The 144,179-nt window shown below is 41.7% G+C and overlaps 6 protein-coding genes across 11 annotated transcripts in view; 4 read left to right on the top strand and 2 right to left on the bottom strand.

The window, feature by feature from the left end:
* Positions 1-10,144: 10,144 nt before the first annotated feature.
* On the top strand, positions 10,145-23,705 carry mindy1 (MINDY lysine 48 deubiquitinase 1). 2 transcript variants are annotated; one of them, XM_034160573.1, is made up of 12 exons: positions 10,145-10,254; positions 13,927-14,734; positions 15,673-15,915; positions 16,182-16,351; positions 17,509-17,566; positions 18,332-18,396; positions 18,467-18,625; positions 19,307-19,409; positions 20,939-21,081; positions 21,182-21,376; positions 21,474-21,617; positions 23,170-23,705. In XM_034160573.1, the coding sequence occupies exons 2-12, from the start codon at positions 14,464-14,466 to the stop codon at positions 23,242-23,244; spliced, it is 1,626 nt and encodes a 541-aa protein (XP_034016464.1). In that variant the 5' UTR covers positions 10,145-10,254; positions 13,927-14,463; the 3' UTR covers positions 23,245-23,705. The 2 variants fall into 2 exon arrangements, with proteins under 2 accessions (XP_034016464.1, XP_034016463.1); XM_034160572.1 differs by having other exon boundaries at positions 10,146-10,254; positions 13,927-14,735; positions 15,668-15,915.
* Positions 23,706-29,084: 5,379 nt separating this feature from the next.
* LOC117501999 (protein prune homolog 2-like) lies at positions 29,085-48,955 on the top strand. Of its 3 annotated transcripts, none has more exons than XM_034160978.1 (12): positions 29,085-29,946; positions 34,851-35,444; positions 37,151-37,254; positions 38,295-38,429; positions 39,141-39,224; positions 42,787-42,948; positions 43,032-43,274; positions 43,347-43,449; positions 43,525-43,656; positions 44,096-44,182; positions 47,943-48,041; positions 48,681-48,955. In XM_034160978.1, exons 2-12 carry the CDS (start codon positions 34,858-34,860, stop codon positions 48,703-48,705), a joined length of 1,761 nt encoding a protein of 586 aa, XP_034016869.1. In that variant the 5' UTR covers positions 29,085-29,946; positions 34,851-34,857; the 3' UTR covers positions 48,706-48,955. The 3 variants fall into 3 exon arrangements, with proteins under 3 accessions (XP_034016869.1, XP_034016870.1, XP_034016868.1); XM_034160979.1 differs by having other exon boundaries at positions 29,086-29,946; positions 35,065-35,444; XM_034160977.1 differs by lacking the exon at positions 29,085-29,946 and having other exon boundaries at positions 34,359-35,444.
* Positions 48,956-60,008: 11,053 nt separating this feature from the next.
* LOC117501826 (CDC42 small effector protein 1-like) lies at positions 60,009-76,804 on the bottom strand. The gene is made up of 4 exons (XM_034160787.1): positions 76,420-76,804; positions 67,497-67,601; positions 61,228-61,299; positions 60,009-61,086 (listed from the first exon to the last, which is right to left on the bottom strand). The coding sequence occupies exons 1-3, from the start codon at positions 76,570-76,572 to the stop codon at positions 61,231-61,233; spliced, it is 327 nt and encodes a 108-aa protein (XP_034016678.1). The 5' UTR covers positions 76,573-76,804; the 3' UTR covers positions 60,009-61,086; positions 61,228-61,230.
* Positions 76,805-91,099: 14,295 nt separating this feature from the next.
* On the bottom strand, positions 91,100-115,864 carry LOC117501323 (CDC42 small effector protein 1-like). Of its 3 annotated transcripts, none has more exons than XM_034160176.1 (5): positions 115,773-115,848; positions 107,523-107,907; positions 98,586-98,690; positions 92,319-92,390; positions 91,100-92,195 (listed from the first exon to the last, which is right to left on the bottom strand). In XM_034160176.1, exons 2-4 carry the CDS (start codon positions 107,673-107,675, stop codon positions 92,322-92,324), a joined length of 327 nt encoding a protein of 108 aa, XP_034016067.1. In that variant the 5' UTR covers positions 107,676-107,907; positions 115,773-115,848; the 3' UTR covers positions 91,100-92,195; positions 92,319-92,321. The 3 variants fall into 3 exon arrangements, with proteins under 3 accessions (XP_034016067.1, XP_034016065.1, XP_034016064.1); XM_034160174.1 differs by having other exon boundaries at positions 91,100-92,177; positions 115,773-115,846; XM_034160173.1 differs by lacking the exons at positions 91,100-92,195; positions 92,319-92,390; positions 98,586-98,690; positions 107,523-107,907 and adding exons at positions 107,916-109,409; positions 109,503-109,588 and having other exon boundaries at positions 115,773-115,864.
* Positions 115,865-135,783: 19,919 nt separating this feature from the next.
* mllt11 (MLLT11 transcription factor 7 cofactor) lies at positions 135,784-138,129 on the top strand. The gene is made up of 3 exons (XM_034160177.1): positions 135,784-135,941; positions 137,338-137,518; positions 137,972-138,129. The coding sequence occupies exons 2-3, from the start codon at positions 137,348-137,350 to the stop codon at positions 138,062-138,064; spliced, it is 264 nt and encodes an 87-aa protein (XP_034016068.1). The 5' UTR covers positions 135,784-135,941; positions 137,338-137,347; the 3' UTR covers positions 138,065-138,129.
* Positions 138,130-142,118: 3,989 nt separating this feature from the next.
* The window catches only part of gabpb2a (GA binding protein transcription factor subunit beta 2a), a 26,049-nt gene continuing 23,988 nt past the window's right edge, over positions 142,119-144,179 (top strand). The window contains exon 1 of the mRNA XM_034160735.1: positions 142,119-142,351. The gene's annotated coding sequence lies outside the window, so the exon portion shown is untranslated. The remainder of the gene's footprint in view (positions 142,352-144,179) is intronic.

Here is a 144,179-nt window from a genome sequence, read left to right on the forward strand (position 1 = left end):
GATACGAACACGTGGAAATTATTATTTAGCAATTTATTTTTAGTGCAAAATAAATTTTCACTCAATTTCAAAATGAGCATTCTGTCCTGCTTCAAAGCATAAAATAAAAATCTCTGTAGTGCTTAACAACAAAACAACAGAAAATTAGCATCATCCAAAACAATGTAACAGTGCACATTTACATATTTAGTGTAATAAAAAGTGCAAAAAATAAAGTTTGAAAAGTAAACAATACTTACAATACTTAGCTGTTGTCGCGCACCTTTTCCACCCAGCCATTTTCCTTTTCTCATTCGCCCCTGTATTTTTGCATTCTTTTTTGTTTTGTTTTTTTAGGAGGAGTAACAACGTTACAGACATTGCTGTCCGTAGGCATATCTGCAGTGCCAGTGTCGGTGTCTGTATCGATTCGATATCAGCCATGCTGCGCTTTGTTATTGTCGTCCAGCGACCCTTGCGAGCAGATGTCCCTCGACCAATGAGATAAGAGTGATTCTGTATTGTCAACTCGTGTCTGTCAGCTCATTGGTGAAGAGCAGGAGAGAGGCTGGGTTCAAATTTACCGTAAGTTTCCATATAAAGCGCCAGTCAATTCCACTGACATTTTACAGACTTTTTGATTCTCACAGAAATACGGGACAAACTGCGTCCCGTTTCAGGTCAATACGGAACGCACACTTTTATTTACAAATAAGGGACGATTCCGTTTTTCAAGGGACGGTTGGCAACCCTATCTGTAGCACATTTTCTAAACCCTTATGTTCTACCACCGAAAGTGGTCTACAGTCTAGATATGTTGCAAGCGAATTTGTTAGTTTGTCAGATGTTGACTTACCAATTTTGGCTCTGAATCCAGTCATTTGGTCCAGTATGGGCTGTCGACACCGCTTGCTTGTACTCGGACCAGGACCGCTAGCGCTAATAGCTCTGACATGTCCGTGCTCGCTGCTACGTGCTTTGCATTCAGGTGGTACCGTAAGCTTGATGTGCTTTGGTGGTATGCAAATTCTTTTTTGCACAAATTGCACAAAACCACGCTCTTGTCAAGGCTTCCATCAGGCAAGTTTTTTAATATGAAACTTGTCCTCCATCAGTCCAAGCAATTGCACTCTCATCGGATTCCTCCATGCTTCTTGTTGTTAGCATATCTCTGATGCATCTTGTGCATCAGTCGCCGGACCATGAAATCGGACACTGACAAACGTTCCGTATTGTCTGGATGCAAACTGGGATTAAATATGCTAATTTTTTTTAGCGCGTTATTTTTGTTGTGATTAATTATTCGTAATTAATGCGTTAAAGTCCCACCCCTACTTTAAACAGACACTGACCCTTTATTTATCCCTGGACTTGCACAGTGTTGGGCTAGCCTGCCCCCTGATGGTTAGACTTTGAATGCAAGGGTAGCCAATGATTACGGTATTTTTTTTATTACCAACCTGTTAATTATTTGTACACTTAACCAAGATCACACAAAACAAATGCAAAATTACAGACAAAATCTCAGTCCTGAAATTGTTTTGAGCCTTGATAAATTGTTATATTTGCAAACCTCACCTATTGCCATGTTTAACACAAGCAGTAAGCTTTGACAGAGAAAGAAAGAGCTGCCATTCCTTGACTGGTCACTTGAGGCTGGCTCCAAAAGTGAGCAGGTTCCCAAGAATTTGAAAACGGAGATAATCAATAACTCCAAAGCTCCAGCCAAAACTAGGAAAACTCAGAAGTGATTTAAGGTTGAACAAGTTGATGCATTAATGTGCCATAAATACTTCTATTGTTCCATTTGAATTGATGCTGAGAATTGTTATTTTTTAGTTCTTTGAATTGTCATTTCTTTTGATGTAGTTTTCTGAACCACAATGTATTTTTTTTGTTGTTTTTATTAAACTCCAGTATTTTCACACAATACAAGTTGTGTATATTATAAGATATATATATATATATCAATCAATCAATCAATTTTTTTATATAGCGCCAAATCACAACAAACAGTTGCCCCAAGGCGCTTTATGTTGTAAGGCAGGCCATACAATAATTATGTAAAACCCCAACGGTCAAAACGACCCCCTGTGAGCAAGCACTTGGCTACAGTGGGAAGGAAAAACTCCCTTTTAACAGGAAGAAACCTCCAGCAGAACCAGGCTCAGGGAGGGGCAGTCTTCTGCTGGGACTGGTTGGGGCTGAGGGATCATGCTGTGGAGGGGAGCAGAGATCGATCACTAATGATTAAATGCAGAGTGGTGCATACAGAGCAAAAAGAGAAAGAAACAATGCATCATGGGAACCCCCCAGCAGTCTAAGTCTATAGCAGCATAACTAAGGGATGGTTCAGGGTCACCTGATCCAGCCCTAACTATAAGCTTTAGCAAAAAGGAAAGTTTTAAGCCTAATCTTAAAAGTAGAGAGGGTGTCTGTCTCCCTGATCTGAATTGGGAGCTGGTTCCACAGGAGAGGAGCCTGAAAGCTGAAGGCTCTGCCTCCCATTCTACTCTTACAAACCCTAGGAACTACAAGTAAGCCTGCAGTCTGAGAGCGAAGCGCTCTATTGGGGTGATATGGTACTACGAGGTCCCTAAGATAAGATGGGACCTGATTATTCAAAACCTTATAAGTAAGAAGAAGAATTTTAAATTCTATTCTAGAATTAACAGGAAGCCAATGAAGAGAGGCCAATATGGGTGAGATATGCTCTCTCCTTCTAGTCCCCGTCAGTACTCTAGCTGCAGCATTTTGAATTAACTGAAGGCTTTTTAGGGAACTTTTAGGACAACCTGATAATAATGAATTACAATAGTCCAGCCTAGAGGAAATAAATGCATGAATTAGTTTTTCAGCATCACTCTGAGACAAGACCTTTCTGATTTTAGAGATATTGCGTAAATGCAAAAAAGCAGTCCTACATATTTGTTTAATATGCGCTTTGAATGACATCCTGATCAAAAATGACTCCAAGATTTCTCACAGTATTACTAGAGCTCAGGGTAATGCCATCCAGAGTAAGGATCTGGTTAGACACCATGTTTCTAAGATTTGTGGGGCCAAGTACAATAACTTCAGTTTTATCTGAGTTTAAAAGCAGGAAATTAGAGGTCATCCATGTCTTTATGTCTGTAAGACAATCCTGCAGTTTAGCTAATTGGTGTGTGTCCTCTGGCTTCATGGATAGATAAAGCTGGGTATCATCTGCGTAACAATGAAAATTTAAGCAATACCGTCTAATAATACTGCCTAAGGGAAGCATGTATAAAGTGAATAAAATTGGTCCTAGCACAGAACCTTGTGGAACTCCATAATTAACTTTAGTCTGTGAAGAAGATTCCCCATTTACATGAACAAATTGTAATCTATTAGACAAATATGATTCAAACCACCGCAGCGCAGTGCCTTTAACACCTATGGCATGCTCTAATCTCTGTAATAAATTTTTATGGTCAACAGTATCAAAAGCAGCACTGAGGTCTAACAGAACAAGCACAGAGATGAGTCCACTGTCCGAGGCCATAAGAAGATCATTTGTAACCTTCACTAATGCTGTTTCTGTACTATGATGAATTCTAAAACCTGACTGAAACTCTTCATATAGACCATTCCTCTGCAGATGATCAGTTAGCTGTTTTACAACTACCCTTTCAAGAATTTTTGAGAGAAAAGGAAGGTTGGAGATTGGCCTATAATTAGCTAAGATAGCTGGGTCAAGTGATGGCTTTTTAAGTAATGGGTTAATTACTGCCACCTTAAAAGCCTGTGGTACATAGCCAACTAACAAAGATAGATTGATCATATTTAAGATCGAAGCATTAAATAATGGTAGGGCTTCCTTGAGCAGCCTGGTAGGAATGGGGTCTAATAAACATGTTGATGGTTTGGATGAAGTAACTAATGAAAATAACTCAGACAGAACAATCGGAGAGAAAGAGTCTAACCAAATACCGGCATCACTGAAAGCAGCCAAAGATAACGATACGTCTTTGGGATGGTTATGAGTAATTTTTTCTCTAATAGTTAAAATTTTGTTAGCAAAGAAAGTCATGAAGTCATTACTAGTTAAAGTTAATGGAATACTCAGCTCAATAGAGCTCTGACTCTTTGTCAGCCTAGCTACAGTGCTGAAAAGAAACCTGAGGTTATTCTTATTTTCTTCAATTAGTGATGAGTAGAAAGATGTCCTAGCTTTACGGAGGGCTTTTTTTATAGAGCAACAGAAGGCTAAGTGAAGATCTTCTAAATTAGTGAGACGCCATTTCCTCTCCAACTTACGGGTTATCTGCTTTAAGCTACGAGTTTGTGAGTTATACCACGGAGTCAGGCACTTCTGATTTAAAGCTCTCTTTTTCAGAGGAGCTACAGCATCCAAAGTTGTCTTCAATGAGGATGTAAAACTATTGACGAGATACTCTATCTCACTTACAGAGTTTAGGTAGCTACTCTGCACTGTGTTGGTATATGGCATTAGAGAACATAAAGAAGGAATCATATCCTTAAACCTAGTTACAGCGCTTTCTGAAAGACTTCTAGTGTAATGAAACTTATTCCCCACTGCTGGGTAGTCCATCAGAGTAAATGTAAATGTTATTAAGAAATGATCAGAAGGGAGTTTTCAGGGAATACTGTTAAGTCTTCTATTTCCATACCATAAGTCAGAACAAGATCTAAGATATGATTAAAGTGGTGGGTGGACTCATTTACTTTTTGAGCAAAGCCAATAGAGTCTAATAATAGATTAAATGCAGTGTTGAGGCTGTCATTCTCAGCATCTGTGTGGATGTTAAAATCGCCCACTATAATTATCTTATCTGAGCTAAGCACTAAGTCAGACAAAAGGTCTGAAAATTCACAGAGAAACTCACAGTAACGACCAGGTGGACGATGGATAATAACAAATAAAACTGGTTTTTGGGACTTCCAGTTTGGATGGACAAGACTAAGAGTCAAGCTTTCAAATGAATTAAAGCTCTGTCTGGGTTTTTGATTAATTAATAAGCTGGAATGGAAGATTGCTGCTAATCCTCCGCCTCGGCCCGTGCTACGAGCATTCTGACAGTTAGTGTGACTCAGGGGTGTTGACTCATTTAAACTAACATATTCATCCTGCTGTAACCAAGTTTCTGTAAGGCAGAATAAATCAATATGTTGATCAATTATTATATCATTTACCAACAGGGACTTAGAAGAGAGAGACCTAATGTTTAATAGACCACATTTAACTGTTTTAGTCTGTGGTGCAGTTGAAGGTGCTATATTATTTTTTCTTTTTGAATTTTTATGCTTAAATAGATTTTTGCTGGTTATTGGTAGTCTGGGAGCAGGCACCGTCTCTACGGGGATGGGGTAATGAGGGGATGGCAGGGGGAGAGAAGCTGCAGAGAGGTGTGTAAGACTACAACTCTGCTTCCTGGTCCCAACCCTGGATAGTCACGGTTTGGAGGATTTAAGAAAATTGGCCAGATTTCTAGAAATGAGAGCTGCTCCATCCAAAGTGGGATGGATGCCGTCTCTCCTAACAAGACCAGGTTTTCCCCAGAAGCTTTGCCAATTATCTATGAAGCCCACCTCATTTTTTGGACACCACTCAGACAGCCAGCAATTCAAGGAGAACATGCGGCTAAACATGTCACTCCCGGTCTGATTGGGGAGGGGCCCAGAGAAAACTACAGAGTCCGACATTGTTTTTGCAAAGTTACACACCGATTTAATGTTAATTTTAGTGACCTCCGATTGGCGTAACCGGGTGTCATTACTGCTGACGTGAATTACAATCTTACCAAATTTACGCTTAGCCTTAGCCAGCAGTTTCAAATTTCCTTCAATGTCGCCTGCTCTGGCCCCCGGAAGACAATTGACTATGGTTGCTGGTGTTGCTAACTTCACATTTCTCAAAACAGAGTCGCCAATAACCAGAGTTTGATCCTCGGCGGGTGTGTCGTCGAGTGGGGAAAAACGGTTAGAAATGTGAACGGGTTGGCGGTGTACACGGGGCTTCTGTTTAGAACTACTCTTCCTCCTCACAGTCACCTAGTCGGCCTGCTTTCCCGGCTGCTCGGGATCTGCCAGGGGGTAACTAATGGCGGCTAAGCTACCTTGGTCCGCACCGACTACAGGGGCCTGGCTAGCTGTAGAATTTTCCACGGTGCGGAGCCGAGTCTCCAATTCGCCCAGCCTGGCCTCCAAAGCTACGAATAAGCTACACTTATTACAAGTACCGTTACTGCTAAAGGAGGCCGAGGAATAACTAAACATTTCACACCCAGAGCAGAAAAGTGCGGGAGAGACAGGAGAAGCTGCCATGCTAAATCGGCTAAGAGCTAGTAGCTACACTAAGCTAGCGGATTCCTAAAAACACGCAAAGTGAATAATGTGTAAATAATTTAGAGGTGATTCAGCAGAAGGAGTGCTTTAGTTAAGGCACGTAAAGATTACACTGGGAAACAAATCGTAATCTAGATAACTAGATCAATCTAACTGTGCAGATTAAACAGCTAACAGATACAGAAAAACACCGCTGTGCTCCGGAACAGGAAGTGATACAATACCGCAGTGAGAGCCAACCAGCAGTAGAGGCAAGCAAGAGCAAATAGAGTCACATCATCCAAAAACAACCGTATATATATATATATATATGCTTGCCTCTACTGGTGGTTGGCTCTCACTGCGATATATATATATATATATATATATATATATATATATATATATATATATATATATATAATATATATAAAGATTTCGTGTAGTTCCTCAGTCCAGCCAAAAATCTCGTCAGCTTTTCATCTGAACAGCTCTTCATGCATCTAGATGGCTTACGGGGGAATGGATTTTGTACACTCAACAAAAATATAAACGCAACACTTTTGGTTTTGCTCCCATTTTGTATGAGATGAACTCAAAGATCTAAAACTTTTTCCACATACACAATATCACCATTTCCCTCAAATATTGTTCACAAACCAGTCTAAATCTGTGATAGTGAGCACTTCTCCTTTGCTGAGTGCAAACGTGTGCCTTAGACTGCCCACAATAAAAGGCCACTCTGAAAGGTGCAGTTTTGTTTTATTGGGGGGGATACCAGTCAGTATCTGGTGTGACCACCATTTGCCTCATGCAGTGCAACACATCTCCTTCACATAGAGTTCATCAGGTTGTCAATTGTGGCCTGTGGAATGTTGGTCCACTCCTCTTCAATGGCTGTGCGAAGTTGCTGGATATTGGCAGGAACTGGTACACGCTGTCGTATACACCGGTCCAGAGCATCCCAAACATGCTCAATGGGTGACATGTCCAGTGAGTATGCCGGCCATGCAAGAACTGGGACATTTTCAGCTTCCAAGAATTGTGTACAGATCCTTGCAACATGGGGCCATGCATTATCCTGCTGCAACATGAGGTGATGTTCTTGGATGGCACAACAATGGGCCTCAGGATCTCGTCACGGTATCTCTGTGCATTCAAAATGCCATCAATAAAATGCACCTGTGTTCTTCGTCCATAACAGACTCCTGCCCATACCATAACCCCACCGCCACCATGGGCCACTCGATCCACAACATTGACATCAGAAAACCGCTCACCCACACGAAGCCACACACGCTGTCTGCCATCTGCCCTGAACAGTGTGAACCGGGATTCATCCGTGAAGAGAACACCTCTCCAACATGACAAACACCAGCGAATGAGCATTTGCCCACTCAAGTCATTTACGACGACAAACTGGAGTCAGGTCGAGACCCCGATGAGGACGACGAGCATGCAGATGAGCTTCCCTGAGACGATTTCTGACAATTTGTGCAGAAATTCTTTGGTTATGCAAACTGATTGTTTCAGCAGCTGTCCGAGTGGCTGGTCTCAGACGATCTTGGAGGTGAACATGCTGGATGTGGAGATCCTGGGCTGGTGTGGTTACACGTGGTCTGCGGTTGTGAGGCTGGTTGGATGTACTGCCAAATTCTCTGAAACGCCTTTGGAGACGGCTTATGGTAGAGAAATGAACATTCAATACACGAGCAACAGCTCTGGTTGACATTCCTGCTGTCAGCATGCCAATTGCACGCTCCCTCAAATCTTGCGACATCTGTGGCATTGTGCTGTGTGATAAAACTGCACCTTTCAGAGTGGCCTTTTATTGTGGGCAGTCTAAGGCACACCTGTGCACTAATCATGGTGTCTAATGAGCATCTTGATATGGCACACCTGTGAGGTGGGATGGATTATCTCAGCAACGGAGAAGTGCTCACTATCACAGATTTAGACTGGTTTGTGAACAATATTTGAGGGAAATGGTGATATTGTGTATGTGGAAAAAGTTTTAGATCTTTGAGTTCATCTCATACAAAATGGGAGCAAAACCAAAAGTGTTGAGTGTATGTGTGTGCATGTGTTACAAGAACTAGCACCGTCATTTAGCTCAATCAAATCATCGTCTCGCTTGCGTCATTGTCCCGTGTGTGCGTGCATGCTCACACAACCGGGTCAGCGCTTGTGCGAGTGTAGTATTTATATATATATATATATATATATATATATATATATATATATATATATATATATATATATATATATAAAAGTGTGTACTTGCTCAGTGCAGCGAAAAAAAAATCAAATCAGAAATTAGTCCAGCTTTTCATTCTAACTTCCTGCAAACAGCCTCCAGATGGCTAACAGTGCAGTAGATTTGTTTTGTGTGTGTGCCTGCAGTGCAAAGGTACCAAACATATGGAACCAAATTTGCATTCTAAATGCAATGCAACACAAATGGGAAGAATAATCCATGTCATGTGACATAGAATTTTTTTTTTTTTAAAGTTTATCATCCTTGACATTGAGGAATTTTACTCCCACAATTTTGGTTTATGTATTTTATTTTACATATTTTACATGGCATTTGGGAGGTTTTTTTTTTTTTTTCGCCACCTAGCGCTCGGTAAACTTCGGCCATCTTCGTCCACGTCATACTCGTCACGTCATACTCGCCCTTCCTCTTCTGTGGTATAGAAGAAGAGTCAATAATACATCTATTTTATGAGTGTAAGTTCACAAGAGATATTTGGCTTAATTTGGAGTTATTTATTTATAATAAAACTAATCATAGAATTAAAATAGTCGACCATAATGTAATAACCTCCTTTGAATATAAAAATATACAATATCTAGTAAACCTATATATACTACTTGGCAAATATCACATACATAAAGCTAAATTCAGTCAATCCAAGCCCCTTCTTAAACTATGGATAATTGAAATCCACACCTACCTTAAAACTTTAAATAATATACCAAACAAAAAGCTATAAAGACAATAAATTTGGTAAAGAACTTCAGTTTACAATAAATCCTCCTATACCCCTCGGATCTGTGTTGTATTATTGTAAATAATAATAATAATAATATAAAAAATAAAACATGCTAGCTTTCTGAAGGCGGAACTCAAGTGGTTATGGTGTGACAAGACTAAAGAAGCTATGAAGTTTATAACGTTGATACTTTTTTTTTGTTTGTTTTTTTTTTTTTGTGGCCTTGTGCTTTGTTCGCTTGTTTGTTATTGTGTTTGCTGAAATAAAGTTTTGAAAAAAAATCCCCCTTCCTCCGAATGGTTTGTGCTGACACGTCACACTCAAACTCCCCCATTTTCTGAATGGTTTGTGCCGCCCCTGCACACTCAACCCGTGCGTTGTCTCCTCTCACCCTTTTCAAGGTTATCATGCAGTACAGGAGGTGAGACCAGAGGGAGCCGCGTCCACTTAAAAAAAAATGCTGTAGGTGACTGACGTCAGTTTATAGATCATGAGAAATGCGCTTAAATAAGAATTGCTGTCCCACGTAAAAAAAAAAACAAAACACTTTCTTCAATCATGATTTTGTACGTTTTGGATTCAAGCATCTTCTTGAACTCACTTTACCATGAACCTTTGCGTCGCTGACACACAGACGTTTAGCCTCTTCGCACCCATCAAATCACGTGACTGCGCGCTGACAAAATAGTCCGCGAGAAATAGGGCCCAAATTTCATTTTAACCTCAAATAATGCACGATTTACGTTTTGTCTTAAGTATTAATTTTTAGTGTTAGTATAACTATAATGCAGAAGGCTATGTTATGTGCATGTAGCAAAAAGGCTTGGCGTGGCCGCGCAGAGACCTCTGGGAACCTAGCGTGCGGTGGGCGTGGTCTGTAAGCTTTCTTGGAGTAGAGTGTAAGCAGCTAATGGCTAGCTATCGTGTCTGCCTGTCGTCGTAAGCTACAGCTACGGACTTGGTGGTGGTAAGTGGCGTCTCATATCGAACCGAACCGGTGTGGGGTGTAAATAGGGAGCTCAGTGTTCTGCGCGGCTTTATAAGGAACAACTGCCAACTTTTATGAGTAAGGAGCTAACTAGCCGAGGAACAGTTGTTTTTGCAATGCAGCTGTAAGTAAAATTTGTTAGAGAGGATTAAACACAATAAAACTTCCAAAGACAAGATGTTTATTTCCTCTAGGTCACTGCCGCAACAATAATTAAATGTTGCTTAGTGATTGGCTTATTTAGTGATTGAATCAGATTTGTTATGACAAATCAATAATTCAGTTTAGAGCAGAGAACAGCCTTTTTGTTTGTTTGGTTGGTTTTTGTTTGTTCCCCCCCTCTGGTTTAAAAAAAAAAAAACCTGACAGGGTTAACCACAGATTACAGATTTCAAATGTTTATTGCATCATTTCACATTGTTGCATACAAGCCAAAAATATAGAAAAATACAAGAATGAAACATAAATGCATCATAAAAACCAAACCTTCTGTGTTTGAGGTTAAAAAGAACTCAGCAGCTTTTGGAGCCTTAATTGTCATGTAAGTTTACCAGCAGATATCAGAAGCCCCACCACTGTTACATCTTCTAAAAGTAATTTAAAAACACATTTCCTGTTTTTATAATTACTGCATGATTTATCTAATTTATGTGCAGCGGGTTAGCATGATAAAAGATGCAGATTGTAATGTGCAGACAAGCAAGGAGAGTGTGTTGAGAAGGTGCAGGGAATATTTTGAGGAGCAGATGAATGAAGAAAAATGAAAGAGAAAAGGCTGGATGATGTGGCGAGAGTAAATCAGGAAGCACACAAGACTATTAAGGATGACATGAGGGTAGTTATGAAGAGGAAGAGTGGAAGGGCAGTTGGTACAGATAACATTCCAGTGGAGGCATGGAAATGTCTCGGAGAGATGGCAGTGGAGTTTCTAACTAGATTGTTTAATAAAATCATGGAAAGTGAGAGGATGCCTGAGGAGTGGAGACGAAGTATGCTGGTTCATATTTTTAAGAACAAGAGTGATGTGCAGAGCTGCAGTAACTACAGATGCATTAAGAGCCAGTTTTTATAAGAGTCGGGCAGGTTTCTCTTAGAGGTTGATTTATCACCCCTACAGATTTGTCCCAAAAACATTTTATGGTTAGATATATGTTAGAAAGGAACAGAAATCACATTTTGTAACCTTGATAGGGTCTGCTTTTTTAGGGGGTCCTGGAAATTTGGTGTCAAAATGGCAAAATCACAAAATTTAGGTTTTCGAATGCTCATATTTCCGTGCACCTTGAGTGAGCCAAATTTATTTTTATTAGTGTTAGTCTATCAGGTATGGACTCTCCAAAAATGTGAAAATATTGGCAGCTGGCTCGGGCGCAACCCACAGGTGGTGCTGAAAATCGCTATTTTTGTAATTGTACACATTTTCACAAGGTGCAGTGTGGCCTGCGCCTTTAGTCAGCCAAGGTCTTTTATGCATATAATGATAGATTAGGACCTCTTACTTTGATTTCATTGAAAAGTTTGATGGCTGGCTTTGGGCGCACAAGTATAGGGAATGCCTTTTTTGCCAAAATGTGAAATTACCACTTTTTTGCAAAGTGATTTCTCCATGCACCCTAAGTCAAAAGTAATGAAATATGTCTGACAGGACAGGGTGAGATGGAAATGATTGATCTGCTGTGTCAATCCCTAACGGGAGCAGCCGAAAGAATCTTAAGTAAGGTCTTAAGTAATATAATTTTCTGAGATACTGAATTTGGGGTTTTCATTAGTTGTCAGTTATAATCATCAAAATTAAAAGAAATAAACACTTGAAATATATCAGTCTGTGTGGAATGAATGTATACATTATGCAAGTTTCACTTTTTGAATGGAATTACTGAAATAAATCAACTTTTTCATGATATTCTAATTATATGACCAGGACCCTGTAAGCACTTTCTCTCAGCACTCTGTCAGAAATGTTGTCTGGTCCAGGAGCCTTTGAGTTCCTCATGTCAGATACATATCACTGGAAGGAAGGGCAGGCTTCCCCTCTGCCATTGCAGAATCAGAATCATATTTATTGGCAAGTAAGTTCATATATACAAGGAATTTGATGTGGTGTTATTGGTGTACAAACAACTGGAAAAGAAAAACACTTCTATAAGAAGTAAAAACAGTCAAATATACAAAACTATGTTCACTGTTAAATAAATAAAATGGAATGGAATGGACGGTGCTTAAGTTCTGTGTCCATGTGTGGAAAGTTGTGCAGGTCACACTGTTGCAACCTGCTTGATGGGTGTAACTTGCTTTTAAACTTGCTTTCAGTATGGTTTGAACGTTTCTGAAATTCTTTAGTTTCGGAAAACAATTCAGAAAACCATTCCAGAAATTTACCTCTGCTGAGCCACCTACCATCTGTGTGTGTGTCCTCCAGCTGCACACAGAATACATGTGTCCTCAGACTCCTGGCCCGAACAGAACACGCAATCTTGTTAGCCACATTCATCACTCTTACATATTTATGGACCGTTGTGCTGCTGGCCGACTTTTTAATTCCTGGACTTTTGGGCCTGCATTTAGCCGGAAAGTTAGTATCGTATTTCTTGTGAATCATCTTGAAATGCCGCTCCAAATTCCCGTTCTTCAGTAAAGCCACATTTACATTGCAGATAAGACAGATGGATTTGCCATTCAAATAAATGAAAAAATAATCCTCCTCCCACTAAAAATAAAAATTTTGAATTTTTTATTTTTTTCCTCCTCCACCATAGAAGAAGAAGAAGAGCTCTTCTTCCATGGCATTTAACAGCATCTGGCATTCTTATTGGTGAATTGCTGCCACCTTCTGCACCGGTCACTTATAGCAGCAGTAAATCCTCTCGAGTCGAGTGACTGTTTCTTTTTTTTTTTTTCTTTCTTTTTTTTTTTTCTTTTTCATGTGATTGACTGGAACTCGACTGGTTGGGAATGCCAGGCCTAGATGTCCCACTCTCCAGGAATCGCTCTGGATTCTTTGGATCACTTTTCTACTCACTGGTCCTCGCAATTCTTAGCAAATCCTTGTCAGCTGCTCTGAAGGTATCCGCCTTCACCGTCGTGCATGGTGTGTGGTTGGGACACGTGGTGGTTTTTGAGACAGTGACATAATCAGAGTCTGTCAGTGTTGCCATGGTTTTGATGCTGATGTCACCACCTGTTACTGTGCTCCAAAAAGTCTGAGGTGGCTCCAGCCGGCCAGGGTTTCACCTAGAACAGGTCGGAACATCTGACCAGATCCGTGAACGCTGACATTAGTATTTCAAATATGGTCTGAGTAAATGTCATAAATAACTGTCAACTGATACAAATTATTTTGATTTGTGTATTGCTAATTTTTGCTTGTCAGTTATTGAGATAGTTTTGTTTGGAATTTAAAAAAAGTTTTAGCACCAGTTTAAGGCAGTGAAACAAAAGAGCAAATATCTGATTTGAAATCAGTATTTCAAATAATCACTTTTACAGCACGTGTTCTTTCAGCAAGTCCGTTGTACTACTTCATATTAAAAACAGTCCTTATTTACTTTGTCCAGTTACTTTTGTTTTTTTCTGAACTTGTTTTGAGGAATAAATTCAAACTTGCATGCACCTTTTCATGGCTTTTTTCCCCCCTCCCCCCTTTCACGTCAGGTCTGACAAATAATGGAATGAAGTCCATCTTGAGAATCTGCATCTGTGAAGACAAATTGTCTGTCTTTTTACCTCCTGATGTCAAGATGAACCACAGTGTCCGGAAACATCTTCAAACTCTGATTCTCAGATAGGTTTTTGTCTCCTGCCCCCCTCTCTGTCACTTTGACTTCTATGGAACTTTTTGTTGATGAAGCCATAAGTGATCTACGTCAATAAGAGTCAGTTTGACAACTTCTTGGCAAGCCAGCGGATAACTTTTCATTGACGGACAGAAAAGAACACCTGGGCTCCTCCGGCAGCCATGTTGGCTCCTGAACTGCCTCGTCTTGTGAATGGATTTCTGCTGCGTAGGAATGTCAGCACCATGCCACCACACACCGACTCCTGTAAAATCTGAAAACACACCTGACACTGACAGCAACGGGTCCCATGACTGGTTGAGTTTGCAGATTTGAAGTATATCTGCATAGGCCATTGTGCAACCTTTGACCTGTGAACACGTGTCTGTATTAAGATTTATCATTAAATCTGACTATGGCTGAGTCCAGCTCTGAACTGGCAGGTGCAGACCTGTTGATTGGACCATCTCACCCAGCAGAAAGCATCTCCAAAGAACTTACCACAACTGTGACAACAGATGGTTCCCATGTTGAAGCTGAAGTCAAGAACACCAACAGCACCACAGATGGCCCTCTTCCTGTACAAACAGATGAGGTGACAGAGTCTGAACCTGTTCCAGAAGATTCCCTGTCAACCCTGCTCAGAAGCATACAGACTGATGGACCATCAGACCCAGCGACACCAGGTGAGGCAGACAAAAACTGGTCTACAGAAGACCAAAGCCACCTTAAAAATTATTTTTTTTGTGTGTGTGTGTGTGTTCATTCCAATCAGTTAATTACTTTTATTGATTCAGCTTATTTTGAAAATGTTCATATTTTCTTACAGCTCAAATTTTTTCTAACAGGAAGTTTTCCAAAGACTTTCCAGGCATCAATGTCCTGCTCTTAACTGGAACACCAACCTTAACTCCAACATCACTCTGCCTAATACCAAACCCTCACCTAAAGAAGTGGTGGGTCTGTAGGTTTGACCTTGAGCTTCAAAAATGACCTTAATTTGGGACATTATGAGCTTGAGGAAATGAGGTGGTATCTTGTTAACACGAGTCCTCCGAGACTGCAGGGGGATCCACCCATGATCTTAGTACAAAAGGAAAGCAAGCAGGCTGTTGCTTTGCATCTGACCTTTTGTTTCAACCTTGACCCTAAATGACCTTCATTCAGGCCATCAAAATAGTTGCTTATATCTCTAAAAAGACTTCAGACATCAACATCAAGCAAAACTAAAATCATTACATTGGGGATGCAGCATTTTGGATTTATTGCATCTTGTAAACATTTATTAATAAATGGGGTAATATTTTGTTACTGTGATCATTGGCAGGAACATTGTGGTCCCTCGGGGCCCACATTCTGCAGGGAACGTGGCGGGCCGTTTGGACTGACAGACGTCATGTTTTGATTGTTGCTGTGTCACTACGAAGATGAAACTTTGATGCGTCAGTTTTGTGTCAAACAGTGAATCAGGTTTCACAAGTAGTCGCTGTCAATTGTTGGCTTTGTTTTGGATGGATGTGATTGGCTGCCTGTCAACAGCGGCACGTTTTGAGACAAAGACAGATTATAACATCCTGTCATTGTTGTGTCGAGGATCTGTGCTAACTTGTGCTGATGTTTCCAGATCAGGATCAGGATCTAGAGGACACCTCGTCAGCAGGTGGCTCTGATGACCAACAGGAGTCCTCAGACTCTGCGTCCTTCTCCATTCCCAGCCTGGAGCTGTCTGATGGGATTATAGCAACAGGAACCTCTTTGGATGTGGAGGACGGTTTGTCCTCGTCCTACTCGGCTCTGGGTGCTGAAGGTGGTTCTCCGTCCACTGAGGTCCCGAGTCTGCGGGAGGACGAGACGCCAGAAGCTGCTGGTAAGGATTTCTTCCTGTCACTTATGTCAAGAGGATGCATCTGACATGGCGTCCACTGTCGGAAAGATATTTCAAAACATCTCGAAATCATGATGGACCTATCTCAAAATGAATGCACAGCCTGCTGACGAAATACTTAAGCAGTTTTAAATGAGATTCAAATTAACTTGCGGTTCATGTGACATCACTACATATAATAAAATTTCACAAAGCAGGAGTTTGTTTCCAGTTCTGTGTGTGACCACAGTTGTCCTTTTGTACCATAGGTGGCACTGCAGCTGTTGCTGTGGCTACAGATGCCGGACTGTCTATGCCAGCGTATTATCTGGTGAAGTGGATCACGTGGAAGGAGAAAAAAACAGCCATCATTACGCAGAGTGAGAATGGACCGTGCCCCCTGCTGGCCATTATGAACACTCTGTTTTTGCGCTGGAAGGTAAACGCATGTGCTAATGCACGAAGATTAGCTGAGATGTTGGTTGTTTTGTTTTTTGTTTTCTTAAATATTTTTAAATACATACATCCTTATGGACCAGAGGATCCTGGGTTCGAGTCCCTGTCAGACAAGCAAGTCATTTTTTGAGCCGGTGTATAATTTGCATAGCTGTGTGTGTGCGTGTGCGTGTGCGTGCCCTTGCATGTGCACGTGCATCACACAAATAGACATATATTTGGTGAAATCAGTCTGACTAATACATTTCCTGGATGATCAAAATACTAAATTCTACAGCATTTGTGGTAAACTCTTGTCATTTTGTTTTGAATAGTAGAGTAGCTTGAATCTTTGACTGGATTGGGTTGCTTGACACGAGGACATTTCGCTTCAAATCACAGAAGCTTCCTCAGCTAAAATTCTTGCTCTGGTAGTCTGACTTCTGTTTTGACTCTTGTAGAGAAGAACAACCAGAAGCCACAAAAGCTGGAGTTTTAAACCTAACCAGACCCCTCCTACCGAGAGACAGACTGCTATTGGCTAGTGCCTAAACAATTGCTTTAATTAGCACCTATTGTGCTCTAGTTAGCACCCTCCTAATGACTGGGTAGCTGTCCCTCCTAACGATGGGACTGACGCCTCTCCTGGTGGCTCTTCTGACGCGTCTCCTGATGATGTGAATGACTCATTACCATGAACAAAAGACTGAAACTGCTTTGACCTGAGTACCCCATTGTAGACAGGGGACAAAGTGTGTCTCAGACCCCCTGCCCGTTCACCCCTCTCTCAAACCATTTCTTCTCTCTGGCTAAGATTTTAACTTCCTTCCTTGTCCTCAAATGTGTGGTTAGTGTATTTAAGGTGGAGATGAACTGCAGACAGTGGTCCACTGGTGCCCTTTCTGCAGTGCTGGTATATGTAGTATTCGTTACAGTTTTCCTGACATCTGATAGAATACACTACATTGCTCTGTTTGTAACTAGGGATCCTGTCCTTAGGGTGAACTAATTTCTGTCTCAAGGTGTTAACAGGTTTAAAGTAAACTGGGATTTCGTGCTGTCTGGAGCTCCTTTGTAGTTTTTCCCCTACTCCTGCTAAATAAGGGAGAGAATGTTGTTTGAGAATTTGTTTTGAATGTTAAATGTATGAACTGTTTTTAGGCTGAACTTCCAGCTCAGACTGAAGTGGTCACTGCTGAAGACCTGATGTCTCACCTGGGTAAGATCACCCGTCTCACCTGCTAGTACTTTGGCCCAATTTATGCTTTAAAGCCTCACAAGCACAGATCTGGTTCTTGAATATGTTCACAGCTTCGACAGCTGGCTCCGTAATTTTCTGGTCCCAACAGGAACCAGTATTCAGAGTTTCACATTAACTTATTTGTGTCAGAGAGCACAATACAGGTCCACTTCCAGGTTCTGAATCCAGAAGGAAACTGGCTCTGTGTTGGTGTGTGAAGGTGGAACCGTCGGGGCATGATGGGGCAAAAGTCCGCTATAACATTTATGACTTAGGATTTAAACCAAAAAAAGGATTGATTTGGTTTATATTGTCTGTCTTGTCCTACATTCCCTGGTTTATGAGCTGGAATAGCTCTTAAACCACAGTGATTTTCCACAAAATAATCGTTGATGATAAATGACCTGTTAGAAGTATGGATTCAACACCAAACTCAAAATGTTTAACTTCTGCTTCTGAATATGCAAATAACATGTTAAATTCCAAGTAGTTTCTAACGTTTTCTCAGTAAATTGATGCTGATGTTTATTACAGACACATTTTAATACGTGTGTAACATCTACTTCAGGAAACGCTCATTTCTGATTCCACATTTACTTCCTGTCACGTTCACATTGAAAGCAGAAATACTCAAAATTGGACTTTGACACAACAAATAAATAAATAATAATAACATCAATAACATCCAAAGACTCTTGTTGAGCAGATTTGTTGAAGATGTTCTGATCTTTGTTTTTCCTGCAGGAGATTGTATTCTGTCTGTGACTCCCAGAGAAAAAGCTGTCAGTGTGGAACTGAACTTTCAGCAGGTACTTTCAGAATAAAGCTGAGCCAGGATGTGTGAAGCGGCGTGACTGACATGAGGATGTGTTTGTGTAGAACATGAGCGACGCCATGGCAGTGCTCCCCAAGCTGTCCACAGGTCTGGACGTTAATGTGCGCTTCACCGGCGTGACGGACTTCGAGTACACGCCAGAGTGCATCGTCTTTGACCTTCTGGACATCCCGCTGTATCACGGCTGGCTGGTCGACCCGCAGGTAGCTACAGTCTGACAGTCTGTCTTTAATTTGAATGATCTCCGCCATTAGCTGACCTTTAGTTTTGCAAATGCTAGAGTGTTCATTTTCGTGATGCAGGTACTTTGTGTATCTACAGAATGCTTTGCGTTCTTCTTTTATTTTCCACATTCCTTTGGGAGCCGTGCAACTAACTGGGGTGTAGCATGTAGCTCGTGGAAATGATGACGGCAGTCAGGGATTGAAACCATCAACCCTGCAGTTAAAGGACACTCTGTCCAGTGTGATGTCATTTCTACCAACAATTGGTGTCGTAATATGCTACATGTTGTCTTGTAGCAGCTAAAATGTTAGCACATTTCTGCGTATGACTGTCAAACATACATTTGAGCACATGCTAGCTTCAGCATGTTTCCATTGTAACAACCTGACCAAGTTCTCATCAGCTGTGCTCCATGGTTAATGTTACAAGATGTAACATCGTAAAGTTTTCATGTTATCATTCATGTTAACCTGCTACAGTACCAGCATTAGCATGCTAAATACAAAACTCCTCATACGTTACTGACATACTCGGGAGCTTGCATTCTAAAATCATTTTGTTTTCAATTTTAGCCTTCAAACATGTTAAAAAAAACAAAAAAAAACACCATACTTAGTGTCATGCTAAGTGTTAGCGTGTGAATCTGTGTGTTTGTGCAGAGTCCAGAGACGGTAGCCGCAGTAGGCAAACTGAGCTACAACCAGCTGGTGGAGAAAATCATCAATTACAAACATTCAGCCGACAGCAGCCGAGTCAGCGAAGGTACCATCACCGCTGTTACTATGGTAACACGCCTTAAAAACAGGAACCAGCTGCTTGTTTCCACGTCTATATTTAGCTCCTTTAGTTTATATGTTTGTACTGTTTTATCACCTCAGTGTAAACATGATTTTGCTGATGCTAAATTCAACACAAATCTCTGCAATATAATAGAAATTAAATGAAAACGAATGGTGTGATCCATAAGGACTGTATTGTCTCTACCACAAGGGTGTTAAAATGAAATATTCCAGATGTTTACAAATATCACATTCATCATTTTCAGAGCTCATAACTGACTGGACAAACTGCATCTAAGGATTATTGTTAATACATGATCGTGCCAGAAGGACACCAGTGAGGGAAGCCACTAAGACACACAGAAAATATGATGGAGTTATTGTCTTCTGTGGCTGCGGTTGGAGACACCTTTGTCTTGATCTTCTCCAATACAACAAAGAGAGACTTCTGTTTTGCCAAACATTTTGAAGTAGGAATTTTTTCATCCTTTTGACTGTTATTGATCTGTGGCAGCTTCTTCATCAGAGCTTTCTTGACACCTTTTCCAGCTGTCCAGGAAGCTAATCTTGTCTGCTTGGCTGGGGGTGTAGCCACTGGAACGCTACCTAATGAATTATACATTCCTACCTGAGCCCTGAGCTGCCAGGATTTCAGCAGGAAGCAAAATATTTAGTGAAATCTGAACCTCAACATTAAACTTGTTTTTGTTTTTTGTTCTTCCTGTAAATAGAAGTTCTGGCTCCACCTCTGTTCAACATCTGCATGGTCAGAGGTGTTCGGTGATGCTGATATCTTAACAGGAGAACTAAGATCCAGGTCGAAAGTGTCCTGGTGCTTCCTGTCTTAGTACGAGAGTAATATTGCACCTGCATTAATGGTATATGCCCACCAGGTGGAGATATTACCCCATTTCAAAAACCTTGACTAGAGGCTGCTATAGGACATGATGATAACCAACCTGTTGCCTGTACCAGTAGATGGCGATCAGACCTGGGCACTAACCAGTGACCTAAGGTGAGGACATGATGCCTTAGGTAACAGGTCTCTTTGGAGGATCCTTGGGTCCCTCTAGAATGACTTTGTGTGAATACTTACTTATTGAGACGCAGATGAGGAGGATCATTGACATTGTGAGGGAACATCAATTATGGCATTTTGTCCATGTGGTGTGTTTCTCTAGATATGATCCAGCATGCAAGTGCCTCAGTGTTGAGGACCTCAGCGGCTGGAGAAGGTCAGGGACACGCCCGCATTTCACCTGTCACATACACGCCCACATTTCACCTGGCTGCGGCAGGTAGATGGTTATTTTGGAGAGGTGGGGATGGAACGGTTGTCTGCTTGGGTGGTTTCCATCCAATACCCAGTGCAGTTCCACAGTGTGGCAACATGTGCCACCAGTGCACACTTGATGATTTGACCTTGTTAACTTAGGTTTTGCACTGCTGTAATGTGTTAGTTAAGTAATGGTGTTTTCACTTTGTTTTTGTTTTGGTACGTGTGTGCTGCAGGCCTGGTTGCAGAACAGTTCCTGGAGTCGACTGCTACCCAGCTGTCGTACCATGGACTGTGTGAGCTCAATGCAACAGCCAAAGAGGGCGAGATCTCGGTCTTCTTCAGGAATAACCATTTCAGTACCATGATCAAACACAAGGTGGCATTGCTCAGCCGTCGTACAAACACATGCACACAATTTCACACAAAAAAGTACAAAAATGTTGTTGTTTTTTTTCCCCCCCCTCTTTTGCTATCAGGGTCACCTGTACCTGCTGGTGACAGATCAGGGCTTCCTGCAGGAGGACAGTTTGGTCTGGGAGTCCCTCCACAATGTTGAGGGCGATGGAAACTTCTGTGACTCTGACTTCAGACTGTGTCATCCCCCACAGAGAGTCCCACCCACCTCCAACATTCCACCTACCCCCCAGGAGCAACAGAGACAGATTGATCAGGTGAGCCTCTGAGATGGGGCAACACAAAAGGAAATGACAGTAGAAGGCATCACTGCGCTCTTGATGGACTGACTGTTGAAATGTCTCTGCGTTTCAGGACTATCTAGTAGCCGTGACCCTGCAACAGCAGCAGGGCGGAGCTCCGGGTCCCCTGAGTGACTTGGAGTTGGCCCGACAACTCCAACAGGAAGAATACCAACAGCAGCAGCAGCAACAGGGATCACTGCAGGCAACTCAGCAGGTAACATAGCTGACCTGGTTTAGCGTTTAGAATTTAAGATCTAATAGCCCTCTTAGACACACACACACACACACACACACACACCTTGTGTATGATTTCACCTTTGTTTACAAGCAACAAGTAGGACACTCTGCCACCATGTTTGAATTTAATTCTGGACTTTGCCAGAAAGGTGACTTTAGTTCCAATAGTGCTGTTGTAAACTGAGTTAAAAGTAATGTCAAGTTAGCAAGGGACAGCTAAGATTTTAGCCTGTTGAGGCTTTAAAAAATGCTGACATTTTCTCAAGATGTTCCAGAGAGTAGCCTGAGCAGCTGAATCTAGCACATGGAGAAAATCAACATCGACTGCAAAGAAGTATGATAGATATTTGCACTTAGGTCCAATGAGTACTTGCAGAGCGACAAAGCAGTCTTCCACTACTCTTTCCCATAACTTCATGCTGTGGTTGATCAAATTTATGCCTGTGTAGTTACTACAGTTCTGCCCATCTCTCTTGTGTTTAGAAATCGGCAGCACGCATCTTCTCCACTCCTCAGACATCCTGTCACTTTCCACAATTTTATTAAACAATCTGGTTAAAAACTCCACTGCCATCTCCCCTATACATTCCATGCCTCCACTGGAATGTCATCTGAACCTACTGCATCACCACTCTTCATCCTCTTCATAGCTGCCCTCACTTCATCTTTATTAATCTCTTGCACTTGTTGATTTTAGTCTCTTCACATCATCCAGCCTTTTCTCTCTCATTTTCTTCATTCATTAGCTCCTCAAAATACTCCTCCTCCTTCTCAACACACTCCCTTTGCTTGTTAGCACATTGCCGTCTGCATTCTTTACCGCTCTAACCTGCTGCACATCTTTTCCACCTTAGTGACTTTGTCTGCCCAATCAGTACAAGTCTTTTTGTCCTTTCGTGTTTTAACTTCACGTACATTTCGCTGTGGGCCGTTTCCTTTGCCTTTGCCACTTCTCTTCTCACCTTGCGCTACATCTTCTTGTACTCCTGTCCACTTCAATCATCTCTCTGACTATTTCAATTTGTTTTTTTTAACCAGCCTCTTTCTACTTATACTTTCCTGTACATCTTCATTCTACAAGTCTCCTTGTCTTCCTTCCTCTGTCCAAATATTTACTTATTATTGCATATCTATTTATTTTAATGCAGTTCTTAATATTGCTATCAATCACACCGATTGCCTTATGAGGAATATTAAAGTGTATATTTACATTATGTGATGGAATTTTTCATGCGTTGTCTTTCTGAATAGAAGTAACGCTTAGCGCCTCCATCTGGTTACAGTCTTGAGTAGTATAACAATAGTAGTAGTTGCAAATTTCAACATGTGTGACAAATAAAGGGATATTTTACATGCTAATACACTTTATTTTGTAAACCTTAACATTTTTCCTACAAATATTTCAGATTTTTGATCTGTAGTTTTTGTTTTTGAGTTGTTTTCTCTCAGTAGGTGGGGCACATTGTGGTACCATTATTGGCATATTTGTGGTGCAGCTGTTTCCTGATTGTGTGGTTTTCTTGTTGTAGGTTAGAGCTCAGACAGCAGCTCAGCAGGGCGGAGCTAGAAGAAGAGACAAGGACTCAGACTGTGTCGTCCTATAGCCTCGTCGGCCTCATCACCAACTGCAGTCTCGGTCTCATCAGCGTTGGCCTGCACGAAGCACCTCTCTAGTCTGTATTTTCTTCTTTTCTAATTGATTCAGTTTCACCACACAAGGTCGCATCATCAGAATAACTTCTTCCAGTGGATGTGATTGTAATCTGTCACGTTTGTTTAAAGTCTGTTACTGGAAATGTTTGAAAAAGGTCAACCGCTGCTTCAAAAAATAATTATGCTTTTGAAATGTGTTGTTCTGGTATGATGTCTACGGATCGACTCTCAGTACAAACTGATTCTTAATATTTTACAACTTCAATGTCGGATGAGGTATTTCCAGTGGGGGATTTAAAATTGGTTTCACATAGAATTTATTCGTCTCACACACTTACTGATGGAATTTGATTCTGTAACAATTGTAAATGACAAATGGACCATTTTAATATCAGAATGATGCAGAAGCTCAGAACGGTTTACATGCATGACAAATGCTCACACACATACGTTCACACCTCAGTTTTGTTTGTGGAAACATCAAACAGCGTCACAGATCTGAAAATGACCTGAGGTATCTGTTTTGGTGGCCCAGACTCCGTCTGGTTTTCAGGGAAAGAACCACAAACGACCAAGATTACTTCAGATACCAGAGGACATCCAACATCCTAACATTGGTGCTGGTGTGACCGTCAGTGTGCGCCAGAATCCAGCATGACTGGATCCAGTCCAGAACCACCGCACGAAACCTCTGTGGTCGTGTGACTTCAGTGTTCCACATAAAGTCACAAACAGGAAGTGACCTCAGCATGGGATGTGTTAAAGAGCCAGGCACACTGGGCCTCATGTATCAACGTGAGTACGGCGATATTTGAGCGTATATGGGGTGTACGCCAAAACGGCTGCCTACTTGGCATTTATCAATGTGGTCGTTGACGTACGCTGCACTGAAAATATACACCAGGTTGAGAGGTGGCGTAAATTATACACCAAAATGAACCAGCGCTGGAATCCACATAAAAATGTAAATGGTCAACATGATAAACAGTGCCATTATACAAATCAATGCATAAGTTACATAAATAACACTTTCCTGATTATACTACATAATAATCAATACAAATCCTGCTTTTGCGGGATTGTTGGTCTCGAGCACGATCCGTGGCCACAGCGCTGACTGCAAAGAAAGCGCTGCTCGCTTTTTTCTCCAGAGCCTGGAGCCAGAGCAGCGCTGATCTTAACTTTATGTGGTGTGATCGTTTTAGACAATGAAATTGATAATTACAACTGTAGTGTTGTCATTCCCTTCGCCCGTGCTGCAATCAGGTTTTGTCTTCTCCATTCGTTTGTTACAATAAAATAAATAAATACATTTTAAGAATAAACAAATCCAAAAAATTAGACGTGTCTTATTAATTGAGCGAGCAAATATCCACGTCAAGAATTATTGACATGTGAAAAGAGAATACAGTGGTCCCTCGCTATAACGCGGTTCACCTTTCGCGGCCTCGTCGTTTCGCGGATTTCTTTAGTCCAATTTTGCATGCCTTTTTTTTTACAGTGCATTGTGGTCTGCGTGTCTGTTTATAAGAATCTTCTCGCCCAGAAGGAAAAAGAGCACCAACAACTACTCTTAACTGTGTTTGTCACTCGGAAACAGACACCTGCAGCCAGGTGTGAGTGGAAAAAGGTGCGGCGTCAGGATGCAGAGGCGCGATCTGTGAAATACTGGTCAGTAACTATTAATAATTTATGTGTCCAACCTCGTACGTTGATCATTAAAATTAAATTCCTTAGTTCTAAAAGCCATCATAATTATTTATAGGAAAACGTTCTATTTTTATTTCTCAAACAAATGTTTGGGCCTGAAGACAGTTTGGTCTTATTTTTCTACAAAGGTTTGAACTTTGAGAGTGTTTACACACCAGAGAAAAGTGAGAAAATGTTCATGCCTGATTGAGAAAGTGTATAAAGTAGTTTTACAGGGGTTTACAGCTTTGAACGTCTATAATATTTGTAAAAAATAACGCTATGTCGCAGTTTCGCATATTACGGGCTATTTTTTTTTTACGTAACTCCCGCGATAAACGAGGGACCACTGTAACACTTTTGATTATACTACAAAATAATTAATACGACGGCTGCTTTTGACGCTCTATTGGCACGCGTCGTGATTGGTGGAGTTCTTTTTCTTTGCCGTCTTCCTGGCTTCCATGTCGTAAAATGAGGGTGTGTCTGAAGCAGAGTCTGAATATTTATGGGTGTGTTTATTATAATTACGATTGTTTTCACCCTCTGCATTTATCAAGGTCACGTCAGGCGTACGCCGGAAATGGGCAGGTGCCCACTGCTTGATACATGTCACGGCAACTTGGGTGTACTTCAAATTTACACCGTAAATTTACGCCACAAGTGCGCAACTTTGATACATGAGGCCCAGTGTGTGTAGTTCATAGAACTAGATTAACTAGCGCAGTGAGTCTCTATACCGCGTTTTTGTCCGTGCTTCGTTAACTTCAGTATGAATAAAGGAGCAAATATTAAATATAAAACATTACAGATAACACAAACTGATTATTTATGCATTAAAAACCATCACACTGCTCCTCTTCAGCTTAAATTATATTTTTTTTTCTACCAGCCTTTCTTTGGATAAAACAGCTGTAACACACACAGGTGTTTCCATGGCAACACAGGCTCACAAACACCATAGAACTAGATAAATGAAGTCATCCAATAATAAACAGGTAAACAAACCAGTGTTAAGGTTGCAGAACTCAGCACTTGTTGCACTGACCCGCTGCAGGTTTGTCTGTTTGGTAATGGCGGCACTGGGTGGCACACAATGCCCCGAGGAGTCCGTCCTCTTGTTCTGTCTTTGTCTGTGTCAGGGGTCAGCATGAAGGCGGTGCAGTGTTTCTTTGTGACCTCAGCAGAACTTTAGGGGCGGAGCTTCTCAGTGAAACTACCTGCTGTGGAAAACCTGCAGCGACTCAGCCCTTCACAGCACTCTGTGGGCCATGCGGGACATTCATGATCTGACTCCTCCCATTTAGCTTTCTTAAACCTCAGCAGCCAATCAGCTAACAGAGCAGGGATGAGCCCGCGTGCACAAACAGTCCTTGGTCCCAGACCACTTTGGACTCTGGAAACAGGAAAACTGTGGTCCTGATTTAACTGTGCCTTAAAGTGATCAAAAGTGTTCTCTGATCAGATTTACCAGAACCCTGAAGAACATTTAGCTTTGACATTTCCCATCATGCTTCAGTCCACACCATCAGCGCTTTGTTTGCACTTTTTATTTAGTTTGCCATGATGTCAAATTAATAATAAAAAAATTAATTTACCTGCTGCTCTTCATTTCACTGACTATAAAAATTATTTTGTGTTTGTAAAGGAAATAAAAGGTTTTATGGGAATAAAGAGTAAACAAATGAAATTTTAAATGTTTTTTTTCCTCAAAGTAAAATTTTAAGGTGTAAATTGTTGAATTTCTTCACAGAACTTTTTCTGTTTCATGTGCTTTTTTAAAAAAGGTGTATTAGTTTCTAATTTAACGATGAAAGTGTGCCACTTTCAATTTGTTTGAAAGTGGCACACAAGCAGCTAAACTGCATGTGTAAAGGAGGCGCAGCAGCAGTTCACATGTCCAGATCACAGATATGGAGAGGAAGTATCCAGACTCCCTCTTCATCATTCTGGGGGATTTTAACAGAGCAAATGTCAGCCACAAACTCCGTAAATACAGACAGAACATCATGTGTCCCACCAGGGACAAAAACATTCTTGACCACTGCTACACCACAATAAAGGACGCCTATCACTCTGTTACGCACACATATTGCTATAAAGGCGCCATCACATAATGAATTTATTGTTAATAGGAAACATTTCTATTCCATCAATATTCATATCATATGTGATGCACAAATGCATTTGGTTGGGAGAAGGTTGGAGGCTGGTATGGTGCGTGATGGGTGGCTGCTTGCTGAGTAAATAGTTTATTCGTGTAATTCTTCCAAATGAAAACCAGCGCAGGCACATTTGGGCATGTGCGCATTCAAATATGTTTTTTGTAATTCTTTTTGTTTGTTTGTTTCTTGATGGTGAAACTAGAGCTGAAGAGCTTCTTAACAAGCCCCCAATTGTCTCCCTGTGTTCAGTACTGGTCAATAAACACGTTGCGTGCGTTGTGAAAGTCGGACACTATTAGCTGCGGCAGACCTCATTTTTTTAAACTTCAGTGTGTGTAAGCTGCTCTGAGCCCACACCATTTACAGGCACACATGCTCCCACTGACTTCCATTTCATATTTATCCCATTTGACAGGGTACCAAATAAAATATCCCTGCGTGTCTCCACTTCATTTCTGTAGCTCACACTTGGTATAATTTCTTTTCTTGTTTATGTGGAATGACCTGACAGACAGGGAAATTCCAGGTCCCAGGCAGGGGGCACCTGCAGGGTTTTTGGGCCCTATGAAAAGAAATCGTACTGGGCCGCCACTATATTATTTTGTCAGTATTATAATTGTATTAGGGGCTTCTCTGGGCCCCTGTCAATTATGTACAAATACAGGATGGATCCAGAATTCCAGCTGCAGACCAACATTTCAGAATCATAACTTCCAGCAGTGCAGCGCTTCAGGAGCATTCGCTGGAGCCACATCCAGAGCCACAGAAACAACCTGGTCCACAGGTGCAACCCCACCTCCCCAAAATACCCATCTGCAACCAGGTGAGGCTGCAGATGGGTACAAACAAAAGCTAAAAGCAATGATAAATGGAATGGTTTTGTCTAAGTTGAATGCTTGGTCTCCAAAGTAAAGGTCAAACAAGGTCAATGTGCATTGGATTCTGTGGCATGTGACGTTACTCCGTAATGTGACAATTGTGATAGATGGCACAAACTACTACTTTTTAAAACCCTATGAACTCGACCAGTAATTTGCATCACTTTTAAACAAAATTAGAGCAACTTTAACTTTTGACCCCTGCACAAACTGAAAATGAGCTTTGTCACCATTTTTGCTGTTTTGACCCCAAATCCACAACATTCAGTCACAGATCGTTCAAACTATACCTTTTTAGGAATTTTAATGATCAGACAAATAAAGTGCTATATCTTTCAATATGATTGGAGCATTTTTATAATTTGACCCCTGTGTAATTCTTCATTGACCCCTACCTGGCTACAGCTGCCACCCTGAGATGGTCACTACATTTTTGTGTAGCCCATGGTACACTCAGGCTGGATTGTAAGTTTTGTTTAGTCCCCTTAAGTGGTACAGAAAGCCTGCTTGGGTCATGGATGATCAGTAAGTTTGACACTGATGTTCCATTGTATTTCCGGCTTGTACGTGTGTGTGTGTGTGTGTGTATGTATATATATATATATATATATATATATATATATATATATATATATATATATATGTATATATATATATATATATATATATATATATGTATATATATATATACATATATATATATATATATATATATATATATATATATATATATATATATATATATATATATATATATATATATATATATATATGGGGGGTTCTTGACCATTTGGTCGTTGGACTTAAGGATTTGTGTTTAAACTGAATCTGATGTGTAAATCTATGATCCTGTTTCTCTAATCTGCAATGAGCTCATTGGGCTTTCCTGCTGTTCTCTGCTGTCAATGAAACTGTTTGCCTCACAGCAAGAAGGTCATGGGTTCAATTCCCACCTGTGACCTTTCTGTGTGGAGTTTGCATGTTCTCCCTGTGTTTGTGTGGGTTTCTTTCGGGTGCTCTGGTTTCCTTCCAGATTTAAAGAATTGGAAACGTTATAATTGTCCAGGTCTCCCTTGCAAAAGAGATCTTGATTTCAATGGGACTAACCTGGTTAAATAAAGGTTAAATAAGAGCTGTCAATCATTATCACTAAGATGAAGTTAACAGACATTCACCAACTTTTACAACACCAAATTAATCATCAGAGTGGAGGTTTGTATATTTTTGACCCTGTGTTGATTAAAAAAAAAATATTATAAAATGTTTTGCAAGTCAGCTGACCAACATGACCAGAAGTTTCCCATCATGCCTTTCTACACTGATGCTTTGACTTTATTTTTGCACTGAGAAAATAACTGTACAACCTTCACATTTTCAGTTTCTGTGTCTGTTGCTTTAAATGAAAAGAATCTGCCATTGACCACACCTCCTTTTCCTCTCTCCCTGCCTCCTGGCAGAGTTATGCCTACAGAAACCAGAACGTTTTGCTTTTTGGTTTTGAGTCTGCAAGATAGTTTAAGATTAATGGTAGCTGTATAAGAAAGTCCAACCACCTAAAAGTTTATACAAAAGAACAAAACAAAACACTTTTTAAAAAATATGTCTCCTTTAAAGACGTTTAGTAAAGTGGAATTTAACACTATAATTACTGGTTGTGTTCTGTGTAATCTGTGGACTTTAGTGTTTGTGAACTTGGCAGGTACAGACAGGTATAGTTCATGCTCCGCCCATGCAGCTCACCTTGGGTAATATTGCCATGGTTACGGGGCAGGGCCCTCTGTGCCACGCCTCTGCTTTGAGTCAGATTGTAAAGTCAGAAAGAGTTCCCGTGACATCAGCAGGCGTGAGGCAGCGTGTTTGCTGTTTGTCCTGAAACGATCTGACTGGTTCAGGGATCACAAGCAAAAGGAAGTCACCAACTGTAAGTCTGCAACTGTTTTTCTTGTTTTGTTTGTTTGTTTATGTTTTTTTTTATGTCTTCTTTTTATTCTTTGTGGGTTTGGTGCCATGAAAGTGTCCTGTTTACTCTGGCTTTCAGAGATCTTTAAATAAATATTAGCTTAACTTCAAACACAATTTGTCCAAAGTCTGATTCCAGCGACTCAGAATATTAAAAAAGAACTTAGTTTAAAAAGAGGAAATGAGACAAGATTCTTGTTCTCAAAGGACAAAAATCTTGTCCTCAAAAGACAAGAATCCACGCTCCTTGTTCAGAGAGGATACCTGTGCCATACTGCTTGTTCTAGAGGGGAACGGCTGGTCATACCTGACCAGTCGTTCTCACTGTGTTTTGTACAATAACACTACCTCTAACCTTAGTGACATGAAATTTGGGATTCCACAGGGGTCCCTCTTAGGCCCCCTGCTTTTCTCCCTTTATATAGCACCCCTTGGGCACATATTGTGGCGTTTTGGGATTACCTTTCACAGCTATGCTGATGTTATGCATGCTGATAACTGCTGGTAATCTCATCCACATAAAATGCTTAGAAGATTACCTTGCATCAGTGAGAGGCTGGATGACTTACTACTTTTATAAGACTGAAATGATGATTGTTGGTTCAGTGAGACATCGGCATCAATTTGACCAGTTAACACTTAGCCTAGGTTTGTGTGTCATACTGACAAAGTGAGGAACCTTGGGGTAATTTTTTTCCTATGTTGTCCTTTGACCTCCACATTAGAATTATTACAAGGTTTGCTTTTTTCCACCTGCGAAATATAGTGAAGATTCGTCCCATCCTATCTATGGTTGATGCTGAGACCCTGATTCATGCAATTGTTTCTTCTACATTGGGCTATTGCAATGTTCTATTTTCTGGTTTACAGCAGTCCAGCAATAGGGCTCTCCAATTGGTTCAAAATATTGCTGCCAGACTTGTGAAACTAAGCAGAAAGTTTGACCATATTACACCCATTTTGGCATCTCTTTACTGGCTTCCTGTCCCTGTGAGATCAGATTTTAAGGCTCTGCTACTAGCCTATAAAATTGTTCACAGACTGGCACCTCCCTACTTAGCTGACCTAATTAAACCCTACGTACCGGCCTGGGCTTTGCGTTCTCAGGGTGCAGGACTACTTTGTGTCCCTAAGGTGAATAAAAAGTCTGCGGGTCACAGAGCTTTCTCTTATCGTGCCCCTGTTCTGTGGAATGATCTGCCTGCGTCAATAAAAGTCAGATTCTGTAGAGACCAGTCCAGACTTAAGACGCACTTATTTTCCCTTTCGTATGGCTAGCGTACTGGCATAGTGTTACTATGCTTTTTACTCTTAAATTCCTTTTATTAGAAAATGGAGCGGGCCGCGGCCTCAATGTTATCTAAATTCTGGGTCTTTTAGTGGCTCTTACGGCTAGTGGCCGGCGATCACCTTAGTATTTCTTTTGTTCTTCTTGTTGATTAATGCTGATAAATTATACTGTATTTGTTGTCTTTCTGATGCCTAATCCTGTTTTTGTTTTTTTTCATTTCTCTCTGTTTGAGGTGCGGCTTCATCCAGAGATGGGTGAGGTATCTGTTTCTGAAATCCTCCAGTCCTGTGCACTGGCAACATTTCCTCTATATTGTTTTGTGAATTGTTTTGTAATTTCTGTCGGTAGCATGGCCCAAACAGAGGGTCACCCCTTTGAGTCTGGTCTGCTTGAGGTTTCATACTCAGAGGGAGTTTTTCTTTACCACTGTCACCTGTGTGCTTGCTCTGGGGGTTGTTAAGGTTAGACTTTACTTGTGTGAAGCGTCTTGAGGCAATTTTGTTGTGATTTGGCGCTATATAAATTAAAATACATTGAAAAATTGAAATTGGAATCCTATGCTGTGTTGCTTGTTTGAGAAGGGATACCTGCATTGCACTGCTTGTTCGGGAGGGCATATCTGCACCACGCCGCTTGTTCTAAGGGGGAAACTTGTACCATGCTGCTTGTTCTCAAGGAGAATCTTGTGCCACACTGATTGTTCTAAGGGAGGAACATGTGCCATGCTGCATGTTCTCAAGGAGAAACTTGTGCCACGCTGCTTGTTCTAAAGGGGAAATATGCCGTGCTGCATCTTCTAAAGGAGAAACCTATACCACGCTGCTTGTTGCAAGAGGGAAACCTGTGCCATGCTGCTTGTTCTAAAGGGGAAACGTGCCATGCTGCTTGTTCTCGAGGAGAAATCTGTGTCACGCTGCTTGTTCTAAGGGGGAAACTTGTGCCACGCTGCTTGTTCCAACAGGGAAACTTGTGCCATGCTGCATGTTCTCAAGAAGAAACTTGTGCCACGCTGCTTGTTCTAAAGGGGAAACATGCCGTGCTGCATGTTCTAAAAGAGAAACCTATGCCACGCTGCTTGTTCTAAAGGGGAAACGTGCCATCCTGCACATTCTAAAGGAGAAACCTATACCACGCTGCTTGTTCTAAGGGGGAAACTTGTACCATGCTGCATGTTCTAAAGGGGAAACTTATGCCACGCTGCTCATTCTAGAGGGGAGACCTGTGCCACGCTGTTTGTTCTAAAGGGGAAAGTTGTGCCATGATGCATGTTGTGAAGGAGAAACCTATACCACGCTGCAGGTTGTGAAGGAGAAACCTATACCATGCTGCTTGTTCTTGAGGAGAAACCTGTGCCACTCTGCTTGTTCTAAGGGGGAAACTTGTGCCATGCTGCTTGTTATCAAGGAGAAACCTGTGCCACGATGCTTGTTCTAAGGGGGAAACTTGTGCCATGCTGCTTGTTCTCAAGGAGAAACCTGTGCCACGCTGCTTGTTCTAAGGGGGAAACTTGTGCCATGCTGCTTGTTCTAAGGGGGAAACTTGTGCCATGCTGCTGGTTCTAAAAGAGAAACCTGTACCACGCTGCTTGTTCTAAGAGGGAAACATACCATGCTGCATGTTCTAAAGGAGAAACCTATACCACACTGCTTGTTCTAAAGGAGAAACTTATGCCACATTGCTCATTCCAGAGGGAAGACCTGTGCCATGCCACGCTGCTTGTTCTAAGGGGTAAACTTGTGCCATGCTGCTTGTTCTTGAGGAGAAACCTGTGCCATGCTGCTTGTTCTAAAGGAGAAACCTATATCACGCTGCTTGTTCTAAGAGGGGAACTTGTGCCATGCTGCTTTTTCTCAAGGAGAAACCTGTGCCAAACTGCTTGTTCTATGGGGGAACTTGTGCCATTCTCCTTGTTCTAAAGGAGAAACTTATGCCACGCAGCTCATTCCAGAGGGAAGACCTGTGCCATGCAACGCTGCTCATTCCAGAGGGGAGACCTGCGTTGTGAAGCTTGTTCTAGGGGGGAAACCTGTACTGTGTCTTTCCTTGTTCATTTTCTAAGGGGAAACCTGTGCCACACTGCTTGTTTTAAAGGAGAAACCTGTGCCACGCTCCTTGTTCTAAGGGGGGAACCTGTGCCACACTCCTTGTTTTAGACGGGAAACCTGTGTCACATTGCTTGTTCTAAATGGGAAAATTATGCCACACTGCTTGTTCTAAATGGGAAAATTATGCCACACTGCTTGTTCTAAGGGGAAACATGTACTGCTTGTTCTAACCTGTGCAACTCTATTCATTCTCAGGGAGAAACCTGTGCAACGCTGCTCGTTCTAAGGGCGAAACCTTTGCAGCACTGTTCGTTCTAAGGGGGAAACCTTTGCAACACTGTTCGTTCTAAGGGGAAAACCTGTGCAACACTGCTTGTCCTACAGGGAAACTGTACTGCATTGCTTGTACCATGCTGCTTGTTCAAGAGGGGAAACCTGTCATGCTGGATGTTCTAGAGTCTTTCAGAACTGTTGAATTCTGCAATCTTAGGTTAAAATAATTAAATTAATGTAAAACCTGTTGTAGATGTGCTAAGGTTTTTGATTTGGGCACCAATGGCGTGCAGTGCAAAGTTGCCATCTACTGGCAGGGAAAAATATCAATGGTGACACATACAAATGTTTGCAAAAAAATGTCTAAATTTCATCATGTTTCCTGTCACATTTTCCCATCATACAGATAATGAAAGGTGCCCAGTTGGGCTGATGATGATGATGATGATGATGAAGTCCAGGCTAATGTATCCTTGCGTAGGTTAGGTTATGAAAGAGGGGGTGGCCTATCATCCCAACAGAGCATAGGCCACAAATGGGCCCATTGGTGTTTATTCTAAGCCTACCTTAGAATTAACATAGAAAGCATTGATAACCTGGGTGGCACCGTGGCTTAGTGGTTAGCACTGTTGCCTCACAGCAAAAAGGTAATGGGATCGATTCCCACCTGTAGCCTTCCTGTGCAGAGTTTGTACATTCTCCCCGTGTTTGTGTGGGTTTGCTCTGGGTGCTCCAGCTTCCTTTCACATCCAAAGACATGAAGTTTAGGTGGAATGGAAACTTTAAATTGCCTGTAGGTGTGTGTGCGTGTGAATGTGTTTTGTCTGTCTACCTGTGGCCCTGTGACAAACTGACGTCCTGTCCAGGGTGTACCCCACCTCATGCCCTATGGTGTGGGCTCCAGCCCCCTTCCCCTCCCACTGTAACCCTTATTTGGAATATGCAGTTGAAGATGAGTGAGTGAATGAGTGAGTATTGATAACCTGTTAGCCTACCTTCACCCAGGACAAGATCTATGTGAAAACACTAACCTACCTAGATGAAAAGTGAAGTATCCACATTCCAAAAATCTCTGATTTCATGTTGTATTTTAATGACTAACAATCTCTGAAGTTCTTCTACATTATGGATTTGATGGTTTTTAATTCAGTTAAAGCAAACTTTGGTATTTGACAGCTATTAGCTTGTTAGCTGATAGGATGGAAAGTCTTTTCTGCTGTTATATTTGCCAAACATGTGCCATCACCAACATATTAGGGACAAAATGGAGTCCAGAGAGAAAGGTCGAGAAGAGGGGTCACCCATACCCGGGCCTGGAGTCATCCACAAAGACTCACTTAAACCTGGGTCTGTTGTCATCCAGGAAGATGCACCCAAACCTGAATGTGGTGTCATCCAGGAAGATGCACCCAAACCTGAATGTGGTGTCATCCACAAAGACTCACCCAATCCCATGTCTGGTGTCATCCAGGAAGACTCACCCAATCCCATGTCTGGTGTCATCCAGGAAGACTCACCCAAACCCGACTCTGGTGTCAACTACGAAGACTTAACCAAACTCGGGTCAGGATTCGTCCACGAAAACTCACCCAAACCCAAGTCTGGAATCATCCATGAAGGCTGTTCCAAACCTGGGTCTGTATCCATCCACGAAGATTCACCCAAACCCAGTTCAGAATTCATCCATGAAGGCTCATCCAAGTCCAGGTCTGGAGTCACCTATGAAGGCTTACCCATACCTGGGTCAGGATTCATCCACGAAGACTCATCAAAACCTGTGTCTGGAGTCGTCCATGAAGGCTTGCCCAAACCTGGGTCAGGATTCATCCAAGAAGGCTCACCCAAAACAAGGTCAGGACTGATCCACATCTAGTATTAAAGACTAGGGCTTTTAGATTGTTTTTTTTTTTTTTTGATTGATTACTTAATTAAAGTGCTAAACAATTGCACCTTTCAACTTATTATAAATGTATTTAAATATCGAATCAACTAACAAATAGTCAAGATAAACAAAATGCATTTTAAATAATTATAAATAAAATGAGTAATTATTCGTGGAGTTAAACGTGAAGCGGAATTTAAAAAAGCAGGAAGAGCAAAAGTCAAGTCATTTTTTAATGATCAGCACTTTAACATTTAGGCACTTTAGCAATAGTGTTGATTTTGTTATTTTGTTTGTGTTGTCATGTTAATTTGTTTATTGTAGTGTTTGTCTTGTAATGTGTTGTGTTGTACTGTATTGTATTATATTGTATTCTTTGTATGGGTCATGTATGTTTTGTGTTGGTGGTATTTTTACCCCACGGGACTGCAGATGGAAAATAGCATTGCGCTAAATCTGCCATATTTACAGTACTTGTTTTCTGTTCATTAATATGCACTGTCCCATTCAAATAAATTAATAAATGAAAAATGAAAAATTTTATTTCTATAGCACATTTTAAAACAATAGGAGTTAACTCAAAGTGCTTTACAACACAAGCAATGATTAAAAATACAGTTGACTTATGTGAAAATGAAAATAAGTCATCAGGATCAGAATAAACTTAATAAGGCAGAAAATAAGGATTCAAGAAGCAGATGAAGTGCAAGTCTCTGCAACCTGATCCCGGTGTCACCGACCGAACGGTCCCCCCCTAAAAATCAGTCCGCCCTGCCTTCACTGTGCATTCCTCAATTTGGAACATCAGTAGCAATTCACAGATTATCGCCTCATTTTTGCTTAAAACTGAGTTTAGAATTATTTAAGAGGTTTTACTTTTTACATTTGATGCTTAATAATCACATTATTCCCTTTGATTGCTTTGGGTGTAGAGAGTCAGACTCAGAGAGTCAGACTCAGATGTGCTGCTGTGGCGCTCTGATCACTTCCTCCGTCTTTTATTCTGAAATAATGCTGAATTTATGTGGAAATGATTGTTATACAAAAGCTTCAGATATCTGTCGCTAAGATAGATGATGACTGGAGTGACGCTCTGAAATGATGCATGCGCAGTGAAGGCAGGGTGGACCAATTTGTAGAGGGCAGGGGTTCGGTCGGCGACACCGGATAAGCAGATGAAGATGAGTGAGTGGGTGACAAAGTGCAAGTTAGCTAAGGTACAAGAAATAGAACATCAAAATTATAAATATTTGTATAAAAACAAATAAATAGAATAAAATGAAAATAAAGAATATGAGGAGTGCACTGGACAACACCAATATTTACCAATAATAATTGCCAATAATTAGACTGAACTAAAAGCAAGAGAGAAAAGATGAGTCTCCAGGTTGGATTTAACACAGTCTATGGTGGGAGAGGATCTAATGTGCAGTGGGAGACTGTTCTTCATCTTTGGTTTTGAGGCGTGAGTGTCTTACAGATGGAAGTTGTGATGATGACCTAAGCGAGCTGGGGGCAAGATATGGTGTGAGCAGATCAGAAATATACTGAAGGGCTAGACCATTTAGAGCTTTAAAAAACAAACTATTTTATTACATTTTATATTGTGCAAAAATGCAATTAGACAAAAAAGAAAGTGACATCAGTGTAATAATTCTGTGTGTAAAACCTACAGGTCACTGCATCAGCACGATGACACTCAGAACATCAAAGCCACAAAAACTACTGCAGCTGATCTGATTACTACCTCCAGTACCACAACACCTCAGCAAGAATCAGGTACGAAAAATTTACGGTTAGAATTCTGTTACAAACAGGAGTAGCACAACGTTTACAGAGAATCAAACTGAGACACAGGGAAAACTGAGAAATGACAGAAATGAAAACATTAGCTGTGCAATCCTTCAATATGATGAGTGAGTTTGTGTGTTCAAAATTCGCAGATGCTATTTCCCTCAGCATGTTCTTCAGACAACCAGTAGGGGGCAATAGACCACATCAGATTTTTCAAATTTGAACTTTCTTAGTGATGAACAGTTTAAACATATGAAATATGAACTAATTTCACCAAACAGCCGCTGAGATTTTTGCAGAGGAGCTGAACCACAGATTCTAATCCAATTACATGTGTTCCGCAAATCTGATTAGTTAATTGTGAGATTTCATATCATAAAATATTGAGAAGACGGTGGCAAAATATTTGACTGTTTCACATTTGATGTATAACTCCGCGCCCTGACCGTGTTGTTGTGCAGGTGTCAATAATGGCACTGTCAACTGAGAGCGACAGAAACTAGTGCAGTGATGATGATGCCGAAATGCGTGGATTTAATGGATTTAACTGGATGGATTTACTGTGGATTTAACTCAGTGCACCTGACGAGATGGAGAAATGTGTGGGTCTGCACACAGACTTTCCAGTTTGGCATGAAGACGCTGTTGCTACGGTTAGCTTTGATGAGCCAATCACACCGTTTCATAACGATTCGCCGACTAAATTACTTACAGAGAAATGAACCGTGCAAATGATGGAGTTGGATTAGAATGGCAATAACCCTGTTGTGATTTGCGGACATTAAAGATGGATTACGGTCGCAAATATCCGCTCATTAGCGGAGCCAGTAAAAGTGTACAGCACTGTCTAGCAAACAGCATCAGTTTGACACAGCATTTTTTTAAATGACCCAGCAGGTGTAACCCTAAGCAGGAACCAGCTTTGACCTGAAGACGAGGAAGTGCATAGGGTCAGACTGAGTGAGGAAAACTCTGTCTTCATCGTTGCTTCTCCTTAAAGCATCTGATGTTGTGTTTCTTTGTAGCCCAAAAGGAGTGTGGAAAACCTGCTGAGTCATCCTTGCTGAGTCAGTGCACCTCTATATCACCAACAGGGGGTGACAATCACAATGAATCTCCACCAAAGAAGAAGTCATCAACGGCAACCGACGACAGACCAGGTGGCTGCGGTTCGTTTTCTACAGAAACATTCAAAAACAATTAACAGTGGCCTCTAGTAGCCACCAAGACTCCGCAATTAGCACCCAAGCTTCAGAATCTACTTGATCAAACTTTTATTTTGCATTTTTCAAGAAAAAGAGGTTAACTGCTCCTCACCTTGATCTAAAATTTTTGAATTGAATATGCAAGTTGTTTTTTGTTTTTTTTACAAAGTTACTGATGGAAATTCTGCAGACACATTGCATTACCTGCAAGTGTGAAATGCTAATCACAGGGAATTTAAATGTAAAGTGTTAAAGTGCTTTTCACCAGATTTAATGTTCTTTAATTTAGGTAATTTGGGTTTGGACAGAAGGTGTTCTATTAAAAAAAAAAGCCTCCCCTGTTTTGTTTTTGTTCGTTTTGTTTATTTTTTCTAATAAACCTTTATCAGGTTTTTAGCATAGGCTGTTTTTTTTAGCTTTTTGTGCTGGAGGAGGAGAACTCTGGAACTAGGACCATGAGCTTTCAGATTTTATTCCACCAGGTAACTGAAATCATCAGCATCACTTTGTAACGTGATCTGCTGATGTCATCAAGAGGATCATCTGCAGCCCTCATGGCACGAGTTTGAGACCTGTGGAAAACGTTCTGTCCTGATGGGTTTCTGGGTTGCAGGATGATCCAGAAAATCAAAAATTTAACCTTTGCTCTGTGTTTATCATATGCAGTTCCACCTAACAGCCTGCCACTGTCGGGGTCGCGACCCAGGAAGAAGAAGGTTCTGGTGGCTCCAGCGCTCAGTCTGTCTCTGGGTACAAAATAAGAGCCATAATGTGTTAATAAATAGCATTTGCAGTATTTTTATATAGAATATAGATTGCAAAACTACAAAAATAAAATCTAGGTTGTCAAAATAATTTATTCTTATTACATCTACATAATACACAACAAAAATATAAACACAACACTTTTGGTTTTGCTCCCATTTTGTATGAGATGAACTCAAAGATCTAAAACTTTTTCCACATATACAATATCACCATTTCCCTCAAATATTGTTCACAAACCAGTCAATCTGTGATAGTGAGCACTTCTCCTTTGCTGAGATAATCCATCCCACCTCACAGGTGTGCCATATCAAGATGCTGATTAGACACCATGATTAGTGCACAGGTGTGCCTTAGACTGTCCACAATAAAAGGCCACTCTGAAAGGTGCAGTTTTATCACACAGCACAATGCCACAGATGTCGCAAGATTTGAGGGAGCGTGCAATTGGCATGCTGACAGCAGGAATGTCAACCAGAGCTATTGCTCGTGTATTGAATGTTCATTTCTCTACCATAAGCCGTCTCCAAAGGCGTTTCACAGAATTTGGCAGTACATCCAACCAGCCTCACAACCGCAGACCACGTGTAACCACACCAGCCCAGGACCTCCACATCCAGCATGTTTACCTCCAAGATCATCTGAGACCAGCCACTCGGACAGCTGCTGAAATAATCGGTTTGCATAACTAAAGAATTTCTGCACAAACTGTCAGAAACCATCTCAGGGAAGCTCTTCTGCATGCTTGTCATCCTCATCGGGGTCTCAACCTGACTCCAGTTCGTCGTCGTAACCGTCTTGAGTGGGCAAATGCTCACATTCGCTGGCGTTTGGCACGTTGGAGAGGTGTTCTCTTCACGGATGAATCCCGGTTCACACTGTTCAGGGCAGATGGCAGACAGCGTGTGTGGCGTCATGTGGGTAAGCGGGTTTCTGATGTCAATGTTGTGGATCGAGTTGGCCATGGTGGCGGTGGGGTTATGGTATGAGCAGGCGTCTGTTATGGACGAAGAACACAGGTGCATTTTATTGATGGCATTTTGAATGCACAGAGATACCGTGACGAGATCCTGAGGCCCATTGTTGTGCCATACATCCAAGAACATCACCTCATGTTGCAGCAGGATAATGCACGGCCCCATGTTGCAAGGATCTGTACACAATTCTTGGAAGCTGAAAATGTCCCAGTTCTTGCATGGCCGGCATACTCACCGGACATGTCACCCATTGAGCATGTTTGGGATGCTCTGGACCGGCGTATACGACAGCGTGTACCAGTTCCTGCCAATATCCAGCAACTTCACACAGCCATTGAAGAGGAGTGGACCAACATTCCACAGGCCACAATTGACAACCTGATCAACTCTATGCGAAGGAGATGTGTTGCACTGCATAAGGCAAATGGTGGTCACACCAGATACTGACTGGTATCCCCCCCCCAATAAAACAAAACTGCACCTTTCAGAGTGGCCTTTTATTGTGGGCAGTCTAAGGCACACCTGTGCACTAATCATGGTGTCTAATCAGCATCTTGGTATGGCACACCTGTGAGGTGGGATGGATTATCTCAGCAAAGGAGAAGTGCTCACTATCACAGATTTAGACTGGTTTGTGAACAATATTTGAGGGAAATGATGATATTGTGTATGTGGAAAAAGTTTTAGATCTTTGAGTTCATCTCATACAAAATGGGAGCAAAACCAAAAGTGTTGCGTTTATATTTTTGTTGAGTGTAGATATTTTATTCTGAAAAGACATCCTGACGTCATTGTGTCAATGCTTTATCATTTAAAGTGAATCAACTATTTTGTCAACTTTTGAATCATTAAAAAATCAGACAGTGTCTACTTAAAACTCATTTCCTAAATTGTTCAGAAAAAATATATACGAGGTCTATTAGATAAGAAATCAACACTTTTATTTTTTTTTTAACTATATGGATTTGAATGATGTGCGATTACATCAATCATGCTTGAACCCTCGTGCGCATGCGTTAGTTTTTTCACGTGTGTCGGTGACGTCGTTTCCCTGTGGGCAGGTCTTGAGTGAGATGTGGTCCCGCCCTCTCGGCTGAATTCCTTTGTTTCACACGCTGCTCGAGATGGCGCGCGTTGCTTTATCAAAATTTTTTCTGGACCTGTGAGGAATATCCGAGTGGACACTATTCAAGAAATTAAGATGGTTTTCAGTGAAAAGTTTAACGGCTGATGAGAGATTATGGGGTGTTTCTGTCGGTGTAAGGACTTCCCACAGAGCGGGACGTCGCGCAGCGCTTCCAGGCGCCGTCGTCGGCCTGTTTCGAGCTGAAAACATCCTAATTTAAAGCTTAATTCACCCAGGACGTCGTGAGAGAACAGAGAAGATTCAGAAGAGGCCGGCATGAGGACTTCATGCGGACATTCCTCTGTTTAAGGACATTTTTTAATGAAAGACGTGCGCGCAAATTCGCCGAGTCGTTTCCGTGACGACTCTGCGAATCTGTGTGCGCCGCAACAGGAAAAACACCTCTGTGTTGAAAACCATTTGTAAAATTCAGGCAGCTTTTGATGGCTTTCAACAAGTGAGTAACTGAGAAATTGTTTAACAGCTTGGGCATGTTCCAACTTGCCCGTTAAGGTTTCCAACGGAGGTGTTTTTCCTGTCGCGACCCCCCCGCGGTCGGGTCCGGCCTGACATGCGACTCTGCCCGTTCTTTCATTACAAAATGTCCATTAACAATGGAATGTCCGAATAAACTCCTCATGCCGACTTCTTCTGAAAGTTCTCTGTTCTCTGACGACTTCCTGGATCAACAGAGCCTGAAATGTGGAAGTTTTCAACTTGAAACGGCGAGACGCTGCCGCCTCGAAGTGCAGATCGCCATCAGGCGCCGTGGGCCGTCCTTACGGCGACACTACCAGACCAAAATCTCTCATCAGCCGTTAAAATTTTTACCGAAAACCAGCTGAATTTATCGAATGGTGTCCACTCAGTTGTGCCTTACAGTTTTGAAAAAATTTTGATCAAACAAAGCAGCAGTCTCTGAGCCATTCCTAAACAATGAAAAAAATCGAAGAGAGGGTGGGCCACTCCTCACTCGAAGACTGCCCACAGGCGAATGACGTAACCGACAGGCGTGAAAAAACTCTCGCATGCCCACGAGGGTTCAAGCATGTCTGATGTAATCACATGTGATTCAAATCCATATGGTTTTTGAAAAAAATAATAAGGTCGGATACTTTTCTAATAGACCTCGTATATCTGAATAAATAAGATATTCTGATTTAAGTGAATTAAAGCCAATATTGATCAGGTTTAATCTGGATTTAAACTTGTTAAATCAGAGATAAAGTGATTTTAAAAAACCTGATAATTATTTTCTGATATCTTTCATTGATTGCCTGTAAAATGTAATCAGAACAGATAATCACTGAATATTTCTCAGACGTTTTATTGTGTAAATAATGACAGAATCACGTTGTTTTATTAATAGATTGAATATTTAAAGTGTGGTATGTGGCACTGGGACCCATGACCTTTCTAAATGATGCTGTAATTACCAAATCAGGGCGCAGTGACTCTACGCTTTCCGATGACTTCACCTCGGCCTTCCTCTCCCCGTCCACTGACGACGATGATGACATGGGACTGGAGTTTGACCTGGATGCCATGGAAACGCCCTCTGACAGCGAGTCCCTCCCATTCCCCAACTATGACCTGGATTTGGAAGGTGAGAGATCAAAGGTCATAGAGGTCATTTTGAAGTGGTTGGAGGCCTGGCCATTAGATGTCTAATGTTGTGTGATCTGGTAGATGAACTGCATCGTCTAGGTGTGGCATCTCACCGCAGAGCGCCTGGATCCAGTTCCAGATTTGGTTCTGGTTCTGGTTCCACACCAGCAATGGAGCAAGGCGAGCCAAGCTGTCTGGAGCAGGAGGACACGGTGGATGAATATGGTACTAGGTGGCGCTGTTTCTCCACAGGCGAGCCGCCGCAGGACAGCAGGGTGAACATGAGTGTCCTGGAGCCCTACCTCAGGGTGCTGTCCCACGGAGGTCAGGAGGCGGAGTCACCTGCTGCTCATGTGACAGCCCCGCCCTCACACTAATCATGTCCTCATCTCTCAGGTTACTATGGAGACGGTATGAATGACATCATTGTGTTTTCTTCCTGTTACCTGCCGGAGAACCGCCTGGAAAATTATCCGTTTGTGATGGACAGTCTGTTCAGGTGAAAACTCCTCGCTCATGTTGTTAGCTGCACCGTACACGTGAAGCTTGCGGTAACGGTTGGCTGCACGTGCAGGTATGTGGTGGGAACTCTGGACCTGATGGTAGCCAAAGACTATGTGATCGTGTACCTGTGTGCTGGAGGACAGCGGGACAAACTGCCAGGAATCAGCTGGCTGCGAGACTGTTACACCACCATCGACAGGAAGTAAATGCCGTCCACTCAAACACAAAGAAATCTGTTTCACAGACCAAAAAAGAGGAAGAAAATCTGTCACGCGGGACAGAATTCTGTCCTTTAGGTGGCAGTAGTGAGTTCAAACAGTTCTCTGTCCCGAGACAAACTGAGAACAACAAAGAAACTCAGTCCTGCCTCCTACAGCTCAGTGCTCTGTGAGGTCATAAAGCTCAGTGAATTATTAGTCACATGACTGAAACATGAACTCTGTGTTGTAGATTTTTTTTTCTCTTTTTTTCTGATAGAATGCAACTTTTCACAAGATTATGTTCATGGTCCAGACAAATAAAATCAGCAGATTAACCTGAGAGTGGCTCATTAACTTGGTTAGCTTCTGTGAGACGATGACCTCAACGTAGATGAGACACACTCTGATCCTCTGCCTGTCTCTCTGTTTGTCTTGTCTCAGGCTGAGGAAGAATCTGAAGGGTTTCTACGTCGTTCACCCGACCTGGTACATTAAAGCTCTGATCACCATCATCAAACCCTTCATCAGGTCTGCAGCTGCCTTCCTAAACTTTTGAACCTCTGCTCTACATTTGTTAAATTTAACAAATTAATTTCAAATATTTCTAAAATGAATGGCAATCAGTCAACCCGAACAAAATAAGCAACAGTGGCTTTGGAAATGAACTGCCAGTACACTCTGAATGCTGCCCCAAGCCCAGCTAAATGAGTAGGGTTGAATCAGGACGGGCATCTGGTGTTAAAAAACCCTATTAATGCAGGTCACAAATTGAATTTCCATACCGGATTAGTTGAGGCCCGGGTTAACAACCCTTAGCAAAAAGTAGTATACTTAAAGTTCATTTTATTAAGTATGTTTCAGTATAAGTATAAGTATAGTAAGTATACTATAGACCGTGTACTGTTAGTATACTAGAAAGTACACAAATTTAATACTTTTTCAGACTAAATTGGAACATTTCAAGCTTATAAAAGTATATTTTAAAGTTCGTTTTAAGGTTGCAAAAGTACACTTTAAAGTATACAACAAGTACACTCATCTATATACTATCAATGTACTTGGTATATCCCTCTTGTATGCTTAAAGTATACCACACGTACATTTATCAGTGTACTTGATATATCCCTCTCCTATGCTTAAAGTATACCACAAGTGCACTTATCGATATACTGCCATTGTACTAGTTGTATACTTTGAGTCCCTGTTTTTAGTTTATTATCGTATACTTAAAGTATACTGTTATACTGATTGGTTATTTCACTATTTTACTTTTTATACTTTAATTTTGCTTGGCATATTACTTGTAGCTTACTATTTATATACTGAAAATATACTCCTTAAAGTATTCTTAAAGTTTACTTGTACTGTATGTACACAAGAGTGTGATGCATTTAAAAATCATAAGACAGAATGTTAAACACAAAACAAAGACTTATGAAATCAAGTCCTTCCTTTGTGGAGACAATTAAAGGAAAAAGTGCATGTAAAATGTAAACATAATGGTCTCTCCACGATCAAGTCCTTATTTGTAAAAATGTAAACATAGCATCTTCAACTGAGAACTAAAGTCCTTCCTTGTCAAAAAAGGTAAAAGAAAAGTGCGAACCTTTGGAACCAAAATTAAATAACTACATAGAAAAAAATCTGTACTTTTATGACTTCTTTTCAGTTACTTGAGTCAATGGCTTGACTTAGTATGTCTTGCTCCAACTGCACAAGTGTTAGTACTTTGTGGCAGAAAGACGTAAAAAGTATACTAAAGTCTAAGTCTAAGTTTTAGTATTAAAGTACATAAAATATAGTTTATAAAAAGTTACCTTCAGGTATACTTCCTCAATTTTAGTAAAAAATAAGTATACTCATAGTACACTTGAATAAACTTCTTTTTGCTAAGGGAATCATCACCACCAGTGGTGTTGCACGACACAGTGCCAGCAAAAATTGAGCTACTGCTGGGTGGAGAAGAAAAAGAGGAGAATGTGTCCAGAGACAGAGGGAGAGAAGGAAAACTGGAAGGGTGGAAGTCAGAGTCAGGACTTTGAATGTTGGCAGTATAACTGGTAAAGGGAGGGAGCTGGCAGTTATGATGGAAAGGAGAAAGGTAGATATACTGTGTGCAAGAGACCAAGTGGAAGGGAAGTAAGGCCAGGAACACAGGCAGTGGGTTCAAGTTGTATCATGGTGTGGATGGGAAGAGAAATTGTGTTGGGGTCATTTTAAAGGAACAATGCACTTAGAGGGCATTGGAGGTGAAATGAATGTCTGACAGGGTGATGAGTGTAAAGTTGGATACTGAAGGGGCGATGATGAATATCATCAGTGCATATGCCCCACAAGTAGGTTGTGAGATAAAGGAGAAAGATTTCTGGAGTGAGTCAGATGAGGTGGTGGAGAGGTTGCCCAAGCATGAAAGAGAAGTGATTAGAGCAGGTTTCAATGGCCATGTTGGTGAAAAGAACAGGTGATGAGGAAGTAATGGGTAGATATGGTATCAAGGACAGGGATGAACAGCTACAAAGGTGCTAGGTGTGACATCTGGACAATGGAAGGAAGATGAGGAGACTTTGTGGTGAACAAGGATATTCAGGAAAGCATAAGAGGTTGGTGAAAAAGATGAAGAAAGTAGAGTACAAGGAGATGTGGCATAAGGTGAAAAGAGAAGTGGCGAGCTGTACATGAAGTTCAATGCTAAAGAAGGACAAACGGACTTGCACCAATTGTCCATACAGAGGCAGTGAGCTGGAAAGGATGTGCAGTAGTTAGCGTGATAAAGGATGCAGATGGTAATGTGCTAACAAGTGAGGGGAGTGTGTTGAGAAGGTGGAGGGAATTTTTGAGGAACTGATGAATGAAGAAAATGAGAGGGACAGAAGGCTGAGTGATGTAAAGAGAGTAAATCGGGAAGTGCAAGGATAATCCCTTACACTCTGCACAACCAGCCACAGCAAGCAGACAAAGAGCTAAAGACAAGACACTGAGGTGCTCCACTCAGCAACTGTCAGTCAATGTGACCACACCCCAATTATACAGAAAGTAATGGCTTAAAATAACTTAAAAACTAAGACATTAGAAAAAAAATTCCCCCCTTCTACAGCTGTCATGGAGGAGGAAATTGTTGAAAGAGAACAAAACCTTTTTTGTACAAGTCTGTAAACATGTTTATTTCTGCTCTAAAGTTGGACATTTTAACACACAGTCCTATGAGAAAGTGCTCTGTTTTGGAGCCATCCTCAAGCAGCCAGTCACGGTACTACGCTTCTGCATCTGCCTCATATCCAGCAGGCCCAGTTTGCCACTTGGTCTCAACACACTCCCCTCGCTATTAAGGGGATAAAGAGTGGAAAGGCAGTTCGTCAAGGTTACATACCAGTGGAGGCATGGAAAGGTTTAGAAGAGATGGCAGTGGCATTCCTAACCAATCTGTTTAATAAAATCTTGAAAAATCAGAGGATGTCTGAGGAGTGGAGAAGTGTGCTGGTTTGATTTGAAAAACAAAGGTGATGTGCAGAGCTGCAGTAATTACAGAGGCATAAAGGTGATCAGCCACAGAACAAAGTATGGGAAAGAGTAGTAGACGCTAGATGTAGAAAACAAGTGAAGACCTGTGAGAGGCAATATGGTTTCATGCTGAGAAAGAGCACTACAGATGCAATGTTTGCTCTGAGAGTGCTGATGGAGAAATATAGAGAAGGCTAGGAGTTGCATTGTGTGTTTAGTTGAGTGTGTTTATGTTGCTTAGTATGGCACTGTGTAACATAACACAGGGACAGCACAGGTAGGACATTTCAGAGACAGAGGTGAGATTAAGATGGTTCGGACATGTGCAGAGGAGCGATCCGGGGTACATAGGGAGAAGGATGCACACATTGGGGTCACCAGGCAGACAAGAGGGAGGTCAAAGAGGAAGCTCTTCATTAATAATGTGTGCTGACTCGCTCCAGTGCTGTTTGTTTTGATTGGACACAGACAGTTAAGGAGGTGTGGTCATTTTTTAAAAACACGTGTCTTACATGGAAAAGGCCCAGAACACACCCACCACTCACCTGGACCAGGTGGTTACCAATCAGGACTCAGCTTGTTTCTGTGGAGTCATGCATGCGATGACCTGACAAGATGTGTAGGAGGGAAAACTGAGAATTATATTCATGACAACATTATACAGACAATTAATAAAACATTTGTTTTTTGTAAATCTTCATTCTTATAATCATGATGTCTTGTTCTTCCTGTTCCGCACCACTTCCTTCCATTTCTTCTTCTTTTCCTGCTTCCTCTTCCTGTTCTTCAGCTCTAAATTCAGCAAGAAGCTGCAGTTCGTCGACAGTCTCCAGCATCTCTCACACTTCATACCGACGGAGTACGTGCAGATTCCAGACTGCGTCAAACGGTGAGAGACTGCACAGCATCAACTCACCTGACCTTTGACCTCCATAGAACCACCAAAAAACTGGTCATGTGTGGAATCAAACCATCAACGGTCCAGCCCTTGACCCACCTGAGCCCCCGTCCCACTTAAACCAATTATATTTCAGTTAATATTCTGTTAACAAATAGAACATGCATCAGTTTTTATTCCATCCAGTTTCTCTGTGCATCCACCCATCTTCTATACCCGCGTACTCAAATTAAAGGTCACAGGGGTCCTGGAGCCTGTCCCAGAACTCATAGGGCATGAGGCAGGGTACACCCTGGCCAGGGCACCAGTCTGTCACAAGGCCACATACAGACAAACAAACACGTTCACACCCGCACACACACCTAAGGCTAATTTAAAGTCTCCAGTCCACCTAACCTGCGTGTCTTTGGCTGTGGGAGGAAGTGGAACACCCGGAGGGAACCCACGCAAACACAGGAAGAACATGCAAATTCCACACAGAAAGGCCACAGGTGGTACTCGATCCCATGACCTTCTTTCTGTGAGGCAACAGTGCCAACCACTAATCCACCGTGCTGCCTCTCTGTACATCATAAAGTCACACACAAGCTAAAAACCATTTCCTAATGATGTCACATGTGTTTCCTGCAGATATGACCGGCACCTGTCGAGGTGAAAGTCTGAATGTGTGCAGGAGGCCTGGATCCACCAGAACTTGTCAGATGTCCTCAACGTATTTTTCCCTGGTAGTTTGGTAACTTTACAGAACTGGTGCTCTTTTGGATGTCCAGCAGGTGGCAACACAGTGCCTTTCATGGGTTTCTGCAGCAGTGACATCATACTGATGATGTCATCAGTTGACTGACTTTATATAAACGCAATCCTTTAAAGGTTTTATTAAACTGTCCTGACGTTTCATTGCCAGACTTTATTTTGCTTCATTTGTATCACTGGTTTTGTTTTGGAGCTGGTCCAGACGGGTCAGTCTGGATTCGGGTTCCGGTGCCTGTATGAAGCTAACGGCCGAACAGGAAATGGAGCCTGACAGCCAGAGGAAGTAAATGAAGTCACCGCTGGGCAGGAAACATCATAAACAGGAACCCAGAACAGTCTGTTTGTCAAAAGTCTGTCTCAGTTCACAGGGACCAGGTTTCCAGGGAACTGGATACTGAATGTTCACAGGACTTCACATTGTGACAATAAGAAGAAAACAGAATTTAAAGTTTTAATGGAGCCGAAGAAGAAAAGATGAGAAATGTTAACATAAAGTGATAACAACTGTTTCATCACTCAAACATCAAAACAGAATCCAAATCAAAGTAACACAAACATACATTAATTATGCAGGAAGTGTTGAGGATCACGTGGTTTCTTTGGAACCATGACTTTGTTTCTGCCTGAATGGATGCTCAAACAATTGGTTTAGGTTTAAGTACAAAACTTCTCCCGTCCTTACTGGAAAGTATTCCATGTCAACCAGTTTTCCCAATCTATATTATGATAGCCAAGTAGCCAACATGTGTGTGTATGCATGCGTATGTGCTTGTGTATGTCTTTGATCACGGGTAAACTGGGGACAGCTGACATTTCTCATTTGGTATGCTTATGTATTTTGGGTCAAGCATGAACACTGGGTCAAACTGAAAGTTGAGAGGACTAATGCTTTTGCAGAAATTAGCGATATTAGCTAACAACAGTGATCAATGGACATTGTGCTACAATGCACCATGGGAGTTCAGGGTTTGGGGGTTTTAAATGTTGTGGTTCATGTTAATTTAACAGTGTTGTTAGTGTTGTTGATTTATTGTGTTTTGTAGTTCAATTGGTTTAGTCAGTTTAGTTAAGTGTCATGTTGCCATTACCATGAGTGAGAAGTATAGTGCGTTTGATGTCTTCCGCCACTGTCTCTGCGGGCGTGGAAAAACTAAATGCACCTGCTTGCTGTAGAATACAGAAAAGACAAAAAGCTCTGCCTCACTTTTCTTCCACTCAGCTCACCACAATATATTCAAAGACAAGTAGCGTTTGTGCATTTATGCTTGTGTATAACTTTGAAAACAGACAAACTGGGGACAGCTGACATTTGCCGTTTGGTATGCTTATGTATTTTGGGTCAAGGATGAATGCCACCAAAATGGAATGTTGATAAGACTAATATTTTTGGAGAAACTACAGATATTAGCTAACAACACTGAACAATGGCCTTTGATCATTACATTCTGGACTCACACTCCATCCCAGCAAGGGATGGTAAATCATCTGTTTATTAAAAGCGTGCGTGTTAGTAAGTTCAATGTAAGTACATAACATAATTGTAATTATTACATGGCTGCCTGTGACGCTACCCACGCTCTGATTGGTTGATTTCCGGTCGGATATTTTCCCATATCAGACTGGTTACCATGACAATCAGTCCGCAACGCATATTTTCGTTACAAACCAGGAAGCTAAAAACATGATTAGAAAAACCAAGTCGGACATAAACGTACTCCATAAATATCGAAACAGCATCAGAAAAAACACAGATTGAAAGCTTACCAGCTACTGACCCGATCATCTGTTAAAAGGAACCCCGATATAAATACATGTTTATTCTGTATGACTTGTTGTGATATTAGTAACATAACTATGGGACAAAATTTGCAAAAATAATGTCAAGTTTTATGATATTTTAAGAAACTTTATTTCTACGTAGGTCGCCATTGTTGTTTGTAACGCAATGCATTATGGGTAGTGACGTCAAACGGCTGCAGGGCTTCCCGTGTTTACATTACAACTAGCGGGGATTAGCAACGATGAGCTCCTCTGTTCACCCTTTTCAGTTTGAACCAGAGCGTGATCTGCAGTGTGAGGAAGAGAACTTTGAAAATACTGTTAGAAATGAAGATCAGCGCTCTGATCAACCAAGAGTTGGCCATTGTAGGTGATGTCTGTGTGGGGGCTGCTTGCCAATGCCGACAGAGAAAGAGAGCGTCTGCTGCTCTTTCGCGTGTTTTAGTCCTATTTTCACTAGTTAGTCGTGGACGATTTTTCTTCTTGTGGGGAAATATGACGGGCACTGCATCTGGTTTAAGACGCCGTTTATATCCAGAAACACCAACAAGCTCCCTCATTAGCTGAGGTCGATGAAAAGCCTCAAATGCATCCGCGTTGAAGTGACGTGAGCACAGCCGCGGGTCTTTCGGCAACTGCACTCTTCCACAAGCATCCTCCCACTTTTTCCTTAACTTTCTTTCTTTGGGAAAGCAATTAAGGCTTACCTCGCTTTCTTTGTTGCCCTTAGACTGAAAATTGCAGCCAAAAGCCGCGCAATGTGGCATTTTATCTCGGTAGAAGAACTAGCTTTAACACTTCGCTTGCATGAAAGATTTCAGAAACATTTCCACGTCATCACCCCCAGAATGCATTGCACAGGCAAAAACATGGCGGCCGTGTTGTATTTAAATACATGATAAATAAACGCTATTTTATATCATTCAAGACTTGTTCATGCACTTCTAACTATATATTATAATAGCAGACGTCAGTGTTTCAGTTTTTTGACAAATTTGATGTTATAGTCGGGGTTTCTTTTAAACACTTGGTGTTTTTTGCACGGACCTCGCTGACATTCTTCCGTAATGTCAACACCTCAGCCTGATATTTCCCCGTGCAGACCTGTCACTCAGTTCATTTAATACATTAAAAATATATGGATGGCATAAGAAAGTGAAAACACTTATTTCCATTGTGGTCCATTTAAAATCAAATGACAAAATAGAAGTAATAATAATGATGATAATGATAATAGTAAAGGATTATTAACTGATTGGACAGCATGGTGGCTTAGTGGCTAGCGCTGTTGCCTCACAGCGAGAAGGTCAAGGGTTCAATTCCCGCCTGTAGCCTTTCTTTGTGGAGTTTGCATGTTCTCCCCGTGTTTGCATGGGTTTCCTCCAGGTGCTCCAGTTTCCTCACACATCCAAAGACATGCAGGTTAGGTGGATTGGGATCTTTAAATTATCCGTAGCTGTGCGAGTGGGTGTGAATATTTGTTTGTCTGTTTGTGGCCCTGTGACAGACTGGCGTCCTGTCCTGGGTGTACCCTGCCTCGTGCTCTATGACTGCTGGGATAGGCTCCAGTCCCTTGTGACCCTTAATTGGACTAAGCGGTTGAAGATGAGTGTATATGTGTGTGTGTGTGTGTATTAACTGATTGTGAGGTCTGTACAGGGAAATATCAGACCGAGGTGTCAGTAAAAAAAAAAAAACCCTTACAGACCGAGCAAACAAGGTCAATTAATTTGTTTATTATATGGCTATTATATATATATATATATATATATATATATATATATATATATATATATATATATATATATATATATATATATATATATATATATATATACGAGGTCTATTAGAAAAGTATCCGACCTTATTATTTTTTCAAAAACCATATGGATTTGAATCACGTGTGATTACATCAGACATGCTTGAACCCTCGTGGGCATGCGAGAGTTTTTTCACGCCTGTCGGTTACGTCATTCGCATGTGGGCAGTCTTTGAGTGAGGAGTCGCCCACCCTCTCGTTGATTTTTTCATTGTTTAGGAATGGCTTAGAGACTGCTGCTTTGTTTGATCAAAATTTTTTCAAAACTGTAAGGCACAACTGAGTAGACACCATTCGATAAATTCAGCTGGTTTTCGGTAAAAATTTTAACGGCTGATGAGAGATTTTGGTCTGGTAGTGTCGCCGTAAGGACGGCCCACGGCGCCTGACGGCGATCTGCGCTTCGAGGCGGCAGCGTCTCGCCGTTTCAAGTTGAAAACTTCCACATTTCAGGCTCTGTTGACCCAGTAAGTCGTCAGAGAACAGAGAACTTTCAGAAGAAGTCGGCATGAGGAGTTTATTCTGACATTCCATTGTTAACGGACATTTTGTAATGAAAGAACGTGCAGGCAGAGTCGCATGTCGGGCCGGACCCGACCGCGGGGGGTCGCGACAGGAAAAACACCTGCGTTGGAAACCTTAACGGGCAAGTTGGAACATGCCCAAGCTGTTAAACAATTTCTCAGTTACTCACTTGTTGAAAGCCATCAAAAGCCACCTGAATTTTACAAATGGTTTTCAACACGGAGGTGTTTTTCCTGTCCTCATGCCAGCCTCTTCTGAATCTTCTCTGTTCTCTCACGACGTCCTGGGTGAATTAAGCCTTAAATTAGGATGTTTTCAGGTCGAAACAGGCCGACGACGGCACCTGGAAGCGCTGCGCGACGTCCTGCTCTGTGGGAAGTCCTTACAGCGACAGAAGCACCCCATAATCTCTCATCAGCCGTTAAACTTTTCACCGAAAACCAGCTAAATTTCTCGAATAGTGTCCACTCGGATATTCCTCACAGGTCCAGAAAAAATTTTGATAAAGCAACACGCGCTGTCTCGAGCAGCGTGTGAAACAAAGGAATTCAGCCGAGAGGGCGGGACCACATCTCACTCAAGGCCTGCCCACAGGGAAATGACGTCACCGACGCGTGAAAAAACTCACGCATGCGCACGAGGGTTCAAGCATGATTGGTGTAATCGCACGTCATTCAAAATCATTTAGTTAAAAAAAAAAATAAAAGTGTCGGATTTTTATCTAATAGACCTCGTATATATATATGAGGTCTGTTAGAAAACCATCTGACCTTTTTTATTTTTTTAAAAAACTATATGGATTTGAATCGTGCGCTTGCATCATCCAAGCTTGAACCTTCCTGCGCATGCGTGAGTTTTTTCACGCCTGTCGGTTGCATCATTTGCCTGTGGGCAGGCTTTGAGTGAGCACTGGTCCACCCCCTCATTGGATTTTCATTGTCAGGAAAATGGCTGAGCGATTGGAGCAGCGCTGAATCAAATTTTTCCAGAAACTGTGAGAGAGAGCCAGGTGGAAACCATTTGGAAGATTCAGACGGCTTTCGGTGAGGATACTCTGTGCGTCACACAGATTAAGGAGCATTACAACCAGATTAAATACGGCCCACAGCGACGGAGGGCGCGCCGCGCTCCGAGCGGCCATCGACAGGCTGAAACGACCAGATCATGGGACCGTCGTCTGACTACCAGAGAAATAAAGAAGAGGTGGACATCAGCACTTTTGCGGCACATTCCACTGTTACAGGAGACTTTGTAATGAAAGACGTGCGGAGGAATTCGCGCGTCGGGATGGAGCCACAATGGCGCACAACAAAAAGCACATCCGTGTTGGAAGTCTCACAGGACAAGTTGTGACATGCCCAGCTGTTACACAATTTCTCGGATACTCACTTGACTGAAAAGCCACCGAAAGCCGTCTGAATCTTCTGAATGGTTTCCACCTGGCTGTCTCTCACAGTTTCTGGAAAAATTTGATTCAGTGCTGCTCCAATCGCTCGGCCATTTCCCTGACAATGAAAATCCGACGAGGGGGGTGGACCAGTGCTCACTCAAAGCCTGCCCACAGGCAAATGATGGAACTGACGGGCGTGAAAAAACTCACGCATGCGCACGAAGGTTCAAGCTTGGCTGATGCAAGCGCACATGATTCAAATCCATATAGTTTTTTAAAAAAATAAAAAGGTCGGATAGTTTTCTAACAGACCTCATATATATATATATATATGGGGTACGTTCATATCCGACTTGGGTTTTCTAATCGTGTCTTTAGCTTCCTTATTTTAAATACACATTGCAGATCGATTGTCATGGAAAAATATCTGAAAGGTAATCAGCCAAATATCTGAAAGGTAATCAGCCAATCAGAGCGCATGAAGCAGCGCAGCCATGTAGTAATAATGTGTATATGATAGCAAGAACTTAAAAAATGTATTAAAACAGTAACTTAACATAAAAAAATTATGTAATTAACAGGAAATAAAAGGGTTAAGTTCTTCCTCTAAAAACTATTGAGGTTTAAGGTTCTAACATATTCTGGACTAGGGTTGCCACCTTTCAGAAATAAAAATAAAGGACGCCCACCACGGCTCCTAAGGGCCATGACACCACCACTCAAGGAGTGGTGTACTTAATTTTGAAACAAAGCATTTAATCATACTTAAGGCTTTAAGTGCTTTATTAACTCGAAAACTGTTAATGATAAACTGTGCAGTCCCTGAAGTGTGGAATAATAAACCTAAATATTAAGGAAAACAGACCAATAATTTTAATCTTTTAAAGTGAGGACATTTTTTAAACTAGTTGTCCCTGCTAGGCAAACAGTTACTGCACAATTTACAGTGTTTGCGCTATATTATGCTAACAGTCACCTTATCCCAGTATTAAACCATTTGTAGTAAACTGTCCTCTGTTTTCAATAATTGTGCTAAGCGAGTGTAATTTCTTCCCATTCTAATCTGTTTGTCCTGACCTAGGTTAGCAGTCAGTTTCTAGGGTGTTTAATTTTTTTTATGCAAAGTGATGTCAATGGATTCCCCGCCCCCCTATTGTAAACTATTTATGCTAAGCTAGGCTAACATTTATTCCTATTCTAAACTAGGCAACAGTTTGTGCTTTTTCCAATAACTGCATAACTAATGCTAACACTTTTCCCATTTTAAGCGATTTCTGCTAAGCTAGGCCAACAATTTATCCTCCATGAGGCTTCTAAAAATTGTGCAAAGTTAGATTAATAGCATTTGACCCGTTTCCAATCATTGTGCTATGCCAGACAGTCTGTTAGTGATGCTGACAGCCCCCCCCCACCCCCCATTTTAAACTGTTTGTGCAAAGCTAAGCTAACAAGTTGCCCTCCGTTTCCAAATATTAAACTATTTGTGTTAAGCTAGACTAAAAGTTTTTCCTTTTATTCCCTCATCGTGGGAGCATTTATACTTGTCCTCTTTACTTCCTGTGTATGTGCTAAGCTAGGCTAGCAGTTTACTTACTACTTCCAATCTTAAGCTTACTTAGCTAGCTTTGCATCAAAACTTTGAACACTGCTCCTTGCAAAATTGCCTTGGAGGAGGAACTCTGCAAAACTAACAAATTAATTGATGCTGTAGGTCTGACGTCACTGAAGTTGGCGTCAACCAGCTAACACATGAAGAAAAGTATTTTCCTGCAAGAATTTGAAATAAAGATTGCTGTTAAAGATATGAAACCGTGTACATGTAGAATGATGTTAAGATGTTTTTGTGATGTTAAGGCTTCAGTGATAAGTCTTACAGTTTTTCCCCATTTTAAACAATTTGTGCTAAGCTTTGCTAACAGTTTCCCATTGTTTATAGTATTTTTGCAAAGCAAGGCTCACAGGTTTCTAATTTTAAAGTAATTGTGCTAAACTAGGCTACTAGGTTCCCCTGTTAACAGTATTTGCGTTAAGCTAGGCTAAGATGTTTCAAATGGTTTGTGCTAAACTAGGCTAACATTTGCACCCGTTTACAGCATTTGCGCTAAGTTAGGCTAATAGTTTTCTCATTTTAAACTGTTTTTACTAAGCTAGGCTAACAGGCAGGTTTTTTTTTTGTTTCGTTTTGTTTTGTTGTGCTTGTTTATTTGTTTGATGGGCAGGCAATTATCCATTGTGAACAAGCTGATTTTCCAGGATCAGGTTCTTGCCAAATGTGAGTCTCTAAGAAATTGTGCTGAACACTGAGTTTAATCTTTAATTTTTCACCTCATGCTGCTTATGTATCTAGCTCCAGTCGCTGTAGCAACGCGGGCATGCTAACCACCATGATTACAGGTCTCTGGTTTGTGCACAGCTGTTTGCAATCAAATAAGAAGCTGACCAGCATCGTGCAGTTGAGCAGAAAGTGCTCTACTGTTTTTAATGATTGTAGGCTGTGGGGCATTCACCACCCAGCAGCCTCATGTGGTTTTGAATTCGGTGACTATAAACCTACGACAGACTCCTGCTGGGACTTGAACCTAGCATGCAGGTTTTGATGCTCATGAAGAAACGTTCCTGATTTTATGTTACTTAAACCCGGAGTGTGTAAAGGAGTTGGGCTCCCAACATGTAGACCTTGGTCTTTGGACCAGACACTTCATCTGCACTGTCTGCACGCAACTGGAAGCAGGTAAATAGTCCAGTGGAAGTCATAGATTCTGATCCGTTTCACATTATCGGGGACATGCAGCAGACTCAGGACCTGCATAGAACTTACTTTTTCTAACTCAGATGTTTCAAACTGATTCCAGAAAGGACCAGGAGCGTGCAGTTTTTCTTTTTAACCACCTACTCCACCAGCGGCCTCATGTACAAAGACTTGGATGGACTTTCTACTAAAAGTTGGCGTTTACCCTGAATGTGGCGTAAGCACAAATATATTCAGATGTATGAAAGTGTGCATAGGCATGAATTCAAGTACATTCCATTTGTACATCCCACTGAACATGGAATTGAGCCTGGAACCAAAGTCCTCCCTGGCCACGCCCCATTTAAATATGCAATTTCATGTAAATAGGCCCTTTGAGGAGGGATTCCCCATGATGTCACATCAGACAACATGAACACAGAAAAGAAATTATACTCTAGATAACTGGACATTACGTGGAGACATACAGGGACAGTTTATTCGGTATGCTGTTAAACGGCTTAATCATGAAACTGGAAAAATGTATGTGGGAGCTACGGAGCATGAGTGTGTGAGGCCAACACGCAGAACAGCGCGCGCATACCGACGTATTGACAATTACGGAACACAGGAAGCCTCTTAAGAAGCTCTGCAGCTCACCATCAAGCAAAAATTTAAAAAGACATTAATAATAATAATAAAAACATATTTGAATGCGCACATGCCCAAATGTGCCTGTGCTGGTTTTCATTTGGAACAATTACACAAATCAACTATTTAAACTAAGCTCCCCCCATCGTGCAGCATGCAGCCTCCACATATGATATGAACACTGATGGAATGAAAATGTTTCCTATTAACAGAAACAAATTCATCATGTGGTGGTGCCTTTATAGCAAAATGCAACCTAGCAACAGCTACGATTGCATCTGGGAAACTGGCTTTTGCTGCAAAATGTGCTGTAATTAGTGCAACAGATAACAGAAACAATCGTGCAAATGGTGATACAAGCACCAAAGTTGGCACAAATACTCCTTAGACATTACTCTTTTGAAAAACCTACTGGCCACTTGAATTTTCAATAGGTGGCCAGGTAGGGGGTCAAGTGAAGAATTACACAGGGGTCTAAATTAAAAATGCTCAAATCATTTTGAAAACTACACATTATTTGTCTGATCATAAAGATTCCAAAAAGGTATAGTTTGGACTATCTATGACTGAATGATCAGGAGTTATGGGGTAAAAACAGCAAAAATGGTGACAAAGGTCAGTTTCAGTTTGTACAGGGGTCAAAAGTTAAAGTTCCTTCAGTTTTGGAAAAAGTGATGCAAATTATTGGTTGAGCTAATAGGATTAATAAATGGAATAGTTTTGATTGTGTTGAATGTTTGGTCTCCAAAGTAAAGGTCAAACAAGGTCAACGTCCATTGGATTCTATGACATGTGACATGTTACCCCGTACGTAACATGATAACTAAGCATGATACATGGTGCAAACTATTCCTTTTTAAAATCCTGTTAACTCAACTAATAATTTGCATTTTTTTTTTTTTTTTTTACCAAAATTGGAGCAACTTTAACTTTTGACCCCTGTACAAACTGAAGCTGACCTTTGTCACCATTTTTGCTGTGTTTACCCCATAACTCCTGATCATTCAGTCATAAATGGATGCTGCACTCACTCCAGTTTATCATCTGGAATAGTCCCAGATTGCATTTCAGAGCTTCTAGAATTGAAACATTTTCATGCAGGTGGTGTTGGGGGGTAATTTTGGGTTTCAGCTTTTTTTTGTTTTTCACCACTTTCATCCCTACTTTTAGTACAAAATTCACAAGAGGTATCGATAAGGAATCGGATCGATAAGCAGAATCGATAATGGCATCGATATCGATAAAATCTTATCAATACCCATCCCTAGTCCAGGTACAATTAGAATTGTTCACCTTTGTATGTTTGACACAGAGAATGCCCTCAGTGGAAACAAACCCACAAACCTTGATGCTAACCAGGAGATTGCCCAAAAATTTATTAAGATTTAAAATCAGCACTTCATTTATACAAAAATAAAACACAATTTCAAACAAATTCTAACATTTAAAGCTGAAAATAAAGGATTCATTAAGTTCACGCCCACTTTAATACAACACAACTAAAAGACGATTTTTAGAACCAGCTGTCTTTAGATGTGTCCGATCGGATCATCAGAGTCCAAGAATTGGAAGGAAGCAGCTGATTCTGCCAAGAGCTTCAGAAGAACCTGAATCTGAGGCCTCGGATCCAGCAGACAAAGTTCGGCTGCTGGTTTGAGTCTGGATTTCTGGAATCCAAAGCAACTACACTCAAGGGTCTGGACACACTTTTACTTGGAAGCTGCTGGAAAAGATGTCTCCGTGTAAGAACCCTGAGCCACACCCCTGACCCCAAGGGTTCCACCTCCATAGGTGGACACAGTAAAATGTTTTTCAGGAGCCACCAAACACTCTGGATCTGTCCTCCGGTTTGGCTCTGGGTCACCACACAGGACCAGCATGTAGATTTGGAACAGCTTTCACACTGTATGAGCACCTAGAGATGAGACCTAACGCACCAGTTATGGCTAAGTTAAGGTTAATCATTAAAGATAAATTTAGGTGAGGCATGTCAGCTTTGGTGAGGTCTGTCTGTGGAGACGCTCCTGCACTGTGTGCGGTCTGATCTAGATCTGTAGGTGGCACTATTGTTCCCTGGAACATAAAGTGTTTGGTGGTAATTGAGGTGCTTCCACCAAATGACCACCCCAGCAAACTCAAACATCACGTGACATCAAAGTTTTATGTTCTAACAAAGGAAACAATTTTAATTGATTTTTTTTTTTTTTTTTGGGGGGGGGGGGGGGTGTTTGTAGGATTTAAAGTAAAACAAAAAACAACAACAAAAAAAACCTGCTGTACATTTGGGGCTCAAAACACAAATCGAGAAATGCATCAAAGTCACGTGTTTTTATAAAACAGAAAAATTCTGAGGAGTGTTTCGGTGATTTCACAGAGGAAACCTCTGTATTTAAACTGGTGAATATAGAGAGCATAGTATTATGGGAAAACATATGCACATCCATCTATCTCCAGTGTAACAGGATTCAGGGACTTTCCTCTCTTTGAAAAAAGTCATTAATCATTCACCACCAACAGGGGGGCATGGCAGAGTGAAGAATGATGGGAGTTGAAGTCCAGTGATGTTCTCTTTGAGGCAAGTGACCAGTGAACAGATGGACTATGGGAAATGAAGTCTAAAGTTAAAAGTCCACATCAGATGATATTTACAGTGGAATGAAGGATCTTGGCTGGAGATTAAATGTCCCACTGAATGTTGGGAAACTTAGTCTTGTGTTAATTGAGATGAAACTGATCGTGTTTCCTGTTTAATTTACAGATGTTTTGCAAAGAACACAAAGGCATTTTGGGAAATGGAGTCCAGTGATTTGCTATCCCTTTAATACTGAGCAACATGTTGTCCGTGGAATTCCAACAAATCTACAGATGCGTGTTTAAATGTTATTCTGGCCTTTCCAGGTCACATGACGTGTTTTGAGACTGAGGGTCACATGACAAGCTCAGAATGTCCCATCTCGTGATAGTACGGCATTCACACGCTGCTATCACTAAATCATTGATTTCTCAGCAGTCATTGCAGGTAAAGTGATTTATCATTTATCTTTGCACCAAAAATAAGGTCTCCATGATTTTACTGTCATGTTCCAAAAAGACAGAAAAAAGGGAAGGCCTGCTCATGTCTGTCTTCTAGTAATGATGTTGTTCTCGAGTCCTTCATCTGTGTCTGTGAGATGAGAAAAATCCAGAATTCTTCCTTTTCTTTCTGTAACTTGCTTTGAGTTGACAGGAAGAGGAAACATGGAAACATTTTCTCATTATCCTGCAGGTAAGAGTGTTACCACCTGCAGTGCCTTGTTCAAGGACACTTCTGTTGGGCAGGAGGAGGGTGGAGCTGAGGTTTACGCCAGTGGATGAAGGTCGAGGGTTGGGCTTGTGAGGTCAGTCAGCTGGTCTTTGGTTTCAGAAGGTCCTGTAAAATAAAATAAAAAAAAAAAAAGATCACTGAGGTCAAAATTTTAAAACGCTGCAAACTTGACAAATTCGCACAGAATAAGGACGTCAAATTCTGTGGCTCAAACAGCTGTGTGTTTACCGGCTATAACAGGCTGTTCCTCCCGTTCATGTTCAGTCCTTTGGACCTCATCTGCTCCTGGACTGACCCGGACTGCACACACAGACATAAATACAAAGATCTTTCACACTCAATGAAAACACGACTGAACCCCACAACCCGACCCAACACCCAGTCCACTGAAGTGTCGGAGCCAGAACACATCCCTGATGAACTCCAGAATTTACTGGGATCAAGTCAGAGACTCTGCCCCTGCTCTGTTCAGCACTCACAGTATCCATGTACAGGAACCTCTTGGGGATCTCAGGAGTTAGGATGATGCAGAGAGCAGTTTGATCAACTGAATCAAATACTTTGTGACAATGAACACAGGCTGCAAAGAAGCACTTCTGATATCACTGAGTCCTCATGGAACCAGGATGCAGTTAAAGGTCAACTTCTTGGGTGTAACTATTCTGATTACGCCAAGTATCTGGAACTGAATCCCAATAAGCAGTGGTGGGCACAGTTCCGATAATCCAATAACAGATAATTATCGAAGATAGTGTTTTCATTATTGGATTATCTTTTTAGATAACTTTAAAAACCATTATCGGACTAATTATCTTCCGATAAATTTTTGTCCGATAAATTTTAGACCGATAACGTAGTAAGCAAAGCTGAACAGCGGCAAACATTTTTAAAATTTAAAATCAGTTGAGCATCTACCTCTTAAAAGTTTCATAACAGATGTACAGTAGTGTTCAGAATAATAGTAGTGCTATGTGACTAAAAGATTAATCCAGGTTTTGAGTATATTTCTTATTGTTACATGGGAAACAAGGTACCAGTAGATTCTCACAAATCCAACAAGACCAAGCATTCATGATATGCACACTCTTAAAGCTATGAAATTGGGCTATTAGTAAAAAAAGTAGAAAAGGGGGTGTTCACAATAATAGTAGCATCTGCTGTTGACGCTACAAACTCAAAACTATTATGTTCAAACTGCTTTTTTAGCAATCCTGTGAATCACTAAACTAGTATTTAGTTGTATAACCACAGTTTTTCATGATTTCTTCACATCTGCGAAGCACTAATTTTGTTGGTTTGGAACCAAGATTTTGCTCGTTTACTAGTGTGCTTGGGATCATTGTCTTGTTGAAACACCCATTTCAAGGGCATGTCCTCTTCAGCATAAGGCAACATGACCTCTTCAAGTATTCTGACATATCCAAACTGATCCATGATACCTGGATGCGATATATAGGCCCAACACCATAGTAGGAGAAACATGCCCATATCATGATGCTTGCACCACCATGCTTCACTGTCTTCACTGTGAACTGTGGCTTGAATTCAGAGTTTGGGGGTCGTCTCACAAACTGTCTGTGGCCCTTGGACCCAAAAAGAACAATTTTACTCTCATCAGTCCACAAAATATTCCTCCATTTCTCTTTAGGCCAGTTGATGTGTTCTTTGGCAAATTGTAACCTCTTCTGCACGTCTGTTATTTAACAGAGGGACTTTGCGGGGGATTCTTGCAAATAAATTAGCTTCACACAGGTGTCTTCTAACTGTCACAGCACTTACAGGTAACTCCAGACTGTCTTTGATCATCCTGGAGCTGATCAATGGGTGAGCCTTTGCCATTCTGGTTATTCTTCTATCCATTTTGATGGTTGTTTTCCATTTTCTTCCACGCGTCTGTTTTTTTTTTTTTTTTTTTTTGTCCATTTTAAAGCATCGGAGATCATTGTAGATGAACAGCCTATAATGTTTTGCACCTGCGTATAATTTTCCCCCTCTCCAATCAACTTTTTAATCAAACTACGCTGTTCTTCTGAACACTGTCTTGACCGTCCCATTTTCCTCAGGCTTTCAAGGAGAAAAGCATGTTCAACAGGTGCTGGCTTCATCCTTACATTGGGGACACCTGATTCACACCTGTTTGTTCCACAAAATTGACAAACTCACTGACTGAATGCCCCACTATTATTATTGTGAACACCCCCTTTTCTACTTTTTTTTACTAATAGCCCAATTTCATAGCCTTAAGAGTGTGCATATCATGAATGCTTGGTCTTGTTGGATTTGTGAGAATCTACTGATACCTTGTTTCCCATGTAACAATAAGAAATATACTCAAAACCTGGATTAATCTTTTTAGTTACATAGCACTACTATTATTCTGAACACTACTGTATAGTTCTACCCTCTGCAAACAGAAGAGAGATGCTTCCAGGAGAAACTGCTCTATCTGCAGGCAAAAGAGAACTGGTCACAAAAAAAAAAGAAAAATCATTTCCTTTAACACCATACTGATACACTGGCAATATCACCCAAGTCATCCAGAGGCATACAATTTTAACTTATGGTTCAAATTTTAACCAAACTAATTTTGGACAAGTTATTTAAAATTACTGTCATGTCTGAAGTTTTATAAAGTGAAAATATAAGATATATGATTTAATTTTAAAGTAATGTACTAATTTTTAAGGTTTTAGTGAGCACATGCTATGCCCAGCAGTGCATTATGGGTAGGATAGGGTAATCTCAGTACGTTTACGACAGGACAAATGCATTTCAGACACTCTGTTCAGGCTCCATGGACAACAGCATTAAACTCTAGTGCAGAGGTCTCAAACTGGTTCCAGAAAGGGCCGAGAGGGTGGAATCAGTTAATCAGTGAAATCACCTGCTGGAGTGGGTGGTTGCACAGAAAACCTGCACCCTCTCGGCCCTTTCTGGAATTGGTTTGAGACCTCTGCTCTAGTGCCTAAAACTCTCGTGAATATATTCTCTGGGTTTATAGACGTCGTTATTGTATTTGCGTTTGTTAAATTCCACGCATCTTAAATGTAGCAGACACGGATTATCCGGAATTTTGTTTTGGCAGGTTTTCAAGGCCTCTACTGCCATCTACTGGCCAGTAGTGTTCATGGCAGTTCATGGCAGTATTCGTCTTGAAGCTGGGCAGACACTGAATGATATTTTAATCACTGTACTCGCTTTCAGTTCAAAACTGTACCACAGAACCGCACAGTGGAAAAGTTCAGAGCGCCCGATTTTTGTTCTCACACACATTGTACGTTCAAAAACCACGTCGAACTCGTGTTTCCAGAAGCAAAATGTAAGCTTTTTTTTCCCAAACTTAATTTACAAAAACTCTTGATGGGAGACATCAAAGTTTATAAACAAAACAAAAACAACAACAAAAAAACATTACAAGACAGCTCTGCGGTGTTTGCACATGCACAGTGCGAGTGGTTGGATGCTTATAGCTCTTCAGCAGCAGGATACCCTCACTACAGCCGACCAGAATAATATCAAACAGGTTTGATTTTCATTCGACCATACAATCGGCGATCAGGAGGTGGTCGTGAGAAGTTAAACGCAGCTTGTTACTCTATGTACACTACATGATGCAGGATGCGTGATTAACCTGAAACTCGGTCCAAAAAATTCTCGCACGAATGAAAAATCATCTGAAAAAGGGCAAAAACTCCCACAGTGTAAAGCCAACATTTATGTGTCAATACAATATTGAGTGCACGTTGTACAATATAATAAAACATGCGCACAGATGCAAAACATTTTGCGATGACACTTCCAGGGCTCCGTAAAAATGCCTGTTTTTACAAATAAAAAAATGGAATATTTTACAAAAGCACATTTATCTGTAAACACCAACACACGACACACGTCACATTAATGTGTTGGTTTACATAATGAATGACTGAACCAATCAGTGTTTAGCAGAGGCACTTTTACCCAGAATCCTTTGCGATCTGTCTGTGTTTGTTACAAAACCTCAGAATTAGTGCATTATTCAACATTAAAAGATATATGTTATATTTTAACTTTGTACAAATGACAGAATTGACATTAATGGAGTTATTCTATCAGTATTCACACCAAACCATAAGTCAGCATGACTTTATTTTCCAAGACCTCCGCCTGACAGGAGTGTTGCAATTGGTAGAGAGTTGGCTTTATGGCTGCTCTCATGGTGTGTTTGTGCTGGAACCTGTGTAGTAAACAAGAGCTTCCAGCAGGGGTCAGGATGTTCAAAGACAGAAGTGCAGGCTCATTGTTTGGGTCTGTTGTCATTTTTGATGTTACTAGAAGCGATCATGGTGTTAAAACTCAAATTCAGTTTATTAGTAGTTGCAAATGTACCAGAGATGATACTGGAATTTATCGGTTATCTGCAATGTTGGGGAAAGTAACTTTGGAAAGTTACTTCAATAGTTAATTTATACAGTTATATTTTACAGTTACTTCATACAGTTAGTTCATTAGCAGCTGCGGACACCTTGTCAGCAGCTGCTGAATGTAATTAATAAAGTTACTCATAATCTAATTTGGTTATTTTTAAGATTTAGTACTCAGAAAAGTAACTATTAGTTACTTTGCTGATGAGTTACTTTGCTGATTGCTCAATCTTACGAGTAACCAAGTTACATTACTCGTTACCTTATTAGTTACATTACTTATTAGTTGCAAGTTTTCGGCAGATTCTAATAAAGTAATTGCATAATGCGGCTAATGAAGTAACTGCATTAAGCAACTGTATAAAGCAACTAAAAAAGTAACTTGTCAAAGTTACTTTTCACAACACTGGTTATCTGTAACTTCTGATACATTTTTGGGTGGTCTATCGTTTTATCTTTATCAAAGATAACTTTTCAGTTGTCTGATTATCTGTTATCAAAGTTAATTTTTGGTTATCTGTGCCCACCACTGTCAATAAGTACAATCGTTGTAAGCACCTTTCCTGGCACAGAGACCAGTGTGATACCCCTATAGGTCTTTTCCAGATTGTGACAAGTTCTTTCTTACAGCCTGTACGGACCCGTCTCACAGACTGAAACAGTGACCGTTTGCAATTCCAGGACAACAGCATCTACATCTGCCTGGAGATGCTCAGCTCATTGGAGCTCTCTTCGCCCTCAGCTGTTTCACAGCATTTGTGATCTCACCAAATTTGATGGTTCAGAGTTGATTGGAGAATCAGTTACAAGAACTCTGGCACTGGTGATATGTAACATTCCACAGGATGATCAACATGATGCAAATGCTCAAAGTAGCCGGCCAACGTGACAATACAGCAGAGGCATCAGTGAGGACTGATCCATCTTCATCATAACTGCAGTGGGACGAGTTGCAGAGCTGGAGAAACACAGTGCTTTGATTCCTCTGTAAGCAGATCAAATGTCATTAGACTACAGATGGTGTGTCATCACAGATGTTCCTCACACCTCTGGAGCTCCAGGTCCTCTCCAGTACTAGAAAGAATACAAGTCAACCCCCCCCCCCCCCCCCCCCCCCAAAAAAAGGAAAATGTTCCACCCTGAAAGGTTCTGATCTGTTATTTTGGATTTCAGAACGCTGATAAGGACCAATCCACTGCTCGTGTACACAATGACTTCTGTGTCCAGACTGAACATTTGTGTTAACTGTAAAATATTTAGCTGAGGGTTTAGGGATTAGATCCTGATCACTTCTCTCTGTTTGAAGTGACCTTGAGGAAGACACTGAAATCAAACTGCTCTGTTGTAGGCAGGATGCTCAACTGCATTGAGGTCTTCTGATGGTCCACAAACGGGGTTTGTGCAGGACGAGCACCAGCTCAAAAATCAAATGAGGGTGCAGACATCATGCTCCTCAGAAATAAAACGGAACCACTTCTGCGCTTCTTATAGAATCGCACAATGACCCAATCCACAGCACTCCTGCAGAACTGAGACTGCCGCTACAACCAGAGGAGAGGTCGGCACGCAGGGCAAAAACGGATCAGGAGGTGGTTCACAGAGGATTGACTTTAAGGTGAGGGGAGGAGCTAATCAGTAAAACCTACTACTGAGGCCATCGTCTGCAAGGAGAACTTGACTGTCTTGGTCTTCATAGCAGCTTGAGTCCAGCTGTGCTCTAAAGTGACATTACAGAGAGATGCTAAAATAGAAACAGGAAAAACACAGCGGCATGGGACACTTCATGTAAGGCACTCTGACACAGAACATCCCTGTTCTCTGTCCAGGCTGGACTGACGCCTGGTCTGTCAGTGTTTCAACACCATGTGATGTCCATCTCCACCCTGAGTCAGCGCTGTTCCACCTAATGCAGTCGCTCATAGATGAAAAACAAATACATGGACAGACAGACAGGTAGGTGTATGACAAACGGGCGGATAGAAAGACAGCCAGATGTCCAGACGTACAGACAGACAGCAGACAGAGGGACGGATGTACAGATTTAAGGACCGATTGGCAGGCGAGTGAACAAACAGGCAGACAGCGGCATCTTACCGGCTGCAGGCTGTCGGCCATCTCTCCTGAGCCAATGTGAGTGAGGTGGATAAAGTTTGTCGGTTCTCCAATCATACTGCGGTCAATCTTCCTCCTCTTCTTCTTCTGTAAAGAGAGGTCTAAGGTCAGATGTTCTGTCTGACTCATCAAGACAAATTATAATTTTTTAAATTTATTCTCTGCTGGAACATGGGCGGAACGGGGGCTTAATGGTTAAAGGTCATGGGTTTACTTCTCATCTGATTCTTTACGTGTGGAGTTCGTCGTGTGGTACGCCAACTTCTTCTCACTTTCAAGCACATGCAGGTTATGTGAACGGGAAACATTAAACTGACTGTAGGTGTGAATGTGTCTGTGGCACTGTGACAGACCGGTGTCCTCTCGCCCAGACTCACTCTTTGTCTCCTTCTGACCTGGTTCTGGGGTCTCTGGCCAGGTTCTAACCTGGTTCTGAGCCCAGACTTGGGTCCTCACAGGTGTAGAGTTTAACGTGTGTGTGTTTTGACGTGATGCTTTTTCTCGTCCGATGTGTCTCTGCATGTCCACATACTCCGAGACACAAATCTACTGGCAACACGCCGATAAACTCCCACACATGTAATCACAACTGACTCCCGACTGCATTACAGGAAGCCTTAGCGCTGAGTCACAGTGCCCAATGGCTCAAAGCTTTGTATTGAGTCCTGATAAGTTGCTGGCCCCTCAACACCTGACCTCGGTCCAATACAGGCAACCAGAGACTGGCAGATGTGAGTCGATCTGGATCAGATGCTTATTTTCCCCACTGAGATCACTACAATCACCTTGCGACCAGACCTTGTACTCTGGTCTGAGCCCTGCTGGCTTGCCTACATCATCGAACTAACAGTTTCCTGGGAGGATGCCATCGAGGAAGCTTACAAGCGGAAGATGCTGCGATACTCTGACTTAGCAGCCGAGGTTGGAGGATAAAGATGTGCCCAGTAGAGGTGGGGTGCAGGGGCTTCGTGGCCAGCACAACATCAAAGTTCCTCAGGGAGATTGGAGTCAGGGGCCGGCTCCTATACAGGCCATTAAAGAGCAGATACCGCTGAGAGGACAAGCCATTGGCTGTGGCTAAAAGGAACACCATCTGGGCTGCAAAGGCTAACAGCTAACCACAGGACACACACCCAGGCTTGATGAACCTGTGGTGGGCCTGTCTCAGCAGAGGGTGTCTTATGATAATTGGCCAAAACACCCAATGATGCTGAGGTACACAACTGACAACGTGTCCCGCTGGTAAAGCCTTATACAGCCATCCCTTAAGTAACTAGGTTTCAGAAGCGGAAAAAGAGGGATATAGAACAGCTAGTCCTTTCAACCGATCTGATACTGTCACACATTCTCATTAAAACCTCCCATCCTGGTTTGCAGCTCGGAGTCAGAGCCATTTGGATCAGAGCCACCACAGAAGTCAGGAACCAGCTGTGGTTTATTACATCACATGACCTGCGTCACGTTGGTGGATCTATAGATGTGAACACATGTTTACCATGAAACATTTTCTGAATTCTTGAATTTGAAGTGGCTCATACCTCAGCTAACAGAGGATGACAACTACATTCAGGTCTTTGTGATGTCAGGATGCAGAAATAATCAAAGAAAATCAACTGAGATCCCCAACAAACTTTGACTAATAAACCATCTGTCCGTGTCTGATCACTTGATGTCTGCCTTCCTCGCTGAACCTGATTTCTGAATGCTGGACAGCCTCTAGAGGGCAGCATAACTGGAAGAGTTGACAATGTAGCCTGAGAACTACTTCCTGTTTTTAGTTGGAGAAGTGTCTGGCCCAGTGTCTGTGGAAAGACATTAACTTCACCCCGAGTCTGACCTTCATCCTAAGCCTCATCCAAATAATTACTGAAACCAATAAACACTGGAGATCTGGCACTGACATAGCTATTTCCACATTCAAGTGTTTTTTTTCTCTGTGTGGTGGTTTTCCTCAGGTGTGTCCAGGTCACGTGTATCCGGCCTGGAGTGGAGCAACTCTTACGCAGTTAGATCTTCTTGATCTTGGGCAGAGATACATGGTCCGTGAGTGCCTCCACAGAAGGGAAGGGTTATGAATCACCCTAAATTTAACCCTGTTAGTCAGTCAGTCTGAATTTTGAGTCCGTCTTGTGGTGAGATGGTCCATTCTCCAGGATGAGCTGCAACTGCCTTGAAATGTTTTAATTTTCACTGAGGTGAGATTTCCTATGATCTCTTTGCACACATTCTTTCCTTATGACATCAGAAGGGCCTATAATCTCCACCCCTCTTGTGTTCAAACGTGATGGGAAAGGAGTCAGGATGCTGACCTCATCTGGTTGATAGAGAAATAAAGACAGCAGGTTATTATTTTTCTGTTGGCCAAAGTATGGGTTCTGTGGATGCCCTTCTCGTTACTTGATTATTATTGTAAATGGTTGTAAGAAAGTAGTTGGCGATATGTGCACCTTGAACCACAGTTGCTCTAATTTGCTCTTCTGAGAAGTTATTATTTATCAAAGTGGATCCTGATATTCCAGGAACCTCTTTAGATTGACAACTAAGACTCCTCCCACTGAACAAACACCTGAAAATAAAAAAAAAAATCTCCTGGCAACAGACATGTTCTGACAAACAACAGTGCTGTGATGTCATGAGGACATTGTGTTCAAAGCTGGACTGTCAGAATAAAAGCAGAGGTGGAACTGTAATTTGTTCACAGAATTAGCACAACTATTCTGATCATTTCTAAGTCATTTTAAAGTGTTTTTTAAGGAGCCGCCCATATTTTCCACCTGCACATTAATGTTCAGCCACACCGGCACTATTTTCTGAGATTTCTTTTCTCGTAAATTTATAAGTTTAAACTCAAAGTCTGTTTCTGGGAATATTACCCTTCTCTCAAAAAAAATCTCCCAAAATCTTGACCCAAACATTTCATAGAAATTACAAACACCAGTGATCACTACTAAGACGAGCCAAACAATTAATATATGCTTAAAAATTTCATTTTCCAATTAGTGATTATTCAAAATTAATAATTATCAAAGCAGAACCAAATAAGCTGACCAAATCCCTCTGGGTACATTTTTCTCATGGCTGACCTTTAACCTTGACCTCTGCTGCCAATGAATGACTTCTACAGTCACAACCCGACCTCTGCTTAATGTTTATAATGATGTTTGATTATAATGATTATGTCTCTAAGTCTCAAACTCATTGCTTGCCTCCACCCTGGACTTTAGACTCCTGTATGCAGCCTGACCCAAATGAAGAGGTCCGATGATTGGCGAGAACATTTGTCTCTAGTCCAAGTTTCGTTAATTAATTCTGAAAACCTGTTTCAGAATTTCTCGTAAAGGTCAGTTTGGTTCATTTATTCAGCACTCAAGTGTTTTCACAGCTGCACAAATGGATCACACCAAAAGGAGAACTGCACCAAGAGGAGAACCACAACAAGAAGCGAACTGCAAGGTTAGCAGGCACAAATAGCAGTAAGATGATAAGGGGAACGTCACATCACCAACAAAGTGATACACACTTCTTTTTTAAGCTGAAAAACTCATGTTGCTGAGTTGTCCTGATATGATTCTCACACATTAAAAAAACAAAAACAAACAAACACAAAAAACTTTAAACTTTGTAAAGTGAGCTGGAGGTCAGATCTTGTATCCGCCCTACTGTGTATTGTTACATTGTACACGGAACAAACAGACAACCCCAAAATAGACTCAAAGGAAGGAGGGCGGACTCTCCAGAGAGACGCCATACAGAGCAGCTTTTCCCGTCATACTAGTCCACAGTCGCTTGGTTTACATCTTCATACAGCAAACCATCATCACCACCTAACACCACAGCTGCACTGTGTGCGATGTCCAAATGGGTTTTCCAAGACAGGAGAGGAAGTCACCGGTCTTTACTGAGGTAGAGGCCCACCCATCTTTACTGAGTAGAGGTTGTCGTCCGTCTTTACTGAGGTAGTGGACGATGGCCTCTTTAACAAAGTAAAAGGTGTCACCTAGCTTTACTGAGGTAGAGGCCGTCACCCGGCTTTACTGAGGTAGCGGCCGTCACTCGGCTTTACTGAGGTAGAGACCATCACCCGGCTTTACTGAAGTAGAGGGCTGTCACTTATCTTTACCTGTATTTACCAAGACAGAAGCTGTCGTGTATATTTACTGAGGTAGAGGCTATTGTCCATCTTTAATGTGGTAGAGTCTGTCACCTATATTTTACCGAATGTAGAGGCTATTACCTGTAATTAACTGAGGTAGAGGCTGATGCCCGTCTTTACTGGGGTAGAGGCTGACGCATGTCCTTTAATGAGTTAAAGGATGTCACCTGTATTTACCAAGGCAGAGGCTGTTATCTATAATTAGAGAGGTAGAGGCTGTCAACTGTCTTTACTGAGGTAGAGGCCACCACCGCCTGTCTTTAATGAGGTAGAGGCTGTTGCCCACCTTAATAAGGTGTAGGTCATTGCCTAGCTTTACTGAGGTAAAGGTCATAGCCCATCTTTACCTGTATTCACCAAGACAGAAGCTGTTTGCATGTATTACTGAGGTAGAGGCTGTCACCTACATTTACTGAGGTAGAGGCTATTACCTGTAATTACCGAGGTAGAGGCAATTGCCATCTTTACCGTGATACAGGCAATTGCCATCTTTACCGTGATACAGGCAATTGCCATCTTTACCGTGATACAGGCAATTGCCTGTCTTTACTGGGTTAGAAGCTGTTGCCTATATTTACCGTGGTAAAAGCTGTCACCTATATTTTCCAAAGTACGGGCTGTGGCACACCTTTATGAGGTAGAGGCCTTCACCTGCTTGGGATGTGTGGGTTAACCGAACCCTGTGGGAACCTGTAGGGAAGCTTGGTCAGAAAGTATTGCTGGTGTAGGCGGAGCAGTTCAAAAAGTGACAAAGCAGAGTTCCCACTAAATAATTAATAATTTGCAGATATATACAGGCTCTCTAGGCAGCAAACAACAGGCTTAAGATGTGTATTACTTCCATCTGCATCCAGAAAGTATTCACAGCGCTTCACTTTTCCACATTTTATGTTATAGCGTATTTCTGAAATGAATGAAAATTAATTTTTCCTCAAAATTCTACACACAGTACCCCATAATGACAATTGTGAAAAAAGTTTTTTTTTTAGAGGTTTTCGCAATTTATTAAAAATAAAAAACTAAGAAATCACAGGTACATAAGTATTCACAGCCTGGCTGCATCGTGGCTTAGTGGTTAGCACTGGTGCCTCAAAGCAAGAAAGTTGTGGGATCGCTTCCTGCCCTTTCTGTGTGGTGTTTGCATGTTCTCCCCGTGTCTGCATGGGTTTCCTCCGGGCACTTCTGGTTTCCTCCCACAATTAAAACATGCTTATTAGGGTCTGATCCTTCTCTGCCCTTGACCAAGGCAGCGTCTCTACATCTGGAGTTGGTCCCCAGGTGCCAGACTGTGGCAGCCCACTACCCCTAGTGTTGGATTGTGTCTAACTGTATTAGAATGGGTTAAATTCAGAGGACAAATTTCACTGTATCTATTATGTGCAATCGAAGTAAAGGCTCTACTTCATCTTCTCCTTTCCCATGAAGCTCAAAATTGAGTCAGGTGCATCATGTTTACACTGATCATCCTGAGATGTTTCTACAGCTTAACTGGAGTCCACTTGGGGTAAATTCAGTTGATTTGACATGATCTGAAAAGGGACACACCTGTCTACATATAACATCCCACAGTTGACAGTGCATGTCAGAGCACAAACCAAGCATGAAGTCAAAGCAATTGACTGTAGACCTCAGAGACAGGATTGTCTCAAGGCAGAAATCTGGGGAAGGGTACAGAAACATTTCTGCTGCTTTGATGGTCCCAATGAGCACAGTGATCTCCATCATCCATAAATGGACAAAGTTTGGATCCTAAAGCTGGCTGCTCTAAGAGTGGTCCACTACAGTATGCCAAAAATAAAAATGTGACTTTCTTAAAGTGCTTCCTGACAAAATCGTTCATCTTGATGAGAAAGTGTTTTTGTGCAAAAATTTATTTTGAATGACCATTCTAACCACTGCCACACGTGGGTGGAAATTGCAATGGTTGAGCATGTAAGTGCAAACCAGGAATAGTAACATCCCTGTTCACAAATGAAATACAAATTGAAACACCAATCCTTTCTCCTTTAACTGACCGTTCGGGGGAGATTTAAAAAAAATGCATTACATGTCACTGTCCACCTTTGTCTCTCTGTTAGCAGGATTATGTCAAAACTACTGCATGGATTTTGATGAAATCACCACAGACACATATTTGGCCATGGAAGAATCCATTGAATTTTGGAGGTGATTCTGGATCCGGTGTAACAGTATATCTTCCCCCCTCACCCTGGATATCTTCCCCCCACCCCTGACAGGCAACATTCCTACAGGGCAGCACTGATTAACCCAAACCTTGATAAGGCCCAATCAGGATAGAGCAACCTTTAAACTCTATATTTCATGGATGTTTTATGGTCCCAGATGAAGCAGTCTGATTGACAGTAAATGATATTGGTATTCTTTCTGTATGTATCTATAACTATCTACAATAGTAATATTTCCTATTCTGAAATATCTTTAAATCCCCCTTCCAAAATTCTCTACAGATATATGGACCTGATTGACAACCTGAAATATGTGATGTGATGAAAATACTCCAATTTAGTTTTGCATAAAATATCCACAGTATATGTATAGAACACACAGTAGCATACCGTCTTTATTTATAAAGTACTTTACTACGGCCAAAGTTGACCCAATGTGCTGTACACTAAAACAAACAGTTAAAACATAATACATATATCTAAACAAGTTAATAAATATAGTGCACACACACACACACACACACTCAATAGTATGCAAAGAAACATATGTTTAAGAAATATAATCAAAATGAGGGGCCTATAATGTCTGCCACCTCTCTCAAAACTCTTTTGTACAAACTAGGTCAGAAATATAAAGAGTGGCAGATAGGAATCAACAGAATAATATGAATGTAGAATAAAATTGACAAATATGATTATTTGAAACAGTGTGGTTCTCACTGGACGAGGAGCTCGGCAGGGGAAAGAATTAAAGATATCATAAAGCTATCAATAAATCATTTTTAGCCACTAGGGCTACAATCTGAAGTTTGACTGAATTTAGGTGACATTTGACCTCAAGTGAAACACTGAAGGTCAAGGTCAGTCACTTATCGCAGGTAATAGCTTATAAGCAAGGCCTATCACTATGTGCATGCCAAATTTGGAGGCAAAATTTTAAAAATTGCGACCAGGAAAGCTGTTTAGTTGAATTTAGTGTTTGACCTTCGTGTGACCTTGACCTTTGAGCTTGATTCTTTTGTGTACTGAAAGGTACCTTGCCAGGGCTGCTATCTGTGAAGCTGGAAGAGTCTGTGATGTAAACTGTGCTGAACAGCGAGTTAAAGGTGAAAAATGCAATGATTACAATGATTACCCCCCCCCCCCCCCCCAAAAAAAAAACATACATACTGACAAACGTATCTTGCAAACCTTGTTTTGGCAAGATATTGGTGGTGGGGGGGGTAAGATATCCAGGGTAGGGGGTAAGATATCCTAGGACAACCTCCCCCTCCTAGGATATCTTCCCCCCTGGGTCGAGATATCCGGGGGGGGAAGATAAACTGTTACACCAGATCTGGATTCTGGATCAATTTTCACTTTATATAGGCTTTGAAGGATAACTGTTAGCAGGATTACGTAAAAACTACTGCACGATTTTGCCGAAATTTTCAACACAGACACATATTAGGCCATGGAAGACTCCAATAAATTTTGGAGGTAATCCAGATCCAGATCCAGATTCTGGATCAAGATTTCTCTTTATATAGGCTTTGACAGAATACGTCATCATGGATTCTCACCAGATTTGCACCACAGATAGATATTAGGGCATGGAAGACTCAACAGCATTTTGGAGGTGATCCAGATCTGGATTGGTGGATGTCCGAAATCTCTGATTGCTATTGTTCTTCTCTGTAATACCACAAAAATTATTAATGTGTACCTGATGAAGACCAGATGACTCTGTACTTCAATAATCCAGCTCTCACTGCCCGTCTTTCCTCCTTTTAAAGATTAAAATAACACCCTGTGTACTGTCTGCCGTTTACAACCAATATGTGAATGCAGCATAAATAGTGTGACCTAAACCCTGTGTAATTTTGTGTTGTGTTATATTGTGTCTATCCTTTTTCAAATGTGGATTAAATACTAAAACATCCCCCCCATGGTTTGGTTTCCATTGCTACATAGACTCATGTTCTTTTTGCCCCATGGATGGAGTCGGATTTGGGTTGTTAATCAACACATATTTCTGTTGCTATTTTTGTCTTAGCGAGTATTTTTGTTGTCATTAAATTCGTAATACCAGCAACTGGTCATGCTGCACCCCCCCCCCAACCCCCCGAAAAAAAGGTGAAAATTCAATAAAAGATAAGTGTCAGACTGCTGGAGGTCAAAGGTCACAGGTAAAGCAGGATGAGGAAGTTCTGCCACTTGTTTCCTGTGCATGTTCTTGCTAATAACGTCTCCTTCAGCAGCCAAGGACTTTATGGAGTCATGCAGTTTCAACACTTGATGTTGTATTTCAGCTGGGTGTCACATTTATTTTTCTGCTGTCCTGGTTGTGCGGCACAGTGGCACAATGGTGCAGAGAATCCAGTACTATCTGTTAAAAATCCACATTTCAAGTTTCATGACTTTAAAATAAACTTTTCTATCTTTTCACTAAACTTTGGGGCCTGGAGTCATTTTACCATTTTTTAAAGTAGTGCAGAAAATTGATGAAACATTTATGACAAACAGGACAGTTTTGTAAAGGAAATGGAGGCATTTTTTAAAATTAAGGACAGGAGGATGTTTCTCCCGGTGGTGGTTTGGCTGCCACGCAGCAGCCCATCTTGTGCCAGAAGTCGCTCATGCCGACGCAGCGCCTCTCAACCGCCCAGCCGCGCTCCTCTGTGGCTGTCACCCTGCAGGTCGGGGCAGGAACTGCGCCCTGTGGGTAATTCTGGGGCATTCAGCCAAAAACTGCACCAGTCCAACAATCAGAAATCACCCAACCTGGACCCGACGGCAACCACAAAATATCCACCGAATCAAAGTTAACCCAGTAAATTGTGACACGTTGAAGAAAAAAACAACGATAAGCAAAGTCCAAAGTCCAGAAACGTACTTGGATGAAAACAGCAGATAGAATCCACAATGTGTTTTTTTTTAAGTCCAATCTGTTTCTTCTTAAAACTTTAGATCTGTGGAGAAAAAAGAGAAAATGACCATTAGAATATTTCATTTTTTTTTGCTCCTGTTCTTTCCAAAAAATGAACATTAAATTATAATTTCTTTTGGCATTCCTCATTTTCCTTGTGGTCACTGCAGCAGATCCGGTATGAATCTACATGTTGATGTGGTACACAGGATGTTATTCCTCATATAACTCCAGATGTATGAGGATGGTTCTGAATAGGGACGTATGGGACGCGCTGCTTTGCTGCCGTCGAAACCTGGATAAGCTTCAGAAAATAAATGAATGAATGTGATGAAAGCTTTTATTAACCAGTCGTATGATTTGTTTATATTTGGAGAAAGTGCTGAAGAACATGTGCTGGTGCTGCACTTTGCTGCATCCATGACACCATGGAACCACCTTGGGTCCAGGATGACAACTCAACATGATGGCAAACAGAAACATTTCCTAAAAATCAATCTGAAAGACAAAAAGAGCCAACACTGCCTCAAAACTCAGTGGGGTGACCACAGACTGTGACTGGCTAGAAATGGCAATTTGCGTGTTGAAAGAAAAAGGTTTTTCTCCTCTGCAAGGACTTTGACTTCTACCACATCTACTTTTTACATATCCATGTTTTCAGAAACAGGGTCACATGATTGAGCTATTCTTGGTGATTTGTGCCGGTCGGCTTTCAGTAAAAAATAGATTTTAAATTTGGTGAAAATCTCTGTTTTAATGAATATAGGTCAGGTCCAGTTTGCTAATTTGTTCTGGTGCTTGGCCAGGTGAAACATAGGCGTGTTCTTGGACAGGTGAAACATAGGCGTGTTCTTGGCCAGGTGAAACGTGGGCGTGTCCTTGGACAGGTGAAACGTGGGCGCGTCCTTGGCCAGTTGAAACGTGGGCGCGTCCTTGGCCAGTTGAAACGTGGGCGCGTCCTTGGCCAGTTGAAACGTGGGCGTGTTCTTGGCCAGTTGAAACGTGGGCGTGTTCTTGACCATGTGAAACATGGGCGTGTTCTTGGCCAGGTGAAACATGGGCGTGTTCTTGACCAGGTGAAACATGAGCGTGTTCTTGACCATGTGAAATATGGGTGTTCTTGGCAAGGTGAAACATGGGCGTGTTCTTGGCCAGGTGAAACATGGGCGTGTTCTTGGCCAGGTGAAACATGGGCGTGTTCTTGGCCAGGTGAAACATGGGCGTGTTCTTGGCCAGGTGAAATGTGAGCATGTCCCTTTTCCAACCACTAGTTTAACACAAAGTCATTCCAGTGGTACCCAAACAGACCTGGTGCTAAAGACATCAGACAGCAGACATCATCCAGACTTCACAACCATACAGTAAGATGGGATGCAGCAGGGCCTTAAAGACATGGACCTTTCTCCTCCTGCACAGATATCAGCATCACCAAACACCCCTGGCCAGCGCTGACCACATCAACAGGTATGTCTGTCTGAACTGCAGCTGGGTGAGGATCCGCTGACTCCCGCTATGTCTAAAACAGATTCAGTCTGAGGTCCTAAAGTGGGAAACAGAAATTCCTTTCTCCTTCAGATTCCTTCTGGATGTAACAGCAAGAATGTACTTGTTTTGTGTGTGTTGCCTTACACATTCTTTCTTTATCAGCTACTGAAATGCTCTGGAAGGAATCCAGAACTCTTGTCCACGCTGATCCAGGACCAGGAAAGCTGAGACTGAAAATAGACCCAGAGCAGTGAAGTTTAACCCCTTATGTAATCACGAAACACCAAGCTGGACTTTGAACCTGGCAGCTGAACAGGAGGTGGAATGTGACGAATGATGACAGAAAACTGTGGAGAAAAAAAACAAACAAAAAAAAACAACAACCACTGTGGTATCAGGAGTTCAGAACTATCCTGAGCAGGAACCTTCTCCAGCCATGTTGGTGCTTCACTGGTTTCCTGTCGATGGCACAGGAACTGTTCCAGAGCACATTTTGGTACTAAGTGCAGGATTTTGTGCATTTTCCCTTTTTCTTCCTCGGCTCATTCTGGTAGCAACTTAATAACTTTAACGTGCCCAAAATCAAACTGACAGCTGACGGTTGGGCTGAGGGGCGGAGCTATTAACCGTCCAGCTGTGATTGGTTAGTGCCATCATCGTCTTCCTGCTGATGTCAGAGGACAAATATTCACCCACACACGTTTGTTACAATCTGTCGCCACGGCAACACTTCATCATCATGAAGCTGTTAGTGGAGGAATTTTTTTGTTGTTGTAATTATTAACATCTTTGTCTGTTGTAAATGATTATTGCCACATATTTTTTGTTTTTCTCCTCGCTGTGCTGATTTTTACAGCATTAAGAATAAAGAACTTCCTGAATAAACAAAGTCAAAAGACAGAAGAGCGATAAAAACCTAAAGGCAGAAGTGAGTTCAAAGAATCTGATTGGTCAGCTGACAGTTTGCTGGCCTGAAGCCAAAGTAACCACCAACAGCATCTCTGTCAGATGGTGACCTCTATGACTCAGAGGTCACCAGCTGTTTAAAAGTTGTTTAAAAGTGTCAAGCCACATATTTCCACTTGACACAAACACATGGAGAGATCAAAGCCATGTGGACAGAGATAAGTTGGATCAGCGGCCGCATGCAGCATCCATAAAACATCCAGTGTTTAACTCCACACCCTCTGTGCAAGTTCAGATTAAACATGCAGCAATTTCTCTCATCTAAGGTCACTGGTTAGACTCCAAGAATCCAAGAATCAGACAGTGAGATGGGAAGCACCCGGGGCCGGTTTCATGAAGCAGTCTAATCTCTTTACTTAGTTGTCTAAGGTTTGTCGCCCAACATTAGCCATCTAATCTCTGTTTCACATCGACGACTTAACTTGTAGATTAGCTATCTAATGTTAGTCGACGATTTTCACGGGTATAAGCGACATCGCCAGTGCCATTTCCAAGAAACACCTCCAATACATGAGAGTTTTGTTTACTTCTGGGTAGGCCGTCTGTTGCAAACATGACAGAGTCGGCTGCACGAGAGGAGAAGTGCTTCCAGCCTTGGCGTGTGTAAACATCTTCAATGGATTATTCCTGTTCCCTTCCTTCCTGCTTCATCAATCGGTGGTACATGATAGCCGTCATTTTTGGGGTAAGACACTGAAGTGTTGTCAACTAAAATAAGATTAATAAGAAATAAGACCAGGCTAAAAACTTTAGTTGGCTAACGTGAAACTTTAGCCGACTAAGCGCTTTGTGCAACAACTAACATCAAAAGATTAGTCAACTAAGTAAGTTTAGCCGACTAAACAAAATTAGGCTGCTTTATGAAACCAGGACCAGGACCCTAAAGACTTGGACCTTCAATCCCTGCAAAGATATCAGCATGTCCAAAAACCTGACCTTTGACCTCATGACTCCAAAAGATATTCCCAGGTGTCTCTGGTTCTCAAAAGTTTCTTGCTCAGTGAAATTTTATAAATCATCAGCACTCCAAAGATGGCCTGTGATTGGACAACAAATACATGTTCCACCCAGTCAGAGCGCTTCTCCATCCTCTGGTGTGATGTCATCACCCTGTAAGCTTAGCTTCATCCCCCTCTCCCAAAAAAGCCACCCACCCCTTGATTTTTCCACACTGTGCGGGAAAGCCAGAGTGTCAATCGCGTTTACCTACAGTCTGTGACAGAGACACAGAGAGAGAGAGAGAGAGACAGGCAGGCAGAGAGACAGGCAAGCAGACAGAGTGAGCGAGAGACAGAGACAGGCAGAGAGACAGGCAGAGAGACAGGCAAGCAGGCAGAGTGAGAGAGACAGAGACAGGCAGAGAGAGACAGGCAGGCAGGCAAGCAGGCAGAGTGAGAGAGACACAGAGAGACAGGCAGGCAGGCAAGCAGGCAGACGGAGAGAGACACAGAGACAGGCAGAGAGAGACAGGCAGGCAGGCAAGCAAGCAGACGGAGAGACAGAGGGAAAGAAAGAGACAGACAGTCAGAGAGAGGGAAACAGACAGCAGGGCAGAGACAGACAGGCAGCAGTTTGACAATGAGCTCTTTTATTCACAGACTTAAAGGAAAAACTTTCTGGACTGTTAACGTTTAACTTAACGGCTGTTTTAAAGGAAACAGGAACCATTCACGTCTGCTGATCCAGCAGAAACGATTTAAACAAAACAGATTTTTTACTCCTGCAGAAAGGATCCTAAAAACAAACAAACAAACAAACAAAAAAGTCTCCAGTCAGCCACTCTGATCTGAGAGGGTGATTTTACTCGAGGCCAAAATATGGCCATCAGGTACTGTGAAGACTTTGCGTCCGTCTGTATGTGTTCAGAATAAGTCCAGTCCTATTACTGCCAGGGTCTTCAAGTTCACAGGGAGCAGTCTTGGGACACAGACCTTGGACAAGTTCAAAAATGGTTAACCTTGACCTATTGCAAACGGTCAAAAGGTCACATTATTTCTACACACTCTTTCACTGATTACATGCTCATATGGCCGAGGGTATTTTAGCACTGCGTTATATTTAATTTGTAAAATAAAGGAACTTTAACTTCTAACTTTCAAATCTTAGTTTGCTTTGTATCATTTTTGGAGGAGAACTATTTTTTATTGAGACTGTTTGATGCAAAACAAAATCTTGCAAGTGACCCAGCAGAGGTTTCATATTTAAATGATTTTTACTATTATTATTTTTGGAGCAAAATCTTATCTGAAAGCGGATCCGGATTATAGGACACGGCCGCTTGTTTGTGAGTCTGAAGGTTAAATGTATTTGAACAAACCCTGAGTGTCAGAGTCCAGCGCCAGCTGAGAACCAGAATACTGACCCGCCCAGATGGTGCTCTGACTCACTATCTGTTCCTGTTCAAGACCCATGAAACCAGATCACATCCGTTCCTGTTCAAGACCTGGGAAACAGATCAGACCTGTGCAGTACTGAAACACGAACATGCAGCCCACAAACCGTTTTAGCATTACCTTAGAAGAGTATTTTCATTTTATGGTTTATGACATTGAAAGAAAATGTTCAGACTCAGGAGAGGATACAAACTTTCTTTGGGACTTTAATTCAATCTGTCATGAAGAAATGTGAATCTTAAGATGGTAAATCAGTCTGAAACCTGCCGTTATCAACAATCAACAGGTCAACAGTAACATTTGACAACACAACTCTCCACTGTCAACTTCAGCACGAAGCAAACAAAGACCTGTTGAAAGTTCTCTAAATAATCTGCTTCTGCTCGGAGTGTTTTCAGCATCCTGAGAAACTGAAGAGCTGATTCTGGATGCGCTGTTGGCAGCCTAGGAGGTGACCTCCAACCACGAGCGTAGAAACACTGCTATTCCTGATCTGGACACCCAAGATTGGGGCCATAAGAACCTAACTGCATCTCCAAAGCTGACACCTTGACTATGTAAGCATGTCAGACAAAAACACAATCTTGTGTGTTCGGCAGCATTGATCAAAGTATACAAAGCTATCGTTAGGAAGCACCTCAAGCAATACTTGTAAGAATTACACCAGCACCAAAAAGAACATCCACCAAGCAGACTATCCAGGTCCAGAGATAGACCTGTCCAGATTGGCCAAAGCCATGTTCCACAGAGAGCTACGCAAAAGGAAATATGGTAAAGATGTTCTCCCTGATCGCTAATCCAACCCAAATTTCAGAAAAGCCTTGGAACCATCAATTTCTATTTAATCCACTAGATGGCGGATGTAGCCTGTGAGCTGTTGCCAGCAGCCGCCATCTTGCTTAGCATTATTTCCATGTTGTCAGTCATTAGATTAAATAGAAATTTACGATGCGCTGACTTCGGTTAAAGTGATCTGAAAATGTTCTTTTGTGCCACGTCGAGGTGCTGCGACAAGCTGGCAAAGGAGTATTAGCTGGTTAAATAAATAAAAATAAATAATAATAAATTGTGGCGTGAGCTTTCATAAGTGTTTATTATATGTAATATAAATGATGTTGGGAAATGACTATAATTTCTGAATAAAGGTTAGAAAATTATTTATTTTTTTGTGTCTCACTTTTATAAGTCTCAATTTATCCCTTTTTAATTAGCCTCGGGTTTTTTCGTCACATCAGGTTTTCCATCCTGAGATATTCCGTAAGAGCAAATTCATAGAATGGCAATGCTTTTTCTCACAATTTGGGACACATGACAGTCACTTTGACATCGTATATTCTACTAATATACGAAAATACACGAATGAGATGAATTTCTCTATGATATACTCGATATTCCAGTGAAGTGTTTTCAGATTTCTTTCAACTTGGTCTAGAAATTACTGAATAATCTTACTTCCACCTTGGGTGGCGTGGCTGTTTCATTTTATTTATTTCATTTGATATTTTCACAGAGAAGTGCTCCGTAAAAGCGGCGCAGGTGGGTTAAGAGCAGTCTTTAATGTTAATATCTTTAATATGATGTGAGCCTGTGAAGCTCTTACTTATTTCCCATCTTTAACTTCATCATGAAATTAATTAAGGACCAATCTGTCGTGGCAGACAGTGTGCTTCACAAACTGATAGTATTATTTTCTATCTGGGCTGGGACTAACAAATGAATTCAAGTCTATTTTATAAATAGTCTGATCCTCTTCTGTATTTGTTTTGACAAACAGTGACTGTACAAGTATGCGACTGAGTTTGAATAAATGTAACAGCACAGTAAAAGCACGGAAAATGCAGACTGATGGTGAAACGCTCTTGAAACATTGATCATGCCCACATTGATTTCTGTTTATGCCTGGTTGATAGATGCTGACCAAGATGGCGTCACTCTGGCAACAGTAAGCGAATGAGTGGATTGCCCCGGTCCTCCATCTAGTGACTATAGAAATCGATGCTTGGAACAGACAGGACGTGTGGAACTCCTTTGAAGAGATCACAGTGGTTTCTCTACCAGAGCTCTTCTCCTAATATGCCACAAGTCTTCCCCATCAAAGATTAGACCATCAATGAATAGACCACCAAGAATTAGACCATCAAAGATTAGTAGACAACCAGGGATTAGACCACAAAGGAGCAGATTACAAAATGTCAAAAATCTACCCAATGACATCTGGATAGACTGATGATGAACTAATAATTAATAGTCCTTAACCGTCACTGGAAGTTTGAAAAAAAAAATACAGTCTGGTCCATATCCCACGGCGCCTGACGGCGATCTGCGCTTCGAGGCGGCAGCGTCTCGCCGTTTCAAGTTGAAAACTTCCACATTTCAGGCTCTGTTGACCCAGTAAGTCGTCAGAGAACAGAGAACTTTCAGAAGAAGTCGGCATGAGGAGTTTTTCTGACATTCCATTGTTAACGGACATTTTGTAATGAAAGAACGTGCAGGCAGAGTCGCATGTCGGGCCGGACCCGACGCGGGGGGTCGCGACAGGAAAAACACCTGCGTTGGAAACCTTAACGGGCAAGTTGGAACATGCCCAAGCTGTTAAACAATTTCTCAGTTACTCACTTGTTGAAAGCCATCAAAAGCCACCTGAATTTTACAAATGGTTTTCAACACGGAGGTGTTTTTCCTGTCCTCATGCCTCTTCTGAATCTTCTCTGTTCTCTCACGACGTCCTGGGTGAATTAAGCCTTAAATTAGGATGTTTTCAGGTCGAAACAGGCCGACGACGGCACCTGGAAGCGCTGCGCGACGTCCTGCTCTGTGGGAAGTCCTTACAGACAGAAGCACCCCATAATCTCTCATCAGCCGTTAAACTTTTCACCGAAAACCAGCTAAATTTCTCGAATAGTGTCCACTCGGATATTCCTCACAGGTCCAGAAAAAATTTTGATAAAGCAACACGCGCTGTCTCGAGCAGCGTGTGAAACAAAGGAATTCAGAGAGGGCGGGACCACATCTCACTCAAGGCCTGCCCACAGGGAAATGACGTCACCGACGCGTGAAAAAACTCACGCATGCGCACGAGGGTTCAAGCATGATTGGTGTAATCGCACGTCATTCAAAATCATTTAGTTAAAAAAAAAAATAAAAGTGTCGGATTTTATCTAATAGACCTCGTATATATATGAGGTCTGTTAGAAAACCATCTGACCTTTTTATTTTTTTAAAAAACTATATGGATTTGAATCGTGCGCTTGCATCATCCAAGCTTGAACCTTCCTGCGCATGCGTGAGTTTTTTCACGCCTGTCGGTTGCATCATTTGCCTGTGGGCAGGCTTTGAGTGAGCACTGGTCCACCCCCTCATTGGATTTTCATTGTCAGGAAAATGGCTGAGCGATTGGAGCAGCGCTGAATCAAATTTTTCCAGAAACTGTGAGAGAGCCAGGTGGAAACCATTTGGAAGATTCAGACGGCTTTCGGTGAGGATACTCTGTGCGTCACACAGATTAAGGAGCATTACAACCAGATTAAATACGGCCCACAGCGACGGAGGGCGCGCCGCGCTCCGAGCGGCCATCGACAGGCTGAAACGACCAGATCATGGGACCGTCGTCTGACTACCAGAGAAATAAAGAAGAGGTGGACATCAGCACTTTTGCGGCACATTCCACTGTTACAGGAGACTTGTAATGGAAAGACGTGCGGAGGAATTCGCGCGTCGGGATGGAGCCACAATGGGCACAACAAAAAGCACATCCGTGTTGGAAGTCTCACAGGACAAGTTGTGACATGCCCAGCTGTTACACAATTTCTCGGATACTCACTTGACTGAAAAGCCACCGAAAGCCGTCTGAATCTTCTGAATGGTTTCCACCTGGCTGTCTCTCACAGTTTCTGGAAAAATTTGATTCAGTGCTGCTCCAATCGCTCGGCCATTTCCCTGACAATGAAAATCCGACGAGGGGGGGTGGACCAGTGCTCACTCAAAGCCTGCCCACAGGCAAATGACGGAAACTGACGGGCGTGAAAAAACTCACGCATGCGCACGAAGGTTCAAGCTTGGCTGATGCAAGCGCACATGATGTCAAATCCTATAGTTTTTTAAAAAAATAAAAAGGTCGGATAGTTTTCTAACAGACCTCATAGAGATATATATATGGGGTACGTTCATATCCGACTTGGGTTTTCTAATCGTGTCTTTAGCTTCCTTATTTTAAATACACATTGCAGATCGATTGTCATGGACAAATATCTGAAAGGGTAATCAGCCAAATATCTGAAAGGGTAATCAGCCAATCAGAGCGCATGAAGCAGCGCAGCCATGTAGTAATATATGTGTATATGATTAGCAAGAACTTAAAAAATGTATTAAAACATAACTTAACATAAAAAAATTATGTAATTAACAGGAAATAAAAGGGTTTAAGTTTCTCCTCTAAAAACTATTGAGGTTTAAGTTCTACATATTCTGGGACTAGGGTTGCCACCTTTCAGAAATAAAATAAAGGACGCACCCACGGCTCCTAAGTGGCATGACCCACCACTCAAGGAGTGGTGTACTTAATTTGAAACAAGCATTTAATCATACTTAGGCTTTAAGTGCTTTATTACTCGAAAACTGTAATGATAAACTGTGCAGTCCCTGAAGTGTGGAATAATAAACCTAAATATTAAGGAAAACAGACCAATAATTTAATCTTTTAAAGTGAGGACATTTTTAAACTAGTTGTCCCTGCTAGGCAAACAGTTACTGCACATTTACAGTGTTTGCGCTATATATTATGCTAACAGTCACCTTATCCCAGTATTAACCATTTGTAGTAAACTGTCCTCTGTTTCAAATAATTGTGCTAAGCGAGTGTAATTTCTTCCCATTCTAATCTGTTTGTCCTGACCTAGGTTAGCAGTCAGTTTCTAGGGGTGTTTAATTTTTTTATGCAAGTGATGTCAATGGATTCCCCGCCCCCCTATTGTAAACTATTTATGCTAAGCTAGGCTAACATTTATTCCTATTCTAAACTAGGCAACAGTTTGTGCTTTTTCCAATAACTGCATACTAATGCTAACACTTTTCCCATTTTAAGCGATTCTGCTAAGCTAGGCCAACAATTTATCCTCCATGAGGCTTCTAAAAATTGTGCAAAGTTAGATTAATAGCATTTGACCCCGTTTCCAATCATTGTGCTATGCCAGACAGTCTGTTAGTGATGCTGACAGCCCCCCCCACCCCCCATTTTAACTGTTTGTGCAAAGCTAAGCTAACAAGTTGCCCTCCGTTTCCAAATATTAAACTATTTGTGTTAAGCTAGACTAAAAGTTTTTCCTTTTATTCCCTCATCGTGGGAGCATTTATACTTGTCCTCTTTACTTCCTGTGTATGGTGCTAAGCTAGGCTAGCAGTTTACTTACTACTTCCAATCTTAGCTTACTTAGCTAGCTTTGCATCAAAACTTTGAACACTGCTCCTTGCAAAATTGCCTTGGAGGAGGAACTCTGCAAAACTAACAAATTAATTGATGCTGTAGGTCTGACGTCACTGAAGTTGGCGTCAACCAGCTAACACATGAAGAAAAGTATTTTCCTGCAAGAATTTGAAATAAAGATTGCTGTTAAAGATATGAAACCGTGTACATGTAGAATGATGTTAGATGTTTTTGTGATGTTAAGGCTTCAGTGATAAGTCTTACAGTTTTTCCCCATTTTAAACAATTTGTGCTAAGCTTTGCTAACAGTTTCCCATTGTTTATAGTATTTTTGCAAAGCAAGGCTCACAGGTTTCTAATTTTAAAGTAATTGTGCTAAACTAGGCTACTAGGTTCCCCTGTTAACAGTATTTGCGTTAAGCTAGGCTAAGATGTTTCAAATGGTTTGTGCTAAACTAGGCTAACATTTGCACCCGTTTACAGCATTTGCGCTAAGTTAGGCTAATAGTTTTCTCATTTTAAACTGTTTTTACTAAGCTAGGCTAACAGGCAGGTTTTTTTTTGTTTCGTTTTGTTTTGTTGTGCTTGTTTATTTGTTTGATGGGCAGGCAATTATCCATTGTGAACAGCTGATTTTCCAGGATCAGGTTCTTGCCAAATGTGAGTCTCTAAGAAATTGTGCTGAACACTGAGTGTAATCTTTATTTTTCACCTCATGCTGCTTATGTATCTAGCTCCAGTCGCTGTAGCAACGCGGGCATGCTAACCACCATGATTACAGGTCTCTGGTTTGTGCACAGCTGTTTGCAATCAAATAAGAAGCTGACCAGCATCGTGCAGTTGAGCAGAAAGTGCTCTACTGTTTTAATGATTGTAGGCTGTGGGGCATTCACCACCCAGCAGCCTCATGTGGTTTTGAATTCGGTGACTATAAACCTACGACAGACTCCTGCTGGGACTTGAACCTAGCATGCAGGTTTTGATGCTCATGAAGAAACGTTCCTGATTTTATGTTACTTAAACCCGGAGTGTGTAAAGGAGTTGGGCTCCCAACATGTAGACCTTGGTCTTTGGACCAGACACTTCATCTGCACTGTCTGCACGCAACTGGAAGCAGGTAAATAGTCCAGTGGAAGTCATAGATTCTGATCCGTTTCACATTATCGGGGACATGCAGCAGACTCAGGACCTGCATAGAACTTACTTTTTCTAACTCAGATGTTTCAAACTGATTCCAGAAAGGACCAGGAGCGTGCAGTTTTTCTTTTTAACCACCTACTCCACCAGCGGCCTCATGTACAAAGACTTGGATGGACTTTCTACTAAAAGTTGGCGTTTACCCTGAATGTGGCGTAAGCACAAATATATTCAGATGTATGAAAGTGTGCATAGGCATGAATTCAAGTACATTCCATTTGTACATCCCACTGAACATGGAATTGAGCCTGGAACCAAAGTCCTCCCTGGCCACGCCCCATTTAAATATGCAATTTCATGTAAATAGGCCCTTTGAGGAGGGATTCCCCATGATGTCACATCAGACAACATGAACACAGAAAAGAAATTATACTCTAGATAACTGGACATTACGTGGAGACATACAGGGACAGTTTATTCGGTATGCTGTTAAACGGCTTAATCATGAAACTGGAAAAATGTATGTGGGAGCTACGGAGCATGAGTGTGTGAGGCCAACACGCAGAACAGCGCGCGCATACCGACGTATTGACAATTACGGAACACAGGAAGCCTCTTAAGAAGCTCTGCAGCTCACCATCAAGCAAAAATTTAAAAAGACATTAATAATAATAATAAAAACATATTTGAATGCGCACATGCCCAAATGTGCCTGTGCTGGTTTTCATTTGGAACAATTACACAAATCAACTATTTAAACTAAGCTCCCCCCATCGTGCAGCATGCAGCCTCCACATATGATATGAACACTGATGGAATGAAAATGTTTCCTATTAACAGAAACAAATTCATCATGTGTGGTGCCTTTATAGCAAAATGCAACCTAGCAACAGCTACGATTGCATCTGGGAAACTGGCTTTTGCTGCAAAATGTGCTGTAATTAGTGCAACAGATAACAGAAACAATCGTGCAAATGGTGATACAAGCACCAAAGTTGGCACAAATACTCCTTAGACATTACTCTTTTGAAAACCTACTGGCCACTTGAATTTTCAATAGGTGGCCAGGTAGGGGGTCAAGTGAAGAATTACACAGGGGTCTAAATTAAAAATGCTCAAATCATTTTGAAAACTACACATTATTTGTCTGATCATAAAGATTCCAAAAAGGTATAGTTTGGACTATCTATGACTGAATGATCAGGAGTTATGGGGTAAAAACAGCAAAAATGGTGACAAAGGTCAGTTTCAGTTTGTACAGGGGTCAAAAGTTAAAGTTCCTTCAGTTTTGGAAAAAGTGATGCAAATTATTGGTTGAGCTAATAGGATTAATAAATGGAATAGTTTTGATTGTGTTGAATGTTTGGTCTCCAAAGTAAAGGTCAAACAAGGTCAACGTCCATTGGATTCTATGACATGTGACATGTTACCCCGTACGTAACATGATAACTAAGCATGATACATGGTGCAAACTATTCCTTTTTAAAATCCTGTTAACTCAACTAATAATTTGCATTTTTTTTTTTTTTTTTACCAAAATTGGAGCAACTTTAACTTTTGACCCCTGTACAAACTGAAGCTGACCTTTGTCACCATTTTTGCTGTGTTTACCCCATAACTCCTGATCATTCAGTCATAAATGGATGCTGCACTCACTCCAGTTTATCATCTGGAATAGTCCCAGATTGCATTTCAGAGCTTCTAGAATTGAAACATTTTCATGCAGGTGGTGTTGGGGGGTAATTTTGGGTTTCAGCTTTTTTTTGTTTTTCACCACTTTCATCCCTACTTTTAGTACAAAATTCACAAGAGGTATCGATAAGGAATCGGATCGATAAGCAGAATCGATAATGGCATCGATATCGATAAAATCTTATCAATACCCATCCCTAGTCCAGGTACAATTAGAATTGTTCACCTTTGTATGTTTGACACAGAGAATGCCCTCAGTGGAAACAAACCCACAAACCTTGATGCTAACCAGGAGATTGCCCAAAAATTTATTAAGATTTAAAATCAGCACTTCATTTATACAAAAATAAAACACAATTTCAAACAAATTCTAACATTTAAAGCTGAAAATAAAGGATTCATTAAGTTCACGCCCACTTTAATACAACACAACTAAAAGACGATTTTTAGAACCAGCTGTCTTTAGATGTGTCCGATCGGATCATCAGAGTCCAAGAATTGGAAGGAAGCAGCTGATTCTGCCAAGAGCTTCAGAAGAACCTGAATCTGAGGCCTCGGATCCAGCAGACAAAGTTCGGCTGCTGGTTTGAGTCTGGATTTCTGGAATCCAAAGCAACTACACTCAAGGGTCTGGACACACTTTTACTTGGAAGCTGCTGGAAAAGATGTCTCCGTGTAAGAACCCTGAGCCACACCCCTGACCCCAAGGGTTCCACCTCCATAGGTGGACACAGTAAAATGTTTTTTCAGGAGCCACCAAACACTCTGGATCTGTCCTCCGGTTTGGCTCTGGGTCACCACACAGGACCAGCATGTAGATTTGGAACAGCTTTCACACTGTATGAGCACCTAGAGATGAGACCTAACGCACCAGTTATGGCTAAGTTAAGGTTAATCATTAAAGATAAATTTAGGTGAGGCATGTCAGCTTTGGTGAGGTCTGTCTGTGGAGACGCTCCTGCACTGTGTGCGGTCTGATCTAGATCTGTAGGTGGCACTATTGTTCCCTGGAACATAAAGTGTTTGGTGGTAATTGAGGTGCTTCCACCAAATGACCACCCCAGCAAACTCAAACATCACGTGACATCAAAGTTTTATGTTCTAACAAAGGAAACAATTTTAATTGATTTTTTTATTTTTTTTTTGGGGGGGGGGGGGGTGTTTGTAGGATTTAAAGTAAAACAAAAAACAACAACAAAAAAACCTGCTGTACATTTGGGGCTCAAAACACAAATCGAGAAATGCATCAAAGTCACGTGTTTTTATAAAACAGAAAAATTCTGAGGAGTGTTTCGGTGATTTCACAGAGGAAACCTCTGTATTTAAACTGGTGAATATAGAGAGCATAGTATTATGGGAAAACATATGCACATCCATCTATCTCCAGTGTAACAGGATTCAGGGACTTTCCTCTCTTTGAAAAAAGTCATTAATCATTCACCACCAACAGGGGGGCATGGCAGAGTGAAGAATGATGGGAGTTGAAGTCCAGTGATGTTCTCTTTGAGGCAAGTGACCAGTGAACAGATGGACTATGGGAAATGAAGTCTAAAGTTAAAAGTCCACATCAGATGATATTTACAGTGGAATGAAGGATCTTGGCTGGAGATTAAATGTCCCACTGAATGTTGGGAAACTTAGTCTTGTGTTAATTGAGATGAAACTGATCGTGTTTCCTGTTTAATTTACAGATGTTTTGCAAAGAACACAAAGGCATTTTGGGAAATGGAGTCCAGTGATTTGCTATCCCTTTAATACTGAGCAACATGTTGTCCGTGGAATTCCAACAAATCTACAGATGCGTGTTTAAATGTTATTCTGGCCTTTCCAGGTCACATGACGTGTTTTGAGACTGAGGGTCACATGACAAGCTCAGAATGTCCCATCTCGTGATAGTACGGCATTCACACGCTGCTATCACTAAATCATTGATTTCTCAGCAGTCATTGCAGGTAAAGTGATTTATCATTTATCTTTGCACCAAAAATAAGGTCTCCATGATTTTACTGTCATGTTCCAAAAAGACAGAAAAAAGGGAAGGCCTGCTCATGTCTGTCTTCTAGTAATGATGTTGTTCTCGAGTCCTTCATCTGTGTCTGTGAGATGAGAAAAATCCAGAATTCTTCCTTTTCTTTCTGTAACTTGCTTTGAGTTGACAGGAAGAGGAAACATGGAAACATTTTCTCATTATCCTGCAGGTAAGAGTGTTACCACCTGCAGTGCCTTGTTCAAGGACACTTCTGTTGGGCAGGAGGAGGGTGGAGCTGAGGTTTACGCCAGTGGATGAAGGTCGAGGGTTGGGCTTGTGAGGTCAGTCAGCTGGTCTTTGGTTTCAGAAGGTCCTGTAAAATAAAATAAAAAAAAAAAAAGATCACTGAGGTCAAAATTTTAAAACGCTGCAAACTTGACAAATTCGCACAGAATAAGGACGTCAAATTCTGTGGCTCAAACAGCTGTGTGTTTACCGGCTATAACAGGCTGTTCCTCCCGTTCATGTTCAGTCCTTTGGACCTCATCTGCTCCTGGACTGACCCGGACTGCACACACAGACATAAATACAAAGATCTTTCACACTCAATGAAAACACGACTGAACCCCACAACCCGACCCAACACCCAGTCCACTGAAGTGTCGGAGCCAGAACACATCCCTGATGAACTCCAGAATTTACTGGGATCAAGTCAGAGACTCTGCCCCTGCTCTGTTCAGCACTCACAGTATCCATGTACAGGAACCTCTTGGGGATCTCAGGAGTTAGGATGATGCAGAGAGCAGTTTGATCAACTGAATCAAATACTTTGTGACAATGAACACAGGCTGCAAAGAAGCACTTCTGATATCACTGAGTCCTCATGGAACCAGGATGCAGTTAAAGGTCAACTTCTTGGGTGTAACTATTCTGATTACGCCAAGTATCTGGAACTGAATCCCAATAAGCAGTGGTGGGCACAGTTCCGATAATCCAATAACAGATAATTATCGAAGATAGTGTTTTCATTATTGGATTATCTTTTTAGATAACTTTAAAAACCATTATCGGACTAATTATCTTCCGATAAATTTTTGTCCGATAAATTTTAGACCGATAACGTAGTAAGCAAAGCTGAACAGCGGCAAACATTTTTAAAATTTAAAATCAGTTGAGCATCTACCTCTTAAAAGTTTCATAACAGATGTACAGTAGTGTTCAGAATAATAGTAGTGCTATGTGACTAAAAAGATTAATCCAGGTTTTGAGTATATTTCTTATTGTTACATGGGAAACAAGGTACCAGTAGATTCTCACAAATCCAACAAGACCAAGCATTCATGATATGCACACTCTTAAAGCTATGAAATTGGGCTATTAGTAAAAAAAGTAGAAAAGGGGGTGTTCACAATAATAGTAGCATCTGCTGTTGACGCTACAAACTCAAAACTATTATGTTCAAACTGCTTTTTTAGCAATCCTGTGAATCACTAAACTAGTATTTAGTTGTATAACCACAGTTTTTCATGATTTCTTCACATCTGCGAAGCACTAATTTTGTTGGTTTGGAACCAAGATTTTGCTCGTTTACTAGTGTGCTTGGGATCATTGTCTTGTTGAAACACCCATTTCAAGGGCATGTCCTCTTCAGCATAAGGCAACATGACCTCTTCAAGTATTCTGACATATCCAAACTGATCCATGATACCTGGATGCGATATATAGGCCCAACACCATAGTAGGAGAAACATGCCCATATCATGATGCTTGCACCACCATGCTTCACTGTCTTCACTGTGAACTGTGGCTTGAATTCAGAGTTTGGGGGTCGTCTCACAAACTGTCTGTGGCCCTTGGACCCAAAAAGAACAATTTTACTCTCATCAGTCCACAAAATATTCCTCCATTTCTCTTTAGGCCAGTTGATGTGTTCTTTGGCAAATTGTAACCTCTTCTGCACGTCTGTTATTTAACAGAGGGACTTTGCGGGGGATTCTTGCAAATAAATTAGCTTCACACAGGTGTCTTCTAACTGTCACAGCACTTACAGGTAACTCCAGACTGTCTTTGATCATCCTGGAGCTGATCAATGGGTGAGCCTTTGCCATTCTGGTTATTCTTCTATCCATTTGATGGTTGTTTTCCATTTTCTTCCACGCGTCTGTTTTTTTTTTTTTTTTTTTTTGTCCATTTTAAAGCATCGGAGATCATTGTAGATGAACAGCCTATAATGTTTTGCACCTGCGTATAATTTTCCCCCTCTCCAATCAACTTTTTAATCAAACTACGCTGTTCTTCTGAACACTGTCTTGACCGTCCCATTTTCCTCAGGCTTTCAAGGAGAAAAGCATGTTCAACAGGTGCTGGCTTCATCCTTACATTGGGGACACCTGATTCACACCTGTTTGTTCCACAAAATTGACAAACTCACTGACTGAATGCCCCACTATTATTATTGTGAACACCCCCTTTTCTACTTTTTTTTACTAATAGCCCAATTTCATAGCCTTAAGAGTGTGCATATCATGAATGCTTGGTCTTGTTGGATTTGTGAGAATCTACTGATACCTTGTTTCCCATGTAACAATAAGAAATATACTCAAAACCTGGATTAATCTTTTTAGTTACATAGCACTACTATTATTCTGAACACTACTGTATAGTTCTACCCTCTGCAAACAGAAGAGAGATGCTTCCAGGAGAAACTGCTCTATCTGCAGGCAAAAGAGAACTGGTCACAAAAAAAAAAGAAAAATCATTTCCTTTAACACCATACTGATACACTGGCAATATCACCCAAGTCATCCAGAGGCATACAATTTTAACTTATGGTTCAAATTTTAACCAAACTAATTTTGGACAAGTTATTTAAAATTACTGTCATGTCTGAAGTTTATAAAGTGAAAATATAAGATATATGATTTAATTTTAAAGTAATGTACTAATTTTTAAGGTTTTAGTGAGCACATGCTATGCCCAGCAGTGCATTATGGGTAGGATAGGGTAATCTCAGTACGTTTACGACAGGACAAATGCATTTCAGACACTCTGTTCAGGCTCCATGGACAACAGCATTAAACTCTAGTGCAGAGGTCTCAAACTGGTTCCAGAAAGGGCCGAGAGGGTGGAATCAGTTAATCAGTGAAATCACCTGCTGGAGTGGGTGGTTGCACAGAAAACCTGCACCCTCTCGGCCCTTTCTGGAATTGGTTTGAGACCTCTGCTCTAGTGCCTAAAACTCTCGTGAATATATTCTCTGGGTTTATAGACGTCGTTATTGTATTTGCGTTTGTTAAATTCCACGCATCTTAAATGTAGCAGACACGGATTATCCGGAATTTTGTTTTGGCAGGTTTTCAAGGCCTCTACTGCCATCTACTGGCCAGTAGTGTTCATGGCAGTTCATGGCAGTATTCGTCTTGAAGCTGGGCAGACACTGAATGATATTTTAATCACTGTACTCGCTTTCAGTTCAAACTGTACCACAGAACCGCACAGTGGAAAAGTTCAGAGCGCCCGATTTTTGTTCTCACACACATTGTACGTTCAAAAACCACGTCGAACTCGTGTTTCCAGAAGCAAAATGTAAGCTTTTTTTTCCCAAACTTAATTTACAAAAACTCTTGATGGGAGACATCAAAGTTTATAAACAAAACAAAAACAACAACAAAAAAACATTACAAGACAGCTCTGCGGTGTTTGCACATGCACAGTGCGAGTGGTTGGATGCTTATAGCTCTTCAGCAGCAGGATACCCTCACTACAGCCGACCAGAATAATATCAAACAGGTTTGATTTTCATTCGACCATACAATCGGCGATCAGGAGGTGGTCGTGAGAAGTTAAACGCAGCTTGTTACTCTATGTACACTACATGATGCAGGATGCGTGATTAACCTGAAACTCGGTCCAAAAAATTCTCGCACGAATGAAAAATCATCTGAAAAAGGGCAAAAACTCCCACAGTGTAAAGCCAACATTTATGTGTCAATACAATATTGAGTGCACGTTGTACAATATAATAAAACATGCGCACAGATGCAAAACATTTTGCGATGACACTTCCAGGGCTCCGTAAAAATGCCTGTTTTTACAAATAAAAAAATGGAATATTTTACAAAAGCACATTTATCTGTAAACACCAACACACGACACACGTCACATTAATGTGTTGGTTTACATAATGAATGACTGAACCAATCAGTGTTTAGCAGAGGCACTTTTACCCAGAATCCTTTGCGATCTGTCTGTGTTTGTTACAAAACCTCAGAATTAGTGCATTATTCAACATTAAAAGATATATGTTATATTTTAACTTTGTACAAATGACAGAATTGACATTAATGGAGTTATTCTATCAGTATTCACACCAAACCATAAGTCAGCATGACTTTATTTTCCAAGACCTCCGCCTGACAGGAGTGTTGCAATTGGTAGAGAGTTGGCTTTATGGCTGCTCTCATGGTGTGTTTGTGCTGGAACCTGTGTAGTAAACAAGAGCTTCCAGCAGGGGTCAGGATGTTCAAAGACAGAAGTGCAGGCTCATTGTTTGGGTCTGTTGTCATTTTTGATGTTACTAGAAGCGATCATGGTGTTAAAACTCAAATTCAGTTTATTAGTAGTTGCAAATGTACCAGAGATGATACTGGAATTTATCGGTTATCTGCAATGTTGGGGAAAGTAACTTTGGAAAGTTACTTCAATAGTTAATTTATACAGTTATATTTTACAGTTACTTCATACAGTTAGTTCATTAGCAGCTGCGGACACCTTGTCAGCAGCTGCTGAATGTAATTAATAAAGTTACTCATAATCTAATTTGGTTATTTTTAAGATTTAGTACTCAGAAAAGTAACTATTAGTTACTTTGCTGATGAGTTACTTTGCTGATTGCTCAATCTTACGAGTAACCAAGTTACATTACTCGTTACCTTATTAGTTACATTACTTATTAGTTGCAAGTTTTCGGCAGATTCTAATAAAGTAATTGCATAATGCGGCTAATGAAGTAACTGCATTAAGCAACTGTATAAAGCAACTAAAAAAGTAACTTGTCAAAGTTACTTTTCACAACACTGGTTATCTGTAACTTCTGATACATTTTTGGGTGGTCTATCGTTTTATCTTTATCAAAGATAACTTTTCAGTTGTCTGATTATCTGTTATCAAAGTTAATTTTTTGGTTATCTGTGCCCACCACTGTCAATAAGTACAATCGTTGTAAGCACCTTTCCTGGCACAGAGACCAGTGTGATACCCCTATAGGTCTTTTCCAGATTGTGACAAGTTCTTTCTTACAGCCTGTACGGACCCGTCTCACAGACTGAAACAGTGACCGTTTGCAATTCCAGGACAACAGCATCTACATCTGCCTGGAGATGCTCAGCTCATTGGAGCTCTCTTCGCCCTCAGCTGTTTCACAGCATTTGTGATCTCACCAAAATTTGATGGTTCAGAGTTGATTGGAGAATCAGTTACAAGAACTCTGGCACTGGTGATATGTAACATTCCACAGGATGATCAACATGATGCAAATGCTCAAAGTAGCCGGCCAACGTGACAATACAGCAGAGGCATCAGTGAGGACTGATCCATCTTCATCATAACTGCAGTGGGACGAGTTGCAGAGCTGGAGAAACACAGTGCTTTGATTCCTCTGTAAGCAGATCAAATGTCATTAGACTACAGATGGTGTGTCATCACAGATGTTCCTCACACCTCTGGAGCTCCAGGTCCTCTCCAGTACTAGAAAGAATACAAGTCAACCCCCCCCCCCCCCCCCCCCAAAAAAAGGAAAATGTTCCACCCTGAAAGGTTCTGATCTGTTATTTTGGATTTCAGAACGCTGATAAGGACCAATCCACTGCTCGTGTACACAATGACTTCTGTGTCCAGACTGAACATTTGTGTTAACTGTAAAATATTTAGCTGAGGGTTTAGGGATTAGATCCTGATCACTTCTCTCTGTTTGAAGTGACCTTGAGGAAGACACTGAAATCAAACTGCTCTGTTGTAGGCAGGATGCTCAACTGCATTGAGGTCTTCTGATGGTCCACAAACGGGGTTTGTGCAGGACGAGCACCAGCTCAAAAATCAAATGAGGGTGCAGACATCATGCTCCTCAGAAATAAAACGGAACCACTTCTGCGCTTCTTATAGAATCGCACAATGACCCAATCCACAGCACATCCTGCAGAACTGAGACTGCCGCTACAACCAGAGGAGAGGTCGGCACGCAGGGCAAAAACGGATCAGGAGGTGGTTCACAGAGGATTGACTTTAAGGTGAGGGGAGGAGCTAATCAGTAAAACCTACTACTGAGGCCATCGTCTGCAAGGAGAACTTGACTGTCTTGGTCTTCATAGCAGCTTGAGTCCAGCTGTGCTCTAAAGTGACATTACAGAGAGATGCTAAAATAGAAACAGGAAAAACACAGCGGCATGGGACACTTCATGTAAGGCACTCTGACACAGAACATCCCTGTTCTCTGTCCAGGCTGGACTGACGCCTGGTCTGTCAGTGTTTCAACACCATGTGATGTCCATCTCCACCCTGAGTCAGCGCTGTTCCACCTAATGCAGTCGCTCATAGATGAAAAACAAATACATGGACAGACAGACAGGTAGGTGTATGACAAACGGGCGGATAGAAAGACAGCCAGATGTCCAGACGTACAGACAGACAGCAGACAGAGGGACGGATGTACAGATTTAAGGACCGATTGGCAGGCGAGTGAACAAACAGGCAGACAGCGGCATCTTACCGGCTGCAGGCTGTCGGCCATCTCTCCTGAGCCAATGTGAGTGAGGTGGATAAAGTTTGTCGGTTCTCCAATCATACTGCGGTCAATCTTCCTCCTCTTCTTCTTCTGTAAAGAGAGGTCTAAGGTCAGATGTTTCTGTCTGACTCATCAAGACAAATTATAATTTTTTTAAATTTATTCTCTGCTGGAACATGGGCGGAACGGGGGCTTAATGGTTAAAGGTCATGGGTTTACTTCTCATCTGATTCTTTACGTGTGGAGTTCGTCGTGTGGTACGCCAACTTCTTCTCACTTTCAAGCACATGCAGGTTATGTGAACGGGAAACATTAAACTGACTGTAGGTGTGAATGTGTCTGTGGCACTGTGACAGACCGGTGTCCTCTCGCCCAGACTCACTCTTTGTCTCCTTCTGACCTGGTTCTGGGGTCTCTGGCCAGGTTCTAACCTGGTTCTGAGCCCAGACTTTGGGTCCTCACAGGTGTAGAGTTTAACGTGTGTGTGTTTTGACGTGATGCTTTTTCTCGTCCGATGTGTCTCTGCATGTCCACATACTCCGAGACACAAATCTACTGGCAACACGCCGATAAACTCCCACACATGTAATCACAACTGACTCCGACTGCATTACAGGAAGCCTTAGCGCTGAGTCACAGTGCCCAATGGCTCAAAGCTTTTTGTATTGAGTCCTGATAAAGTTGCTGGCCCCTCAACACCTGACCTCGGTCCAATACAGGCAACCAGAGACTGGCAGATGTGAGTCGATCTGGATCAGATGCTTATTTTCCCCACTGAGATCACTACAATCACCTTGCGACCAGACCTTGTACTCTGGTCTGAGCCCTGCTGGCTTGCCTACATCATCGAACTAACAGTTTCCTGGGAGGATGCCATCGAGGAAGCTTACAAGCGGAAGATGCTGCGATACTCTGACTTAGCAGCCGAGGTTGGAGGATAAAGATGTGCCCAGTAGAGGTGGGGTGCAGGGGCTTCGTGGCCAGCACAACATCAAAGTTCCTCAGGGAGATTGGAGTCAGGGGCCGGCTCCTATACAGGCCATTAAAGAGCAGATACCGCTGAGAGGACAAGCCATTGGCTGTGGCTAAAAAGGAACACCATCTGGGCTGCAAAGGCTAACAGCTAACCACAGGACACACACCCAGGCTTGATGAACCTGTGGTGGGCCTGTCTCAGCAGAGGGTGTCTTATGATAATTGGCCAAAACACCCAATGATGCTGAGGTACACAACTGACAACGTGTCCCGCTGGTAAAGCCTTATACAGCCATCCCTTAAGTAACTAGGTTTCAGAAGCGGAAAAAGAGGGATATAGAACAGCTAGTCCTTTCAACCGATCTGATACTGTCACACATTCTCATTAAAACCTCCCATCCTGGTTTGCAGCTCGGAGTCAGAGCCATTTGGATCAGAGCCACCACAGAAGTCAGGAACCAGCTGTGGTTTATTACATCACATGACCTGCGTCACGTTGGTGGATCTATAGATGTGAACACATGTTTACCATGAAACATTTTCTGAATTCTTGAATTTGAAGTGGCTCATACCTCAGCTAACAGAGGATGACAACTACATTCAGGTCTTTGTGATGTCAGGATGCAGAAATAATCAAAGAAAATCAACTGAGATCCCCAACAAACTTTGACTAATAAACCATCTGTCCGTGTCTGATCACTTGATGTCTGCCTTCCTCGCTGAACCTGATTTCTGAATGCTGGACAGCCTCTAGAGGGCAGCATAACTGGAAAGAGTTGACAATGTAGCCTGAGAACTACTTCCTGTTTTAGTTGGAGAAGTGTCTGGCCCAGTGTCATGTGGAAAGACATTAACTTCACCCCGAGTCTGACCTTCATCCTAAGCCTCATCCAAATAATTACTGAAACCAATAAACACTGGAGATCTGGCACTGACATAGCTATTTCCACATTTCAAGTGTTTTTTTCTCTGTGTGGTGGTTTTCTCAGGTGTGTCCAGGTCACGTGTATCCGGCCTGGAGTGGAGCAACTCTTACGCAGTTAGATCTTCTTGATCTTGGCAGAGATACATGGTCCGTGAGTGCCTCCACAGAAGGGAAGGGTTATGAATCACCCTAAATTTAACCCTGTTAGTCAGTCAGTCTGAATTTTGAGTCCGTCTTGTGGTGAGATGGTCCATGTCTCCAGGATGAGCTGCAACTGCCTTGAAATGTTTTAATTTTCACTGAGGTGAGATTTCCTATGATCTCTTTGCACACATTCTTTCCTTATGACATCAGAAGGGCCTATAATCTCCACCCCTCTTGTGTTCAAACGTGATGGGAAAGGAGTCAGGATGCTGACCTCATCTGGTTGATAGAGAAATAAAGACAGCAGGTTATTATTTTTCTGTTGGCCAAAGTATGGGTTCTGTGGATGCCCTTCTCGTTACTTGATTATTATTGTAAATGGTTGTAAGAAAGTAGTTGGCGAATATGTGCACTTGAACCACAGTTGCTCTAATTTGCTCTTCTGAGAAGTTATTTATTTATCAAAGTGGATCCTGATATTCCAGGAACATCTTTAGATTGACAACTAAGACTCCTCCCACTGAACAAACACCTGAAAATAAAAAAAAAAATCTCCTGGCAACAGACATGTTCTGACAAACAACAGTGCTGTGATGTCATGAGGACATTGTGTTCAAAGCTGGACTGTCAGAATAAAAGCAGAGGTGGAACTGTAATTTGTTCACAGAATTAGCACAACTATTCTGATCATTTCTAAGTCATTTTAAAGTGTTTTTTAAGGAGCCGCCCATATTTTCCACCTGCACATTAATGTTCAGCCACACCGGCACTATTTTCTGAGATTTCTTTTCTCGTAAATTTATAAGTTTAAACTCAAAGTCTGTTTCTGGGAATATTACCCTTCTCTCAAAAAAAATCTCCCAAAATCTTGACCCAAACATTTCATAGAAATTACAAACACCAGTGATCACTACTAAGACGAGCCAAACAATTAATATATGCTTAAAAATTTCATTTTCCAATTATGTGATTATTCAAAATTAATAATTATCAAAGCAGAACCAAAATAAGCTGACCAAATCCCTCTGGGTACATTTTTCTCATGGCTGACCTTTAACCTTGACCTCTGCTGCCAATGAATGACTTCTACAGTCACAACCCGACCTCTGCTTAATGTTTATAATGATGTTTGATTATAATGATTATGTCTCTAAGTCTCAAACTCATTGCTTGCCTCCACCCTGGACTTTAGACTCCTGTATGCAGCCTGACCCAAATGAAGAGGTCCGATGATTGTCGAGAACATTTGTCTCTAGTCCAAGTTTCGTTAATTAATTCTGAAAACCTGTTTCAGAATTTCTCGTAAAGGTCAGTTTGGTTCATTTATTCAGCACTCAAGTGTTTTCACAGCTGCACAAATGGATCACACCAAAAGGAGAACTGCACCAAGAGGAGAACCACAACAAGAAGCGAACTGCAAGGTTAGCAGGCACAAATAGCAGTAAGATGATAAGGGGAACGTCACATCACCAACAAAGTGATACACACTTCTTTTTTAAGCTGAAAACTCATGTTGCTGAGTTGTCCTGATATGATTCTCACACATTAAAAACAAACAAACAAACAAACAAAAAAACTTTAAACTTTGTAAAGTGAGCTGGGAGGTCAGATCTTGTATCCGCCCTACTGTGTATTGTTACATTGTTACACTGGAACAAACAGACAACCCCAAAATAGACTCAAAGGAAGGAGGGCGGACTCTCCAGAGAGACGCCATACAGAGCAGCTTTTCCCGTCATACTAGTCCACAGTCGCTTGGTTTACATCTTCATACAGCAAACCATCATCACCACTAACACCACAGCTGCACTGTGTGCGATGTCCAAATGGGTTTTCCAAGACAGGAGAGGAAGTCACCGGTCTTTACTGAGGTAGAGGCCCACCCATCTTTACTGAGGTAGAGGTTGTCGTCCGTCTTTACTGAGGTAGTGGACGATGGCCATCTTTAACAAAGTAAAAGGTGTCACCTAGCTTTACTGAGGTAGAGGCCGTCACCCGGCTTTACTGAGGTAGAGGCCGTCACTCGGCTTTACTGAGGTAGAGACCATCACCCGGCTTTACTGAAGTAGAGGCTGTCACTTATCTTTACCTGTATTTACCAAGACAGAAGCTGTCGTGTATATTTACTGAGGTAGAGGCTATTGTCCATCTTTAATGTGGTAGAGTCTGTCACCTATATTTACCGATGTAGAGGCTATTACCTGTAATTAACTGAGGTAGAGGCTGATGCCCGTCTTTACTGGGGTAGAGGCTGACGCATGTCTTTAATGAGTTAAAGGATGTCACCTGTATTTACCAAGGCAGAGGCTGTTATCTATAATTAGAGAGGTAGAGGCTGTCAACTGTCTTTACTGAGGTAGAGGCCACCACCGCCTGTCTTTAATGAGGTAGAGGCTGTTGCCCACCTTTAATAAGGTGTAGGTCATTGCCTAGCTTTACTGAGGTAAAGGTCATAGCCCATCTTTACCTGTATTCACCAAGACAGAAGCTGTTGCATGTATTTACTGAGGTAGAGGCTGTCACCTACATTTACTGAGGTAGAGGCTATTACCTGTAATTACCGAGGTAGAGGCAATTGCCATCTTTACCGTGATACAGGCAATTGCCATCTTTACCGTGATACAGGCAATTGCCATCTTTACCGTGATACAGGCAATTGCCTGTCTTTACTGGGTTAGAAGCTGTTGCCTATATTTACCGTGGTAAAAGCTGTCACCTATATTTTCCAAAGTACGGGCTGTGGCACACCTTTAATGAGGTAGAGGCCTTCACCTGCTTGTGATGTGTGGGTTAACCGAACCCTGTGGGAACCTGTAGGGAAGCTTGGTCAGAAAGTATTGCTGGTGTAGGCGGAGCAGTTCAAAAAGTGACAAAGCAGAGTTCCCACTAAATAATTAATAATTTGCAGATATATAACAGGCTCTCTAGGCAGCAAACAACAGGCTAAGATGTGATTACTTCCATCTGCATCCAGAAAGTATTCACAGCGCTTCACTTTTCCACATTTTATGTTATAGCGTTATTCTGAAATGAATGAAATTAATTTTTCCTCAAAATTCTACACACAGTACCCCATAATGACAATGTGAAAAAGTTTTTTTTTTAGAGGTTTTCGCAAATTTATTAAAAATAAAAAACTAAGAAATCACAGGTACATAAGTATTCACAGCCTGGCTGCATCGTGGCTTAGTGGTTAGCACTGGTGCCTCAAAGCAAGAAAGTTGTGGGATCGCTTCCTGCCCTTTCTGTGTGGTGTTTGCATGTTCTCCCCGTGTCTGCATGGGTTTCCTCCGGGCACTCTGGTTTCCTCCCACAATTAAAACATGCTTATTTAGGGTCTGATCCTTCTCTGCCCTTGACCAAGGCAGCGTCTCTACATCTGGAGTTGGTCCCCAGGTGCCAGACTGTGGCAGCCCACTACCCCTAGTGTTGGATTGTGTCTAACTGTAATTAGAATGGGTTAAATTCAGAGGACAAATTTCACTGTATCTATATATGTGCAATCGAAGTAAAGGCTCTACTTCATCTTCTCCTTTCCCATGAAGCTCAAAATTGAGTTCAGGTGCATCATGTTTACACTGATCATCCTTGAGATGTTTCTACAGCTTAACTGGAGTCCACTTGGGGTAAATTCAGTTGATTTGACATGATCTGAAAAGGGACACACCTGTCTACATATAACATCCCACAGTTGACAGTGCATGTCAGAGCACAAACCAAGCATGAAGTCAAAGCAATTGACTGTAGACCTCAGAGACAGGATTGTCTCAAGGCAGAAATCTGGGGAAGGGTACAGAAACATTTCTGCTGCTTTGATGGTCCCAATGAGCACAGTGATCTCCATCATCCATAAATGGACAAAGTTTGGATCCTAAAGCTGGCTGCTCTAAGAGTGGTCCACTACAGTATGCCAAAAATAAAAATGTGACTTTCTTAAAGTGCTTCCTGACAAAATCGTTCATCTTGATGAGAAAGTGTTTTGTGCAAAAATTTATTTTGAATGACCATTCTAACCACTGCCACACGTGGGGTGGAAATTGCAATGGTTGAGCATGTAAGTGCAAACCAGGAATAGTAACATCCCTGTTCACAAATGAAATACAAATTGAAACACCAATCCTTTCTCCTTTAACTGACCGTTCGGGGGAGATTTAAAAAAAATGCATTACATGTCACTGTCCACCTTTGTCTCTCTGTTAGCAGGATTATGTCAAAACTACTGCATGGATTTTGATGAAATCACCACAGACACATATTTGGCCATGGAAGAATCCATTGAATTTTGGAGGTGATCTGGATCCGGTGTAACAGTATATCTTCCCCCTCACCCTGGATATCTTCCCCCCACCCCTGACAGGCAACATTCCTACAGGGCAGCACTGATTAACCCAAACCTTGATAAGGCCCAATCAGGATAGAGCAACCTTTAAACTCTATATTTCATGGATGTTTTATGGTCCCAGATGAAGCAGTCTGATTGACAGTAAATGATATTGGTATTCTTTCTGTATGTATCTATAACTATCTACAATAGTAATATTTCCTATTCTGAAATATCTTTAAATCCCCCTTCCAAAATTCTCTACAGATATATGGACCTGATTGACAACCTGAAATATGTGATGTGATGGAAAATACTCCAATTTAGTTTTGCATAAAATATCCACAGTATATGTATAGAACACACAGTAGCATACCGTCTTTATTTATAAAGTACTTTACTACGGCCAAAGTTGACCCAATGTGCTGTACACTAAAACAAACAGTTAAAACATTAATACATATATCTAAACAAGTTAATAAATATAGTGCACACACACACACACACACACTCAATAGTATGCAAAGAAACATATGTTTAAGAAATATAATCAAAATGAGGGGCCTATAATGTCTGCCACCTCTCTCAAAACTCTTTTGTACAAACTAGGTCAGAAATATAAAGAGTGGCAGATAGGAATCAACAGAATAATATGAATGTAGAATAAAATTGACAAATATGATTATTTGAAACAGTGTGGTTCTCACTGGACGAGGAGCTCGGCAGGGGAAAGAATTAAAGATATCATAAAGCTATCAATAAATCATTTTTAGCCACTAGGGCTACAATCTGAAGTTTGACTGAATTTAGGTGACATTTGACCTCAAGTGAAACACTGAAGGTCAAGGTCAGTCACTTATCGCAGGTAATAGCTTATAAGCAAGGCCTATCACTATGTGCATGCCAAATTTGGAGGCAAAATTTTAAAAATTGCGACCAGGAAAGCTGTTTAGTTGAATTTAGTGTTTGACCTTCGTGTGACCTTGACCTTTGAGCTTGATTCTTTTGTGTACTGAAAGGTACCTTGCCAGGGCTGCTATCTGTGAAGCTGGAAGAGTCTGTGATGTAAACTGTGCTGAACAGCGAGTTAAAGGTGAAAAATGCAATGATTACAATGATTACCACCCCCCCCCCCCCAAAAAAAAAACATACATACTGACAAACGTATCTTGCAAAACTTTGTTTTGGCAAGATATTGGTGGTGGGGGGGGTAAGATATCCAGGGTAGGGGGTAAGATATCCTAGGACAACCTCCCCCTCCTAGGATATCTTCCCCCCTGGGTCGAGATATCCGGGGGGGGAAGATAAACTGTTACACCAGATCTGGATTCTGGATCAATTTTCACTTTATATAGGCTTTGAAGGATAACTGTTAGCAGGATTACGTAAAAACTACTGCACAGATTTTGCCGAAATTTTCAACACAGACACATATTAGGCCATGGAAGACTCCAATAAATTTTGGAGGTAATCCAGATCCAGATCCAGATTCTGGATCAAGATTTCTCTTTATATAGGCTTTGACAGAATACGTCATCATGGATTCTCACCAGATTTGCACCACAGATAGATATTAGGGCATGGAAGACTCAACAGCATTTTGGAGGTGATCCAGATCTGGATTGGTGGATGTCCGAAATCTCTGATTGCTATTGTTCTTCTCTGTAATACCACAAAAATTATTAATGTGTACCTGATGAAGACCAGATGACTCTGTACTTCAATAATCCAGCTCTCACTGCCCGTCTTTCCTCCTTTTTAAAGATAAAATAACACCCTGTGTACTGTCTGCCGTTTACAACCAATATGTGAATGCAGCATAAATAGTGTGACCTAAACCCTGTGTAATTTTGTGTTGTTTATATTGTGTCTATCCTTTTTCAAATGTGGATTAAATACTAAAACATCCCCCCCATGGTTTGGTTTCCATTGCTACATAGACTCATGTTCTTTTTGCCCCATGGATGGAGTCGGATTTGGGTTGTTAATCAACACATATTTCTGTTGCTATTTTTGTCTTAGCGAGTATTTTTGTTGTCATTAAATTCGTAATACCAGCAACTGGTCATGCTGCACCCCCCCCCCCAACCCCCCGAAAAAAAGGTGAAAATTCAATAAAAGATAAGTGTCAGACTGCTGGAGGTCAAAGGTCACAGGTAAAGCAGGATGAGGAAGTTCTGCCACTTGTTTCCTGTGCATGTTCTTGCTAATAACGTCTCCTTCAGCAGCCAAGGACTTTATGGAGTCATGCAGTTTCAACACTTGATGTTGTATTTCAGCTGGGTGTCACATTTATTTTTCTGCTGTCCTGGTTGTGCGGCACAGTGGCACAATGGTGCAGAGAATCCAGTACTATCTGTTAAAAATCCACATTTCAAGTTTCATGACTTTAAAATAAACTTTTCTATCTTTTCACTAAACTTTGGGGCCTGGAGTCATTTTACCATTTTTTTAAAGTAGTGCAGAAAATTGATGAAACATTTATGACAAACAGGACAGTTTTGTAAAGGAAATGGAGGCATTTTTTTAAAATTAAGGACAGGAGGATGTTTCTCACCGGTGGTGGTTTGGCTGCCACGCAGCAGCCCATCTTGTGCCAGAAGTCGCTCATGCCGACGCAGCGCCTCTCAACCGCCCAGCCGCGCTCCTCTGTGGCTGTCACCCTGCAGGTCGGGGCAGGAACTGCGCCCTGTGGGTAATTCTGGGGCATTCAGCCAAAAACTGCACCAGTCCAACAATCAGAAATCACCCAACCTGGACCCGACGGCAACCACAAAATATCCACCGAATCAAAGTTAACCCAGTAAATTGTGACACGTTGAAGAAAAAAACAACGATAAGCAAAGTCCAAAGTCCAGAAACGTACTTGGATGAAAACAGCAGATAGAATCCACAATGTGTTTTTTTTTAAGTCCAATCTGTTTCTTCTTAAAACTTTAGATCTGTGGAGAAAAAAGAGAAAATGACCATTAGAATATTTCATTTTTTTTTTGCTCCTGTTCTTTCCAAAAAATGAACATTAAATTATAATTTCTTTTGGCATTCCTCATTTTCCTTGTGGTCACTGCAGCAGATCCGGTATGAATCTACATGTTGATGTGGTACACAGGATGTTATTCCTCATATAACTCCAGATGTATGAGGATGGTTCTGAATAGGGACGTATGGGACGCGCTGCTTTGCTGCCGTCGAAACCTGGATAAGCTTCAGAAAATAAATGAATGAATGTGATGAAAGCTTTTATTAACCAGTCGTATATGATTTGTTTATATTTGGAGAAAGTGCTGAAGAACATGTGCTGGTGCTGCACTTTGCTGCATCCATGACACCATGGAACCACCTTGGGTCCAGGATGACAACTCAACATGATGGCAAACAGAAACATTTCCTAAAAATCAATCTGAAAGACAAAAAGAGCCAACACTGCCTCAAAACTCAGTGGGGTGACCACAGACTGTGACTGGCTAGAAATGGCAATTTGCGTGTTGAAAGAAAAAGGTTTTTCTCCTCTGCAAGGACTTTGACTTCTACCACATCTACTTTTTACATATCCATGTTTTCAGAAACAGGGTCACATGATTGAGCTATTCTTGGTGATTTGTGCCGGTCGGCTTTCAGTAAAAAATAGATTTTAAATTTGGTGAAAATCTCTGTTTTAATGAATATAGGTCAGGTCCAGTTTGCTAATTTGTTCTGGTGCTTGGCCAGGTGAAACATAGGCGTGTTCTTGGACAGGTGAAACATAGGCGTGTTCTTGGCCAGGTGAAACGTGGGCGTGTCCTTGGACAGGTGAAACGTGGGCGCGTCCTTGGCCAGTTGAAACGTGGGCGCGTCCTTGGCCAGTTGAAACGTGGGCGCGTCCTTGGCCAGTTGAAACGTGGGCGTGTTCTTGGCCAGTTGAAACGTGGGCGTGTTCTTGACCATGTGAAACATGGGCGTGTTCTTGGCCAGGTGAAACATGGGCGTGTTCTTGACCAGGTGAAACATGAGCGTGTTCTTGACCATGTGAAATATGGGTGTGTTCTTGGCAAGGTGAAACATGGGCGTGTTCTTGGCCAGGTGAAACATGGGCGTGTTCTTGGCCAGGTGAAACATGGGCGTGTTCTTGGCCAGGTGAAACATGGGCGTGTTCTTGGCCAGGTGAAATGTGAGCATGTCCCTTTTCCAACCACTAGTTTAACACAAAGTCATTCCAGTGGTACCCAAACAGACCTGGTGCTAAAGACATCAGACAGCAGACATCATCCAGACTTCACAACCATACAGTAAGATGGGATGCAGCAGGGCCTTAAAGACATGGACCTTTCTCCTCCTGCACAGATATCAGCATCACCAAACACCCCTGGCCAGCGCTGACCACATCAACAGGTATGTCTGTCTGAACTGCAGCTGGGTGAGGATCCGCTGACTCCCGCTATGTCTAAAACAGATTCAGTCTGAGGTCCTAAAGTGGGAAACAGAAATTCCTTTCTCCTCTTCAGATTCCTTCTGGATGTAACAGCAAGAATGTACTTGTTTTGTGTGTGTGTTGCCTTACACATTCTTTCTTTATCAGCTACTGAAATGCTCTGGAAGGAATCCAGAACTCTTGTCCACGCTGATCCAGGACCAGGAAAGCTGAGACTGAAAATAGACCCAGAGCAGTGAAGTTTAACCCCTTATGTAATCACGAAACACCAAGCTGGACTTTGAACCTGGCAGCTGAACAGGAGGTGGAATGTGACGAATGATGACAGAAAACTGTGGAGAAAAAAAAACAAACAAAAAAAAAACAACAACCACTGTGGTATCAGGAGTTCAGAACTATCCTGAGCAGGAACCTTCTCCAGCCATGTTGGTGCTTCACTGGTTTCCTGTCGATGGCACAGGAACTGTTCCAGAGCACATTTTGGTACTAAGTGCAGGATTTTTGTGCATTTTCCCTTTTTCTTCCTCGGCTCATTCTGGTAGCAACTTAATAACTTTAACGTGCCCAAAATCAAACTGACAGCTGACGGTTGGGCTGAGGGGCGGAGCTATTAACCGTCCAGCTGTGATTGGTTAGTGCCATCATCGTCTTCCTGCTGATGTCAGAGGACAAATATTCACCCACACACGTTTGTTACAATCTGTCGCCACGGCAACACTTCATCATCATGAAGCTGTTAGTGGAGGAATTTTTTTGTTGTTGTAATTATTAACATCTTTGTCTGTTGTAAATGATTATTGCCACATATTTTTTGTTTTTCTCCTCGCTGTGCTGATTTTTACAGCATTAAGAATAAAGAACTTCCTGAATAAACAAAGTCAAAAGACAGAAGAGCGATAAAAACCTAAAGGCAGAAGTGAGTTCAAAGAATCTGATTGGTCAGCTGACAGTTTGCTGGCCTGAAGCCAAAGTAACCACCAACAGCATCTCTGTCAGATGGTGACCTCTATGACTCAGAGGTCACAGGCAGCTGTTTAAAAGTTGTTTAAAAGTGTCAAGCCACATATTTCCACTTGACACAAACACATGGAGAGATCAAAGCCATGTGGACAGAGATAAGTTGGATCAGCGGCCGCATGCAGCATCCATAAAACATCCAGTGTTTAACTCCACACCCTCTGTGCAAGTTCAGATTAAACATGCAGCAATTTCTCTCATCTAAGGTCACTGGTTAGACTCCAAGAATCCAAGAATCAGACAGTGAGATGGGAAGCACCCGGGGCCGGTTTCATGAAGCAGTCTAATCTCTTTACTTAGTTGTCTAAGGTTTGTCGCCCAACATTAGCCATCTAATCTCTGTTTCACATCGACGACTTAACTTGTAGATTAGCTATCTAATGTTAGTCGACGATTTTCACGGGTATAAGCGACATCGCCAGTGCCATTTCCAAGAAACACCTCCAATACATGAGAGTTTTGTTTACTTCTGGGTAGGCCGTCTGTTGCAAACATGACAGAGTCGGCTGCACGAGAGGAGAAGTGCTTCCAGCCTTGGCGTGTGTAAACATCTTCAATGGATTATTCCTGTTCCCTTCCTTCCTGCTTCATCAATCGGTGGTACATGATAGCCGTCATTTTTGGGGTAAGACACTGAAGTGTTGTCAACTAAAATAAGATTAATAAGAAATAAGACCAGGCTAAAAACTTTAGTTGGCTAACGTGAAACTTTAGCCGACTAAGCGCTTTGTGCAACAACTAACATCAAAAGATTAGTCAACTAAGTAAGTTTAGCCGACTAAACAAAATTAGGCTGCTTTATGAAACCAGGACCAGGACCCTAAAGACTTGGACCTTCAATCCCTGCAAAGATATCAGCATGTCCAAAAACCTGACCTTTGACCTCATGACTCCAAAAGATATTCCCAGGTGTCTCTGGTTCTCAAAAGTTTCTTGCTCAGTGAAATTTTATAAATCATCAGCACTCCAAAGATGGCCTGTGATTGGACAACAAATACATGTTCCACCCAGTCAGAGCGCTTCTCCATCCTCTGGTGTGATGTCATCACCCTGTAAGCTTAGCTTCATCCCCCTCTCCCAAAAAAAGCCACCCACCCCTTGATTTTTCCACACTGTGCGGGAAAGCCAGAGTGTCAATCGCGTTTACCTACAGTCTGTGACAGAGACACAGAGAGAGAGAGAGAGAGAGACAGGCAGGCAGAGAGACAGGCAAGCAGACAGAGTGAGCGAGAGACAGAGACAGGCAGAGAGACAGGCAGAGAGACAGGCAAGCAGGCAGAGTGAGAGAGACAGAGACAGGCAGAGAGAGACAGGCAGGCAGGCAAGCAGGCAGAGTGAGAGAGACACAGAGAGACAGGCAGGCAGGCAAGCAGGCAGACGGAGAGAGACACAGAGACAGGCAGAGAGAGACAGGCAGGCAGGCAAGCAAGCAGACGGAGAGACAGAGGGAAAGAAAGAGACAGACAGTCAGAGAGAGGGAAACAGACAGCAGGGCAGAGACAGACAGGCAGCAGTTTGACAATGAGCTCTTTTATTCACAGACTTAAAGGAAAAACTTTCTGGACTGTTAACGTTTAACTTAACGGCTGTTTTAAAGGAAACAGGAACCATTCACGTCTGCTGATCCAGCAGAAACGATTTAAACAAAACAGATTTTTTACTCCTGCAGAAAGGATCCTAAAAACAAACAAACAAACAAACAAAAAAGTCTCCAGTCAGCCACTCTGATCTGAGAGGGTGATTTTACTCGAGGCCAAAATATGGCCATCAGGTACTGTGAAGACTTTGCGTCCGTCTGTATGTGTTCAGAATAAGTCCAGTCCTATTACTGCCAGGGTCTTCAAGTTCACAGGGAGCAGTCTTGGGACACAGACCTTGGACAAGTTCAAAAATGGTTAACCTTGACCTATTGCAAACGGTCAAAAGGTCACATTATTTCTACACACTCTTTCACTGATTACATGCTCATATGGCCGAGGGTATTTTAGCACTGCGTTATATTTAATTTGTAAAATAAAGGAACTTTAACTTCTAACTTTCAAATCTTAGTTTGCTTTGTATCATTTTTGGAGGAGAACTATTTTTTATTGAGACTGTTTGATGCAAAACAAAATCTTGCAAGTGACCCAGCAGAGGTTTCATATTTAAATGATTTTTACTATTATTATTTTTGGAGCAAAATCTTATCTGAAAGCGGATCCGGATTATAGGACACGGCCGCTTGTTTGTGAGTCTGAAGGTTAAATGTATTTGAACAAACCCTGAGTGTCAGAGTCCAGCGCCAGCTGAGAACCAGAATACTGACCCGCCCAGATGGTGCTCTGACTCACTATCTGTTCCTGTTCAAGACCCATGAAACCAGATCACATCCGTTCCTGTTCAAGACCTGGGAAACAGATCAGACCTGTGCAGTACTGAAACACGAACATGCAGCCCACAAACCGTTTTAGCATTACCTTAGAAGAGTATTTCATTTTATTGGTTTATGACATTGAAAGAAAATGTTCAGACTCAGGAGAGGATACAAGAACTTTCTTTGGGACTTTAATTCAATCTGTCATGAAGAAATGTGAATCTTAAGATGGTAAATCAGTCTGAAACCTGCCGTTATCAACAATCAACAGGTCAACAGTAACATTTGACAACACAACTCTCCACTGTCAACTTCAGCACGAAGCAAACAAAGACCTGTTGAAAGTTCTCTAAATAATCTGCTTCTGCTCGGAGTGTTTTCAGCATCCTGAGAAACTGAAGAGCTGATTCTGGATGCGCTGTTGGCAGCCTAGGAGGTGACCTCCAACCACGAGCGTAGAAACACTGCTATTCCTGATCTGGACACCCAAGATTGGGGCCATAAGAACCTAACTGCATCTCCAAAGCTGACACCTTGACTATGTAAGCATGTCAGACAAAAACACAATCTTGTGTGTTCGGCAGCATTGATCAAAGTATACAAAGCTATCGTTAGGAAGCACCTCAAGCAATACTTGTAAGAATTACACCAGCACCAAAAAGAACATCCACCAAGCAGACTATCCAGGTCCAGAGATAGACCTGTCCAGATTGGCCAAAGCCATGTTCCACAGAGAGCTACGCAAAAGGAAATATGGTAAAGATGTTCTCCCTGATCGCTAATCCAACCCAAATTTCAGAAAAGCCTTGGAACCATCAATTTCTATTTAATCCACTAGATGGCGGATGTAGCCTGTGAGCTGTTGCCAGCAGCCGCCATCTTGCTTAGCATTATTTCCATGTTGTCAGTCATTAGATTAAATAGAAATTTACGATGCGCTGACTTCGGTTAAAGTGATCTGAAAATGTTCTTTTGTGCCACGTCGAGGTGCTGCGACAAGCTGGCAAAGGAGTATTAGCTGGTTAAATAAATAAAAAATAAATAATAATAAATTGTGGCGTGAGCTTTCATAAGTGTTTATTATATGTAATATAAATGATGTTGGGGAAATGACTATAATTTCTGAATAAAGGTTAGAAAATTATTTATTTTTTTGTGTCTCACTTTTATAAGTCTCAATTTATCCCTTTTTAATTAGCCTCGGGTTTTTTCGTCACATCAGGTTTTCCATCCTGAGATATTCCGTAAGAGCAAATTCATAGAATGGCAATGCTTTTTCTCACAATTTGGGACACATGACAGTCACTTTGACATCGTATATTCTACTAATATACGAAAATACACGAATGAGATGAATTTCTCTATGATATACTCGATATTCCAGTGAAGTGTTTTCAGATTTCTTTCAACTTGGTCTAGAAATTACTGAATAATCTTACTTCCACCTTGGGTGGCGTGGCTGTTTCATTTTATTTATTTCATTTGATATTTTCACAGAGAAGTGCTCCGTAAAAGCGGCGCAGCAGGTGGGTTAAGAGCAGTCTTTAATGTTAATATCTTTAATATGATGTGAGCCTGTGAAGCTCTTACTTATTTCCCATCTTTAACTTCATCATGAAATTAATTAAGGACCAATCTCATGTCGTGGCAGACAGTGTGCTTCACAAACTGATAGTATTATTTTCTATCTGGGCTGGGACTAACAAATGAATTCAAGTCTATTTTATAAATAGTCTGATCCTCTTCTGTATTTGTTTTGACAAACAGTGACTGTACAAGTATGCGACTGAGTTTGAATAAATGTAACAGCACAGTAAAAGCACGGAAAATGCAGACTGATGGTGAAACGCTCTTGAAAACATTGATCATGCCCACATTGATTTCTGTTTATGCCTGGTTGATAGATGCTGACCAAGATGGCGTCACTCTGGCAACAGTAAGCGAATGAGTGGATTGCCCCGGTCCTCCATCTAGTGACTATAGAAATCGATGCTTGGAACAGACAGGGACGTGTGGAACTCCTTTGAAGAGATCACAGTGGTTTCTCTACCAGAGCTCTTCTCCTAATATGCCACAAGTCTTCCCCATCAAAGATTAGACCATCAATGAATAGACCACCAAGAATTAGACCATCAAAGATTAGTAGACAACCAGGGATTAGACCACAAAGGAGCAGATTACAAAATGTCAAAAATCTACCCAATGACATCTGGATAGACTGATGATGAACTAATAATTAATAGTCCTTAACCGTCACTGGAAGTTTGAAAAAAAAAATACAGTCTGGTCCATAAATATTTGGACAGGATTTTGCCCTTGTGCTCCATCACACTGGAGTCAAAATGAAACAATGAAAATGTTCCTGTGTGGACTTTCGAGTTTAATCAAAAATATATTGCATCAACCACTGATGACTAGCAGACATTTTTTATACGTAGTCCCTCCATTTTCAGAGACCATAAGTAATTGTACAATGTTCTTGCAGTGATTTCTTTTCGGAAAAGACATGAAATTTCAAATACAGTTTGCCTGAAGGCACATGGGAGACTCATTCTCTGTTCCACCATGAAGCTGTTTAACTGCCGAAGCAGACAGATTTACTGTACAGGCCCATACTGTTTGCATTCCTGAATGACTGATGGAAACTGAAGGTCCAAGAAAATGCTCATGTTCATCCACTCTCTGGTATAAAAAAAAAAAAAAAAGATGATTTCTATGAACAGTCTTCATATTTAGTTTGTCTGATTGGCCTCTGAAAATGGAGGGACTGTGTATAAAATTGGCTGTAATTCCGAAAAGGTTAATGTAATTATTTTTGAATGGGACAGTACAAAAACTGTCCAAATACATTTGGACCTAATAAAAACTAATTAATTAGAAACGACCTTAAGGAGACACAGAAATGCTTTAAAACGTCTAAATAATCAACGAGGGGAGAAAAACCAGACCTTACTTTTACGATTTAAACTGAAATGTTTCAGCTTAAAAAAAATGTAATCACAGTGACAAAAGAGAGAAAAAAAACTCACCGACAGACGACAGCAGAAAGGCGACAGACGATACCACTCTCTCTGTCTGACAGCGTCTTTCTTTTCTCCTCTCTCTCTCTCTCTCTCTCTCTCTCTCTATTTTGGGGTGTGGCTCTTTGCCTCGTCAAAGGACTTCGTCTGATCATCAGTCAGGCAGCGCCCCCTGTTGCCTGAACAAGCGCATTGCATATATGGTTCACATTTTTATCTTCACCCGTTTATGAAAATTTATTCCAGTTAAGGGTCACAGAGGTTAGGGTTAGATCACTGGGTGAGAGGCGGGTTTCACCCTGAGCAACAGGCCAGTCAATCTCAAAGACATTCACACTTACAGTCAATTTAGTCACCAGTTCACCTAACCTACATGTCATTGCAAATGGGAGGAAGTCGGAACACCCAAAGAGAACCCACGCAAGGGGAGAACATGCTAACGCTGAAGAAAGGCCACATAACATGGATCATATTTCAGGAAGGTAGTAAATAAAAGTAAAGTATCAAAAGTCTGAAATGTCAAGTCAACTCTGGGAGGATGCACTAGTGCCACACTTCACCATATCCACAACACCACAGAACCGCCTTGGGTCCTCTATGGTTACCACACTGGTCCAGTCCCACATCTCACACCATCTCTCTGCTACTTCCAGGTGAAACATGGGTGTCTCCTTGACCTTCTGCAACCGCTGGGGTCCTCAGCAGTGAGGCACTTGCATGTTGGATCATGAAATGCGCCACATGGGCAAAATGTCACAGCTGATGTTCCCTCACAATGTCAGCGATCCTGCTAATCTGAGTCTCACCAAGTAACGCTTCATTTGACGCAAAGTCTTTCCAGTGGGACCCAAGGATCCTCCAAAGCATCCTGGTAGCAAAGACATCCAGTCATCACCTTAGGTCACTGGTTAGAGTCCAAGTCTCACAACCATACAGTAAGAAAGGAAGCCCCAGGACCCAAAAAACTTGGACCTTTGTGCTCCTCAAAATATATCAGCATCACCAAACACCTTATTATTATTGGTTCCAGTCGTGTTATTATGAAAAATCCCGTATTAAACATTAAAATTAACAATATGAAAATAAATCAAGTACATGAGACTAAGCTGCTGGGTGTAATGGTAGACTCCAAATTATCATGGAAAAAACATATAAATAATATTTCTGTAAAAATGGGCAGGGGTATATTGATTATGAGAAGACATGCAAGGTTTTTAAGTTGTACAACTTTGAATTATGCTATTAAAGCATTATTATTAGTATACCTGGATTATTGCCCAGCAGTTTGGTCAAAGGCCTCTGAAGAAATGATAAATAAATTACAGATTATTCAAAATAAGGCTGCTCGTATAGCATTTAAGTACAGTTATATGACAAATATCATTACAATGCATACAAATTTAAACTGGCTGTTAGTTAAAGATAGACTTTTATATTTGCTGATCATTTTTACCAGAAAGATTATTGTCACTAAATTACCATGTATTTTGTTTAGGAATTTCTCTTTCAGTTCAGAAAATCATGGATACATAACCAGACATGCTGTGGTGGGAAACGTTACACTACCTGTAGCCAGGACTAATGCCATAAAGAACAGAATGCATCAAACTCACTTTAAATGAATGTTCTTTTAAGGAACGTCTAAAACGACATTTGTGGATATAACAAGCAATCTAGGTTTAACTTTTTTTTCCTTTTTTTATTATTTCTCACGGGAATCAAAAATGCATTCAAAAATATATAAAATGATTCCCGTATATTATGTTTGTTGGCTTGTGTGGACCCCAGGAAGAGTATAGTTGCAGCAGAGCTGCAACTAATGGGGATCCAAATAAATAAACAAACTAGAAGCACTCAGAGTGCAAACCTCCGCCAAGGCCATGGGGTCACTGACGCCATAACATCTACACGCCATGGAATCATTGAACCTAAAAAAGTCTAACAATGTTTGCTCAGTAGTAAAAAAAAAAGTTTCATCTGCTGTGACTGGATAGCATGTATCCTTAGTGCTTGGCATCACAGTTTATTACAACTTGCACCTTTCCTAGAAGCTACTGTCATCTGAGCACTGATATTGATATTGCATGTGCTTATAGACAAAAACAAATAAGAGACAAAATTCAATTTATTATTCAACTAAACTGCAAATATATGAATTTTTTAACATTTATGAAACACTAATCTAAACAAGGCCATAGGGACACTGACCCTAAAGAGATTCCCTCCTTGGCACAGTGATCTATTTCTTTTTGTCTCTTTCTCTAAAATTGTATATAATAATCATTAGATTATTAATATATAAACAAAAATAAATTTAAGAAATATTACAATTTGAAAACAAATGCACCCGAACGTGATGACAGCTGCAACTGCTTAATGCTAACTTTTAACATTGAAAATGCCATAGACAGGCTAACGCGTTAGCATCGGGATCCGGATCGTGATCCGGATCACCACTAAAATTTAATCACTTGTTCCTCTTGTCATTTCCAACCACTCCACTAAATTTCTTCAAAATCCGTTCATAACTTTTTGAGTTATCCTGCTGACAGACAGACAAACAAACACGACCAAAAACATAACCTCCTTGGCGGAGGTAATAAACAAATAAACTGATGACAGATTCCTTGAGAAAACACCCCCTTGCAAGGGGGTGTTTACGAAAAAGTTCACTAGGTTTCTATAGAGGTCTTATAGGTTTCTATAGAACACCTATGGACACGCGACCTACAGGGGTCTTGGCCTATAGAGACCAATAGCATTCTACAGACACAAGGACCTATAGGCTCCATTGCCTATAGAAACCTATAGGCAATGGAGCGTTACGGGACAAGTTTGAACATGCCCAGCTGTTAAACAGTTTCTCGGATACTCACTCGACTGAAAACCATCGAAAGCCGCCTGAATTTTACGAATGGTTATCAACACGGAGGTGTTTCTCTGTGGCGCTGGGCCATGAGTGGTTGCATGCCGACATGCGAATCTGTCCGCACGTCTTTCATTACAAAATCTCCTTTAACAGTGGAATGTCCGGATAAACTGCTGATCCTGACCTCTTCTGAAACTTCTCTGTTCTCTCACGACGTCCTGGGTCAACAGAGGCTTAAATTTGGAAGTTTTCAGCTCGAAACAGGCTGACGACGGCAGCTCGGAGTGCGGCGCGCCCTCCGGCTCCATGGGTTGTCCTTAAAGCGACAGTAACACTCCATAATCTCTCATCAGCCCTTAAAATTTTCACAGAAAACCTGCTGAATTTCTCGAATGGTGTCCACTCGGATGTGCCTTACAGTTTCTGAAAAAATTTTGATCAAGCAAAGCGGCAGTCTGAGCCATTCCTAAACAATGAAAAAATAGACGGGAGGGGTGGACCACTCCTCACTCAAAGCCTGCCCACAGGCGAATGACACAACCGACAGGCGTGAAAAAACTCATGCATGCGCACGAGGGGTCAAGCTTGTCTGATGTAATTACACGTGATTCAAATCCATATAGTTTTTGAAAAAAATAAAAAGGTTGGTTTCTTTTCTAATAGACCACATAATCACATACAGTATATAATTTTCTTTGTAGAACCATGGAACTTGGAAACTGCAGTATCATCAAACACAAGTATAGTTGTAAACATCCAAACAGGTCAGCATTAATGCAGAGTTTGCTTAAAATGGTTACTATAACATCTGTAACTGAAACTACACATGCATATGTTATATCAGTTCAACCCGTACGGCAGCGTATACAATCCTGTAGGAACATCTATATCCTATATGCCAGAGGTGGTACGAAGTCACTGTCAAGTCATTCTCAAGTCATGAATCAGCAAGTCTCAAGTCAGCTTGCAAAGAACTGGTGGTCATTATGACTTGAGACTTGTGACTTGCCGATTCATGACTTGCTAGTGACTTCGTCCTATATTCATGCATATAGTTTCAGTAACCATTTGAAACTGTCTGCTAAAATAATGTTCCTACACAAATGTTTTGTATGTTAAAACTTTGCCTTTTGATTTTGTCATGTATAAATTTTATTTGATATTTTTAGTGAAATCCATATTTTAGCTGTCATAGTAGTTGTACGCTTATATGTGAATTTGAGCATACACATTTACATTTTTCAGTCACACATTAACAAAAGTCTGTTCGTCCGCAGAATTTCTGCTGGTCAAAATTTACCAGTCCTGGGCTATATCATTTATATCAATCCATGACAAATGCATACTATATTTCTTCTATTAGAAGCAAACCGTTAGAAGCGCAACCAAAAACTCCATTCTTTAAGTACAGAAATGTTAAAATATTACTTATTTTGACCATAGAAACCCCTCTGTCATTTACGTAAGCACATGCGCTTCTGATTGAGAAAATACAGCACATGTATTTGACATTCTGCAGTCTAACAGCAAAATCTGTGTTTACAGAGCTTTTAGATTTCTGTAAGCTAATCTTTTGGGTTCTGTTAGTCTTATGTACTTTTGTAATAATGTAATGACAAAATCTATTAAAACAATTTCATACGCTGTCCTATACAATTCTATAGACAGACCTGGAGAATTCCATAGGCTGTCCTATAGGATTCTATAGACAGACCTGGAGAATTCTGTAGGCTGTACTATAGGATTCTATAGAGGGCCAAGTTCTGCTAACATGTAAAACATTTATGTGCAACCATCAATTCACAACTTAATCCCAGTAGAACCGAGAAGGCAGTGAGCACAGGTAAGATGAAACATCAGATTTCATAAAAATACATTTTTGCAGGATGTCTCCTGGATAAATACAAATACTTGGGTTATCTGCATGTTGGTCAATATTTACAAGAACGTCAGATGAACAGCCTAGCCTTGCATCAACAAATGGTCTTTGTGTAATGCTGAATGGCTTTACTAGTATGATATTTGCTTTATCACACAAACAAAAACCATCATCACTCATGCAGTCTGGTCCCAACGTAACACAGAGAAAAGTTTCAATTCTTCCATATTTATACACACCATGAGTAAATGCAACATCGCAGTTGCAATGCCGAGCAGATCGAAAATAGTCACTGCTGGCATACAGCAGGTGGTGAAAAATAAATCTCTTGTATACAATGGCGGAAGTGTGCACTTGGTTCCCTATCAGTCTGCTTGCAGCCAGTAACTTTGATGGAGGCAGGATAACTTGCTCTCCTTTGCCAAGAGCATGCAAATTATTTGAAAACACGTTTGTGCATTTTGATTTAGTGTGTCTGCTGGCCAATGAGGTGTACAGGACAGACACATCAATGTTCTCCTAAATTCGTACAGAGTTCTTCTTTTTTAGATTTCATAGGAGTACCAAAAATAACAATATCTCTATTTAGTGAGACTGGAGGAGATAAGATTGCTGTATTGATCCATTGTTGTATGTCGTACCAGAATAATTGGACTATATCACAGAAGAAAAAAAGATGATCAGTACTTTCAATATCTTTTTCACAAAAGGAGCATACATTTTCTTGGATTTTGAAGCGCATTTGAAGTAATTCTTTGGATGGATAAATGTTATTCATAATTTTAAAGTGTGTTTCCTTCACTTTAGGAGCTATAGGAAAGGTTAGATACATTGTTCTTAGTTTTGTTATTGTCTTTTTTTAATTTGTTCATTATATCATTTTTATTTTGTAATCCTGGAAACATTTTTTCTGTTAGACAATTTCTTATGGAATAATTATTACATTTTTGGTCTAGAATTGGAACGCCCTGTACTGATAAAGAAGGCCTACTGGGGTGTATAATTTGGTTTGCTACAATGTTGGCTGAGAGGAAAACAAATTCTTTGGGAAGTGCATTATATAAACGTATAAAGTCTATGTACGAGGGGTTAAAATCATGTTTTAAGCAAAACTGATCGTAATTCATCAGCTTTCCCTCATTGTTCTTTAGGTGTGATATAGACCAAATATTCTTCTCAAACCAGTCTTTGTAAAATAGTGATTTGTTGCGATGTAGAATGTATATGTTATTCCATATTATTATTGAATGTGGAGAATAGTTGTGGACATATAGCATTTTCCAGTACAATAAGATTTGTTTATGGAACTCTGATAGGGATACCGGGAGCTTGTTAATATCAAAATCACATACAAGTAGAAGATTCAAACTTCCCAATTTGTTAAAGATAAAATTTGGGATACAATACCACAGTGAATTTTGTTGTTTAATCCATGACTTTAGCCAGATGATTTTTAGGATTGCATTAAGGCACTCTAGGTCAATTACTTTCAGGCCACCTTCACTAGGTTCTTTCACCATGTGGCTTTTCTTCATATAGTGTGGCCTGTTCCTCCATATAAAATTTAGATTTGTTTGGTTAAAAGATTTAATTAACTTATTAGAAATGGCATTTGAATAAAGTGGATAAGCTTTCCATTTTGGTCAGGTAAATGCGTCCTAGTATAGAGGAGAGTCATGAATAGACATAAGTTCACATTTTTTCAAATTTATATATAATCCTGAAGTTTTAGAGAATTTGACGATTTTGTCAATGGATATTTGGATTTGATGTTCATTTTTTAGAAATAATGTTGTATCATCTGCTAGCTGACTGATAACTATTTCATTACCCAAGATATTTAGTTTCTGGATGTCATTACAATTTTTGATATAAATAGATAATAATTCTGTGACTAAAAGAAAACTATAGGGAGAAATCGGACATCCTTGAGGAATACCAACATCTATACTAAAGCTTGGAGTAGAGCCTTTGGAGAGAAGAACTGAGCTGTTTATGTTCTTGTATAAACCACCAATTAAATTTTTAAATTTTATACCAAACCCAAAATGTTCAAGTGCAGACATAATAAAGGGGTGTTCTACAGAATCAAAGGCCTTGTAGAAGTCCAAAAAGAAAATAAACCCGTGAGCCTCAATTAATTCACTGTATTCAATTAAGTCCATAACCTGTCTAATGTTATTATGGATTGATCTACATTTTAAGAAACCAGACTGCATCTCTGCAATAATATTAGACAAGCCTGATTGTAATCGAGAGGCAAAAATATATGTCAGAAGCTTGTAGTCTGAATTTCTGAGTGTAATAGGTCTTCTGTTTTCTATTATCCTGGAGTCCTTGTACAGTTTTGGGATTGAGATTATAACCCCATGTCTCATAGTTATTGGGAGTGAGCAAGTTTCAAAAATTTCTACAAATACATCATAAAGTAGATGTTTTATGTTTACCCCCCAAAATTTATAGAAATTCCTAGTAATCCCATCAGAGCCTGGTGCCTTATTGGGAGATAATTTGCCAATTACAGCATCAAGTTCAGCAAGAGAAAGGGGGCTTTCCCAGGTTTTTTTATAATCTTCATTAATTTTTGGAATGTTAGTAATAACCTCTGTTAAAAAAGATTCACAATCTGTTTCAGAAAATTTGCAACTGTAGAGTTGTTTATAAAATTTAAAAAATTCTAGGGATATAATTTTTTCATCAGTGACTTCCTTATTGTCAATTAATAAGGATTTTGCGTCATTTCTTTCTTGGAGTCTTTTTTCTAAGCCGCAAAAGTAAGCAGTTCTTCTCTCCTTCTTCTATCCATTTTGCCCTTGATCTAACAAAAGCTCCTTGAGCTTTGTCAATATACATTTCATCTAAAGAAGATTGGAGATTAAAAATCATTTGTTTATCACCTTCGTTTTGATTGTGTTTGTTGCAGAGGACATTTCATTGGTTAATAATTTCATATTCTTTCTGATCAAGTTCCCGTTTCTTTTTTTTCTTTTTTCTTTTTTTTTGCTCTAAGAAATTGAAAATTCGTGAATTGTAAATTTTAGGAATTCCCACTTCTTGATTGGGGTATTAAGCTCTTCATTAGATATAATATCACTGATAAGTGATCTATGACACAATAAGCGAGAATGGAGTTCCGAGTGCATGCGTGGGCTCATGAGTAGGAAAAACTCAGCTTGGGATAAAAGCGACACGCCACACTGCTGCCGTTCAACTCCACAAAGTGGTTTGGTTTCTCCACCCCCCCAGCTGAGCACCGACGCCGCTCTTCCACCGTGTTTCCGCAGCGGCACCGGGCATGGCTTCAGGAACGAGAATATATATATATATATACACACACACGAGGTCTGTTAGAAAAGTATCCAACCTTTTTATTTTTTTCCAAAACCATATGGATTTGAATCACGTGTTTTTGCATCAGCCAAGCTTGAACCTTTATGCGCATGCGTGAGTTTTTCCATGCCTGTCGGTTGCGTCATTCGCCTGTGAGCAGGCTTTGAGTGAGGTGTGGTCCACCCCTCTCGTCTATTTTTATTGCGAATAAATGTCTGAACGATTTGGAGCTTTGCTGCATCAATTTCTTTCCAGAAACTGTGACAGACCTCCAGGTGGACACCGTTCGGAAAATTAATATGGCTTTCAGGGACGATTTTATGGGGATTACACAGATTAAGGAGTGATCCAGACGGTTTAAAGACCGCCCACAACTGCTGAGAGCGCGGCACGCTCCCAGCCCCCATCGACAGGCTGACACCCCGCTGGAACAACCAGATCATTTCCAACGTGAAGGCTTTGTTGATCCGTGATGAAGCCTTCCAGGACATGTTGGGGCATGTCCAGCTCATGCACAATCACAATCGGATAATCACACGACTGAAAAGCAACCGGAATCCATCTGAAATCCACCTTTAAGCCGTCCTGTGAGACCAACACCGAGGTGGTTTTGTCCGGCGTAATGAACGGCTCCGTGGCGCGTCCCTCCGCTTTTCTTTCCATGAAAAAAACTCCTGTAACAGTGGAATGTACCGAAAAAGTGCTGATGTCCACATCTTCAGCCTTTTTGTGAAAGTCAGACGAGGTCCAGCTCTCCACAATTTCTCTGATACTTACTGGACTGGTAAGCATTGAAAGCTGAGATAGGCATGTCCAAACTTGTCCTCTGACACGCCGAAACATAGGCGTTCTTTGTCTCGTTCATCAAGCGAATCAGTCGTGACGCACGAAGCCTCCGCGCAGCGTTCCACGACAAAATCTCTGGTTAAAAGTGAAATCTGCCGGAAAATGGCTGATGTCCAGCTCTTGTGATTACCGGAGAAAGAGCACACGACGTCTCATATCCACAGAGCTATCCGTTTAGAAATGATATGGTGTTTTGTGCCGCGTTGTCGCAGCTCGGAGCGCGGTGCGCCAAGCGTCCTTAAAGCGACAGTTAACAGTCCTTATTCTCTGTGAAGCCCGCAAAATTTTCACAGAAAGCCAGATAAATTTTTCGAATGGTTTCCACGTGCCAGTTTCTAACAGCTTCTGAAAAAAATCTGATGGAAAAAAAGTCCTTTTCATTCCGCCATTTCCAGACAATGAAATTCCGACGAGGGGGCGGGGCCACTCCTTCCCAAGGCGTGCTCACAGGCAAATGACGTCACCGACAGCATTGGAAAAACTCACGCATGCGCACGAGGGTTCAAACTTGCCTGACGTAAAAACATATGAATGAAATCCATATAGTTTAAAAAAAAAATAAAAAGGACCAATACTTTACGGACAGCCGATACTTTACGGACAGCCCACGTATATATATATATAAGTGTCGAAGTTCAACACATTGCTTATTAAGTATGCAAATTGGTCTGAAAAAAAAGAAGAATTTTTGACATTTTCAACTCAGTATGTTACACTTAGGTTTTCACAGAAGTATATATTTAGATTCTAAACATGCAAAATAATAAATTTGGTGAAAATAATTCAATTTCGGATCCTAATATCTTAAAGAATTAACATTGATGTACCTTCTATTTCAGATGATCTTCCAAGCTTGCGCCACACTGCAATTAAGTATGCAAAGAACACAAATGTATGTTTGCAGTCACCAAACCAGAAAAGGGTGAGAGTGAAAAACTCAAGGTTTGACTCTTCCTCAGAAGATGAAGATGATCGTCCACTATTGCAGGTACCATTTTCTATATTTTTCTTGAATCATCAATGATCTGTAAATTTCCTCCCTCAAATAGACACCCTCATTGTATGTGACACAAAACAAACAATACTTGTGCCTATTTGAGGCAATTTATCAACATGGTATTTAAATTTACATGCGTTCATGTCCTACAAATTTCACCATTATTTCGACTGGGAAACTGAAAATAAGTTCACAGCATTTGTGCAGTTTTTGTCAAAGAAATACTTCTGGAATTTGATGGTGATTTTGACAGCGTATGCCCTCCAGTACCATTGCTCTCTTAATGGCAGTTTAGGGATTGTTTTCTTGGTTTCTAGACGGCCCGCTCCACTGCCGACCCACGCTGACTGACCTGCCCCATATGCTCTACTTCTCAGTCGAAAGAATCACTTATTTAATGATATAAATGTAGAAGGAATAACACTTACTGACATGACTGAGTGAACATGACATTGTGCGCTGCAGATGACGTTTGTATATAATTCGTTAATGTTTGTGTATATATAAGAAAACGGCGAATTTTGCTAGGGGAATGACATTAAGTTATTTGATGAATAAGAATGAAAAACAAGTGAATGGTATCTGGTAAATAAGAATAAATATCTAGGACGACCCACTCCGCTTTGTGAGTGGAGCGGGTCACCCAGAAAACCGGAGCGAGTCAGCCAGCGCGGGTCGGCAGTGGAGCGGGTCAACCAGACACCGTTTTCTTCATGAATGCACTATGATAGTGTCTGTATGTCCTTGTCAAATGTGTATTTCACTTTGTTAATGTTGCATGTATGACTCAGAATATAATTTTGTCTCTGTAGATTAAGAAGAAAAAGAAAGTGGTTTCAAAGAGCAATGAAGTAAAATAAAGTAACATTATGATTGTTTCCAAGGAATGGTATAATAGCATATAGCGATAAAGTACATTTACTGCCATGCTTTACATACACATCATATTAAACTGTTCTTTTTACCACACATGTACAGACCCCAGCGGCTTCACAAGAAGAAGAATGTGTTGGGAAGGTGTCGTGAGACGGACCCACAACAGGGGCCGTTAATGAACGGACAATGGATAAGCCAAAAAGTAACAATTTAATGTTGTGAAGCGCACAACGAAGTACAGACAATAACAATATTGCGGAATGTCAATCATACACAAGGTGGCGTGTGGCAGGCTCGAAGATAGAAGACGTCTGGTGATAGAAGAGCCGGAACCCACACAGCTTCCACCACCAACGGATCTGAAGAACACCGGAGCCGCCAAGCCCTGCGCCCCAGGTGGCCACTGTCTTCAGCAGTCAGACGCGGTACTGCTGGCAGAGAATAGAAACAGTTTGATGAGTGTGAGTACTCACACTCAGTAATCCCACAGTCTGTGTTCAGTTAGGAGGGAGAACCTCCACCTCCAATAACACACTCGGACAGCTCCTGAGACAACCACTTATCTGGGTGGGGTGGGAGGCAAAGCCGTCGCAGTCCACACCAAACGCCAACACAGCAGACAAGGAATCCGTCACAGGAAAACGGCTGCAAAAGAGATCAGACTATTGTTCGGTTTAGATTCAGCAGAGAATTACCTGTATGGTAGATGATTTCTCGGCGAGGAGGTGGAGTTGCAGTCCGGCCTTTATGGTGATGGGTTGAATGAGTGACAGCTGGTGCTGATGAAGAGCGACAGCTGTCACTCCCAGTGGATCTGGCGCCCTCTCGTGCTTGAAGCCCGCACTCCAAGCAGGGCGCCATCTGGTGGTGGTGGGCCAGCAGTACCTCCTCTTCAGCGGCCCCACACAACAGGACCCCCCCCTCAACGGGCGCCTCCTGGCGCCCGACCAGGCTTGTCCGGGTGCCGCTGGTAGAAGTCGGCCAGGAGGGCCGGGTCCAGGATGAAGCTCCTCTTCACCCAGGAGCGTTCTTCGGGTCCATACCCCTCCCAGTCCATCAAATACTGGAACCCCCGTCCCTTCCGACGGACGTCCAGGAGCCGGCACACGGTCCAAGCCGGCTCCCCGTCGATGATCCGGGCAGGAGGCGGCGCCGGTCCGGGGGTACAGAGGGGTGAAATGTGGTGAGGTTTGATGCACGACACATGGAAGACAGGATGGATCCGCAGTGAAGCCGGCAGCTTCAGCTTCACCGCGGCAGGACTGAGGACTTTGAGGATTGTAAATGGTCCGATGAAGCGGTCCTTCAGTTTCTGAGACTCGACCTGGAGTGGTATGTCCTTGGTTGAAAGCCACACCTCCTGCCTGGGCTGGTATGCAGGGGCAGGGGAACGCCGGCGGTCTGCATGGGCCTTGGCCCTCATCCGGGCCTTCAACAGGGCAGAACGGGCGGTCCGCCACACCCGGCGGCACCTCCTGAGGTGGGCCTGGACCGAGGGCACACCGACCTCTCCCTCCACAAGTGGAAACAATGGGGGCTGGTACCCCAAACACACCTCAAATGGGGAGAGGCCGGTGGCTGACGACACTTGGCTGTTGTGGGCGTACTCGATCCAGGCCAGATGGGTGCTCCAGGCCGTCGGGTGAGCGGAGGTAACGCAACGGAGGGCCTGCTCCAGCTCCTGGTTGGCCTGCTCTGCCTGTCCGTTTGTCTGAGGGTGATACCCGGACGAGAGACTCACGGTGGCCCCCAGTTCCCTGCAGAAACTCCTCCAGACCTGAGAGGAGAACTGAGGGCCACGGTCTGAGACGATGTCCGCTGGTATCCCATGCAGACGCACGACGTGGTGGACCAGGAGGTCTGCTGTCTCCTGGGCCGTTGGGAGCTTCGGGAGGGCCACGAAGTGGGCCGCCTTGGAGAACCGGTCCACTATCGTGAGGATGGTGGTGTTGCCCTGGGACGGCGGGAGGCCCGTGACAAAGTCCAGGCCAATGTGGGACCAGGGGCGGTGAGGTACCGGTAGGGGCTAGAGGAGTCCTGAAATCCTCTTATGGTCAGCCTTGCCCCTGGCACAGGTGGTACAGGCCTGGATGTAGTCCCGGACGTTGGCCTCCATGGACGCCCACCAGAAGCGCTGCTGGACCACTGCCATGGCTCTGCACACTCCGGGATGACAGGAGAGCTTGGAACCATGACAGAAGTCCAAAACCGCAGCTCTGGCCTCTGGTGGGACGTACAGTTTGTCCTTCGGGCCGGTCCCCGGGTCCGGGTTCCGTGTCAGGGCCTCCCGGACGGTCTTCTCCACGTCCCAGGTGAGAGTGGCCACGACAGTGGACTCGGGGATGATGGTCTCTATGGGGTCTGACAACTCGGCCTTGGCCTCCTCTTCATGCACCCTGGGGTTCAGCCGCTTGGCGGTCCGGATGTAGTCCAGGTTCCGATGGTCCGTGAAAACCGTGAAGGGCACCGTCGCTCCAACCAGTGTCTCCACTCTTCAAGAGCCTCCTTCACCGCAAGGAGTTCCCGATTGCCGACGTCACAATTCCTCTCAGCCGGGGTCAACCTGCGGGAAAAATAGGCACAAGGGTGGAGAACCTTATCGGACTCCCCGCTCTGGGACAGCACGGTTCCTATCCCTGAGTCAGAGGCATCCACCTTCACTTTGAACTGGCGAGTAGGATCAGGCTGCACCAGAACTGGTGCAGACGAAAACCGGCGCTTCAACTCCCTAAACGCGGCTTCGCACCGATCCGACCAGGTGAAGGGGACCTTAGTGGAGGTCAGGGCTGTCAGGGGGCTAACTACCTGACTGTAGCCCTTAATGAACCTACTGTAGAAATTCGCAAAGCCGAGGAACTGTTGCAGTTTCCTACGGTTTGTTGGTTGGGGCCAATCTCTCACCGCCGCAACCTTGGCCGGATCAGGGGTGACGGAGTTGGAGGAGATTATGAACCCCAGGAAGGACAAAGAAGAGCAGTGAAACTCGCACTTCTCGCCCTTCACAAATAGCCGGTTCTCCAACAACCACTGTAGGACCTGACGTACATGCTTGACATGGGTCTCAGGATCCGGAGAAAAGATGAGTATATCATCTAGATATACGAAGACAAACCAAACCGATGCAGGAAGTCCCGCAAGACGTCATTAACCAACTCTTGGAACGTTGCGGGCGCATTGGTGAGGCCGAACGGTATGACCAGGTACTCAAAGTGACCTAACGGGGTGTTAAATGCCGTCTTCCACTCGTCTCCCTCCTGGATCCGAACCAGGTGATAAGCATTCCTAAGATCCAATTTTGTGAAAATTTGGGCTCCATGCAAGGGCGTAAACACTGAATCCAACAGAGGTAACGGGTATCGGTTGCGAACCGTGATCTCGTTCAGCACTCTGTAATCAATGCATGGACGGAGTCCGCCGTCCTTCTTGCCCACAAAAAAGAAGCCAGCACCCATCGGGGAGGAGGAGTTCCGGATCAACCCGGCAGCTAATGAGTCCCGGATGTAGGTCTCCATTGATTCGCGTTCTGGACATGAGAGGTTGTACAGCCTGCTGGACGGGTACTCAGCGCCCGGTATCAAATCAATGGCACAATCGTACGGACGGTGTGGGGGCAGCGTGAGTGCCAGATCCTTGCTGAAGACGTCAGCAAGGTCATGGTACTCGGCTGGCACCGCCGTCAGATTGGGGGGGACTAAAACCTCCTCCTTAGCTGTCACACCGGGTGGAACCGAGGATCCTAAACACTCCCGGTGGCAGGTTTCGCTCCACTGAACCACAACCCCAGATGGCCAATCAATCTGGGGATTGTGTTTTAACACCCATGGAAAACCCAAAATCACTCGGGAGGTAGAAGGTGTTACATAAAACACAATCTCCTCCCTGTGATTCCCAGAAACAACCAAAGTCACGGGCTGTGTCTGGTGTGTGATTAGTGGAAGAAGGGTGCCATCTAGTGCCCGCACCGACAATGGTGACGGTAAGGCCACTAGAGGGAGCCCAACCTCCTTTGCCCATCTGCTGTCCAGCAGATTCCCCTCCGACCCCGTGTCCACCAGTGCTGGGGCGTGAAGGGTTAGATCCCCACTCAGGATCGTGACTGGGATACGTGCAGATCTTCGGGGTTTCCCCGCGTGGGTATTGTGACCCACCCTTAGCCCAGTCTCTAAGGACGAGTGCTGCTGTTTTGACCGTTTGGGGCACTCTCTCTGTATGTGCTCGGTTGAGCTGCAGAGAAAACACTCTCCACGGATCAGCCTCCTTTATCTCTGATCTGATCGCTTTTTGGCCCTGCTCATTTCCATAGCAACGTCAGCAGGGGGAGCTGTCGTCACGTGGAGAGCCCTGGCTGTGGAGCGTGGGGAAGTCGGCTCCCTTTCGGACCCGGGAGGAAGAGGGATGGCTTGTGCCTGACCACGCCCTTCATCTCGCTCCCGTCGGTGTTCTGTTAATCGGTTGTCTAACCGTATAACCAGGTCGATAAGCCCGTCTAAATCCCGCGGCTCGTCCTTCGCCACCAGGTGCTCCTTAAGGACCAGAGACAGTCCGTTTACAAAGGCAGCGCGGAGCGCAACAGCATTCCAGCCAGCTTGCGCTGCCGCGATGCGGAAGTCGACTGCATACTTCGCTGCGCTACAACACCCCTGTCTTATCGACAGCAGCACGCTTGAAGCGGTCTCGCCTCTATGAGGGTGGTTGAACACCTGTCGGAACTCCCTCCCAGTCCATCAAATACTGGAACCCCCGGCCCTTCCGACGCACGTCCAGGAGCTGGCGCACGGTCCAAGTCGGCTCCCCGTCGATGATCCGGGCAGGAGGTGGCGCCGGTCCGGGGGTACAGAGGGGTGAACTCACAAACTCAGTGTAAATCGTTAGGAGCCGTGAATTCTGCTCCCAGAGCACCGTAGCCCAGGCGCGTGCCTCTCCTCGAAGCAAATTTATAATGTAAGCCACCCGGCTAGCGTCTGACGCGTACATGACGGGACGCTGTGAAAAGACGAGCGAGCACTGCATCAAGAAGTCCGCGCACGTCTCCACACAGCCTCCGTACGGCTCCGGAGGGCTTATGTATGCTTCAGGGGAAGGTGGGGGGGTTCGTTGAACGACTAGTGGAATGTCTGTCTCTGGCATTCGGTCAGCAGGAGGAGGTGCTGCAGCAGCTCCCTGAGCATGCGCTTCCACCTGGGCGGTGAGAGCCTCCATCCTTCGACTGAGAACAGTGCTCTGCTCGGTAACTAAGTCCAACCGAGCAGTAAAGGCGGTTAAGATGTGCTGCAGCTCACCTAACACGCCTCCTGCTGGCGCCTGTGCACCTCATTGGCTGTTCAAGCGATGGTTGACGCCCCTCGGGATCCATGACGCAGGCCGAGAAATCCTGTTGGGAAGGTGTCGTGACACGGACCCACAACACGGGGCGTTAATGAACGGACAATGGATAAGCCAAAAAGTAACAATTTAATGTTGTGAAGCGCACAACGAAGTACAGACAATAACAATATTGTGGCATGTCAATCATACACAAGGTGGCGTGTGGCAGGCTCGAAGATAGAAGACGTCTGGTGATAGAAGAGCCGGAACCCACACAGCTTCCACCACCAACGGATCTGAAGAACACCGGAGCCGCCAAGCCCTGCGCCCCAGGTGGCCACTGTCTTCAGCAGTCAGACCCGGTACTGCTGGCAGAGAACAGAAACAGTTTGATGAGTGAGAGTTCGCACACTCAGTAATCCCACAGTCTGTGTTCAGTTAGGAGGGAGAACCTCCACCTCCAATAACACACTCGGACAGCTCCTGAGACAACCACTTATCTGGGTGGGATAGGTGGTGAAGCCGTCGCAGTCCACACCAAACGCCAACACAGCAGACAAGGAATCCGTCACAGGAAAACGGCTGCAAAAGAGATCAGACTATTGTTCGGTTTAGATTCAGCAGAGAATTACCTGTATGGTAGATGATTTCTCGGCGAGAAGGTGGAGTTGCAGTCCGGCCTTTATGGTGATGGGTTGAATGAGTGACAGCTGGTGCTGATGAAGAGCGACAGCTGTCACTCCCAGTGCTTCCGGCGCCCTCTCGTGCTTGAAGCCCGCACTCCAAGCAGGGCGCCATCTGGTGGTGGTGGGCCAGCAGTACCTCCTCTTCAGCGGCCCACACAACAGAATGTATTTTGAGTCCTCAGGTAAACTACATCTACAATTCTTATTGTTCTTTGCTTGCTTTATTTATCATCGCAACTCTTTTTTTTTATTTCAGTAGGGTTAAATTAATCATGATTATTATTCTGTTACAGAGTGAAGATGATGATGATGAAGTAATGGACAAGAGCATGCAGATTGCATTGGTGAGCACCTCATTGTCCTTTTTAACTCATATAAAACGCCCAGTGGCAATAGTGGCAATCATTTTGACTTTGTATAATTATTGAACAATCTGCAGGGGTGGTGGCCAAGTGGTTAATGCGCTTGGTTTCAGTTCGGAAGGTTCTGGGTTCAAATCCCACCCCTGCCACATTTCTCCATGTAATGTGGAGTTGCGTCAGGAAGGGCATCCGGCGTAAAACCTGTGCCAAATCAACATGCAGATCCACCTTGGATTTGCTGTGGCGACCCCGAGTGCAAACAAGGGAGCAGCCGAAGGGACTTACTATAATTATTGAACAATCTGCATTTATTTACAGCTGGACTTAACTCCCTTGTTGCATTTATGTGTGCCAATGATATAAAAAAATGGACAATAATTGTACATTGTGTCAAATTTAAAGTGGCACCTCCTCATATACTGGAATTCTATTTTGTTTTCTTTAGCATAAGGATGAATGTGTGCACACATACAAGTATATTTGCTTTCTTATGGGGGGGGGGGGGGGGGGTGCAATTGTGAACAAAAATCATGTTCTGTGCAAAAAGCCAAATTATTTACTTGGTGCAATTTACTGATAACACATACCAGATTAAAAAAAAAGTCACTGCCATTGAGTTTCTTTTATTTTGGTCAGTTAATAAGAGAGGAAAAAAAGACAAAATACTAATGGAATATTCAAAATTAAACCAGGCAATAATATTTTTTCTTCCATTTGTGCACATCAAGCCTCCATGGTGAAAAAAAGATGTTTTTCTTATTCTAGACAATGCTTTGTATACTGTTTGCTGTAGGAAACTTTTTACTGTTGTACATCATCTCAAGCTTTATTTTGTGCCTAACCTAGTGTCTTTTAATTTCAGGTAACTTTGTGGCCAGGGGTGGCCATAACAGTTTGGCAAAAGAGGTTACTAAATGCAAAAAAAAAAACCAAATGTTAAAGAATACACAAACACCCTGCTGTGGATGATTCACACACCAGAAGTGCTACAATCATCTTCCCTCACTCGAAAGAAAAGCAACGCTTTTAAAGATGTGAGAGCCAAAAAGAAGCTGCCTGGTGTAGAGTTCACAATTGGTAAGTTAACTGGCATAACAATAACATTATTAATGCAATGCCTTACATATATTTGCTCTATTAGAGGCGCACCTAGACCAAAAATTAAATTCTTTTGATACAGAAATATTAAAACATTACTCATTTTGACCATAAAAACATCTGTTATTTACATAAGCCCATGCGCTTCTAATAGAGGAAATATATTAAAGTTTTTCCCCAGCTTTGGGAACTGGTGGTATAATTTTTAACTAATATTTCTTGGAGAATTACTTTTGAATAACTGTTTTAATTGCTGTTAAACCCTATGCTGGTTGGTTTTGCTTTTATCTGTATGCTGCATCCACAAATTACAGATTTTATTTATTCATTTATTTTACATATGCAGATTATATCAAAGAACAGACCCGTTCTCCTGATGTTCAACCAGTCAAAACGGCCATCACTCACCTCTTGAACACCGAAGGCAAACGCTTGCTGAAGAAGTGTGATACCGCTGATTAAAGGCTTGCCCTAAAGTTAATGTTCAATATTTCATCCAAGAAAAAGTTAAATGTTGTCACTTTTTGTGTATTGTTTATTGTGTATTTGTGAAATACATTTTATATTTAAATGTTTAATTGTTCCCATTATCCTTTGTATATTTTATGGCATTATGACTTGTAGGTTCCTATAGAGATTCTATAGGTTGTCCTATAGGTTCTGGTAGAAATGCTATAGGTTGGCCTATGGATTGTTATAGAGATCCTATAGGTTGGCCTATAAGTTCCTACAAAGATCCTATAGGTTCTGATAGAAATTCTATAGGCCTGTAGGTTCTTATAGAGATCCTATGGGTTGGCCTGCGGGCTCTTATAGCTATCCTATAGGACCGCCTATAGAGGGCCTATAGGTGAAACGTCCCAATTGCCTATAGGCACTTATATGTTTTTCTATGGCGACCTATAGGTTTCTCTATAGGCTTGTCCACGGAAATTCTATAGCCTGGCCTATAGCAACCTATAGGTCATGCCTATAAATTACCTATAGATTTTTTTCTGACATATGTCCACTCTCAGGACCATCACAGCCCACTTTCTCAGCTCCCTGTACAGCCTAAGATTTCCACTGAGCCGTGCACTACAACTCCTCTGGATGATATTTCGAGTATCCTCAGATTATGAAACACCTCCTCCTGTGGACACTAAACCGTGGTGAAATTAGTTGGAGGTTGGATATTGGATGGGTATGCAGATATTCATCACTTTCACTCAGTGTTACTTTCAGGCAACAATCAGACAGATAGCTCACACCCCCTTGCCCATAAGTGCTTTGGTTTCACCAAGGGGCCTTCAATAAATTATTGTCTTAATTAAAACAATTTTTTTTTCAGTAGCTTGCATGTTCAATGACATAAGGACCCCAAATCAATGCAGAATGGTTCAGCTATGTAGGACCAGTCAGACACACCTCGTTTTTTTTTTTTTTTTTTTTTTTTTTGCACCTTGTATTTTATAAACTTTTTTTAAAATGAAAATCGTTTACTTTTCTATGGAATAGTAATTTTCCCCCCAATAGCCTCCAGACAGATTGCGCACAAACTGCTGAGAAACATTCTGATCTTGAAGCCTGGTCAGATTTGGCAGTAGACAACAGTCTTCGAGACTTCAACTGAATCCTCAGGGAAGCCACAAGGATTCACAAACTGAGCACTAGAAATCACTCATAAACTTAAAAATGTATTTTGTCTACTTAAAATTCGTCAAAGAGAAGTTTCGGAATAAAACCGGAACCGTTGATTTATTTTAGAACACTGGTCGATGTATTATTTTGAAAGAACACCGGAATCCTTGTTTTATATTGAAAGAACACCGGAGGTCGTTGCATTTTATTGCTGCTAACTTGACTCAATGCTTTTGTTGGACAAAGCGCAGCGGCGGACAAAGACAAGAGACTAATTACAGATATCAGATTCATTTTCACATCTTCGACAGGTAAAATCTCGCTTATTCTCTTATTTTTAATCAGCATAGAGCTTCTGGTTACGGCAAATATTTTTAAAATAATTTACAAATGCCCGAAAATGTGAATTAATAAATATTATATACGAATGTCTAAGAAATACGTATCGTGTGTGTGTTAAAAAATTATTAAATTTCATGAGTCACCTGCTTCTGAGCCTGAACATGGCAAATAAAAAATAAAAATCATATGTCCAACCTAATTAAAATATCATTTAATTTGAGAAAATCTCATTTCAGGTACCGACATAAACAGATATTGATTTTTTTTTTTTTTTTTAACCAGAATTAATTCCGTTATTTTCAAAGTGCAGGTTGAAGAAGCGGCGGGCCAACGCCTCAAAATGAATCAGCACAATTAAATATGGAAGTTAAAAAATAAAATAAAATAAATTCCATCATCTTATTTTTTGTTTTATTGAGTCATGCTTTGTTATAATTACAACAGACTAAATCAAAATCATGTTGCAAGTTACAATGACCAAAAATATTCATTATGAGGGGTAAAAAGAAAAGCAACTCCAACGTGCTAACCTCACAAAATGAACCATAACCAGCTGGTTATTAATTTAATTTAGATCCATGCACTACCTCATCCTGAAAAAATATCCTGGTAACAGACAGACAAGATGGAAACTTGACCTCCATGCGGGTGGATAAATATATATATTTATATTTCAGTAACTTCATCAGCTCCATCATGTTTATTTCAGCTGCAGACTAAAATACAGCCAACGTTAAAAAGAACTGAAGCTACTTCAGCACCAAAGACATTTAATGACTTCAAATGGACTCAGAAAACCTCAGCAAAATTAAAGATAAAATCAAATAAATGCAATCAACTAAGATCAAACCGATTTTACTGAGCTCTAGTTTAACTTAATCTAGTTCACACAGTGCACAGTTAACCCTGACCCAGCCATGGTAACACTGGTGACAGTTTGAAGAAACCAAGGTGTTTATTATTATTATTATTATTATTATTGTTGTTGTTACAGGAAGAAACCTGAAGCAGTCCAGACTCAGTGGGGGAATTATCTGGTTTGGTCAAATAAAACAAAAATACAGAATTTTCAGGACAGCAACAGAAATGTTATTTTTTTTATAACAGCAGAATAATTGAACATACATTAATGAGATAATGATGAGTCAGCGATCGTCCGATAGGGGGTCGAGGGGGCAGAGCCAATAAATCAACATAAATTTCTAAATGGACCAAATCCGTTGATGTCTACCAATGATTGTTGGTTAAGTGTTTTTCCAGGGTTTTTTTTATTTCTCACATTTCATTCAGCAGCCGATCACAACTTCATTTTGTCAGATCAGATCTGAAACCAAATCCTGATCCAGATTCTGTGTCCATACCCAGATATCCAAACATGCTGGAGAAATCCAACAGCCAATATGATTCCTTCCTGTTCTGGAGACAGCCAATCCCAGCCCTGGATATGGCTGAGCTGGAGGACCTGGGTTTGATTGACATCGAGCATCAGGCCAATAGCAGCAAAGCAAAGGGAAAGACTTTTGCAGGGACCAATCAGGATGAGGAGGTGAGAGGACAGAAGGTTCCAGCAAAGGCCAAGGAGATGTCATTGGTTTGAGTTTCACACAATCACAACAAAAGCTAAACCCTCAAACCTGACAGAAGAATTAAAGTTCCAAAACTATCAGTTAATCAGTGGAGTGATTGGTTTTTGTCATTTATCTAAGAATGGCGCAATTCAATTCTGTTCAAGCTTATGATTCAAAGAATAGAAGATACTTTATATATAATAAGTTATAATATGATATATAATCTAATCACATATAATAATAATAAATAAAATATACTAATATAATATAATAATATATAATATGATGTGCAGGACAACTTGGTCAGATTAACTATGGAATGAAACAGAAAAAAAGTGGTCCATTCGGTGTCAGGTGATCACATTAAGATTCACACCGTTGCTGCTTTAAACTGGATTCTGATCCAGATATTGTCTCTGGTACTCTTTCAGGTCGAGCTGTCCGAGTTTTCTTCTTTCAACTACTGGCGAGCTCCAATCGTCAGCGTGGATGACCTGCTGGCTGACCTGAACCTGCTCCTGTGAAACCACCACAGACCCACAGGCTGGATTGGTCTCTGCAGGACTCCCAGAAGCTCCTTTCCACATTTTTTTTAAAAATGAAATTCACTCCACTCTCTCTCTCTCAAAAGAAAACCCTGCAGAGACCGGATTGATTTTATGGAACCATGAAACAGGATTAATGTGACATTTAATTTGAACACAAACACACTGACGACACTTTATTTTGAAGGGGAATTTAGTTGCAATCTGTGAATTATTGATTTATTTATTCTCTAATAGTCACTTGATCGAGGACTTGCCTTTAAATTTAAGCTTCAGAACGTGTCAACAGGATTACTTTCAGAATGTACTTTAGCTCTTTTTAGTTTTTGTTGGCAGTTTGCGGTCAGAACACAGCACCTCCTGGTGGTGTGGACACAGACTGGATCATCTAAATATTTCTGGTTTGAACCCAGGGCCCAGTATCTAATATGTTTATTGAATATAAACCAGACAATTCAGGATCTATTAATCCTTGTCACACTGATCCGGTGTCAGGGGCTCAGCACTCTCCTAGACTGAGCACTCCTCTATGCGAGTCAGTGCATGCGCGGACCCGGTGCTGCAGTGTGATCTGTCCCGTCACGTCGGAGCGTCAGCAGCGATTAACAGATTATTGCCTCGTTTCTGCTTAAAACTGACTTTAGAATGATTTAAGAGGTTTTAGTTTGTCATCTGATGTTTAATAATATTATTCTCTTTGATCGGTACAGAGTCAGCCTCAGAGAGTCAGTCTGAGACGCGCTGCTGTCGCGCTCTGATCGCTCCCCCGTCTTTTATTATGAATTATTGCTGAATTTATGCGGAAATGATTGTTGTACAAAAGCTTCAGAGATCTGTCTCTGAAATAGGTGATGACTGGAGTGCAATTTTAAGCAGAAACGAGGCGATAATCTGTGAATCGATGCTGACGCTCCGAAATGATGCATGCGCAGTGAAAGCAGAGGGGGGGCTCAGAAGGGGGAGTGGTGAGCTCCTCACACCGGTTAAGTCAGTTAGTCAAACGCAGGTCAAACTTTGAGTCGAAGCCATGAAGCCATGATCGGCTACTCTGTGATTGGATGAAAGTTTAAGGGGCGGGGACACTGATCTCTGCACGCAGTAGAGGGTAAAGATAGCAAAGTCATTGGTAAGTTAAAGGCATCAGTAATGTTGTAATATTTGTATTTGAAAATTAAATTTCACAAACAGAAAGCAATGAAAAGTAACAAATGTTTCCTGTTTTGTTTAAAACCTTTGTGTGTCCACTGCATGAACAAGATGCTCTGGTCATTTAGACCGGTGTCGCAGACCGAACGGTCCGCCCCTAACAATTGGTCCGCCTTTTGCATCTGCGCATGTGTCATTTCGGACCACAGCAGAACGTCTGAGATGGACTCTCTTCACCCAAAGCAATTAAATGGATTAATGGGATTATTAACTATCAGATGATAAAGATAAAACCTCTTAAATCATTCTAAAGTCAGTTTTGAGCAGAAACGAAGCCGTTTTAAACAGAAACTCTGTGAAATTCCGTGACGCTTTGAAATGACCGATGTGCAGTGAACGCATCAACTAGCAGCTCGTTTAGCTGTGGCGCTCTGATCACTTCTGCCGCCTGTTATGATGAAATAAAGCTGAATTTATGCGGAAATGATTGTTGTACAAAAGCTTCAGATATCTGTCACTGAGACAGATGATGACTGGAGTGCAGTTTGAAGCAGAAACGAGGTGTTAATCCGTGAACCGCGTCATCACCGTGTCATCGGGGGGGGGACTGATTTTTAAGGCCACCGTTCGGTCGGCGACACCGGTCCAGAGTCCAGTGCACCTGGGAACTGTTTAATTAAAGCACACAAACATTAATATACAGAATAATATTATGATTGAAGTGGTTCTTCTCTAACAGAAAGTTGCCACATTACATTAAAGGATTACGACAGTCACGCAACACTATTCTTACCACTTGGAATTTTCTTTGTAATATTAGTTATAACTGCTGCCTCCCACATCAATGACACAGCCAATGGTTGGGCAGTTTCTAAAACATTGCCTATTACTTCCTGTTTACACCCAACAAACCTTCCGCACATGTTGCTGTAACAACAAATTCTGCATCAGTTTCAAGGAAGTGAAAGATCTGCGATCATGGAAGAATATCAAAAGATAGATCCAGATAACACGGTGATCCATGCACCAGGAACAGACACCTGATCCTGATCTGATGTCACATCTGTCCCTGTTAAATACAGCCAAAAATAACAACTCTTTGTTTAAAAGGAAATTAGAGCAGCTGCTCTGTAATCTGATGACTTGTGTTTCTAATGATTAAGAATACATCAAAAGTGTTTTCCTGTGAATTCAGGGTTTGCCACTTTGTAACAGACAGTAACCTAAATTTAAAACACATCACAAACTGAAACACAAAGTTCAGAAAAAGAAAGGCTTCACTTCTGCGAGGTCATAAAGGCTCCATATCAAAGCACCATCCTCACAGCTTTGAAATGTTTTCACTATTTTATGGAATCCATATATTCACTGAATTTATTCCTACAAAATAGTTTAAAACATTTATGGATTTGATATTTGGCAAATAGAAATAAAAGCTTTATTACATATTTATCCTAAATTTCCATTTTAAAATCAAACAACAAACCAAAATCATTTTTTAAATCAAAGTTGGACTATTTGATTGGGATTTTATTAGCACTGTGATATGCAGTTAAAAAAAAAATACAGAAAAGTCCAGGGTGTCAAGTTTGGAAAACACAAATATTGTTATTTATGTGTTTTGTTTTATAATAATTTTTAAAAATCGTGGAGTAGCTGTCCCGCAGCACAGCAGCTTAGTGGTTAGCACTGTTGCCTCAAAGCAAGAAGGTCATGGGATCGAATCCCACCTGTGGCCTTTCTGTGTGGAGTTTGCTCCGGGTGCAACGGCTTCCTCTCACATCTAAAGACACGGAGGTTCAGTGAAATGGAAACTTTAAAAATTGTCCATGTCTCCCCTTGTAAAAAAAAAGAGCTAGATTTCAGTGGGATTAAACTGGGTAAATAAATTTTAAAAATTCAGCTCACGCTACCTGTCTGTGTCCTTGGACAAAACACTTCATCTGCATATTCAACATCCACATAGCTGTTAAATGGGTGGAATCTGCTGGGGAAGTAACCCGTGTTGGACTGTTGTCCCATCTAGGAGGAATTGTTGACTCACATTGATACTATGGAATCTGGAGACAAGCATAGGTGCCAACGGGCCTTACTTTATTTCAGAAAAGGGATTATAAATTAATTTTGAGTTGATTGTGTAAGGGTTTTTTTAATGCCATTTCTGGGAAGAATGAGGCGGATTTATCAGGGTTCCTACAATTTTCGCTATTTCTTTTGGCTCCTCCCAATTTGGTCAGGGTCGCAAATTGATTTGCCACGTCTTAGCACATGATGCACGGGGACGGGGCGGCCCTCGAACCCGACCAATTGCTGGCGCCTGAAAAAAAAAAAAACTGCTAGCGCCTCCGTGGATCAGCCAATTAATATGTGGATTCAAAGCAAGGGGTACCGCCCCCATTAGTAAGAGGGGAGGGAGTGATGGGGTCGTGGGCTGACCTGAATGACGCATAGCACGAACGTCAAGAAGCTGCAGGATAACACATCTAAACCGGTCTAGATCTTCAAAATAAAACTTTCAAGTAACACACTTTGCTCAACAATTAGTCATCAAAAATGTAAACAATTTTCCAGCAAATATTTATTTCGAACTATCAAGATAACTTTCAAAATGAACTGGTGAGGGCACCACCCACTGTCAAAACATAGTACTGCAGCGACTGTAAACGAACTGTAGATCTACAGGGTCTTTACCATACCGGCACATTAGGAGACTTGTGTCCATTTTTTTCTAATTTAAAAAAAGCATATGTTTAATCATATTTGCCCTTATTGCGCACTTCCTGTTTAAATTTGTCACTTTATCTAGCTGTTTAAACCACTGATCTGATCGAAAACGAGTTATGAACCTTGTGTCGAATCCTAGGGTTTTGAACGCGGTCGCGATTTTATTTTGAAGGATGCGGATGTCAGCTGCATGTTGTCCGCCTCTGTTCCGCTCGAACACGGTAAACAGCCCGATGAGGCGGTTTTATTTGCACGTTTATCGCATCGTTGATTAAAGTTTATTATTGATAATCAAGTACAGCGTGCCGGTACCCGCGCACGGATCTTTAGGAGCACGGATTGCTGAGCCTGTTAGCTTGCTAACAGCTGCGGCTAAAAGCAGACAAACTGGACACGGTAAGTAGCTGCTCCGCCTTCAGCGCGGCCTAAACGGCTTTTTAGAAGTAATATTTGGTTCAGAGACCACAAACTGTGAGAAAGCCTGAGTGAATAAGTCTCCGGTGTGACGGAAAACACTTTTTGACTGCGAGCGCTCTCTTACCGGATGTGGAAATGGTTTTTTTCTTCGGTGAGGAAAATAGGAAATTTCTGTACAACTTCCCCCGGAAAAACCAACAACTGCCAATCAGCTGGGTTTCCGTCTGTGTTTGTATAAATATTGTTATACAGCAGCTTTTGGTTTAAAGTGTATTTTTTTTATGTTTGAAACCATCAGAGACGCTGGCTGATGGCGGATTCTTATATTCGTTAAGGCGCGTAAAATGGCTTCTGATCCGCGGGAAAACAAAGCCTCAGTTTACAAAATATAACAAAATAATAATAAGCCTCAGTTAAAAAAAATAATTCCATAAAATAAAACCAACATCAGGCTCTTACAAACCCTCAGTTTACAAAAAACAAAAAGGAAATAGCACCAACAGCGGGGTCTTACAACCTCTTTGTTTACAAAATAAAAAAAAAAAATCAATAAAATAAAACCATTAACAGGCTCTTAGAAACCCTCAGTTTAAAAAAAAATAGTATATCAGAATGCTACAACCCCAATTCCAATGAAGTTGGGACGTTGTGTGAAATGTAAATTAAAACAGAATACAATGATTTGCAAATCCTCTTCAACCTATATTCAACTGAATACACCACAAAGACAAGATATTTAATGTTCAAACTGATAAACTTTATTGATTTTTGTGCAAATATTTGCTCATTTTGAAATGGATGCCTGCAACATGTTTCAAAAAAGCTGGGACAGTGGTATGTTTACCACTGTGTTACATCACCTTTCCTTCTAACAACACTCAATAAGCATTTGGGAACTGAGGACACCAATTGTGAGTGTCATGATTGGGTGTAAAAGGAGCATCCCCAAAAGGCTTAGCTGCCACAAGCAAAGATGGGGCGAGGATCACCACTTTGTGAACACCTGAATGAAAAAATAGTCCAACAGTTTAAGAACAATGTTTCTCAACATTCAGTTGCAAGAAATGTAGGGATTCCATCATCTACAGTCAATAATATAATCAGAATATTCAGACAGTCTGGAGAACTTTACACGTAAGCGGCAAGGCCAGAAACCAACATTGAATGCCCGTGACCTTCGATCCCTCAGACAGCACTGCATTAAAAACTGACATAATTGTGTAAAGGATCTTATCGCGTGGGCTCAGGAACACTTCAGAAAACCATTATCGGTTAACACAGTTCATCGCTACATGTACAAGTGCAAGTTAAAATTCTACCATGCAAAACGAAAGCCATACGTCAACAACATCCAGAAACAGTACCGCCTTCTCTGGGCCCGAGCTCATTTGAAATGGACAGACACAAAGTGGGAAAAGTGTGCTGAGGTTGGCTCTCACTGCGGTATTGTATCACTTCCTGTTCCGGAGCACAGCGGTGTTTTGCTGTATCTGTTAGCTGTTTAATCTGCGCAGTTAGATTGATCTAGATAACGATTTGTTACACAGTGTAATTTTCACGTGCCTTAACTAAAGCACTCCCTCTGCTGAATCACCTCTAAATTATTTACACATTATTCACTTTGTGTGTTTTTAGGAATCCGCTAGCTTAGCGCAGCTACTAGCTCTTAGCCGGTTTAGCATGGGGGCTTCTCCTGTCTCTCCCACACTTTTCTGCTCTGGGTGTGAAATGTTTAGTTATTCCTCGGCCTCCTTTAGCAGTAATGATACTTGTAATAAGTGTAGCTTATTCGTAGCTTTGGAGGCCA

The sequence above is a fragment of the Thalassophryne amazonica genome, chromosome 20, assembly GCF_902500255.1.
Source record: "Thalassophryne amazonica chromosome 20, fThaAma1.1, whole genome shotgun sequence".
Lineage (NCBI taxonomy): Eukaryota > Metazoa > Chordata > Actinopteri > Batrachoidiformes > Batrachoididae > Thalassophryne > Thalassophryne amazonica.

Bases quoted from the DNA above. Each gene is read 5' to 3' on its own strand.
- mindy1 (XM_034160572.1), top strand. From the start codon at position 14,464: ATGGCTGAGTCCAGCTCTGAACTGGCAGGTGCAGACCTGTTGATTGGA. The intron at 15,916-16,181 runs GTAAGGATTTCT...TTTGTACCATAG, and splicing joins CGAGACGCCAGAAGCTGCTG to GTGGCACTGCAGCTGTTGCT. The intron at 17,567-18,331 runs GTAAGATCACCC...TTTTTCCTGCAG, and splicing joins AGACCTGATGTCTCACCTGG to GAGATTGTATTCTGTCTGTG.
- LOC117501999 (XM_034160977.1), top strand. From the start codon at position 34,828: ATGTGCCATCACCAACATATTAGGGACAAAATGGAGTCCAGAGAGAAA. The intron at 35,445-37,150 runs GTCAGGACTGAT...TAAAACCTACAG, and splicing joins GAAGGCTCACCCAAAACAAG to GTCACTGCATCAGCACGATG. The intron at 43,275-43,346 runs GTCAGGAGGCGG...CTCATCTCTCAG, and splicing joins CAGGGTGCTGTCCCACGGAG to GTTACTATGGAGACGGTATG.
- LOC117501826 (XM_034160787.1), bottom strand. From the start codon at position 76,572: ATGCCCCAGAATTACCCACAGGGCGCAGTTCCTGCCCCGACCTGCAGG. The intron at 67,602-76,419 runs GGAGAAACATCC...CTCTCTTTACAG, and splicing joins TGGCAGCCAAACCACCACCG to AAGAAGAAGAGGAGGAAGAT. The intron at 61,300-67,496 runs GTAAGATGCCGC...CTGTGTGTGCAG, and splicing joins TGGCCGACAGCCTGCAGCCG to TCCGGGTCAGTCCAGGAGCA.
- LOC117501323 (XM_034160173.1), bottom strand. From the start codon at position 109,120: ATGCTCACATTTCACCTGGCCAAGAACACGCCCATGTTTCACCTGGCC.
- mllt11 (XM_034160177.1), top strand. From the start codon at position 137,348: ATGCTGGAGAAATCCAACAGCCAATATGATTCCTTCCTGTTCTGGAGA. The intron at 137,519-137,971 runs GTGAGAGGACAG...GTACTCTTTCAG, and splicing joins GGACCAATCAGGATGAGGAG to GTCGAGCTGTCCGAGTTTTC.